General features: G+C 26.9%; 8 protein-coding genes across 12 annotated transcripts; 4 read left to right on the top strand and 4 right to left on the bottom strand.

Moving 5' to 3' along the window:
- Nucleotides 1-20,559: 20,559 nt before the first annotated feature.
- On the bottom strand, nucleotides 20,560-21,843 carry LOC135923876 (uncharacterized). The gene is made up of 2 exons (XM_065458860.1): nucleotides 21,822-21,843; nucleotides 20,560-21,564 (listed from the first exon to the last, which is right to left on the bottom strand). The coding sequence occupies exon 2, from the start codon at nucleotides 21,555-21,557 to the stop codon at nucleotides 20,724-20,726; it is 834 nt and encodes a 277-aa protein (XP_065314932.1). The 5' UTR covers nucleotides 21,558-21,564; nucleotides 21,822-21,843; the 3' UTR covers nucleotides 20,560-20,723.
- Nucleotides 21,844-56,872: 35,029 nt separating this feature from the next.
- Nucleotides 56,873-76,908, top strand: LOC135923879 (neuroblastoma suppressor of tumorigenicity 1-like). Of its 2 annotated transcripts, XM_065458866.1 has the most exons (4): nucleotides 56,873-57,158; nucleotides 65,318-65,410; nucleotides 76,455-76,586; nucleotides 76,669-76,908. In XM_065458866.1, exons 1-4 carry the CDS (start codon nucleotides 57,066-57,068, stop codon nucleotides 76,858-76,860), a joined length of 510 nt encoding a protein of 169 aa, XP_065314938.1. In that variant the 5' UTR covers nucleotides 56,873-57,065; the 3' UTR covers nucleotides 76,861-76,908. The 2 variants fall into 2 exon arrangements, with proteins under 2 accessions (XP_065314938.1, XP_065314939.1); XM_065458867.1 differs by lacking the exon at nucleotides 65,318-65,410.
- Nucleotides 76,909-82,741: 5,833 nt separating this feature from the next.
- On the top strand, nucleotides 82,742-97,355 carry LOC135924599 (uncharacterized). 3 transcript variants are annotated; one of them, XM_065459686.1, is made up of 10 exons: nucleotides 82,742-82,857; nucleotides 82,903-83,039; nucleotides 83,087-83,237; nucleotides 88,601-88,723; nucleotides 88,809-88,958; nucleotides 90,871-91,034; nucleotides 93,038-93,239; nucleotides 96,143-96,238; nucleotides 96,893-97,123; nucleotides 97,233-97,355. In XM_065459686.1, exons 1-9 carry the CDS (start codon nucleotides 82,785-82,787, stop codon nucleotides 97,117-97,119), a joined length of 1,323 nt encoding a protein of 440 aa, XP_065315758.1. In that variant the 5' UTR covers nucleotides 82,742-82,784; the 3' UTR covers nucleotides 97,120-97,123; nucleotides 97,233-97,355. The 3 variants fall into 3 exon arrangements, with proteins under 3 accessions (XP_065315758.1, XP_065315757.1, XP_065315756.1); XM_065459685.1 differs by having other exon boundaries at nucleotides 96,893-97,144; nucleotides 97,233-97,316; XM_065459684.1 differs by having other exon boundaries at nucleotides 96,893-97,114; nucleotides 97,233-97,315.
- A 575-nt stretch (nucleotides 97,356-97,930) lies between these two features.
- On the top strand, nucleotides 97,931-98,796 carry LOC135923903 (uncharacterized). Its single transcript, XM_065458902.1, has 4 exons — nucleotides 97,931-98,140; nucleotides 98,199-98,276; nucleotides 98,321-98,449; nucleotides 98,499-98,796. Exons 1-4 carry the CDS (start codon nucleotides 98,001-98,003, stop codon nucleotides 98,641-98,643), a joined length of 492 nt encoding a protein of 163 aa, XP_065314974.1. The 5' UTR covers nucleotides 97,931-98,000; the 3' UTR covers nucleotides 98,644-98,796.
- Nucleotides 98,797-103,379: 4,583 nt separating this feature from the next.
- On the bottom strand, nucleotides 103,380-115,248 carry LOC135923665 (sentrin-specific protease-like). Of its 2 annotated transcripts, XM_065458536.1 has the most exons (14): nucleotides 115,186-115,248; nucleotides 115,107-115,143; nucleotides 114,422-115,064; nucleotides 114,269-114,377; nucleotides 114,127-114,200; nucleotides 110,244-110,356; nucleotides 109,650-109,815; nucleotides 109,201-109,442; nucleotides 108,447-108,589; nucleotides 107,790-108,041; nucleotides 107,122-107,204; nucleotides 106,192-106,270; nucleotides 105,864-105,959; nucleotides 103,380-103,604 (listed from the first exon to the last, which is right to left on the bottom strand). In XM_065458536.1, exons 1-14 carry the CDS (start codon nucleotides 115,231-115,233, stop codon nucleotides 103,527-103,529), a joined length of 2,163 nt encoding a protein of 720 aa, XP_065314608.1. In that variant the 5' UTR covers nucleotides 115,234-115,248; the 3' UTR covers nucleotides 103,380-103,526. The 2 variants fall into 2 exon arrangements, with proteins under 2 accessions (XP_065314608.1, XP_065314609.1); XM_065458537.1 differs by lacking the exon at nucleotides 115,186-115,248 and having other exon boundaries at nucleotides 115,112-115,143.
- A 6,212-nt stretch (nucleotides 115,249-121,460) lies between these two features.
- On the bottom strand, nucleotides 121,461-126,250 carry LOC135924575 (uncharacterized). Its single transcript, XM_065459647.1, has 7 exons — nucleotides 126,141-126,250; nucleotides 125,252-126,088; nucleotides 124,611-124,972; nucleotides 124,196-124,430; nucleotides 124,097-124,136; nucleotides 122,938-123,168; nucleotides 121,461-121,993 (listed from the first exon to the last, which is right to left on the bottom strand). Exons 1-7 carry the CDS (start codon nucleotides 126,203-126,205, stop codon nucleotides 121,541-121,543), a joined length of 2,223 nt encoding a protein of 740 aa, XP_065315719.1. The 5' UTR covers nucleotides 126,206-126,250; the 3' UTR covers nucleotides 121,461-121,540.
- A 5,864-nt stretch (nucleotides 126,251-132,114) lies between these two features.
- On the bottom strand, nucleotides 132,115-133,331 carry LOC135923632 (NAD-dependent protein deacylase sirtuin-5, mitochondrial-like). The gene is made up of 4 exons (XM_065458488.1): nucleotides 133,200-133,331; nucleotides 133,046-133,144; nucleotides 132,794-133,008; nucleotides 132,115-132,661 (listed from the first exon to the last, which is right to left on the bottom strand). Exons 1-4 carry the CDS (start codon nucleotides 133,329-133,331, stop codon nucleotides 132,286-132,288), a joined length of 822 nt encoding a protein of 273 aa, XP_065314560.1. The 3' UTR covers nucleotides 132,115-132,285.
- Nucleotides 133,332-138,448: 5,117 nt separating this feature from the next.
- Nucleotides 138,449-139,042, top strand: LOC135924071 (DNA-binding protein HEXBP-like). The gene has a single exon (XM_065459119.1). It carries the CDS (start codon nucleotides 138,449-138,451, stop codon nucleotides 139,040-139,042), a length of 594 nt encoding a protein of 197 aa, XP_065315191.1.
- Nucleotides 139,043-144,179: the final 5,137 nt, after the last annotated feature.

Below are 144,179 nucleotides of genomic sequence, written 5' to 3'. Positions count from 1 at the left end.
ATAATATTATTGAACCTCTAGATGCTTTTTTAAATCTAAAAATACTCATTTAAATATCTTTGATGATTTTTTTCATATAAAAAGTGTGTTTATTAAATTTAATACTGCGTTGCCCTCAAGTGCTAGTGCTGGACGATTATTTAGTTTGGCAAAGTTTATACTCTCTGATCGTCGAGTACAAAATGTTATTATTATTAAAGTGCAATATTAAATAAATTATATATATATATATGTAACAAATTATAATCATGTTTTTATACCAATATTTTATTTGTGGAAATAAAGTTATGTAAAAAATATTTTAAAAAAAAATCAAAATAGCGTAAAAAGTAGCTAATAGCACGCTACTCATTTGAAAACGATAGCGGTTGCGATAGCGCGCTACTTTTAAGAGTAGCGTTTAACAACACTGCATAGTATAGAGAAACCACTTTATCTAGCCTGGTGACGGAGTAAACATGGGGGTCACTTTTCAAAAACGCCCCGATTAAGATTTTAGCCAAAATAATATGCAAGCCTCGAGATTTAGCAAATGGAGGTCTAAACCTTTCTGCCCACTATGAGCATAATCTCCTGGCTTACATAATATTATTTTGGCTAAAATTTAATCGGCCGTTTTTAAAAATTGCTAAGAACATCTAGAACTTCCAGTAGGGGAGACTGGGGTTAGGTTAACCCCTGGGCTTGGCAAACCACTTAATCTCATTTTAAAATTAAATACACCAGAAGGTTAAAATTAATATAGTTTTCATTAGTATACATCTATGGACAAAATATATTTTGAAATAATTAATTACTAAAAATTTTATTTAAGAAATAAAATTCTGATAAAATTTTCAAAAGATTTTTACATGACAGAATTTTAATTTTTATTAAAATATATAATCATTTATATGTAAATTAAATTTTATTACAAAGTTTAAACATTCTTCTATAATTTGGGTAAGTTTTATGAGTATTTATCAAATCTAGATATTATTTCAATCATGATTTGTCAATTTAGAGTTAGCGGGGTTTGCTAAACCATGCACGTCAATTATGCCAATTAATAATGAAAAAAATTTCAAAATTTTGAAAAGGCAATTTCATGGCTGTTTATGATTGGTATTTAGGATTTATGCTAAGAAATCTTAATCTCTCTTTAAAATTCATATTTTTTTATGTCCAAAATGTTTATTAAATTAGCCAAAATTAAGTTTCTATTTTTATATATAATTAGCTTCAATTTATAAGTATTATGATATTTTGAACAATAAAATTATTCTATACATATCATTAGTAAAAAATAAAAATGCATTTCAATTTATTATGGCCTAAAAAAACCAATGGTTTTGGAAGCCCCTTGAAGTTGTTTGCCTCACCCAGCTATTGGGGCTTGTTGAACAAAATTTTCACTTTTACAAAAAATAAAATTTAAAAAAAATGATTATATTCTTAAGATTTTTTATAAGGCACCTTTATAGAGTATAATTTTAGGTATCCAATCATATATTATTATATTATCTATAAAACAACAAGAGCTATAGCCAATTTTGTAAAAATTGGTTCGACTAACACCAGCCTCCCCTACTTCATCCTTATAGCAATTGACAAATTGAGCCATTGTGTTTATATAAAATTGTTATTCTCAAGCACATTATAATCGCCGTCCACTTAGCGGTTTTATTCTAATTTCCAGATAAGTAAATATTTGGGTCGTTGGCATACAGACTTGGTTAGGTTGACCATACATAAACCCCGACGCTCGGCTTTGATTAATATCTTTTAGGATTGATATCGGCATAAAAGAATATGATATTGTGGGGAAAAAGATGCCCCATTAAAATCCCTTTGTAGCGATATTAGACCTATTGAAAAACTCAAGGAAAATACCCTTGATACTGAAAGGATAGAATACTGATTTGATTATTTCTGTAGGGGCAGAGGGCACTATTTAGCATATCATAGAGAGAGTCATTTTTTTGCATGAATGTGGGATAAAATTCTTTCCTATCTAGGAAAAGTGGAAGTTGATAACTTTTATTCTATCCTGATATAACTATTACAAATAATCCATAAGGCTTTTGCCAAATTATAGATCATCTAGTATCTCGTTGCGCTATAAGCGAGCTTTATTCTCATCTGCCGTCAAGATGACACCCACACCCTAATTAATATGTAAATATAAATTTTGTTATAATTATATTTTATTTTTAAGAATACTAAGTAGTTTAAAGGTAGTGTTCATTAAGACTAAGTTAATGGTAAACAGACTTAGGTGGTATGGGCACACAATGAGAAGGCTTATGAACTACATAGGAAATAAAGTTAAGAGTTTGGAAGTGATGGGCAAACGTAAAAGAGGAAGGCCAAAACTTCAATGGGGCCATAAAGTTAGAGCCAATATAAAGAAGTATAAATTAGATAAAAGAGATTGTATTAATAACATAAAGTGGAGAGAGATGTTGAAGGAGCTTACCACCAGAAAAGGTGAAAGCTAAAGAGAAAAAAAAACATTCTAAATCTAAGAGATAGTATTTTGGTTTTATATGAAAAAAAACATTATTTGAGCAGTCAAAAAAAATATAGCGGATCTTCTCATATAAAAAATTTGTCCAGTTTTGAAAAAAATATTAGATTCCATTTACTTCCATATTGAAATATTTTGATGCTGCATTGAAATAACAAAAAAATTTACTTCAAATGGCATCGTTCAAAATGGTCCTATTTTACCCTTGCGTCAAATAGCATATATGCAAATTATTTTCAATAGTTTTTCGAATATAATTATAATTCTGAAGTTTGAATTCAAGATTGAGAGTTTGCAAAATTTTAAAAATCCAGCTTTAATTTAATTAATGAATAGCACGATAAATCACAATTGGAATATCACATATACATATTTTCCAAAATATTTAAAAAGTATCATATTCAAGATTTTAAGGAAAATAATATTAAGTTAGCCTGTTATTCACTCCGCTGTTCTCTGTAAATCTCAAGGCGAAAATGAATTTTTTTTAGGTAGAATAGAAATGATACCTATACTATTAAGATATTAATTTTTTTTAAACCATTTCTTTCAAATTATTGTTTAAGATATATGCATATATTTTTGTGGACCATGGAATAGGGAGGGAGCTAATGAGGATATTTTTTATTTAAATAATGATATTAATTTACTTGCAGATTTTACATAATATTTGTATTTTATTTTTTTCTCTTTATTACAGATAATAAATCATCAAAGATCCAAATCGGTATTATAAACTATATATTCTTCAAAAAATTGAATATTTTTCAATTTATTATTCAATTTATGTATATCTACCTCTCGTTCATAATCCTGAATAATATTTTTAGTCTCCCAGAACCAGCTGAATTAATAAATTAAATTATTTTTTAAAGTCTCCTTTTATATAAAGGAGGCAGAAAAAGCGGGCATTGAGTTACCATCTTATAAAGCTTATAATTTATGCATTATTTGTTGACAGAGAATTCCGCGATTGCTCCTAGGATAAATGGCGCAATCGTAATATTGCATTCGGGACATGTTATGGATGGACAATTGGATATATATGTATATTGGAGTATCGATCACTTGAAGAAAAGATATATAAAAGATCTTGCGATTACCGCATAGAATTGTCACCTACCCGCCCAGATATGATTTTCCAAACATGCACAACTTATAAATGACATAAATAACAATTGAAGATTATTATAAATTGAGATTTAGAAAATGCGATTGATCAAGGGGTAACAAGCTAAATTGTTCGTCATTCATTAGATTTAATTATGGGTTACTATTAATCTACTAAAGATACATATTAAAAATCAAATCCGTTCGCAATCTTTAAATTTCCAGTGCAAATTTATATTAAAGGCGTTATGTTCAAGAGGTGAGTTATTTGCAATATAACACTGATAAATAGATATAATTTAAAATATGGAGTGTTATAGTGATAACGCTATGATAAAAAACAAAAGCTAATTCCATAAAAAGGTATATGATATTTCTAAAATATTATATAAAATATTTATTTATTTAAAAAAATATTAACGCTATCTAGATGTGATTTCGATAGCCTTAAATAACGAAAAGGTTGAATATAAGGCGTTTACTATAAATTTAGTGTAAGAAAATATTACATTTTTTTGTCTATTCAAAAAGGAAACAACAATTTCTAAAAAAGAATTTTAGAAATATAGTTAGAACTGACTTATTTCACAAAAGTGTTCCCGTATCCTTAACTCTTTATTTCAAAGGTAACACAAATAAGTCTTTAAAGGATTATGTCACCGATAGAATCTTCATAACGGCTTTTTGATTTGACTATTAAAATACTTGGATTCATTAATATTTTATTATTATCAGCATTTTATCATGCAAACTTATTTTTAAAAATTATAATAATAGTCAATTTTAGTTAGTTTAGATTTTATGTTTAAGAAAAATTAAATAAAATTATTAGAAGTTTAGTATTTCATTTAGGTTAGATAAGTAGATAAATATTTTTTAGAGTTAATACCAAGCATGGATGAAATCATTGAAAAATTAGCTCAATTCCAAGAATATTGAATTTTACATTATAAATTTATAATATGCTTCTTAATGATATTTTTTACTATTTTTAGTAGTGTTGTTAAACGGCTCGGTTTGAGCGGATTTTTATAAACTCAATATTTTATCCAGAAAAATAGTACGTAAGCCGTAAGATTTTGCTTATAGATGGCACAAAGGCATGAACACCCATTAGAGAAATTTTGAGATTTAGGCAATGTTTTTCTGGCTAAATATTGAGTATCCGTTTTTAAAAATTGGCTCAAATCGAACCGTAAAACAATACTAATTTTTTGATACACCATATTTTTTTCATGAATATTTTGGAAATTTATATATGCAATAATTCTTAAGAAATTTTTGTGTTAATATATATTTCCAATATTTTTTTTATATATAATTTAAACTTATATATCAAATTTTATATGTTTAAAAAATTATCCTATTTTACAATGTCCTTTTTCGAGACATTTATATTGTATGATTTATACACCGATTTGATGGGCAAACGTAAAAGAGGAAGGCCAAAACTTCAATGGGGCCATAAAGTTAGAGCCAATATAAAGAAGTATAAAATAGATAAAAGAGATTGTACGAATAACATAAAGTGGAGAGAGATGTTGAAGGAGCTTACCACCAGAAAAGGTGAAAATTGTGTATTAGACATTGCCAATATTCTATAGTCACCAATAGTATTTTTAAATGGCTCGTATTGGGCCGATTTTTAAAAATGGCTAACTCAAGATTTTAGCCCCAAAAATATTGCCTAAGCTTTGATATTTCACTAATAGATGTCTAAACCTTTGTTTCATTTACAAAAAAAATATTCAGACTTGCATTAAAATTTTTCTGGATAAAATACTGAGTTGTTCGTTTTTAAAAATCGACTTAAATAGAGCAGTTCAACAACCCTAGTCGCTAATCTTAATAAATTTATAAATGACTCCTAGTTATAAATAAATTTAATACCCACACCCCCCCCCCAGAGCGAATTCCTGCATATGCACCTGTAAATCTGAATATTAAGGAATCTTTTAAGAATAAACAAATACATATATAAATGTTAAATAACAACATGTATATATTTTTTCCTAAATGTAACTGTAGTAAATTTGAATATTTTTCTGTATGTATAAAATAAGAAGAAATTTTATAAAAATTACCATTATTATTTTTTTGTCTTGTTTTATAAATTATTAAATAAAGTAATATTAAAGTAAAATTTATCAATTAATAGATTAGTGAGATTTATTCGGCATTTCATTTTAAACTTAACTTATAATAATTGGTGATGAATTAATTGAATGAAATATTTAAAATTTCAGACTAAAGCTCTCCCAACTCTCCAATAAAATCTAAATTCTAAAGGATAAAAAGGTAAATGATAAAGTTATTTTACATTGTATTACTTAGTTTAATTATTTGGGTGATATATACAATTAATTTCAAGTTATTTATAATTCGATTTTTATTAAGCACACTATAATGTATATTATGCAGATTAATTTGTTGAATTTATTAATGGATAAAGTAGGGATATGTTTAATTTCGTTGATAATTGTTAGTTTTGTATTAGACTTAATTATAGGAAGAGGTACATCGTATAAAAGGATTGAGAATAAAAAAGTAGAAAAGATTAAAGATATGATAAGAGATGAAGATAGGATACAAGTAAATAATTATAAACCAATTGTTTTTTTTTCTTGTGGTCATCAAGGACACATATCACGACAATGTGAGTTAACTAGGCAGCTTATGTGGGCGTAACGGACACATAGATACGAATTGTAGATTTTTTGACAGAAGTTTGAAATTCTAAGTGCGGTTTAGAAGGTCATTCACAAGAGAGATGTAATTAAGGATAATATTATATATAATAAATTTAATAGTTTGTCTGATTTTTTTAATTATAAGTATAAATGAAACAAGTATAATTAATTTAAATGGAAAAATTAATGGAAGAGAAATTGAAACAGAAGATATATATAGAATTGAATTAGAAAAGATGATAAAAGAGAAATAAATGTCCGAGGATAATAGGCGAAAGTGAAGCATGTTTTTTATTAAATATAGGAGCTGAGATTAGTTTAATGAGTATAAAAGATTTTAATAAATGGTTTCCAAAAGAAAGATTCACAGCTAGAAGAATAATAGCGAAGCAATTAGACGGTAATACAGTTAAGATTTTAGGCTTTTATACAATTAAATTGATAGAAATAAATAAAGAGAACGATATGGATTAATACGTTAAAGATAGAGCATATCTTAGGTTGGAATGAAATTAAGGATGTCCGTGAGATAATAAGAAGTGAGGATGAGGAGAAGACTGAATTATCTTGACCAGAATTTTTAATTAGATATAGAAGCAACTTAGAAGAAAATAAGGAAACAAAAGATATAAGGACAATAGAGGTAGATTTAGTCGAAGTCAAACAACAAGGAATTAAGAATATGGTAGAACTGGATGTTGTTGAGAATAATTTCAACAAAGAAATAAAGAATATATTGAATAAGGTATAAGGAAGTCTTTAAAGAAGAATTAGTAACTCTTAGAGATTTTGAAGTAGATATACGATTAGAAGAAAATTCATTTTCTTATAGAAGAGATAGAGAATTAGACAAATGGCTTAAAGAAGGAATAATAAAACTAATAGTGCATAGTGTATGGGTAACACTTTTAGTTCCCAAAGAAAACAGTATAACAGTTTAAGACTATGTATAGACTATAGAGTATCGGTTAACGGGTGGTGGCTAATTTAAAAGGAGCAACAATTTTTTCGAGAAAGTATCGGATTGAACATGAGAGCCCCAAATAATAAAACTGAAGTACAGGCGTTTTTAGGAGCTACGAATTATTATCATCGTTTTGTTCAAAATTTTGCAGAGATTGCCACACCGTTCTATGATTTATAAAAAAAAAATAAAAGGTTTGAATGGGGAGAAGCACAGGAGGAAAGTTTCGAAAAATTGAAAAAAAAGATGGTAGAGAAACCCATTTTAATTGTTTTAATGAGAATTTAGATATTATATTAGCATGGGTGCATCTAATGAAGGTATAGGAGGAGTTTTATTACAGATGACAGATAATGTTGAGAAACCGATTTTATTTTTATCGAGAAGGTTCAGTAGCACTGAGAAAAATTACTCCACGAGAAGGAGGCGCTGGCTGTGAAATTTGGGCTAGCGAAGTGCAAAGAATATCTGATTAGAAGAAGGTTTGTATTATATACGGATCATAAGCCGTTGGTAGATTTATTTAAGAATGAAAATAAAGAACTTATGATTTCACAAGACAAAGATACGTTAATCAATAGTTTAAAATATATAGAAGAAGAAGAATTAAATAGTAATGTTAGCTTTGAAAATAGATACAAGAGAAAAACCTATAACTTTTGAAATAGTAGAGGATCCAGTTCTACCATATTCTTAATTCCTTGTTGTTTGACTTCCACTGAATCTACTTCTATTGTCCTTATACCTCCTGTTTCCTTATTTTATTCTATGTTGCTTTTATATCTGATTAAAAATTCTGGTGTTCGATTTCTCAGTTTATCGAGAACTACTTCATGTTTTACTCCTAAACAAGGTAACTCAGTCCCTCATCCTCACTTCTTATTATCTCTTTAGTTCTTTTGTTGTTCTCACGGACATCTTCAAACAAAGACCACCAATTATAATCAAGACCAATATTCTTAATTTCATTCCAACCTAAGATAGGATCTATCTTTAACGTAGTAATCCATATCGTTATCTCTTTATTTATTTCTACCAATTTAATTGTATAAAAGCCTAAACTTAACTGTATTACCATCTAATTGTTTCGCTATTATTCTTCTAGCTGTGAAACTTTCTTGTGGAAACCATTTATTAAAATCTTTTATACTCATCAAACTAATCTCAGCTCCTGTATCTAATAAAAAACATGCTTCACTTTCACCTATTCTTATTTTAATTCTCGGACATTTATTTCTCTTTATCATCTTTTCTAATTCAATTCTATATATATCTTTTGTTTCAATTTTTCTTCCATTAATTTTTCCATTTAAATTAATTATACTTGTTTCATTTATACTTAAATTATGATTAAAAAAATCAGACGAACTATTAAATTTATTATATATAATATTATCCTTAATTACAGTATTTATTACATCTCTCTTGTGAATGACCTTCTAAACCGCACTTGGAACATTTCAAACTGTCAAAAAATCCTCTACAATTCGTATCTATGTGTCCGTTACGCCCACATTTTGTACATTTAAGCTGCCTAGTTAACTCACATTGTCGTGATATGTGTCCTTGCTGACCACAAGAAAAACTAACAATTGGTTTATAATTATTTACTTGTCTAATCCTATTTTCATCTCTTATCATATCTTTAATCTTTTCTACTTCTTTATTCTCAATCCTTATATACGATGTACCTCTTCCTGCCTAATACAAAACTGACAAATCAACGAAATTAAACATATCCCTACGTTATCCTTTAATAAATTCCACAAATTAATCTGCATAGTATACATTATAGTGTGCTTAATAAAAATCGAATTATAACCAACTTGAAATTAATTGTATATATCACCCAAATAATTAAACTAAGTAATACAATGTTAACTAACTTTATTATTTACCTTTTTATCCATTTTATTACGAATAGAATTGAGATTTTATTGGACAGGGGAGAGCTTTAGTCTGAAATTTTAAATAGTTCATTCAATCTATTCGGCACCAATTATTATAAGATAAGTTTAAAATGAAATGCCAAATAAATCTTACTAATCTATTAATTGATTAATTTTACTTTAATATTACTTTATTTAATAATTTATAAAACAAGACAAAAAAATAATAATGGTAATTTTTATAAAATTTCTTATTCTTTTATACATACAGAAAAATTAGAATATATAAAATATAACTTAAACAGAATCTCATCGAATATAAACATTTTTTATCAATATTCAAAACAATCTTTTTTCCTTTAAAAATTTTTTTCTTTTATTTTATTCAAATTTACTACAGTAACTAAAGAACATATGTTGCATTATTAAATAAATCATTCTGATATTATCACAGATGCCAATTAAAGTTAATTTGTATCTTAAAAAAAGAGACATCATAACTTTTATCTTTAATTGAAAAAAAAATCATTAAGAGGAAAAGATTTCTCAGTGGGTGTCTTTGCCTTTATGGTTCCAATACCCAATGCCCTTAATGTTACCAAGTATGAATTTTACAAAAAGATTTTACAAAAGGTTAATGTAACAAAGTATTTCACAAATTAAAACTAGCGGCAATGACAATATAAAATATGTGTCCTATATAATATAATAACATAACGTGGGGATGAATCGTTGGAGTTTTATTCTTTGGGATGTATTGATATAGCTTATAGGCCATAGCTAAGGCCCAGTCCAGAGATTATAACCGTGGCGGTCACTACCCTTCGATTTTTGGATTACTCGTTTTTGGAATAGTTAAAGAAAGGTCATCTATGTTCGTCGATTAGATAGGGTTTGTAATTCACCAGGTTCGTAATAAATAGTAATGAAGACGGTCACCAATACATGACCTAGATGGCTTGTCAGCTGAATTTTGCTGTAAAGTTCTATAACCCGTTCTTAGACAATGTAGTATTACAGAATTGGATCTTCCTTTTTGTAATACGTAGCAAGCCACTAAAATCGGTACAAATGGAATAGGGGCCTCCCTTTCTAGAAATCCCTTGGTAGCCGACATGTTCTCATATATTCAGAAAGATTCACCGACGTGAGAGTCAGATGCGCTTGTGTATTAGACAGGATAGGTAGTATGTAATCTATACTTTAGTAGGTGCTGTAGCGTTTGGTGATAATCCTTGCTTTCTTGATGGAGGATACGTATTAAACCGTGGTAAGATGGGTTTCCTCCATGGTAATATAATATAGAGATAATAATCTAAACATTCATGTGATGGAAGCTAAGTGGATGACTAGACCTAGTACTCTTTCTGCCAGAATGTCTGTGAGGAGAGGTTAGTAGTGACATCTGGGGTCTGTAGATAAGGCAAGTTTAGCTCAGGAGGAAACGTCCACTGCTACTATATTGTTTGGAAGGTCGATCTGAACCCTAGATACATTGTATATGGGGTAGGGTTCAAGTTGGGCTTATTATTGCTATATGTAGTTCTTAACCCTCTAGGGTATATTCTAAACTCAGGGTAGACCATCGGACGTCTTCTGACTTATATCCATAGATGAGAATGTCACCTAGATTAACTTTGTTCGAGCTTAGGTCGTAGCGCAGACGTCCAGCTTAATGTTTTGCAGACAATTTGGGCTGAACGATGTTCCCATATGGAGGTGTATCTATAGTCTGTGTGTTGAAGAAAACATCTAAGAAATTTTTTAACCATATGTGATAAATGAATAGAAAAGAAAGCAAACCATGTGTCTATCTTGCATTTAAATTTTGTCATCTCTAGGCTCCAGGTTGGCAGACATTAATGGGATTAATTTTAGCCTAAAGGGGTTGAGAAAGGAGACATGCTAAAAGTCACTGGTGACTCTTGGTGAGCGCTTGTCTTATAAATAATGTAGAAGGATGAACATATTAACATGTTCGGCCGATTAGAGCTTCCTCGATAAAGTTAGACTCCAGGTGCTGAGTAGTGATAAAGGGCATATTTGTTGACCAGTAGGATGTTGACATTGCGTTGAAAGTGCCAATCTTGGTATCCTAAGAGCATCCAGCGGTATTCTTTTTTACAACAACTGAGGTGAAAGGAGATTGGAAGGACCCAAATATAAGCTGAATCGTTGTTATATTTATTCAAGGAAAATTTTGCGAAGTCGAAATCAACGAGACCTGAGAAATGCCTATGGTTTATATTGCCGGTAAAAGCATCAAATTATTATAGAACCACTAGTCAGACAGGGACACATCAATATCGTGAATTGAGTGGAAGACCGGTCCCACGATTGGCTTCCCCTTGTTGGACATCTTGGTAGGACCAAGCTGTCATAGAGCTAGGGGAAAGCTCGGACGAAATGTCGGCTTCCATTCTGTTATACCCATACATGAACTAGCCACACCGAAAGTGTATCTGGCTGGCAACTGATATCCGGGACGTTTCGTAAGGGAGGATGAGTAAAAGGATTGTTTACCCCTTTTAACCAGTCTAGGAATTAAGATCTTCTTTTGGATCTGTATACCGTGCCCTGGACCAAGTTGGTTTGGACCTAAAAGGGCCCTTTATGTATTGTTATGATCATCTAATATATGTAAGATTTGATCATTAATTACCTACTGACTACTTCATTTTCTTAGTATTCTTGCCGGCCGCGCTCTTTGGGTTGTTCCGGCAATATTTGTATGAGGCCACTTAAGCGCGTCGAGCTCCTCAAAAGTTTGGGCGATGGTCTAGAAATTGAGCGTCGTTTGAGGTAGGAATAGCTCTAGCGGTGCCCCAATTTAAACGGATTGTGAGAACTAGGATAAAAGGCTCTCTCGGTTAGGATTCCTACCATAACCGTGTCACTGGCTTTATGCGTAACAAAAAAAATTAGCAGCTTGCAAAGATTTTTCTTGTAAATTAATGACTTCAAATATATTAGATGGGGAAAGGACCTGTATATTAGAAAGAAATTTTAGCACTATGAAAAGAGTCACAAACTATATTCCAATAGGTGATGGTAGGTTAGCATCATTATTAGTGGCCTAGCCAATATATCTAAGGGAAATGAGGTACAAAAATATTTCTGGGGCTCACCTTCAAACCTAAATTTTCTAGGCCTTTTTTAATTTCACATGGTTATTTTTATCTTGCTTTGTTTAAATAGGTAATATCTATTATATATACTCCCTTAAAGTTGGCTGATCAATTGGGAGCGCTAATTTAGTATGTCAATATCCTTATCAGTGCCTATGAATGCTTAAACCAGTATTGTAGGCAGCGTTAAGGAAAAAATTAGCAACAAAATTTTGGCACCCTTAAAATTAAAAAGCTATTGAAAGCATTTATTCTAAAAATTTTAACAATATTTAGTGCTTTATATATAATTTTAATTCGGTTAATAGACCTTATAAAGAAAATACCCAAAAATGGTCTTATGCCAGAATGGAAGATATAGAATAACTATAACATCAATTTGTTTTAGCGAACCATAGGAATTAAATCGAGTTATAAACAAAATGAAAACACACTTTAAGTGCCTCGCTTTTGGAAATACTCATTAAGTTTACCAAACCATTAAGCAATTCTTAATTAGCACATTTTATTTTTTTAATCTATTTTGTAGATTGAGGGGAAAAAGATTTTGGTAAAACAAGGGAAAAATTTCCAAAATTGGTATCATGCCGGAACGGAGAATGTAGAAATTCTAAATATACAATTTTCGTTAATATTTAGTGTTTTAATATTATTATCTTGCGAAATACAACATAAGTAACCGAATTATAAGTTTAAAAAAACTATTATTAAACGTCTTTCGCCTGAAATCCTAATTTCTAGAAGTACTAATTTGTTTGCATGAAAAACACATTATTGGTAAAATAATAAAGAGATGCCAAGATTGGCACCATATCAGAACTAAAATGATAGAAGTCCTGAATATCTTGGGGTGTCAATATGTAATGCATCTATTTACTAATTAATTAATCAGTTTTATCAGTCTATAAACAGAAACTTGTTATAAAAAATCAGTCTTTATCGGATTTTTTGCGATTCAAAAGAATTATTCACCCCTCCCCCCCTTTCCCGACTCAAAATATTTTTGAATCTTATTTACTATCTCATGTATTATTTGTTCTTTTCGGGATAAAATATGAAAAATGATAGTTAAAATATTATTATATCTTGAATCGAGTTATATTTTTATAAATCTTAGCCTCATATAAATATGCAGCCCTAGCCTTGAAGTTTACTAAATTTTTGAATGCACTAATTCTAAATCGTTGACCAATATGTATAATGCTTAAACTAATATATTATATACATTTTAGTTTAATGTTTCATTTCGTTTGCTGACTGTATAAATTAAAAGTCTATTAGCAAAATAAGAAAATTTCTAAAATTGATATCAAGAGGATAGAATACAAAATACAGAAACAACAAAAATATTATAATAAAAAAAAGTAAATAAACTAAATATATATATAAATAAGAAACTTTGTATCGTATTTTACAATAGGAGACTAATGTCTATGGTCAAAGCTTTTATACTTTTATTATTTAGTATTAGTACTCATATTGTTAGACGGCTCAATTCGAGTCGATTTTATAAACAGCTCACTTAATATTTTAGCTAGAAAAAAATTTTGTCTAAACCTAGAGATTTTGCTAATGGATGTCCAAACCCTTATGCCATCTATGAGCACAATCTACATACTTGCGTAATATTTTTCTGATAAAGGTAGTCAAATAGACTTGTGACATCTTTGGAAAATGTGGTGATCGAATTATTCAATTTTCGGTCAAATATTTCTGATAAAATATTTTAAAAAATTGTCTCCATCCCCAGTGACCTAAGAAAAATATCCTAGTTACTGCTCTGACTACATCTCAAGCATCTATTGAAATCGAATCATAAAGATAAATATTGTTCAGAAATTATTTCAATATTTCAATGAGACCAGAGCTAGTCAGTGCAATTTTTGTCAAATCATCATAGCTCCGAAAATAATGGTCATATAAGTCTTTGCACACCAATCGATACTTAAACACTTACCTATAAATATACATTGTTATATTATTTAAATATTTAGAAAAATGCTTTAATAAAAGTAATTTTTTGAACCTAGATTAAATCCATGGCTAGTCGGATCATCGCTGGGGCTAGTGGAATCAAGTGATTTATTAGGTTTCCTATGAGATACAAAAAGATTTTTTTTTCAAATTTTCATATATGCTTTATTTATATAATATTCTATTTACAATTATAACAAATAAAATAGGAATCTTTTTTGGCACTGAACCCAAGCGCCCAACCTTTACATACTATGCATTGAAACCAATCTGCAAAATTATGAAAATTTTAAGTCCTGTTTACATATAATACAAACATCTTTTATTAATATTTTAACAAAATGTTTTTTTGATGCTATTTCTTGAATGGGATAATAAAAATCTGGCTATTATTTTTTTATACCTTTTTAAAAGATAAACCATAAAAAGTTTGCTTCATGAAATTAGATATTCAACCATTTTATTTTACTCCTCATCATCAAATTTGTTTATTATTTTGACCTATCTTGGGCTGCAAACTATTTTATATTTTTTATAATGTCTTAAAAAATTTGTAGTAGGGATACCTAATAAAATAAATAAAAAATTCACTCAAATTTAATTCTATTTTTAAATATATAACATTAATTGGATCTTATTATCAGGCCAAAATAAATATCCTGATAACTAAAATGTTCATTTCTAATTAAATGTAATAATCCAGGGGCCCCTACAACGGGGGGGGGGGGTCCGAAGCAACTGCTTCAGTAAATTTGAGTGGGGGTACTTTTTTTTACATCCATCATGATCATGTGATTTCTGGTTTATAAATGTAATAATAAGACCCCCCCCCACCACTTAATATTTAATTTAAAATATTGACGGAAATTTTGGTCGATGTTTAGTAAATTTTATTTAATATCTCGTAACCAAGCCTTCTGGGGGAACAGGCAACAAGAAGGCAATATGATGGCCCTTACTAAGCTTATTGCAGATTCTGAACCTATACTAAAAATGTATATATAGCAAAATGAAGAAAGAAAAAGGATAAAAAAATAAGGGATTAAAAACGAAATTATATTCAAACCTATTATCATTATAACATAAACATTCTCATTAAAACCATGAAAAATATGGTTATAAAAAAAATTCAAAATGAGATTACATTTAACAGGTGCTTTTCAATCATAGTTGATGGCACATATGATGTTTCGAAATCAGAAGCAATAGCTTTAATAGTAAGATATGTTGAAAATAGTGAGACGCCGAAGCCTGTTGAAAGACTATATTGTACGGGAAATACCACAGGTCTCGATATAAAGCATAATATAATATCCAAACTTGGCTCGATGAATTTACCCCTTGAAACTATAGTTGGGCAAAGTTATGATGGCGCCTCAAACATGAGTGGAAGAATCAATGGTGTGCAAGCCTTGATTAGAGCAGAGGCGCCAAAGGCAGCTTTTATTTGGTGTTATTGTCATCGATTAAATTTAATCGTTGTTCAATTATGCCAATCAATTAAAAAACTTCGAAATGTTCTAGGAATACTAGATGAGATTTATGTCTATTTTAATGGTGTAAAAAGATATGAGATACTCAAAAAATTTCAGTGTAATGATCTGAAAAAATCGCAACGATTTCTACGCGAAGAATACCACTCGGTAATAGTTCCTTATTTATTTAAATTTTAAATATTTTTTTTATTTAGAAGCTGGCTATCGTCATATAAAGCTATTGTATTTTTTTCAACTTTATGATGCCTTGAGGGCAGCTTTAACAAATTTAAAGGATTCTGAAGATCCTGCCACTTCCACTATGGCAAGTGCTATAGTCTTTAGAATAGAAAAATTTGATTTTGTCTTATCACTTTGTATTTTGGATAAAATATTGTTGATAAAAAGTTTAGCTTGTACAACAAACCATTTCGAAGGATATAGGGTATGCAATAAATCAAATTCAATTGGCAAAAGATTGCTTGATTAATTTGAGAAGTATAATATAAATTATTGTCTTAATTATTTTTTAATCTAATAGATAATAACACTGAATTTTTGGATGTTTTTTCAAAGGCGTAAGATTTTATGAACGAGAGAAATCTACCTTTTGATTTTGAAAGTTCTAGACTTCAAACATTACAATCCAAAAAGGAGAGGTATATATACTTTCATCATTAAATATAGAAATTTTTTTTAGCTTTAAAATAGGTGTGTTTTATGCTGCACTCGATTTAATTATTATGCAGTTTAACGAAAGATTTAATGATGATTCAATGAAATTTTTACATCAAACATCTTTTTTTACGCCAATAGGAATGGCAGAAAAATCAATTATTAAAGAAGATATCAAGGATATCTGTGAATTTTACAATTTAAATTCAAGTCAAATTTTCGAAGAAATGTTGAAGTTTAGATATATTTATAAGATGGCCAAAATGGGGAATGTAATTATTACTCATGACCTAGAGGTTCAAGAATCTAAAGATTTGTCAGATTCTGAGAATTGTAAATTTATTTAATTAAAATATTTTTACCAATACATTATTTAGCTTCTTCTGATGATGATGATTACGATTCAGATTGGAATAAATATTCATTTATTTTACCTTATCGTTTACTTTTAAATTTTTCTGCTTTCCCTAATTTAAGAATTTTATATAAATATTTATTAACCATTCCCACAACCTCATGTACTGCCGAAAGAGTCATGAGTAAAATTAAATTAATTAAAACAGACTGCGCAGTACCATGAAAAATTCTTTTCTCAATAATTTAACCATATTATCAATGGAAAATATTTTATTTAAACAATTAAATACTGATGAAATTATAAATTCTTTCGCTTTCTCTTCCCCTAATTTATCTAAATTATTAATTTAAAAATAATATTTATAAAGTTATATTTTTTGCATTTTATTTATATTATATATTAAAAATTGATGCAATAAAAATTATTTTTGAAATTTATGGGTGTCATAATTATCATTTTTTCGAAGGGGAGGGGGATACTTTTCAAGGGGGTACTTTTCATGGGGGTATTCTGCTTCATTCGCTCCTGTAATAATCTGAATTATATTATATTGTCAATGACAATAGATATATATGGAAATCTTTGTTTGCTATATTTAATTCATTTTAAATAATGGATCTTATTATCAGGCTAATATTAATTTATGGGAAATAAACGTTCATATCAGATTGATTAAATATAATTAGAATTTAATCAAATAATATATCAATCGCGTATATATATATATATTTATATAAACAATATATATATATATATGAAGATTTAATTTGCAAGATTTATTTTATCTGATATTATATTAAAATTGAAATGTATTATGAAAAATTACATTGATTAATTTAATAATAATTATTATTTTATATATTAAATTTATTAAATATTATATTTTAACCTGTAATAATTATTACTTTTCTTGATGACATATCATTTTCATATATTTTATTGCTTCTTCATAATCCTTTATGGTGAAAATTTTCCTATTTGGAATTTTTATATATTTGAGTACCTTATTAATATTATAAAAATTAATTGATCTATTGAGCCGACAAGCCATGATTCTTCAAATCCCAAAGGTGATAATATTACTAATATGATCTTAACATATATTTAAGCCTTATATATCAATCTGAAACTTTCCTAAATATTAAAATAGAGTTTTAACTTTCATATATTGTCTATTTTGTCATATTTTAACTTCTTTTTAATACAAATTGTGAAGTGAAAATATTGTAATTTTCATGTCAGAAACATGTCATAACAGATAAAATTAAAATGGCTAAATAATATAAATAATATTTTAGAACAAAATTTTAATTTATATTATTTTTAAAATAAAATTCACTGAACCGACAGGTACCTTTTGCCGACTATCCCTGGTTTTCCCTAGTAATTAACGAAAATTTATTATATTTTGCCTCTAATTATATTCTATTTTTAGGATGACAGTCATTCATAATTTGGATCCATAATTTGTTTAAATATGACATTAATAATGACTATACGATAAATTTTAAACCTAAAAAAGATATAAAATATGCAAAATAGCACCAAAATTTAATACTATGCAAAAGAATATTTTTAAAACAGTAAAAAAAAATAACAGAAAAGCACACAAAATGATAGAAGAGCAAGCTAAATGACACAAATAATTGTTACCACGGAGCAGGAAAGCAAAATTAAATAAATTTTATGAAAATATCTTTATTTGACATCAAGGACTAGCAAATCATTTAATGAATTTAGTTTTAAAAATATAACCTTACATAAGATACATTAATAATAATATAATTTTCTAAGAAAAAGCTATTTATAATTTTTAGTTTCACGCCATTTGTCTATAATAAAATGCATGGGGAAAAACTTTACTTTTGTTAGACTTGATTATCCACTCTAATAATTTGAGATTCAGAGAATAATATATCATAATAATATTAATTCATTCTTGGGCTGTTAAAAAAATATATTTTTCCCATTATGTACTTTCTTTTCCATTATATTTTTCTATATGTTTCCGTTGTGAAAAAATAACTTGCCTTAGAAAATTCTTTAATTTAATTACTCATTCTTTCACTAATTAAATTTGCTCTACCTTAATATTTTATTTGGTACATTTTTATCAAATAAATATTAAGATTCGCCACAGTATAAACTTATTCATGGAACCTCGTATTACTTCATATGTGTAGGTATCACAAAAAACCTGGACTTCTAGAGCAGGAATAGTCTTATATGCTCAAGTAGCTAAGATCCAGAGACCTTTGGCTTTAACATAATAATAAGTCTCAATATGATAACTGCTTCATCCGCAATAATCTAATTTTTATAAATAAATGCTAGTCTTCAGCTAGGCTTAGCAACAATTATTTGGTAAAGTGAAATCTTATATCATATATATTAACTGCGTTTTTTATTTTGGCCTATAGTATAAATTTAATCCTATAATAACAATAACCAAAATATAAAAGAAGTGGATAATATTATTTACACAACAATCATCCTTTTTTTTCCTAGCCCTAATTTTTTTAAAAAAAATATTGATAATAGAAATTAACTAACTGTAAAATTTAATTTCTATTCTAAAAAAAGACAGCAATTACTTTTTTTACGCATTCTTTTAGAAACTCACAAAATATAAACACAGAGCGTTAAATTTTACTTTGAAAATTGAATATAAATGGTTTGAGTGAACTATTTTGACTCATGGTGGTATATGCCACCAAAAATATGGGAAGTAATGTTACTTATTTACCTATCACAAATAGTTAATGATAAACATAGCCTGGGTTATAATGTAAATCTAAGTTAATCAATTTATGTGAAACGTATCACTATTTTTAATGAGTCCTTTAAACTTAATAGGATCAATTAGATAATTGTTCTCTTAACCCGAGTGGAAAATCTCGCCCTTACATTGTCTTCCCACGCCAAAGATAATTTAAGTGTTGCTAACTCACATATTTGATTTTTATAATATTATTACTTATTATAGTTTCGTAAAATTGAGAACCTAAATTAATACATAAATAATTTATATAATAATGAGTCTAATTAACTAGTTTATTTATGATAGTATTTCACGCAATGCAAAACTCTAACTTAAGTGTTTAGTTTTAATTTAAATCTGTCAAACTTTTTTAAAAGGATCAATAACCCTAATCAAGGGAACATAGAAGGTTTAATACAACAATTAGATATGATTATTGAACTATTATCTAGAAGTATTAAAGGAAAATTAAATCTAATAAAAATTAGACGGGAGAGGGGGGGGGAGTATATTACAAATAATATTAACTAAGGATTTTTTGAAAAAAATAGAAGTAGCATTAATCTAAACAATTTACGAGAGAAGGGCAGCCGGCAGAGTAAAATAAGAGATTATGAGAGAGACGGACAAATCTTTATAAATCGCAACAGTAGACTGTGTTTCTAAGGTGAGGAAAAATTTCTATAATCAGCTAGAGATAGAAGTTCTAGCTTGTTCAAAAATTGAATTAACCCGTCATTTTTATGTGAATTACTATCTAGCGGTACCTTCTTGAGAGAAAGCAATTTGTAGGAAACATGCCTAGATTTACCAATCATCCCCCCTCCCCCTCCCCCATTCTTATAATCATTTAACAATTTATTTAGTCATTACCTCCATAGGAATCTATTCCAAAAGATACAAGGAGTTAAATTTCTCCTCTCTCCTCATCCCCCCCCCCCCCATTTAGATGTTGAAAGCCTTACAGTTTTTACTGTTATTATTCAAGCACATTATATATGTTTTTATTTTCACCTTTGGCGCTATAATAACATAATTTCTAGTAAACCAAATAGGATTACATTATATTTGGATAATTATTTTCGTAATTCAAACTTATTAAGTTTCTTGCTTTTAACATAAATTAAATATAAGTATATAAGTTTACAACAAATAAATTTACAATAAAATATTTGTCAATTGACAATGAATCAATTTTTGCTCTCGTATCCTTCTTTCATCTTTATTATCATGAGATTTAAGATAAGATCCCAAGCCGATTGAACTTCCGGCGTAAATTCATCCCCTATCTCTTTTTTCCACACTTCCATTATGCAGTCCTTAAAAAGAATCCAGTATTCAGGTTTAAATCCTGGAAACTTTTGATGCAATTTACCCAATGCTTCCATAACGGTCGTTACCGATTTTAAATCTTGCAAATTTTCTACCAAAGAACGAATCGAGAATATGAATCTCTTGGAATGGGCCCGAAAAATTGGATCTTTTACAATATCCTCCAAGTTTTTCTCGCCGAACGAAGGAAATATATTCTTGATTGCCGGGTTACGTTTAAAAATGAGCAAAAATACTTCGATTCCTATATTTTGCGGACTTCTTATGATGCATCCCCAAGTTCTCCTTATAGCCTTACACTCTTGTTGAGTGAAACTTATAAGTCCGGAGTTAAGTGTATCACTAATATCTTGTTTATTTGAGACTGCTTGAGCTTGAAGGGAGTCATGATGGCCGTGTTTGTGAGGGTTCGATAAGCTTAGTTCATCTGATAACCTTTCTAAAAACACGGGTAATCGCACGTGGAGAGGGTTCCAGTTAAATTTATAGTGGGGTCCGTTTTTGTCAAGGGATGGATCCGATGGTGAATTATGACCATTAATAGAATCTCTTTCAATTGTCTCGATAGTTTTTGGTTGGTGGGAAACGTTATCATCATTTTTTAGAACATTGTTTATACCGCAAATGTTAGGGGAGGACGCAAAAGTGTGGGTACCACCGTTTTGATGTGCATATCCCATTTGATTTCCCATACTAGCACTAAAATAAATATAATATAAATAAAAATTTTGCATGTTGATAAGAAAATTGAAATACAGTTGTTTTATTAGTTTTTCCCAGGGATCTGAAACTTCCGGCTAAAAACTTATGTTCCCTTTCCTTTCTGTTCAACATTTGGAAACGTATTTTCTAAAAAAAAATCAATATTTATATTTTATTAATATACGATTTTAATTTATTCTTATAATAAATATCAGTTATCAGATGTATAAGTAGCAATTTGAGAAATTCTATACCGTTCCAAGTCCCTGGTTGTTAATTAATTATTTAATTATGTTGGACATTTTTATATTTCTACGTATTCTATTTTCCAGATTTTTCTTAAAAAATGTAATCTGATCTCAAAAACAAATGGTAAATTTCAGACAATTTCGACATTAACTTTTTGAGTATTTATTTTATTTTATTTTTTATGAAATATTAATATAAATAAATAGTAATTCAAAAGTCACGGCAAAAGTGTCTTAAATTCACAGTGTGGGAACTATATACATGGTAGATTGAATGACTTAAAATCGAGGATTCTATGCTATACCAATGGCATATAATAATACCTAGACAGACTATGCATTCATGAAAAGTGTATATATAATTGAAAAACAGATGAGGAATTATGAGGTCATTTTGGTTACGCATATCATATTTTTCTAAAAAAATTAATTTTAATGTAAGCGAAATAAATTAATATCCTAACTCACAATTATTCCGAGGCTAGCTTCACAAGAAATTATAAATTTAGAAGAACAAATTTAAATAATTTATAAGATACCAAAAGGCATGTCACGTGGTCTCCAGCTGATTTGCATTCAACGACGCTTAAAAAATGCTTTATGAATAAATCGGTCAGTCTAGATATTAATATATGTCATTGCTCACTACCACTTATAAAAAAAATTGTCAAATTCATTATCATTATTTATTAGGTAACTATTATAATATTGTATTTCACATTTAGCAATGATTATAATTATGATCCGGTCCGTATTTTAATTTTTTAACCGAGCCCGGCCTAAAAAAATTCTTTAAATACCCGGGCCGGGCCGAATATTTTAAAACCAAATATTTTAAATCGCCGTTATTAATAAAAATTAAATATAAATATAATATATTTTTAAAAAAATCCGGGCCGGGCCTAAAAATATAAAATCTGGGCCGCGCTAAGCCGAAAAAAAGACTTTTTTAAAAAAAATAAAATCCGGGCTGGGCCCTGTAAATGGTACCTCTGAAGGTCTCTGATATATATATATTTCAAAATTTTTTTTAATAACGACTCTTTATTTTTCAAAATTAAAATTATTAAATATTTAAATAATTATTTTTCCGAAAAAGATTATAACTATTTTTCTGAAATTTATAAAACTACAATTCGCTTATCTAAAAAAACATAACATAACAACCATAGTTATAGCTAGTGATGCATATAGCCTCATTTTAGCCAATTTTTAAAAATGCGAACACAGTATTCTATTCAGAAAAATATTGCTAAGCCTGAAGATTTTGCTCATTAGATGGCACAAAGGTTTGGACAACTATTAGCGAAATCTTTTGGAAAACATTTTTCTGGCTAAAATATTGGGTTATCCCTTTTTAAAAATCGCTTCAAGTAGAGAGATTTTACATCACTAGTTATAGCCATAATTTCCTAAAGTTAGATGAGGTTTTTTTTCTCCTATGATTTATGATAAGCGGAAAATAATTCCCTGGCAAAATAATCCTTAGATTCTTTTTTTTTCAGAGTTATTTTCAATAATTTTAATAAAAAAAGAAGTTATTTGAGGAATTTTTTTCCCATGGAATTTTTTCCCGTGATTCATATTTTACTTGAGCAATTATTATTGCTTTATAAAATCCTTTAAAATATCAAATAATTTAATGTCATTATATAAAAAAAATATATTAACTTACGTTTTTGTTAAATATAGTTATTTTATGAAAACTTTAAAATTGATAAGGAAACTGCTCCCCTTAGCTACGCCTAGGGTTTCCCAAATAATAACTGTATATTATATGAATAAAAATGTCAAAATATTTTACCCAAAACATTTTAATTAAATAATTATTCTTAATAAAAATTCCATCGGTTTTTTTGTAACGAAAATTATACAAATAAAACAATTAATAAAAGCTATAAATTAGAGATGATATAAAATTAAAAATCAATTTTAACTAATAAAACATATAGAAACCATATAAATTCGGGATGCTATAAATAAATTAAAGAGGAAATACTTAAAAAATAAAGTATAATAAGAAATAAAAAAAATGGGTTTGCTTAGATATCTGTTAATAACTTATTATATCAGTGAAAAACATTTCACTAATAATATTAATAGAATCTGGTTTAATATCATTCTTTAAGACTTATCCTAAAAAATTTAGATTTGAATAGTTAGTCATTTTAGTATCGAATTCCCAGCTATAGCTTAGTAGGGTTCATATAAATTATAAATATTATTGTATATAGTTATTTGTTATATCAAATTATAAATATTAATATGTTTTTTAAAAAATATATACAGGATAGAGAAAACTTTTTTAAAATAAGAATATGTTTTTATAAGATTTCCCATTCAAAAAGGGATAGTCCCGATCAAAAAAAGGAAAAGGTCGGATCAAAAAGAATGACTAGTCGTATTAAAAAAAATTTCGATCAAAAAAGGAAAATGTCCACTCAAAAAAATGTCCTGATCAAAAAAGAAAAAATCTCATAAGAAAAGGAAAAAGTTTAATCAAAATATAATATCCCATTCAAACAAGTAAAATTTCAACAAACGTAAAATTTTCTCTTGAACTATGGATTAGCTGGATGGGAAACTGTTTTGCAGGCACGTATCTGGGAAGGGGGGAGCAGGAAGAGGAATCCCTTCCTCTCCTCCATAACGATTTTTTTTTGCAAAGTGTCAAAATCAATTTATTTCTTCCTTGTGTATTAATACTTTAATCACGTGAACACTTAAAATATCATTTTTTTAAACCTTAACAAAAAAAATTCTGTTTAATTTATTTCTACTACTAACTATGATTAGATAAAATTTCTAGATGAAATTTTCAAATTTTCAAAGAGGAAAAATTTACTGCTGAATATAATTATTTCTTGAATTTAGGATAGAGGAGAAGATAGATAAAACGATACTCATCTAAAATAAATTTTTCCCTTAAAAAGTGTATCATATTTTTAAATATTGAGTGCATCTTTGTTACTTTATATTTGATTAAATAAAACCTAATATAATGATTAGTTGAATAATAAATTTGAATAAAATTTAGTAGAAATATTTTCTAAGGATTGAAAAAATCGAAATAGGAAATATGATAAGTGAATGAATGTGATATATTTTTCTTTTCTATGATGCACAATTTTCAAATATATATTATTTATTTTAATTTTTATAGATAATAATGGCTATTTAAAATATTCGGCCCGACCCGGATTATTTTCAAAAAATATTTTGAGCCCCCAACCCCGGGTAAAAAATAAATCTGGCCCGGATAAATTTCAAAAAAATAGCCCGGATTATGTACCCTAACTTGCAGATCTCTGGTTTAAATATCAAATTTTGACGGGTTATTAACTAGTTTCCTTATAATTATGATATAAGAAACAATAAATACTATTAATCATTTATCCCCCTCCTACATTTTGGCATATAGGTCTCCTTTCCTTTTTTGATAGAATCTTTTCTTTTTCTTGTGGGAGTTTTCCTTCTTTTGATATGGACTTTTACCTTTTTGATCGAACTTTATCCCTTTTGATTGATCCTTTTATAATAGGACCTTTTCCTAAGTAGGTGGTTTCATTTTTTGAGTGAATTATTTCCTTTTTTGATTAAACCTGTTTATTCTCTTGTTTAAAATTTTTCATTTTTTTTATCTTAGACCTTTCCTTTTTTTTCAATGGTAAACCCTGGTATACGCTCTTATAATTAAAGATCATATTAAAATTAAAATATCGATTTATAAAAGATGATATATGATTTCCCTAGATTTTTATAATATCTTACCTAATAATATTAAAAAAATATATTAATTTAATTAAATACTTTAATATTATGATTTTGAAAGGCCATTATTAATACATTAATGTTCACTCAAGTGAGAAAATAGTGATAATTATTTTATATAAATAATTTTAAAAAAATCAAATAGCACAATATACCTACCTATTCTATTAAATCATTAAATATATGGGACATGATATTTTACTAAAATCTTTTTTTAAAAGCATTCAAAAAGTTTAAAAACTTTCAAAAATTTTGATATTTTGGGCACTGCCTTAAAATAATTTTTTGGGCCAATATTACATAATGTTTCAGAATATGCCGTGTCATATAAGATAACCTAGTTTAAAACAACAGTCTTAATTTACTACAATTTCAAATAGAATTTCTCCTCATTAATATATTTCTAATTTATCAACTTATGAAAAAGAGAATCCTTAAAGGGTTAGGGAAAATCCCAAAAATTGCTTCAACATTGAAATGCGTTATCGAAGGTTAGAATAAAGAGATAAAATCTATTTGATATTTAAAACAAACATCAAACATTATTTTAGGTTAAAAAAATATATAGTATTATATATAATTTAATATAATTTTTTCAAAACTTTTTGCATTAGAAATGAATTCTAATCTAATAAATCCAAATATCGAGGGAATTAGCCTTGCTCAAAAATTGCAAAACAGCTTTATTAATAATCCCTAATGTATACATGATATAGTATGCGGCTTTTCCTTATGTATATATATATATATACCTGCAACTTGTGAAATTTATTAATTTAGTATGAAATGTAGAACAAATAAGAAATATAATTCATTTTATGTCATCCCTAAGGATTTACGTATCAAAGATATTATAACAGATATTTTTCTATTTATCAATAAAAAAAATTTTTTCTCATGTTAGTTTTAATGTATTAAATTCTTAAGATACTATTCGAATTATTAATTTTACTCAAAAAATTAGAGATATTAATTTTTATTGTCAAGTTTTTAAAATTACATTTGGTGAAAACTGATTTCGGGTTTTAGTAAAACTTTTGTTTATTTCTTATTATATCATACCATAACAAGTGTATCGAAAGATCAGTAATGTTTTTGGATTTTAAATAAAAATGATAACTCATTAATATAATTATACTTATTTATGAATAAATGTAGGATACAATCTTACTTTAATAAACCATACCTTCTATTTTACTTTAGAATTTTTTCTTAATTTGCCTTCTGTTCTTTTTTTTTGTTAAAAGTTAAAGTTTTTTTCGTTACACACATATATATGACCTGAGATATCATGACCTAGATTTTTTTTATCAGACTAGTTTTTTTTTATAATATCGTTTATTGTAAATATATATTATATGCCTATCCTACATGTCCAAATTCAATAAAGAGGATTTTATAAATTATTTTATGAGTAACAGATCGTCAGATTCTATGTAATATCGCCTAACGCCGTAATTCTTCTTTTATGTTCTTTATAGGTAGGTTTGTCAATTTTTTTGTGAAATTATTAAATAATAATATTATATTACTGGGGTTCCCATCTCGTTTAGATCCTATTATATATTTTCTTTTTTGATTATCTTCCATTTTATCCTTTTATATAATATATATAGATCTTTTTTTTTTCAATTCTGATAGGATTTTTTTCCTTTTTAAAACCTTAGCGTGTATAATGATAGTATAATGTATTATTGTGACTTATTATTTGGATTTTTGTCTAATATAGTGGCATGTGTTTATTTTAATAAGTAGTGGAATTGTCTCTAAACCTGTATCCTTACTTAAACGCAGCAGAGTTTTAATTTTAATGTTTTACGATGGATTTTAAATTTTCATTAAAATGCTCATACGCCAAATTATTCCTGTACTTTAGGTAAAATTTAGGGTAAAATGGAATTGTTACTACCATGATAAGTGGCTAGAATGGGAGGGGGGCAGTTTAAATTTTTGTCCCTCCCCCCCAAAAAAAAAAAAATAGGCCTAGAATCGGGCCTGGGTTTCTAAGACGCTATTATCTGATGCATAAAAAGAATTAATTATCCCCAACAACAATGATAATAACCTATCAAATTTAATATCATTAAAGATAACTTTACTTTTATAATACACAATTTCACTTATAGTTTATTAAAATATTTAAACACAAATTATTTTGTTTTTTCATTGTTATTAACACCAAAACTATTATCAATTTGCATTTTATTAAAAGTTTGTTAGAAAATGTCTAAATTAAATTAAACTCTGGGCTAAAAAAAAATATTCGACGAAATTATCAACCTTTTATTGTAAATAATTTTATATGTGATTAAGTAACTGATTGTCAATGTAAAATAAATATTATATTTATTTTTCTGAATTTAGAAATAGACTTGTTTTATTTTTATCCGGAGGATGGCATTGAAAAAAATGATCCTTGATAAATATAATTTGTCATTTTTTAATTAATTTTTTTTAATGGTGGTATAATTAGTATATTATTGATTATATTGATTATTAATCTTCCTCACTATAAATTATTAATTTGAGTAATTTTTATGAATTTCAATAAAATCATTGAATTTTTTTTCAATATTCTATTTAATAAATTTAATAGCGAATTATTAAGCAAAAAGCATTTTTAGCTTAAAAATATGCAGTAATCATTTTAATAAACAAGCATAATATCGATTCAAATAATAAAATTTTGATTTATATTTTCAAGATAAATTATTTGTTTATTCTAATGAATACGAATATTATCACTGGATTTCTATGAATACGAATTAATTATTTGATTTCTATGAGTATGGATGTTAAGTGGATAGATTTTCATCAATTCGAAATTTTTTTTGAATCGAATGTTTTTTTTAGAGGTCTAGTTCCGGCTAGACATGACAAAAAGAAATGAAATATGAGTCAGGCTAGTGAGAAAATTTTGATTATTAAGAGGGTAATAGTGACCGGGGGTAACAGGATTTTATACAAACTTCCAACAAATATGAATATTGATTAAAAGTCTTGATGAGTAACTTTGTCTGTAAGCTAACAATACCTAATATTTAGGTTGGTTTTTAATTCAAACTTTAATGTTTGAAAGTTAACTAAAAATATAGTTCTTTTCTTAATGAGTTAATTGAAGCTTTTTCGTTTATTGCACATCATTTAATATAAATTAGTAATGATTATTTGATTGACATAAATCAACCTACATGCCTTTGTCCTAAAATGCTAAAAGAAAAAATACTAATGAATTAAGCTTTTATTTGATATATTATTTAATTTATGGCAAACATATTTTTTTTAGTATGTATTATATTGAGTTGATTAATATGGGAGAAATATTCATCGGAAGTCATATATCTAGAAATACCTACATGATCATTATCTTTTTAGTTTAAATATAAATTGACCTGCTTCGGTTTCCCCTATTTGCTAATTCAATTATTTATAAACATTGTAGCTTTTGGTTATAAAGAAAAAAAATATTAATTATGGAATATTTCTAAACTAATTTTTTTTTTTCACGCTAGTTTCATTAAAATTGATTTAAAATAAAATATTTTATTATGAAAACTGAAATTTTATTATAATATATTATTTTTTTTATTAACAGTTTCTTTATTCTTGGGTGGATATATTTATTATAATCAATAAATTGATAACAAATTTTTAAACAATAAAAAAAAGGATTGTTGTTACCAATAATCAATTTATATGTTAAAAATATATATTACTTATTTTATTATACATATCGAATTGTAAAAGAAATCTATCGATGCCGTCTCCTTCCTATAAAATGAAATGGTAGATAATATAAAATTTTTATATGCCTTATATTTTATTAAGTGTGTTTTTATCAGTGGCTAGAAAAATTTATTTAAATCCATAATTCATCCATAACTGCATGTATATCTATAATTACTAGTATACAGCAGGCATTTTATTTTTGACGTTTCCTGTAACTATTACAACTGTTAATTTCTCTGAAAATTATGAAAGAATTTTTTACGCAACTCAATCTTATAAACGAAAATTCCAAAATAATATATGATTTTCTTAAACGCCCCTGGAGGATATGGATAAGGAATAAGAAACACTATTTTTAAACCCAATTATAATTTCAAAAAATGAAAATCTAGATACTGTTAAAAGATAACCATAATATAAAGTCATAGTCACAAAATATATTACAATCTTCCGGTGCACCAAATAGAATATTTTTGATGTTGCTATAAATGGGATTAAATATAATGGGGATAACCTTACTATTAAAAGATGACAATAATAATTTTTGATAATTTAAATTATATTATATTAATATCAAACTGGATAGAAAATGCTTAATTTTCACTTCAAGAATTTAAGGGTGCATCAAAAGTCAAAATATGAAATCAAGTTTTGACATATACTGAATAGCGAAAATCTTTTCTTTTTTTAAAAAATTTTTTTTGCCTTTGGACGCAACCTAACAATAGTCCTCCAATTTCGACAGTATGCACACCTTATAAAATTATAATCTTAAAAAGAATAACTTAATAGAAAAGTATCTAAATACAGTTGTTTAAGAAAATAATATTAAAATCATATCTTGAAACTCTTTTAAACCGTGTATCTTTATCTAATATATTTGAAAATCTCTAAACAACTCTGCCAAAAAATAAGATTAAAATGTTAAAAGGAAATAGACATTATATCATAAAACGGGTGAGCGAAAAATCATTCCCCGGAAGAAAATCCCATTATTTTTATTTTACTAGGGAGGATTATTCTCAATAATTTTTTAAAAAGAAGATTGTTAGAGGTATTTTTTTTATCTTCTGGGAATTATTTTCCGTGATTTCACATGAAAAGATATGTCGGTAAAGACGTTAAATAATACGTGGGAGATTAAATAGGAATTCTGGTGGTGGAAACAATTATATTCGTCTATGTACCTGTATCTAGATACATTCGAAAGGACCTGTTTTAAAACTATGAATATCTATAGTGTCAAAATGAAGGGTTGAGAAAAGATTAACGAAACTGGGTAATAAATATTATGGAAATCAAGTTAAATAATGGTTGTGTGTGAGTAAGACAAAACACGGCAAAAACATTTGGAAGCTGTCCAAGAATAAGTGGAGATAAAGGATTACCGCAAAGTCAGCAATTTAATTTAGATTCATTTTGCATCAAAATGGGGAATATTTGAAAAAGGTGCAAAATTCCATAAATGTTAGGAGTTGGGGGAAGACTTTTTCGGAGCTTTTGTACAATAGGAAGATCCCTCTATGGCTTAGAGCCTATAGAACGATTGCACATGCAATATTATTGGATGATAGTGATACATTGTAGCTAAGGTCAGAAAATAGATCACGCAGATAGACAAAATATTAAGAAATCGATTGAGATAGCCATATCATAATAAGGAGAGACATCAGCAACATAAATAGTTGGGTTCCCGACTTGAAAATCCCCTAAAGACCTGGAGCAAGATAGCTCCGTTTAAAATGGATAGATAAAATGAAGACCTAATTGACTTGAAAGAAAGCCCCTACAGGCTCAAACGCTATTCGAAAACAATAATTTTTTGTAAGGATAAATTATGAGCTATCTATTATTTTAATAAAACACATTTAAAAAATCAATAAAGTTTAATACTAGACACAATAACTTTGAGAACTTATATGTAACACCACCCCTCCAATAAGATAAAAGTTTTTTTCTAAATCATATATAACAATAAATCGTTTAGTTTAAAACAATTTGTTAATTATAAATCAAAAAGTTCCCACAAAATATGAAACTCAGTCAGATTTCCAATATTAATGACTGAGCTGGGATTTAAAAATCTGTCAAGATGTTGTGTTTCGCCATTAACACATTAAATATAAATAAGACTCGGATACAATATATATTTGAAACTAAATTATATATCAAAACAAATTCTAAGATATTCATTAATTTATCATCTTTATTTAAGTAATTTTTAATTTTATATTCATATATGCTAGATTGACTCTGAATATTCATTCTTTTTTACTAATATTAGTTTTCATTTCTACTTAATATTAATTTTGATCATATTTAATTCAAAACAATATGTATATTTTAATTAATAAGCATAGTTATTTCCCCGATGATTTATCAATAATAATTTAAGCAATTAAACGGAAACAAAAATATTTATGTTAATTTAAGTTTGCCATGATTTTGATTCAAAATCAATGTCATGGGACATAAAATCTATATAAAAAAATCCTCTAGAGAATAAATAACATATATTATATATTTTCTTTTAATGGGTTATCTTGACGAAATATTACAAACTATCCAAAATAATCTATTTAAATTGTGGTTATTATGAATTAGATTGATAAAACTCCTGAACTCCTCCCAAAATGAAATAATATTTTCCTAAAAAATTAAGCAAAATTATTGTTTTTAGATATTTCGCAATTGTTGTGTCAAGAACGTTTATATATTCAAATAAAATATATACATTTAAAAAACTAGACAGGCTGGAGTATAATGACAATGCTTTTATGATATAAATATATCCAGTAGCATAATTAGAGGGGTAAGGGCGCAGGGGCTCGAACCCCTTGAAAAATTTGAAAAACCTCCTCAAAATTTTGAATATTTTTTTATGTTTTAGATAAAAAAAAAGGTAATTTTGAAAATGTTAGCTAAAAAAAGGAAGGTAATTTTGAAAATAATTTAAAAAAAATTTTTTGAGCCCCCTAAGATTTGTAAAGATTAGTGGCTCCTCTGATTAAATCCTTTTTTCTATCTATTAGAGATTGGAAAGTGTATATAATATGGGTTTTTAAGGATTGAAAAACAATTTTTGCTTAAAAAGAGGATTATTTTTAAAAAAAATTAAGTTTTAAGGAATGAACTATATTTTTCATTTAAAACTAGGATTTTCAAAACAACTATTTTTTCGCCTAATAAAATATTTAGGTGGTAAAATTATAAGTATGAAAAATTTTGTTGAAAAAAAATTGGAACATAACTCGGGTTTGAAAAAGAAAATAGGCATTGAAATTGATAATTATTTATAGTTTATAAGTGGAGGACCTATTAATCGATTCTGAAGATAAATATTATTCGATATTCAACCTAGGAGATAATTATGAAGAAATTTTAAATTTAATAAAGTTCGAAAAGAAATATGGCAAGCCAAAATTTTATTCAACTGTATAGATAACCATTTTTAGTAAGAATTTTTTGAAAGAGGAGGCAAACATATCAACTAACCAATAAAATTTGTATATAACTTTAAATAAATAATGTAATGTAAATCGATTGTATATTTTTTTTATTGTTTCATTTCCACATTTTTTTGTTCGTGATAAGCAATAAAATTTAAAACCTAATGATGTTTTATTAATATTATTACAATCGGTATCGGCTTATCAGAACTGAAAGTTATCACGTAATTTTTATCGGTTCCTTGAGGTTCAACCTCTGAAAAAATATTTATAAATATGACAGGTCTAATGGCTCAAATGAACATCACAAACTTTATTCTACCCTCTTCACGCTATTCTATTTAGCTAGTTAGAATACATTTATTGATTCATTACATTACAGTAATGTATGATATATTTTAAATTCTATAGTATTTAATAAAATATAGATTTATTATTATTATTACATAAACAAATTAAACCACACATTGAATCTCTTTTAGACAACCTATTAAATTATCTAAATATTGCATTTGATGGTAAAAATTAAAAATTATGTTCAAATGAAAGTTAAATTTTTTATAACTAATTCGGTATTTTAAAAAAAAAGAAAAAGAGGATAACCTTAATTTAGGAATAAAATGTAAGACTTCATAGGTTCCATACCAACCCTGGTTTGCCTTACCTTTAAAATAAACATAAGCACGATATGCATTTTTAATATTTTAATAATTAAGTTTTATGAGATAAGATGAACAATTGATAAATTTAAATCAATAAAAAAAATATATGTAGGTTTGATTTTGATATTGTTAGAGATTTATTTTATTTTTTAATATTTTTTTATAATTTTAATTGTCATATTTTTCTAGACTGAATAATTTTTTAATGGAAAAGTTTCGTGCTATATCGGTCATCATATTTAATTAGTATGGATTACATGCCTTATTGAAAGATCTTAAATAGCAATGATATTTAAATCAATGAAATCAATGAATTGAACTTTCCTAAATTAGAATTTAGGGAAAAAAATGATTGAGAACATAATAATTTTAATAGATTTTTATTGTATATATGGCTTATAATTTTGAAATAAACGTGTTTAATTAGATATAATATAACCCCATTACAAATTTTAAAATTATGGTTCAGAATTTCAAAGGTCTATTTTTAATTATTTTATTTTATTTTAGTTTTATAATCAACACCAAATATTTATATAAAATAATATATATAAACTAGTATATAGTTCTCTTGTTTGCACATTTCACACATATTTGTTGTAGTTTATAGTCAAACGCAAAAAACGACCCTATTTGTCAAATAAATAAAAATTTTGCTAGGGTTAAGATTAGAAGATAAAAAAAATCATTTAAATAGTTTTGCTTTTTGACTATATTAAATGAAATTCAATTATTGTTATGTTATAAAGAAAAAATATATATGCAATTTTTTTATTATTAGTTTCATCTGATCTTCATAGGATATTAGGAATTTTAAACGAAACAAAAAGAAAGATATTATGTATATTAAATAGAAATATTAAGATAAACACAATTTTTACCTTTTAGAATTGAAGGAGTTCTAAATAATTTAAGAAATCAGAACCGAATTATTAATGAAAGGAATAAGTTTATAAAAAAAATACATTATTTATAAATATAATGTCTAATTTTATTCATTTTTAAATTTAAAAAATAATAAAAATAAACTAAATCTCTTTTCATTTAAAAAAAAAATTATTTCACAATAAAAATATTAAATTAAAATTATTGTTTTATATGATCAATTTTTTAAAAATATTTCTTCTAGATTTCGGATTTATATAATTTTATTATTATCCTTATATTATATAATAAAAATATATATTTCTTATTTAGCAGCTTCTAATTAAAATTTAATCATATTTTTATTTATTATTTTTAAAAAATACGGTGGAAAAGATGGCAAATAAAACAAAATAAAAATCACCATTGCTATATTATATATATTTTCTTCTTTTCCCCTAACCTAAAAAAAAATTAAGTAAAGCTAATTCCATCTTTTCTTGATATCTTGAAATTATATTTTAGGCTCTTACATAATATTATTAAAATAAAAGTGAGTATTATTTTCGAAAAATTTTTTGACTTATACACAGTCTTTCCACTTATTTCAAGTTTTCCTTTTTTAAAAAAAAAAATAACTTGGAATGCATTGATTATATATTTAATTTGCTATATAACCAATTATAAAAAGTTCAATATAACCGGGACCGACTTCCAAATCTTTAAACATTCTTACTAACCCTCTTCCCAGAACATACAATGAGTAAATCTAGCTTGAAATGCTTGATCGTAATTTATTGTGCCTATTTTATTTATTTTATACCTCCCTTCCTGTTTACGATATTTTATTGGAAGTTATTTTAGCATTGCGAAATACATTAGAAAGTATTTTTGTAATTTCAATAGCTTACGGTTGCTACTTTGGTCTTTGCTAATATTGAAGATATTTGAAAAGTAAAATATTTATTTATATAATTTTAATCTATAGCGATATGACTCGTTTCATCTACAGTCATTATAAATTTACCTATCATTTGCGTGCTTTTAAAAAATATCCAAATATTATGGGCTCTAATTGCAATTAAAGTGTTTTAAAATTGATATATGTTATTAAAAATTAATAAATAGTCTTAAGAGTTTATATACAAAGTAATTTCATCAAATAAAAAAATAATAAATTTGCACTCCTCTCCCTCCTACGTTTTCCTTTTCAACTAACGGGTTCTGAACTATGATATATGAAAAGGAAATATGAGATAAATAGTTTTATAGTTCAATATTATCTTATTATGACTGTTTATCATTTATTCGATTAATTAGACTTGATAATCGACTATTATCTTTAACCTTGAAAAAAGAGTCTTTTTATTTAAATAACATTTTACATTTCTCTTTCTTCTCTGCTATACATTAGGAAAGTATAGACATATACAATAATATATAATAAAAGATTATTTTCTTGTCCTTCTTGAGCAAGTACCTCATCTGATGCGAAATTGATAAATGGGTAACCAAACTTCTCAACAAAATTTAGTTTAAGTTAAAGGTCAGCCAAAAGGGCAGATACCCCAAGGGGGCGTGATTTTAATATTTTGAAGGCGGTAGATATGATAAATTTGAATTTTTTTTTAGAAAAAATCATTATGAATTTCTTTTAAATATGATAGCTTCATATTTTTGTTTGGTATATGTTTACATTATTAATGCAATCGTAACATAATTTAGGGTTAAGTATATTAAAATTTATATCATATTCATAACTGTTATCTTGTATCATTATCATAAAAAATATTCCGGAAAATATTCTTCAGTAAAGCTCTAGTATAAATTTGACAATTGGGGCCCGAATGATATTAATTATCGGTTACTTTTTGGAGAAATTAAATTATTCTACTTCTGAAAAGAGATTGTTTAAACGTTGATGAGAGCTTGCCAAGGTTAAAGAATTAAAACGTGTTTGCGTTCAACTTGACTCATAGGAATTTTTTTATGTTTTTTCGAATTGTAAGAAGCCCCCCCCCCCTCGTCTATGTGTTAAGGTTCTTAATATAATGTTGATAATGATTATGATAAAAAAAAATGAAGTAAAAATTTAAAAAATGAAAGAATGATAATCAGAGCCAAATCAATCTTGAAACCATTATAAACATTTAAATAAAAAAGGTCATCATTGGATAAAACCTATGGGGAAATAACTAACCTAATAATGCCTGCCCCCCCCTCCCATTAGCAAAATTTTTGCTATATCTATGATTAACTCTAATGATCTACTGATTTTATATTGCACAAGCAAAGTCTTGAGTAGTTGTTATATTTTGCCAGCAAAGGGGTGTGGCCCATAGTAAATATTTGGAAAAAAGGTTTCATGAATATGAAAACTTGTTAAATGGCTAGATTTAAGCCAATTTTTAAACACGGTTAGTCCAACTCAATTTATTAAACTGCAAAAAGCATGCCAGCCACGATGGAAGCTTCGACATCCAGCTGTTACAGCATTTTTGGACTTAGATTTTGTAATTTTTTCCAAATATATTAAAATTAATCTAAATTTTGGCAACAATACCAATTAATATAAGTATATACCTATCTCAGAAGTACGACATCAGAATATCGATTGAATGGATAGCTTTACTTATAATAGATAAAGATTTAATCCTCAATTATACAAGTTATTGAAAAATAGCTCAATCGTAAAGAAGATTAAATTTCCATTTATGAACGATATTTTGATTAATTTTTTTAAATCATTAAATGTTTAATTCTATATTTTGCTGTGATTCACCTACCGGGTTATATAGTTTTAATAATTTTTAACAATATTATATTCGCTCTTAATTATTTTGTATATATTTTATTATTTGTATTCGAAATTGACATTTTTCAAAATATGATTTGATTTAGCGTTGTTAAACGGCTAAACGCTAAATCAATATTTTAGACAAAAGAAATTATGCAAGCCTGAAGATTTTGCTCTTAGTTGGCAAAAATGGACATCTAGAGGCTTGCATAATAGTATTTTGACTAAAATCTTAATTTAAAATTGTATGGAACCGTTTAACAACACTTATTTGGTTCAAATAAATTTTATATTATAATTCTAATAAATTTTGAATGTTGTAAAATAAAAAATTATTTGAATATTAAAAAAAAATTACCACCCCCACCCTTCAGAGCAAATTTCTGGTGACACGCCCTGATTATATTCTCAAAGGAATAAAATAAAAATGTTGAAATCTATTTTTAGAAAAAAAATTTATAATCTCAGCTTGAGGTTTTTCTTAAAAATATAGTTCAAGCTTCAAGAAAGCCGAGATTAACCCGAGCCTTAATGCTTAAAAGGTTTTATTTGGCATGCTTCTGGAACTTGCGCCGAATTAGTTGATTTCAACTCTTTACCCAAATATACCCCAGATATTGAAGAAAATATTGTGTTAGAGGTAATAAAATCTTGGTTAAATTAGTTAATCGTGAAAAAAAAATCATTTAAAAATACTCAAGTAAAATTTTAAATAGTTTTAATATAAATATTATTTTTATTTTCTTTAAGGGTCAAAAATTAGATTCTAAATTCATTTATTTCAAAAAATCTTCTATTGTTTTGAGATAAGGAGGAGACCGGGGTTAGGTAAAATCCTGGGGCATGTTAAACCATTTAGTCTCATTTTGACATTTAATAAACTAGAATGTTTATATCTTAAATATTGCTTCCATTATTATGCATCTATAGAGGAAATAACAATTTGAGATATTTAACTCTTAAAAACTTTTATATTATAAATGCAATTTTGGTGTTAAATTCCAAAAGCTTTTGTCTGTGTTGGAATTTTAATTTTTATTAAAATAAAGAATATAAATTAACTTAAATAATAAAGTTTTAACACTTCGAGCTAATGAAATTTGCTAAACTACAGATGTCACCCTTGAATGATTTATTTTGTCACAAACGCACCAAAATGACCAATGATTCTACATTTTATACTTAATGATTATCTAGAAGTATATAGTAATATTTGATAAATCTGTATAAAAATGTATGAAAATTATAACAGAATCACTATCAATTAATATGTAAGTATCAATATCGTACGCTAAATATGCCCTAATTACTGATGTAAGTTTTAGAGTTAATACTTCCAGAAGTTTGGCTGACTTCAAGCTTATGGTGGGGTATCATATTTTTAATTTGGATTGTAATTCAGTTATATTTTTTAGGCTGGCAAAATTGATTGAAGAATTAATTTGTAAGGCACTAAATATTAAGGCAAACCAGATATTTAGAACCTTTTTATTCTCTCTTCTGGCATGTGTGTGACCTATTTGGCAACTTTTTTCTTAATTTAGCAAGAAAAAATTTTCCATTTAAATTGTCTACCAAACATATTATAGTAATAAAATATACTAATTAAGTACTCTTTAATTATTTGGTATAAGTTTTAGAATCAGTATTTCCAAAAGCATGCGCGATTAAAACTTACAGTAGCATTTCCCATTTTGTTTATAACTAGGGTTTTTGTAGTTCTCTACGAAACATGAGCAAACCAGATATTTAGTTCTACCTTTTTCATTCTAGCATTAAGCAATTTTTTCTTATTTTACTATTAACTTTTTCCCCTTAATATTGTCTACCAAACGTATTAAAATAATATATAATTATGCCCTAAACCTTGAAATTTTTTTTAGAATAAATGCTTTCCATCGCTTTAATCATAAGATTGGTCAAAATTTTGTTGCTAAATTTTTTCCTTTATACTGATAGGTATACTGGTTAAAGCACTCATATGCACTAATGTACAAAAAATTTATTAATATTAAAAATAATACAAAGAATATATTAAAATTTACATGTTAGTTATCTCGAGATTCTAACTAATTAATCGTTTTCACTTATATTCTTCATATATCTTTATAGCCGCTGACCTAACGTTATATTATTCGGTTATAGTTATTTCATCGTTATATTGTCAAGTAAATTTTATCAACACTGTCTATCTCATAATTTTTCGATATACATAGTTAGTCACAGATATATGAATTGAAATGATTTTTAATTAAATTTTACATTATAGAATTTGTGATAGAATTTAATTTTAAAAGAAAATGTATTTAATTGTAATGAAAAAAATAATCAAAGGAATATCCCAAATAATGTTAAATATATTAGGTAATCGGATATAGTTAATGTTCACTAGAGTTACTAAATTTCAGGTTACTTGGAGGTTAACTATAACGTTTTTTTTACTGTATATCTTTTAGAAATATACATTAGTTATTAACTTTAATATAGTTTTTTAGTCATAGGGTGTTCTTTTTTAAGATGATTTCTTAAAGAACTAACTAATTTGAAAAAGGACATTATAATTTCGAAAAAAGATTCTATTTCACTTTAAAAGCTATATAATATATTATTCCTAAAAATCACTAATGAGCTGTAAGATAAAAATGTTTTCAAATTCTCCTATATCAAATTCTAACTATAGGGAGAGATAATAGACTTTATGGCTGAGAAAACTCTATATGCTTAATTGGGTAGCTGGCACCTTCAAATAGCAATATACAAAGATATAAACTATTGATATTATCAATCAAAATTGAACGATAGTAATATTTAAAGGAGTTAGGATATCAAAATGTTTAAATCGGTTTAAAATTTTTTTAATACAAAAGCATAATAAAATTAATATGTTAAGAATGAAAGTAATACGCAATATGTAGTTCTATACTATCGAAAACATTTATAAAAAACACAACGAATATAGAGGCAAAAACCATATTTTTTAATTTCATTATGAGAAGTAGTGAAGTAGGCATAAATATAGCAGTCTTATTTTCTAGTTGTTTTCCTTTAATTCGATCAGGAATCAAGGAGCCTTCGTCGATGTATCCATTACTTCAAAACGTATCACAAACATATAATGTTCATTTATGGAGTCTCATTTTTTGATAATATAAAGCTGAGATAATTACTTTTTTACTATGTTTAGAGCTATCGTCCGATGTAGGCAGTAACCTTCGTTGGGACCCCCGGTCCTAGATATATCCGGTGCCCCAACTCTTTAAAAAGGTTAGGAATGAGAGCCGAACGATTTTAAATCATAGCGATTATGGGTATGAATTTATAGTTGGTAGGGAGTGATCGGGAATATTTAGCTAGTTTATACTACTGGTTAATACTTGTTTAATGTTTGGTTTAGGCTAAGTTAGGACCCTTGAAATTTAAAGGCTAACATTTTTACTAAAATGTATTTATGTATAACAAGTTCAAAAATTTCAATGCATAAATCACTTAAAAATAACTCCAAAAAATTATACTGTTCAATCCAACCATATAGCACACAAGTTTTTACTTATCTTTTGATTATATCAAAACAAAAATAAATCAGAAAACGAAATAACATAAAATATTAGTTAAATTAATTTTATATGAATTTTAAGTCGGGGAAATACCTTTATATTAAACAAAAATATAAAATTATATAAATAACCATTTATTATAAATCTATATTGTCTGATATAATTAATTAAGCTTGAGAATAACAAAGTTTCCTAACATACTAATTCAATGAACCTCATATAGTAATAAACAATTAATATTCAACTGCCCATTTTTTTGACAACTAAAAGAATAAATAATTTGTTCAGGAGTCTTAAAATGTTTTAAAACGAATCTAAAAGGTAGCGGTTTATCAATTCCAAAATTTTATAGTTTGATTGTCTAAATTAGTTATCTATCCTACTAGTATAAGCACTTTCAATATTAGATATAATAAGAAAAGGTGAGAAGTGCCTTTAACGACCTTAGGCATAAACTAGCTACTTATACCCCTTCATTTTTATCTATTGTACGATTTTTTCCAAAATAGGTTTAAAATGATATGCATCTTACATAAATTTATTCAATTAGGCAACCCTTTAAAAGAAATTTGGAAAAAATCTTGTATACTTCTTTCTTAAAAAAAAATCAAGTTATACATCAAAATTATATCCATTATTGCTGATATTTTACATATATATTAACTTTAGACTTTAAACATCTAACAAGTCTTACTTAATAATTTGATAATAATGCAAATACATAGTTAAGCATTAACTGATCAGGTTTTAAGGGTCCAGACAAAAAATTTCAATAAATAGAAGAGTCTGATTAAATTTATATTGAAATAAACATATTTTAACATGCATATAATTAAGATCTAAATTTAAAAATAAAAAAATAAATAGAGAAGTCTGATGATAAACTCAGATGTATACATCAAATTAGTGGATATGCAGGCTTTCGAACATTTAAATCATGAAATTTAACGCTCTTTATCCATATAAACATATATTGGGATATTTTATATTTATAGTGATACCCTTAAATATAATACAAAAACAAGTTAATACGGGGTATAAGGCTAGTAAAAGCATGTTAGATGTTGACTGGCCTGTAAATAAACTTGCATGCAAACTATTATAGTTTAGAATTGATTCAAATGTAATTTTATAGGTTAAGAATTAGGTTACACTTACATATTATTTGTTCGATTAGATCCGATTTTTAACCTCTTTTATTTGACAAAAACGAAATCCTGAATCATGTCAATCCTCCTCTAAACTTTTCAACTACAATTTTGGGTAAGTTTGTGGCGTGTAAGTTGTATAAATATTGTCCAATTTGAACATTTAAGTGTTTGATTTTCCCTAAATTAATAAAGGCTAATATAGTAACAACTCTATGTTTTATGACTAAGCTTTGTTTATTTTATTTTTATGTTCAAAATCAAAGTGTACTAAAACACTTAGATGAAATGAAATTTATTTTAAGATTTTTTTAAAATACGGCTTACAATTTACCTACTTACAAAAAAAACTTATAAACATTTCCTGTTTATATTAATAATTTTTATCTTTCAAAATCCATTAGGATTTTTAAAAACTGAAGATAGATACTAATTGTGTAGACAGGGTAGGGGGGGGGGGGTGTTTGCTATATTTTATAAATATTTTTACATTATGTTAAGTGTTAAGTCTGTCTAAAAAAATCAAAAATACGATACATTAAATAAATTATCGAATTTCATACTAATCATTATTTTCATTATTTTAATATCTTCCTTATCATCTACATTTCCAAATACTCTTATTTTTCACTAAATTATTTTTCACCAATCCAGTTATAAAAATTAAAGTTCATATAGATTCCATTATCAAATGCTCATTGCATACAGGATTTCTTTATTCTACATTATTTTTTTTATTTACGTGCAAATAAAATATAACATTTTTAGTCAAGCAATGAATGACATTTCTCAGAAACCAGGCACTCCCTTTTATTTTAAAACCATGGAATCCTTTTAATAGTTAGATTGAACATTAAGGCCGTGTCCCTGAGTCGTTTTACTTATGAACATAGATATGTTTAGCTGTTCATATTGCTTCCACTAAACAAAATATTAAAAAAAAGTAAGAGACTATTTAGATTTAATACAATTTAAAATAAAATAGAGAATAAGGTGTCCTAGTTCAAAATCTAAATAAACTAATCTAAACAGAAATAAATTCAATAAAAATGATACAGGACAAGGCTTAAGTATTTTTTTTTAAGTTACTATTTCTCTGAAAAAAAGAACATGACTTAAAAAAAATATTATACGTAAACATATATTTTAGGTATTAAAAATATAAAAATTCTAGATTGATCTATATTTTCTTTATCAAATACCACGTATATACTTTAAACTTTACATCAAACATCCCCCTACAGGGTCTTAATTATCAAATTTTTCTTAGAGGGACGCGACCCTTAAATTTTTGCCCATTTTGATCAGAAATTCTATATTTCAATCACTTTTCATTATTTTTGATTAAGCATATTAAGAATCAAAAATAGAAATGTGCAATATATCATAACAAAATAGTGATAATTGTAAATAACTAAGTTAGATAATAATAATTTATGTGAAATATTAAGCATAATTTATGCAATAACAAAGTCAATTTATATATTATTTTTTTAAACTAAAATTCACTTGGTCGAAGGGTATGAAAATAGGAAAAGGCCCCAATTCTGCCATATTTCATTTTAAGGTCCACAAATTTTATGGGAAGCCCGATCCCCAATCTTCTGAAATAGGATGCAACTTATAAATAATAAAATATAATTTAAAAAATTTTCTTTTATTATTTGATATAATATTCACTATCCATATCAAAATGTGCTAATATTTTGAAAAATAAGTTATTGGGGAATATTTAAAAACATTAAAAATTCATTTACTTTATATAATTATACAGTAATGTAAGAATTAAGCGATCAAAAGATGGGGCAATAAGAAATAACAAATTCTGTACCGTTTATGAATTTGTAATTAAGTGACTAGGCCTTTATTAGATTCATCCTTCTTTACACCAAGGGATAAATAAATCTGATAACGGCTTTTGGATTAAAATTTCACTCTATAATGCTACTCTATGGGTTGAGACTATTAATACTTCAGATTTTTGACGATGTTCATGAGTGAATGAATGACCTTATCTAACTTTTTGATTCCAAACATTTTTAATGGCATTTCGAATCAAATTACATGAGTGTTTAATATAAGCTAGGTTAAAAAAAAATTCTACACTAAATATCGTCTTCATTAAATAAGGTTTGACCATCAATATTATGATTATAATTATGCTTAAAATGAATTAATCGATTTTACGAATACGACTAGCAAAATTATTCGATTCAAAAATTCGAATGGGAATAAGGAATATTATATGTCGAATAATTTTCTATCATTCGAACATATAATTTGTTATTCGTAAATATTCGAAGTTATTCTTAAACATTCAAAATTATTCGTAAAATTTTGATAAAATGTGTAAATATTTAAATTTCCTAATTGTAATATTTGACACAGGTTGTCAATTAAGAAACTAAAGGGATAAATTTACTATGAAACAACGAAAATATTTTATTTTATTTTATTGCAAAGTGAAAAGTTAATTAGAAAATTAACAGAACATTAACAAAAAAGTAAAACATAGATGAAAAATATAACTTTTCTTTTTACATTTCGCTCGATCCCTTTTTAAACATTTACAATCACTATTTATAATAATTTTAACAAATAAAATTAGCATACTAAAAAAAATCCTTCAATTACCAATAACGACATAATCAATTTTCATTTTAAAAGTCACGAAAAATTACGACAGCAAATATTCGAAATTATTTTTTTATATTTTTTTAACTTTATTTTCACATCTATAAATCTCTTATTTTAATTTTTGAAAATATTTTTTAAAAAGTTAATTTTCTAATCGAATATTCGACAAATCAAAGAATGTTTTGATCAATCTTATTTGATTCGTATGATTACGAATGTGAATAATACAATTATTTGATTCACAAATACAAATCAAATAAAAATGATACAAACTTGGTTAAAGATTGAACATTATAAAATTATTTAATTTATGCAACTACATTTCCTATATTTCAAAATAAAATAGATAATAGTGGAAGAATAAAAAATTTTATTTCCTTATTTTAAATAGATTGATGAGTTTTTCTATAAAATATAAATAAAGCTTTTGGATTTTCTTCTAAGAATTTCTTATCTTTGTATATCAATCATGCATTTTAAATAAATATAAATATAACCTTCAAAAAATTTAATTTGTCAGAAATACTAATTTTCGCATAAACTAACAAGCGATATATTTACATTCAAACAGTGCTGTGAACATTTTTTTTTAAAAAAGCGAATTCGTTCGCGCTTGTCTGTTCTTTACTTATTACAAAATACTTATAAAATACTTAATAATAACGAAAATAATAATTTAATTAAAGAAATAAATAGGTAGGGGAGACCGGGGTTATATTGTCCATAAAAAATTGAGAGGCTGTGAAAAGGAGGAGAAATAATTTATCAAAATAATTTTGATGTTATTTTATTCTTTATATAATTATCTACGGTAGAAATTAATATCTAATAAAAAAATATTAATATTTTTTTAAATTTAAATTTAAAAAAAATGAAAATTTTTGAGTCATGAAAAAGAGACGGGGGACGTATTATCCTTTTGTGGGGCATGTTTTAGACTATCATTTTCTAAGCATTTTATTCATTTTTTTCATACAGAAATCATAACAAACATATAATATTAACATACAACACATTTATTACATATAAAAAATGGATTAAAATCACAACATGATCCATGTGCCCATAAATGACAATTACGGCATTGGAACCAATCTTCATTATGGTGGTGAGTTTGATAGTTTTTGTGGCACTCTAAACAAAATTCTTTTTTGCCAGCATTCATATTTAAACTTTTTTTATTATTGGTTTGATTTTTTTTTTCCAGATTATTAGCCCTAGATCTGGCTATTTTTTTGTAAGCTGAAGAGGTTAAAATGGCTGAAGTCATTTGATTACGTGTTGTTTTTTTAAATATTGTTGGATGGGGACTAATAATTTCTGGAGAAAAATCTTTCCACGTGAGAAGATGATGGATCAGGACTATCACTGACAGATGGTTGCGAAATAATTTCAGATAAATTTAAATTCTCATTAGGATCGTTATTATATTATAATATAAAGGATTAGAATTTTTGTCATTAAAAATTAAAGGATTTAGGGGCCATATACCTGAGGATTCAAAACCCTTTTGGATATTTGAAGCTGAGGTGGCTTTTGGAAGGACATCCTTTACTACTCCAGGGATATCATATATAGTAAAACTTTTCCCTGGATGCATTCTCATCCAAGCATCCAAGGCACTGTTGTAATATTTTTTTAGAGATCCAAAAACATTTCTATCCAATGGTTGGAGTTTGTGAATGCAATGGGGAGGGAGAGTCAATAGAACTATACCACTGTCAGAGCACAGCTCAATGACTTCAATAGATTGGTGAGATTTATGATTATCTAATATAAGCAAAACTTTTTTATCTTGACTGGGCTTAGTGTATTTTATAAAATGATTTAAAAAATATATAAAATCTTCAGCCAGCATCTATCCAGAACCATTGGACACACCAATGCATCCTACAGGGCCATCTCTTAAATAATGATCATTAAATTTTTTCCTGGGATATATAAACATAGGTGGAATAGAATTTCCTAGAGCATTGACAGCAATTGCCAAGGTCATAAGTGTACCACGTTCTGATGTAGTAATTGCCCCAACCTGTTTTTCGCCTTTCCTTGCAATAACTTTATTAGGCCGTTGAACTGTTGTTAATCCTATGAAAATATTAAAGATTTGCTATCATATATATTTTAATTTACCAGTTTCATCCATATTATATATATTACATGGTAGAAAGTTATTTTCCCTTGTGACAGTCAAATAATTATTAAAAAATAAATCAACCATTTTCATATTGAAATTGGTATCCCTGGCTATACTTGTAGCCTCTGGTGTTCTCAAAGAAATAGTTGGATTTCTTTTAATAAATGCTCCATTCACCAGCTGATTGAGTTATTTCCCAAGATTTTGGTACTTGTAAATTATACCTCTTGGCCATTAGATAAGCTAAAACTCTAACCTAAATTTAAACATAAGACAATAAATTATTTATATATTAAGGCAATCTAATTAAATTCCTAATTCTTAAATTTTATTCTGAATTTATTTTATAATTAATATAATAAAATTCATACATAATTAAACCTCTAATGTATAGGTAAGAACCAAAATATGTTTTAATGCATGATATAATTTAATGCTAAATCAATGAATAAATCATTTTAAAATTAATATACATGGCAGCATCATTTTATTTTAAATATATATCATACACACATAATTAAATCTTTAATATATAGGTAAGATATGATTTAATGCATGATATAATATATATAATGCTACAATGAATAAATCATTTTAAAATTAATATATATACATGGCAGTATCATTTTAAAATTAATATATATACATGGCAGCATCATTTTATACATAAATGGCAACATCAATTTATTTACATATATATCATGCACACTTAAATAAATATCATTCTAATGTATAAGTTAAATTCTTACTTTAAAGTATTTTAAAATTAATAAAGATGTTTCATTAACATATAATGTAAATAATTTAAAAAAATTTTCTCAAGTTTATTATTATTTAACTAAAGAAATACCATGGCATAAATTTAAAGATTATAAAAAATTTCATTTTACAGAGATATATGATATAACAAAGGATTAAAATACTTGTTTAGGGTATAATCCTGCAAATAATCTTGATCCTTTAATTAAATAATCTGTTAATTTAGCTTCTTGAATAGGAGAAAATACTGATCTGTGAAGATATCACTCTTGAAAATCTTCATTCCTTTTGAACAATTTATTATACCTCTTAATGCTTAGTTTCTTAAATATATACTAATTTAAATATATAAATATACCTCCCATAACTTAAATTCGTATTCATGGTTATAACTGTCAAAGGTATCTTATCTTTCAGCATTTGAAGAATACTTGCCTTTTGATTATCATTATTTTCTTTGTTAGTTTTTCTAATATATGATCGAACCATTTTACAAAATCAGAACCAATATTTTAATGTATGTATGTAAAAGGAAAAGACGCACCCCGCTAATACCTTCCCCAGGTCCACAGGATCATTTAAAAATTAAATTTAGAATATTAAATTAACATAATGATTGTCAATATTTTTATATATGATAAAATGGAGATTTTTTTATCATTTAGAATTTTTATTAAGTCTGAACAACTTTTATAAAAAAAGTTATTCGTGAAAATGTAAAATTTAAAAAAGTTACTTTGGGTATGTTGAAACTTAAATTTGCATTTAAAATTTTTCATGAGCAATTTGTCCCAAACAATTTTGGAAAGCACCTTATTATAATACATATTTGGCTTAAATTTCAAATCTTAAACTTTATTAATTTTTAAATTATTTGAGAAGGAAATACCTACCCCGGGAACACACTATCCCCGGTCTCCCCTATTTGTATTTGGAAGGAATAGTTTCTTTTCTGGACGTTTTCTCCCTCACACTCATAGCTATAACTCACTCTAATAATACAATTGGATAGGGCGTAGTTCCACACATTTTGATAACTATACATCTGAGTTACAAGGTTTTTTTTGGTATCCTTGAGAAAAAAAACGGCATATTATATGAAGGGTGGGCCTCCATACAATTCACGTTCGCTGACTCTGGGCAAGTTTGTAACCAACGTGTAAGATAAGATAAGAGAATATGTTCGTTTTAATCGTTCTTTAGTAAAATAGGGAACGCGTTCAAATTGGTGAACTCATTTGGGTTAGTTAATTTATAAAACATTGCTTGTATTTAAATATTCCTTAATTTTACACGATATCGTTCTAAGTTACTAAAAATCAGGAATATTTTATTTAAAAATACAAAAGGATAATTTAATATTATACCCTATTTTTTATACAAAACTACATTGGGAAATATTATTAAAATTATATGGAAAATAAAATCTGTATATTCTATATAAATATTTTTTAAATAGAAACTATTTTTCTTTGAGAAGTGGGAATGAATATTTATTTATAGTTCCTTCATTTGCTAAAATCCATTTAACTTTTAATTCGCTCTAAGGCTCATGGGGGGGGGGGGGACAATAAACTCATAAAAATTACAATCTTACAATAAATTTAAGCGTTGCAAATTCTTCGCCTGCCATAATTGTTCTTATATTTAAAAATGTCATTGTAAAATATTTTATATATTATTTTAAGAATGGATAAGTTATTATATAAAAATATAGTTATAGTTTATTGAAGGATTATGGCCTTATTAGTTTTTGCCATGGGTTTTCACATCAGTAGTCAATGTATAAATATCTGTTAGGTGTTAATAATTTTATTTTAAAAAAATTGGATATATGAGCTAGTCATTCAGTCTTAGTGATTGAATCACGTTGGTTTACATCGGATGTAACTTTTTGGAATTGAAAATCAATTCCTGTTTTTGAAGTTCTTTGATTTAAATATTCTTCTTAATAATATAATAAAAAAAATATTGTCAAAAATATGTATATAAAATATCTGGATAGCAAAAATATAAAATATTTATATATTTAGCAGATACTCATTTTTTTATTAGTAAAACTTTATTAAATTTAAGGTCGAGTCGAGAATATGTTTTTTTTACTATAAATGTATTTTTATTACACATAAAAAACCGTAAATTTTATCAGTAAAATAAATTCCCCCTATAAAAAAATTTTTTTTTTATGCATGTAATGCATACAAGTAAATTTCACATTAACACCTAGTTTATCCTTGAATTCAAATGTGATATAAAAATTGATAATAAAAATTGATAATAAAAATTTATTGTAATTTTTATAATTTTTTTTTTTCAAAATTTTTATCTAATGAGCAAGATGTGTTTAGTAATTGAAGATGTTTCATTACCGTGCTTTATTTAATGAATAAGAATTTTATTTCAGGAAATTTATTTAATGTCTTATTCCATTCCTTCGTTTTAAATTTTTTTTGATAAATCCTTCGTTCACTAATTCATTGTGAAAAAATAAGAAATTTCAGAATTCCTGGTATCCATGGCAAATAAACCATTTCAAATTAGAGTATCACTAGTTAGAAAAGTGTGCCAAAAAATATAGAAGAAAATAGACAGGGGTTCTTACAAAGTGGTGGGTACGAAGCAATTGTTTAATAAAATTTGCACTTGAGCTAATTAATTTTAATCCCTAATAAGTAAATGTGGATTTTTTGAGCAAATAATGATAGATCCTTTATTCTAAATAATTTGATATTTTATCTATAGAAAATACCTTATTTACAAAAAATTGTTATTGATGATGAGTTACTCCATAGAATTCCTTGTCATTCTTCTTAAAAAAACTTTTAAAAATTGATATTTTTATACTAAATTAGAAATTCGTATACGATTTTTATTACATAATAACATTTTTAACTTTGCTATGTTTAAAATTTAATACTATTTTTTTTATGTAAAATAACATCGGTGAAAGTAACGTAGTTGCTAATGGCAATACTTTTTTAGAGGAAAAGGAACGCCATTTGTTACTTGTTTCAGAGAGTAATGAGTAATGAGTTTTTTGAGTAACGGTAACGCAAAATGTTACTTGTTATTTTAAATTTTTTCCTAAAAAATATGGAAAAAAATATTTAATTATATTATATTATATTATTTTTTTAAATTTTATAAATAATTTAAGCCGAGTTTTTAATTCAGATCAAGAATCAAAGTTATTCATTTCTATTTTATTTACTATATATTTGTTATACTATATATTTGTTATACTATATTGTTAATCTAATTAATATTGAATCAATCAAGATATCCGGCCGACTGAAATTAGCGTGCTGTATTTTATTTTAAATATTTTTGAGTTAGGAGTGGCGGATGATTTTAATTGACGAATCCCTACTAAATATGTAAATAAAAACAAAATTTTAAAAATTGCAATTATTGGATTATTTTAATAATTTTTACTATATATGCACTATCTATGATATTATCATATTTTATAATCACCTGTTAAGTGCCTTTTTTAAATTTTATAAAAAAAATACTACAAAATATATATAGAAAAAAAATTATAAGTTAAATATTGGAATAATTTTTTATTCAGCTAAATTACTATTTTTATCAATAAATTAGAATTAAATGATTATATACCTATATTTATATAATTTGATTATTTTATAGTAGTTATCTCTATTTATTTTGCTTTATTTGATAAATCCTCATAAATAAAATTGAAATGAAGCATTTTGAAAAAAATAATCATTCATAAAGTGTTTATTTTGCTCCACTTGCATTATGAAATACACATAAAAATTTTGAGCAAAATTTTTAAGGCTATCATTTGGAAATAGTATTATAGATCACATCTCAGTTTTTTTTTACCTATATAAGTTTTTCTTATATTTAAACCTAAACTATAAAATCGTTTTTCCTAGTTTTAACAATTTTTCAAATGGTTCACAATAATTCTAAACCGACGTTAATTTATATTCTCTAATATTATAATTTATTTTATAAAGAATATATGTCGATATAATTACTTATATTTTCAGATGAGAATGATTAGCCGGCTCTAGTATGAAACATTCTTTACATAAGTCTACACTTTTTAAGTGTAGATTGTATCCTAATCCAATATTTCAACCTCAATATTAAGCAGCTCAAATCTAAAATCAGTTTAAATTCTGATAAAGATTATAAAAAAAATTGTTTGAAATGAAGATTCTTGTGAATACGAGATCTAATAAAAAAATTTGACATTCTTTAAATATTTTTATGAAATCCCAATTAAAATTTTATTTATAAAATATAATAAAACCCTCCATGCGCCAGTTGAACCTGTTTTTAGCACAAGTGGGAACTGCGTTGACTACTAAACGCTCTTGTTTATTTGATCAAAATTTTAAATCAATTGTTGTTAAAAATAAATTTAAAAAACTATTACAAAAAGAACTTATCTTATAATATATTATTTTAGTATAATTTAATTATTTTGTCTTTTTTTATTAAAAATTTATATCATAATATTTAAAACACTATAATATTAATACACTATAATATTAATACACTATAAAATTAAAACACTGTAAAATTAAAAATACAATTTCATAATTGTGTTCTCAAAAAGGAACCATAATTATATCTAAAAATGTTTATCTGATTTTTTTTGGTATCTATAAAAATTCTCTAGCTTCATTTGTAAAAATACAGATTTTTATGCCAATATTTTTAAAAAGGAAGTCACTATAGGAGTAAATAGGAAGTTGTTGCAATTTTTGAATTTGTTAATATTTTTTGTTTCTGCTTGTGTTAGTGGATTGATATTGATATTAGAGGGGAATGAAGAGACACATATCTAGTCCAGTAATAATGATTTTCGGAGGGCCTAAAGTATGGTTGTCTTACGATCAAGTCTTGATCCATCTACTTAAAATAAATTTGAGGCCTCAAGATGGTTTGGGTTAAACCTCGACATTTCTATCTAATATATAGTATTTTTTAAGTAACCCATAACGTATTGCTTTCTTAGAATAGCAAGTAGCGAGTTACTTTTTCCAAAAATAAAGTATCGCATATATTTTTTGAAGTAACGTTTACAGCTATACTATTTTTAATACGTTAAAAAAAATATACATTTAGCCAATTGGAAAATCGATTCTTATAAGAATAATAAATAAGTGAAAATCATGCTATCTTTTGATGTAATATTTTTTTATACCTTAAAAAAATAAACAAGTTGGGGAATCCAGATATAAAATCCTGAACCGAACCTTTATAACCAGTTATAACCGTTATTATTTACAGAGCCTAAACGGAACCTTAAAAAGATATGTTAACTGGTTTGAACCTACCAACTCTTTTAAAATGTATTAGTAATCGATTTTGATTGATAGTATCATTAAGTATTTTCGGATATTTGTATATATTATTTTGACCATGCCAACCGAGGTTAGCATGTGGAATATAAATATAATTTAACATAAGAAAATATCCAAAATATTTTGCTCTATATTATTTATTGGGGAATAGGGAGAAAATTTTAAAACGTGTGGTTCCCAATTTACATAATTCTAATAAAGTTTTGTGCTAAAAAATTTGAACCAGTTTTTAAAGGTTCAAACAGAATCGATATTATTACTTCTTACGAAAGAATCTGAACCATGAATCATTATCTTTGTTTGAACTTATACCTGAGCCGAAACTATATTAGTTACGATACGGATCCGCGTAGAAAATCATGCGAATGTTTTGTGAAATTTTACGTTTAAAAAGATATATTATTTTGCTCGGGAATAAAAACTGCAACACTCAGAATTTTTTTTTCCCCTTTTGCTCAGAATTGAAATTAATTAAAGTTAAGCATTTTTATTAAATTTCACAGACATTTTCTAAAAATTTAAGACAATTTTTTCAAGGTAAAAATTTTGATTTTCTCAGAATTTATTTAGGGAATTTCTCATAAGATATGCTAAACCACTCAGAAATTTCTACTATTTTTCATTTTTAAGTGTGTTTTTTGCTTAGATGTTTATTTTTTTATATTTACCTTATATTATTTATAATATTTTGAGTGCTATAAAATTATCATCACTCTAGGTTCTGAAGTCTAATTCAGGGGCTGTGGTTGAGAGGCAGTGGGGGGGGGGGGTTAGAAACTCTTTTTTAAAATATCTTGACAATGATATTTGCAAGATAATAAAAAGATTTTTTGACTACTATTAAAATTTAATTATCACTCTTTAGTCATCTAATCAAGGTCTGAGGGTGATGAAGGAAGGTGGGGTAGGAGAGTAAGGAAGGGGGAGGAGATGTAGAAACCTTTTTAAAATATATATCGATGAGAAATGAAAGCTAATAAAAATTATCTTTAAATCCTATAATAGTTATTAAATAACTTTAGCAAATAAATGAATTAGGGAGTAGGATGCCTATTAAAAGAATAGAATGCCATTTTAAAAATAAATTTGAATATATATTCTGTTAAATAAAATTAATAACCTCATTACCCAAGTCTATACTAGACAATTCTACAGGAAGTGTTTAATATTTTTTGAGATTTCGATTTTAAATTATATTATAATATAGTATTATTAAACTAATATAAATTTACATTTTTAAAGCATTAAATTTAAATTTTAAAATCTGCCAACGAATATTCGTGTTTGTTGTCATAATAAATTAAATATAATTTATAGTGTATTAAGGATTAGTATATAAATATTTAATTCTCCCATTAAAATAATATTAAAAATAAGTTAAATAAATATTTAATTCTCTCATTATAATAATATTAAAAATAATTTAAATAAATATTTTTTCATTATATAGAGTTAGAGTTCATAGTGGTTAAAAGATAGTTTTCGAATAATTCTAGATACAGATATATTTTTACAAATGTTAAATACAGATGCAGTTTCTTATTATGATGTAAGGTGTGCATTAGTGTTGTTAACGGCTAACTCAATATTTTCGACAGAAAAATATTGTCTAAGCCTCGAGATTTAACTAATAGATGTCGAAACCTTTGCCATATATGAGAAAATTCTTCAGGCTTTCATAATATTTTTCTGAATAAAATATTGAGTTTGCCCTTTATAAAAATTAGCTCAAGTCGAGTCGTTTAAAAACACTAATGTATATTGTATATATAAAATATTGATTGTTAGATTTCAATATTAGTTAGACAAATTATATAATAAGATGATTATAAGTAATTGTTAGCACCCCCGTTTATCTGTAAAGACATTTTTAGCCACACTTAACTCTTTCTACCTGTTATAGTTAATGAGTAAAAACTTTATATTGGATAATCATTAAATATATAAAAATCCTGAAACTCATATTTAAAATTTTTAATTTGATGAATGTCAGAACAATATTATTTATATAATCTAAGGGGTGTCCAAAAAATCTAATATTCAATTATTTTATTTTATTCAGAGATTGTCTAGAAATATTAGTCTAAAAATTATGATATATTTTTTTAAATTAATATAATGAAATAAATTATAATATAAACTTTATTAAATTGTCATCCAATCCATTTCGTAAAATAAATTTGCTGGTTTGTTCTTGTATAATAAAATAAACTCGGACATATTATTAAATGAATTTATTTCAAATATATTTATTTTTAATATAAAAATAAGTAAAATAAAATTATCGAGATGCATCTAAAATATATCTAAAATCGATATAGATACCTCTAAAATAGTATCTAGTCTAGATACAGACTGATATGCTTTGATAAAAGTGTGATACACACCATATTTTTCATATAGATACTCTAACAACTCTTATATATTCAAATATTTATAAGCATATTTACAAAAATGTACAGGTTTATAATTTTAATTTGACTTGATTTTATGAAAATTATAGCTATTTAATCATTTAAATCAGAAAGTTAATTTTATTTTAGCTGCGATTTCAAAAGTTTCAATTTTTTTTGTCATTATTAGAAATAGAATAATAAAAAATTGTTAATTAAAGACACAGATATGTTAACTTTATAACTTCAGGGCGGCGTGGTCTTATTTTAAATAAAACGGCACTTTAAAAAAATATATTGTCATTGTTACAAGGTTGCTAAAAAAGCCCAATGATTTATATTTGCCATATCTCGACTCGAGGCTTACATAATTTTATTTTAGCTAAAATCTTAATTTGGTCTTTTTAAAAATCCTAATTGTCAGATGATTAAATCGCATTAGTAATACCCACTCCCTGTTACTGTTGTACAATATATTATCAGCCAAATAATGCGGTTAGAAATCTCTAGAAGAGATATAATGGTAAAGGAAAGATAGTTACCCGAAAAAAAAAATCTCAATTTTTATTTTTCTAAGGTAAGGGAAGGTAATTTTTTTTAAAAAAAATTTAAAAAATTATTAGGGTTAATATACTAAATTTTTTAAATTTACAAATATTAAAAAATTTTTAAAAATGTAAGATTTTATTCTTTTATTTTACTCCACAACTTATATAATACTATATTTAATAACAGTAGTTATTAATAATATATACTAAATTTTTTAAATTTACAAATATTAAATTTTTTTTAAAAATGTAAGATTTTATCCTTTTAAAGTAATTTTGATAATTAAAACATGTATAAGTTTAAGGTGCAATCAATGCCATGTTCTTCTTTTTTTTAATCATTTTTTAAAATTGCTATACTTCCTGATATGGCTAGGCAAGGTTGAATCAATATAATACCGATTAGTTTTTAAGATATTTTTAATAAATTTTAATTATATAATATAAATATCAGAGACTTACTACACATATATTTGGTTGAAATATACTGCCCGACCTGGCCCAGTATTTTTTTAAAAAGATTTCTAGGCCTGGCCATATTTAAAAAGATTTTAGGCCCGACCAGGGTATATTTAAAAAATTAAAATACGCAACGGTCTTAGAGTTGGATCTGCAGGTCTCTGATTTATATAAAACTTTTCACTATAAAAACAAGTAATTGGCGGTCTTTTTTTTCTGCACTCAAAGGGTTAAACAGTCAACACAAAATTTAGGAGAAGGAAATCTATTTTATGGATGATCATAGTTACAGATAATATATTCATTAAAATTTATTTTAACAAAATTAGGCTTCAGAGGGATTTTATTTCTATTCTTTAAAGCGCTGGTTATCTCTAATTTTTACACATTCCTCCACCCCAATTTTTTTGGCAAAAATTCTTCAAACGTTACATGGCCAGGCATGGTACGCCAGGCTGGGCTTTTCTCTAATTCAGATATATTATCTAAATTTTTTTTACTTTACTATAATTAATTATAAATGTAAAAGAACAGAACTTATTTTTTTACAATGTATCAGATTTAATTTAAAATAAATTATTTGTATTATAAATTTTATCTCGAATGGTATTTTTTAACAAATTATAAAAACAGATTAAATACAAGAAAAATCATTCATCAAACCAACAAATCCATGTTGATTAATTGTTGTTTATTTTGTTAAAAGAATAAAGCAAAAAAAATTATATCTCCATTTCATTGGATAAAAAAGAAAATTTAAAAATAACACCAAACCAAACATCTGTGATCAAGAAATGCATCTGCATATTTTGTGATTTATAATGTTCATACCATCATACCTATCATTTTTTTCAAACGTTTTTTTAAAAACTATGATGTCAAATCGATAATATAAAAAATATCCCAACCCAATATTTTTGTCAATTTTATATTGCTAATTACCAATATAATTTTATATGGAAAATTTATAAATGATATATTTTTCGGCATGAATCATGCTTAAACTAATATTATTATTCATCAACATACTTTTATTTCTAAATGCCCCCAGTCATGGTCAACATTCTTATGCCGGATGGGGCAAAAAGGTAAGCAACCATTATCATTTTCATAACGAAATCACTTTTTTCAATTATATTTATAATATGGGGGGGGGGGGGGAGGCTTGTGATGCTGCGGTCTTGTAGGCAAATTTTTAGAGCGACCTCATCTTAATGGAAGGCTTCTATCCCATGCTCTTTATTTTGCTGGCTTTAGGTCCTCGTTTACCCGGTCATTTTTTATAAGACAAAAAACATATCTAAAATGATGGGTTAAAAACGGGCATGACTAAAATACACGCCCTCAGAAAGTACACGCTCTATATCAAAAAAACTTTATTTAAATAATATTAATATTGAATCGTGTTTAGCTTTATAAGATGATTTAGAAAATGTTTTTTTTTAATTTCAAATAAAATGTTAAGTAACATAATAAAATTTTAAAAAAATAATTTTTTTACATGACTAAAATACGCGCACTCAATAAATATGTACTATTTTATAAAAAAAATGAACGCTCATAAAATCTTAATATTAAATTTTAAAGTTTTTATAACTTGGTAGGCTCTTGAAAAAACATATATGATTTTTTGAATAAACTAAGCGTTACTCTTTTTTTTTAAATGAACGCAGGAGGCAGGATCATATTTAGTTCATTAAATGGATTTAGAAAATGTTAATATTAAAATTTATAAATTTTTTATAACTTAGTGGGCTTTTGATAAAACACTTTCTTTTTTTTATGACTAAAACTCGCTCCTACCCCGCTCTCGGTAAATATACAGTATTTTTTAAAAATAAAAGAAGCATCATGTTTAGCTCAAGGAGATTCAGAAAATATAGTATTCATTTTTTTAAAAAAAAAATTTAATTATAAAAAAAATTGCTCTCGGTAAATATACCCGCAAAATCATGTTTAGCTTTTCATGGAGATTCTGAAAATGGTAGTATTCATTTTTAAAAAAAAATTATAATTATCGAAAAAAAAATTTTTTGATTAAAATACGCGCTCCCAGTTAATGTACGCTATTTTAAAAAATGAATGCAGAATCATGTTTAACTATTCGAGGAGATTCAGAAAATGGTTATATTCATTACTTTTAAAAAAAATTTAATTATCGAAATTTTTTATTATTTTTGACTAAAATACGCGTTCTCAGTAAATATACTCTATTTATTCAGGATCTTAGCTTATCAATGGGATCTATTCATTATAATTTATTTTTTCCAATCATGCTATAAATCCATACAAGCTCTCATTATAATATGTACTAAGTTTTTAAAAAAGGGAATCCCCAACTTAATTGAGAAAATTTTGAGGATATAATATTTTTTGTTAAATCTTAATAATTGTTATCTCAATTTTCTCAAAGACGTTAGAAAATTTTCAGAATATTAAAATTAATAAACCCCCTTAATTAATAACTTAAAAGATTAATGTTTTAGCCGTTTTTAAATCTCTCAAACGAGGCGTTTAACAAAACTACTAAAAATAGTAAAATATATCATTAATAAGCATATAAATTTATAATGTAAAATTTTATATTATTGGGATTTAACTAATTTTCCAATGATTTCATCAGTATGTATATTAAGAAGAGCTAACATCTATCCTCAAAGGTAATACTTCTTAGTAATGGTTTAAACGGCTCAGTTTTAGCCGATTGGTTTTATTAGTACATGAATATAAAATATTTTAACGATTTAGTATGAAAATGTTTTTAAGGCATTTAATAACACATATCATGAATCAAAATTAATTTTTTATTAGTTTTACACTGATCTTGCATTGACAATAATACTGCACTATAGTGATAAGTGATAACATTTTTCTCATATATTTTATAATTGAATTCCTACAAAATATTATACATGCTCAATTAAACTATATCAAGTAATCTAAACCGGGCCTAATTTTTAAAACCCGGACCTGCTCCAATATTTTACAATTTGTCCTGCCCGGCTCGGCCTGAATTTATTTAATTATAGAAAATTATAATATTTTTTTGATTGTAAAAAATATATTCTACAAAATATTGGCGCCTTATTTTTTGCAAATTCTATATATATATATATCAATAAATATTGCTTAAGCCTTGAGAATTCGCTAATAGATGTCTCCAAACCTTTGCGACATCTATGTGCAAAATCTTCAGGCACGCATTAAATTTTTTGGATAAAATATTGAGTTAGCCTTTTTTAAAAATCGGCTCAAATCGAAACGTTCAACAACACTAGTCACTAGACTTAATAAAGTTTATAAATGATTCCTAATTTTATAAAAAAAATTAATCCCCCCCCCCCCTTTACAGCTGTATCTTTAAATTAACACATTTTAGAAAGTTAAAAAATTTATGATAGATGTTATTTTGTGAAAATTTTTTAGTTATATTTACTAATCATCTCTGATTTGTCTTTTTTAAAACTATAAAGAAAATTATTTATAAATAAAGATTGGGGTTAATATTAAAACAGTTGCATAAATTTAAGTTGGATTGTTTATTTATATATTTTAATTTATCGTAAAATCACTTTTCCAAAAATATATTTTTTTCCCAGTAATAATGCTTGATTAGAAGGTGTTAGCACTTTGCTAAAACCGAAAATAAAAAATATCATGTTCTGAAACTCTATAATTATTTAAAATTTAATTTGTGCTTTAATGTTCTACAAAACCATCCGTATCACTGACCGTAACCGAGTTATATCCATTTTAAAAATATCGGCACACAAAACAAAAAGTAGTGCAGCCACAAATCCTATTTTTGCCATTATTTAGCGATTAATTATTTATTTTAAATTATGTAAATGACTTGGTTAACTGCCTTATAAAAAATTTTTTATAAGCTATATAAATGTTAGGTCAAATTTTTACCTGAGATATTATGGAAGCATTAATGAAACTTATCATTTTTTAGCTATCCGTCAGTAGAAGTAAGTGCTTTAATCAGTTTAGTAGCCGATATTAAAATAAAAAAGTTATTAACGAAATAAACAAAAAAATGGCGGCACTCAGACAAAAACCAGAGCAGGAACAAATATCCTATTTTGCCATTATAGCGATTAATTAGTTAATTTAAGTTACTGTATCATAAATGAAGTATGATAATTATCGTTTGACGAAGTAATATTTATATTTGTCACCATCGGATATTTATTCATATCCATAAGAATTAGTGCTGTAAACGTTCAAAAACAGAAACATGTCACTCGTTATGTCTGAAAAAGAAACGCGTTGCCGTTGCTCGTTACCTTGTGGAGGAAAATAAAATATTATATTAAGATATCTTATTATAATGATTTTTTTATATATAATTTATAAATAAGATAATATATTTTTGTAATAATTTTTATTTATTTTTAAAATTTTGATCAGATAAAAAAGAGTGATTAGGGTTCAACTTTGTGATAAACACAAGTTCAACTGGCCCAGAGGATAAAGGGATTGTATTATATTGAATAAATAAAAATTTTAATTGGGGGAATTTATTAAAAATTAAAGGATAATCTTTATTTTTAAAAAAGCCAAGTACAGATTATTTTCTAATAAAGCCTTAAATATTATATGTTTAAATTATTTTGTGGAGACACGATATACATCACTTTCTGACTTCAGTTCACATCAGTAGTCTAATGGGCAAGTCGAAAGGATGGTCAGAACTTTCAAATCGCACATGAAAAGGTGCATAGAACTCTTGAATTTTTTTTTATGCAATTACAGAAATACACCTAACAACACGACAGGTATTCCTCCAAGGAAAGGTTTAATCACGACATGATAACTAAACGGGATTTATTTATAAAAAAGACAACGATAATATTTTGCTCACGACTTTATCGAAAAACAAAACTATGGATGTCGGAGACAAAATTTGGAAAAAAATATTTGGAACAAATAGGACGAAGTCATTATCATAAACAAGGAAAATAAAATAAACACAAAAAATGGGATATTAAGGGGGCATCAACTTAAAAAAAAAAGATTTACTACCGATAATAATATCACGTATGAACAGAACACTCTACCTAAATTATTTTACAAGAGGGGAAATGTTGGAAAAGATAAAATCAACACAGAAATTTTTTTTTGACTGACGTATCGAGACCAGTTAGAAAGAGAACAATACCCTTATACGGTATGAAGATTATATCTTAAACACAATAATTAAACATCAACACACAAAATACACACATTACATAATTAAAAATAATATGCATTAAAAAAAACTTTTTTTTGAATAAAATATGAAATAATTTATTTAGCAGAATTTTGACCGATCAAGAAATTTAACGACCACGAAAAGTAACGACATCGTAGGATATTAAGAATAATGAAGATTGCAATTTGAACAACACTATCATGAAAATAAAAGCTATAAATGGTTACGATAATTTTTTTGAGCGAAGAATGTTAAATAAAAAAAAATCTAAACTTAAATTCGTTTTATCAACCTTCGAGAGTATTTTTTCGTTTTTGTTATATCAATTTATTTTGTAAATAATTTTATATTTATGTTAGCGTCAATGTGTTTTTTTTTTCCGGCAATGTGTTATTTTTGAGCGCGTTTTTTATCTGATTTTATCAGAAATATATTCTATCATGTTTAAAATACCTATCTTATGAATTGTAGACAATTTTTTTTGCTGTAAACCTTTGGATTAACTTATAAAAAAAATATATGGAAAATTTAACATAATTTACTTAAGTTTATAAGTTTATGAAAAAATTGTCTGAAATTCATAGAGTAGGTATTCCGAACATGAGGGCATAAATTCCGGTAAACTCTGATTTTTAAATTTTTAAAACGCGCTTAAAATATGATTTAAAGTTGAAAAAATAACACTTTACCGGAAAAAACACATTGACTAACATATATACTTTAAAATTTGTTATATTTTTCAGTCGTAATTTTTTTAATTTTATTAAAATAAAGTTGTTACAAGTAAAGTAAGTAATAAACTTTTATATTAAGTAATAAACTTTTATATTCTAATTTTATTTTTTATATTGTTGTACGTCACTTTGTTACACTTTATAAATTATAATGTCTTGATGTAAAAAAATTTTTAATTTTAATATAAAATTCATATTTATTTTATATACACTTGTAAATATGAGCTATGCTTAGCCTGGTCCTTTGAATTATTCCGTCCAATATTCCAGCACGTGTCCTAAATTTTTTTTCATAAAGATACTTTATTATTTATTATATATGTTTTATTTGATTTAAAAATTATATCCACGTGCGAATTTTAAAATTAAAACGACAACTTTAAGATATTTTATATTTGACAACTTGCAATATCGATTAAACATAAATTTTTTGAGCATTTTATAAGCTTATATTTTGAAAATATTTTTTATATATTTAAATCTCAGTTATATAATACCAAATAAATTTATTTACATTTTAAATTGACGCCAAGTAAAAAATATTATTACGGCTCTATTTATATTATATTGTGGATAATACCACCTTCTAAATTCGTTTTTCAAAATTTTCGAGAGACAAAAACTTATTTAAATATATGTTAGCGGCAATGTATTTAGTACTGCAATGCATTATTTTTCAACTTTAAAACATTTTTGAGAGCCTTTTTTTTAAATTTAGCAATCTAATTATACCGGAAATGAATTCCACCATGTTTGGAATACCTACTTCTGATTATTTTATCGTTAACATTTGAGTCATTTAAAATTTATATGAAAAATCTATAGAATACTAATATAAATTATATTAAGTTCAAAAATTCTTCTGAAATTCATAGGGTAGGTATTCCAAACATGGTGGATTCCGGTAAAATCAGATATTTAAATTTAATTGAAAAACTAGCATATTGCCGGAAAAATAAATTGCTGCTAACATGACGGGAGTATTTCTTTTTTGCGCAAAGCCATAATAGTAATCAGTTTAAACGGGGTGGGGTTAAAGTAATTTTTAAAAGGTTTTGCAATATCTAAAATAAGCGGGGCCGTAATTATAATAAATAGTAATAGGGAGTTAATAATAATATATTAATCCGGGTTATCTGTTAAAATATTTAATAAAGTCAAAGGCCTTGATCTAGATCGGCTTAATTATTATACTTAATTGTTTTTTACTATAGGCTAAAATGTATTTGATCGAGGACATCCTAGATCAAGTTTATTTTAGTATATGGTGGCATTTTTATTTTTCGTATTTTTTTAAATTTTTTCTTTTGTTTTTTTGGTCATTTAGCCGGTACTTAAAAGAGCGCCAAATAGCCGGATATTAAGTATAAGCCGGCCTAGGACACGGGCAAAATATTTCTTTATTTTTTTAAGAGGCTATTTACAAAATTTCATTAAGAATTGCCCTGTCCTGCATATTTTATGAGTGGTTTTATTATATATGATTATCTATATATCTTAAAACTATCTTAAATTATTTTAACTGTGTTTAAATATTATATATATACTTTTTGTTTTGATATCAAGCAATCAATTTAACGGTATCTTCTTAACATTCAATAATGACATAATTTATAATATGGTACAATTATATAGTTTATCTTACAATTAAGAAAATTTTATAATAAATGGCATTTTGCCGTATATCAGAAGGAGAGATACTGTTTGATGCCCTACGACTAGGGTTACCATTTACAGCGATACATGTTGTTTTTATGCCTGCGTATACCTGTGTGTTTGAATATGCTTAAAAGTTTTGTGATATAACTTATATATTATATAGTTTTTTTATGTTATTTCACCGTTTGCAGTGTTTTTATGCCTACTACGTACAGGTTAAACGTTTTTAATAGGGGTTGAATATGCTTAAAGGTTTTGTGATATAATTATAAAGTTTATATAAATCTTATAATGCCATAATATCGTGGATAATAAAATTATGTATTAATATCCGAGACCTGCAGTGGTACCATTTTAACTCTAACCGTATTTTTAAGTACATTTAAGCCTGACCCGCGTTTTAGTTTTCGTTTTATTTGTAATTTAAAGAAAAAGAGTTGGGGAAACCTGGGTATGGCGACTCGTTATCACTCGTATAATTGTAGCTATTATTATACAAGACTGGAATATAAATAATTTTAAGTTACGAAAAGTATAAAGCCCGCATATTTAAAAGTAAGGATTTAGCCCCGAGTAAAAGACACATTAGGCATTTGATTTTGTTAGGGCACTCAACTGAGTTGTTATTTTCATGTATTATTTCATTTATTTTTTATAAATAAACTTCTCGATCCTCACATCGTAGATATTTTCATTCACCTAAACTATTATTTTGTAAATATGAGCAAAATGATCATGTCGGAATTTGAAACTGGACTGGTTACATTCTCCAATTGCAAAACTTTCTACGGCCTTTTAAATAAGGAAAATAATATTTTTAAATATCTCTTTTGATTTATTAAAGTTAAACCTATTTTTAAAATGTAATTTTAAATATTATTTGGAGACATAAAAAACTTTATTATATATTTTTAATTATTCACAACGGAATTATAATTAGTAATCTGATTACCCATGGCCATGCTCGCTAGGTATAATCCACATTTGCATGAATTATTTTTATTAATTAATAAGAAAAGTTAATTTCACTTTGTAAAATTGTTGTCCCTTGTCCCTATTTTATAAAAGAACACGAAATACAACGTTATTACAAAAGGTATTTTAAAAAAAAATCAAATAAATATTATTAATTAAAATAATAATTCCTTTTATTATATATTCACATTTAATATTTTATGGCACGTTGATTTGAAATAATAAAATATAAGACAGCATTTTAGCTCATCCTATTCTGTAAATTCTGAATTTGAATATATCATTCTCTTTACAAAATAATCTATAAAATCCCTTTTAAGCTTTTTTTAAAGTGGTAATGTTATCTTAAAATATTCGTAAATGTCTCCTTGTTATTACTTAAATTTTATTTAGTCCAAAAGTCACATTCTATTCAGATATGCCGCCATTTGGAATTCTAAAACAGAAATATATGAGTTAAGATGCAGCTTGACAGTTAATAAATATATAAAAAATCCATTAACTGGGCAGGTGGTAATTAAATTAAAATTTTTAAATTTATCAGATCAAAAAAATTTGAAGCCATTCCAAAATCAGAGCACTGGGCAGAAATTTAATAAGAAATGTCAGATAATCAATTATGTAACGTGGTTTATTGTGTTTTGTTGTTTTGCTTTTATTCATATTTAAAATGTTTTAGGTTGAAAATATAGTATTATACCCGGATAAATATTCATGGTGCGAATTGAAGGAGATCAAACAAATTATTAACTATCCTGGTTGTAAATCAAAAGTATTTCATAATTTATCATAAATATAAGATATTCAAATCAATTTAACTTTTTTGAAAAGATTTTAGGTTATTCGGCTTTTCGGACATGACTAAAATATTCGCCCTTATAAACTACGCACCCCACGCTCCCCCGAAAACTACGCGCCCCCTGTCAAGGAAGCTTAATTTAAATTTTATTAATATAAAATCGTATTTAACTTCATAAGATGAGTTAGAAAATATTTTTTTTGATTTAAAAAAAAATGGTAACATAGTAAAATTTTTAAAAAAATTAAGAAGCTAAATTTATAAAAAATAAACACAGAATCTTATAAAAATTTTAATATTATATTTTAAGTTATTTTTAACTTGTAGGCTTTTAAAAAAAATACTTCTTTTTTTTGACTAAACTATGCCCCTCCGGTCAAGATACATTATTTTTTAAAAAATGAATACAGAATCTTGTTTAGCTTTTCAAGGAGATTCAGAAAATGGTTTTATTCATTTTTTTTTTAAAGATTTAATTTTCGAAAAAAAATTTTTTTTGACTAAACTACGCGCCCCCGATGAATATGCATTATCTTTAAAAAAATGAAAGCATAATCATATTAAGCTCATTAAAAGGAGTTAGGAAATGTAAATATTAAGTTTATAACTTAGTGAGATTTTAAATTTATTTTGACTAAACTACCCTCGGTAACATTGGCGTACGCAGCGGGGGGGGCAGGGGGACAAATCCCCCCCCCCCAAGCCAAAAAATGCAGATGCCGGATATATTTTTCAAAAATATTATTGTTTATATTAATTTATATTTGTTAATATTTATTCGTATCTCATATTAAATATATATTATATTACATTTATTATCACATTCATAAGTTATTTTATCAATTAATTTCGATTTCAAGTTTTCCGGCGTAATATTTACTTATTATTTTCAAATTTTTAGTGGCGTAATATTTATCTACCATTTTCAAATTTCTAGTCAAATAATAATTATTTCTGAAACTTCTGGTCCAACAGGGAAAAAGAAATTGCAACCTTGTCCAACGTGATAGAGCCTCTTCCATCAAGCACTAACAGCTATTAAGGAGTTAGAAGAGCCAATTATTTGCTATTACTGAAATATTACAATGGCCTGAAAGAAATATTTCCTCAGAAGCAAGAAAATTATTAAATTCAATGCTTATTCCAAATTTTATTTCTCATTAGAATGTATTATTTAATTATACAATTATTTTAAGTATTACTTTTCAAAAACATGACAATGATTTGATTAAGAAGATGAGAATAGCGGAGAGCATTTTATCAGAACTCAAGGAAATTAGGGCTAATGTTGATGAAGAATTTCATATTTTATATTTTATTGTTGAGTCAAAAGCAAAGCTATACGTGTTTAATATTTGTCTCCCTCGACTTGCAGCAAGGCAAGCTCATCGTTAAAATATTAATATAGGATCAGTAGAAGAGTTTATCTTAGATGCAGATACATTTATAACCCAAATAAATGAATTTTTAATATATCATGCAGCACTTACATCTGCAAATATTACTTCCACAAAAGCCTTCCCTACCTTTTTCAGATGGTGATAGAAAAAAAATATTTGTTAGATTTTTATTATGAAGATGTTAAAGAATCTTATGATGCCTTACTAGCTGAAAAACTATGTTTATAAGATTAACTATGGTTGATATAGTCCCAAAAAATGCTATGGATGTTCTGCATTATTTCAAACACATTTTAGATTAAATTCCCAATGTATTAAAAGGGTTTATAAACTCTTCCCATTAGTAAACTAATGAGAGACTCTCTTTTTTAAGAAGAATAACAGAGGCCTGCAGAAGTACCATTTGCAAGGCACGGCCCGGATTTTTAAAGATTTTTTACGCTATTTTTAAAAAAATTTTTAGGCCGCTCGGCTTTTTTTTAAAATTTACAGGCTCGGCCCGGCTATTTTTAAAATGAAATTTTCAGGCCCGGCCTGGATTTTTTAAAAATAAATTATATTTATTTTTGATTTTTATAGCTATAATAACGATTTCAAATATAGGCTGTTTTAAAAAATACAGCCCGGCTTGGGTGTTTTTTTAAAAAAAATTAGGTCCGGCCCGGGTGTTTTTTAAAAAAAATTTTGGGCCCGGCCTTGGTATAATTAAAAAAATTAAAATATTGCCCGGCCCAGGAGCCGGGCCTGCAGGTCTCTGAAAAACATACCAAGAAGTACAACATGTGAAAGTAGATTGAAAGGTTTGGATTTTTTGAATATTCATAGGCATTTGACGACAAGCAAGGATGAGATAATTGAAAAATTAGCTCAATTCCAACGAAGATTGGATTTTACATTGTAAATATATAACATACAAAATACAATTATTCCTAAGAAACTTTTTGTGTAAAGGCTCAAAAAATTCAAATTTCTATTTTGGGTCATTTAAGTGATTCTTTACATATAATTTTTTTATAATTCACATTAATTTAAAATTGTGTATTAGGAATAGTTATTAGTCCTAATAAATTTATGCTTGATATTTTTAAAAACAATAATATTTCTCAAAAAATTTATTATCCCCCACCCCCAGACCAAATTCCTGCGTATGCGCCTGCTCGGTAAATATACATTATTTTAAAAAAAGGAATATAGAATCATGTTTAGCATTTTAAGGAGATTCCGAAAATAGTTCTATTTATTTATTTTTTTAAATTAGAAATATCGAAATTTTTTGGTAAAATATACGCTGTTTATGCAGAATTTTGCTTAGCTTATCAATAGGATCTAGTCATTGAAATTGATTTTTTCCAATCATTCTATAAGGCCCGAGCTCTCGTTATTTACAGGGATCCAAACCAAAACGATTATCGATTCGGTTCAGGTTCGGATAAAAATAACGGTTCAAGGTTCAGGTTCGGTTCGTAAAAAATAAAAATTTCGGTTCGGTTCGAACCTCTAAAAACCGGTTTGAACAGTTTTATATTCAAACTTACATTCGAATTATGTATAGGAAAGAATATTTTTTTAATTTCATCATTAAAATAAAAAACACGATAAATAAAACCTTCATTTTTATTAATTGCACATTATAAAATAATATTTAATTTATAAATATAACAAATAAATATCAATGATTAATTTTATAATCAATATTAACTTTATTTCCTTAAAAATTTTTTTTATTAAGCCGCATAATTAACATTTTCAAAATTTGTCTCACTCAAATTACATCTATAAGGGGATAGTATAAATTTAATCGTTATAACTTGCTGTAAAATAGTAATATAATAAAGTTTATAAAAATTATGACTGACATTTATCAAGAATCTTTAAAACAATTCGAATATAATTTAAATTTTTGCAATTATACTAGTAATAAATTACACATTATTTTATAGGCAAAAATCATGAGGCTTGAACCGGTTCAAAGGCATTTTAGCGGTTCGGTTCAAGGTTCGGTTTAGATTCGATAAAAAATACCGGTTTTTAGCTGTTTAACGGTTCGGTTCAGGTTCGGTTTGGATCCCTGGTTATTTATATTACAAGTTTTAAAAAAAGGGGATCACCAACTTAACGGGTTTTTTTGTTAAATCTTAACAATTTTTTTTCAATTTTATCAAAGAAAACTCATTAAAAAATTATCGAATATTAAATAAACCTCCTTAGTTAATAACTTTAAACCTGGTTTATCAATCCTATAGTTTTGAGTTCGAATCTTCTTAATACAATTTTCTGGTCCCATCTATGGGGAGTGATATATGATAGCTTGATGAGAGCGCTTGATCCCAGTGATGAAATATATTTCATAAATGGAAGTAATTTAGAAAAATATATATATCTGTTTAGGAGAAAATTGCAATATTGTTAACTATTTATTCTTTATATTTTAATAAACATTATTATATAAATTATTTTAACAAAGATACACTAATAAGCAAATTTTAAAATAGATGCAATATAAAATAGGTTCCTACTTTGGCATGACTAAAATACGCGTCCCCGGTCAAACGGGTTTAATTTATATAATATTAATAAAAAATCTAATTTAGCTTTATAAGATGAGTTAAAAAATGTTTTTTATGATTTAAAAAGAAATGATAACATAGTAAAATTTTTTAAAAATTATTTTTTACATGAAAAAACTACGCGTTTCCAGTCAAGATACAATTTTTTTTTTAAATAAAAGCAGATTCATATTTAGCTCATTAAATGGATACATAAAATGTTTTTTTTTATTTAAAAAAAGTAGTAACTTAGTAAAATTATGAAAAAACATTTTTTGACTAAAATACGCGTCCCCGGTCAAGATGGATTATTTTTATAAAAATGAATATAGAATCGTGTATAGTTTTTTATGGAGATTACGAAAATGGTATTAAGAAATTTTTTTTAAAAAAAATTAATTTTCCAAAAAAATTTTTTTTGACTAAACTACGCGTCCCCAGAAGATACAATTTTTTTTAAAAATAAAAGCAGATTCATGTTTAGCTCATTAAATGGATACAGAAAATGTTTTTTTTTATTTAAAAAAGAAGTGTTAACTTAGTAAAATTTTGAAAAAACACTCATTTTTTTCATTTTTTGACTAAAATACGCGTCCCCGGTCAAGATAGATTATTTTTGAATATAGAATCGTGTATAATTACGAAAACGGTATGAAAAAAAATTATATATTAAAAAAATTTCGAAACCAGCTTCATACACATAATAATGGGGTAAAATTTTCTCAAGCCTACTAAAGACTATAAAAATTTTTGTAGTTGATTATTTTTTAAATTTATATAGGCTCTAGTGGTATCAAAATTATGATATTAATACGATAGTTAAAAAATATTGATTGAATTAAGTTATTTTTAATAAATCAAATATATATGAAGAAATATAACAAAATATAAAGTTAAAGAGGGGCTCAATGGTAAGAACCTTTGCCTTCGTATCGTTATGTCATGGGTTCGAATCCCGAAGTAGGAAAAAATATTTTAAAAAAAATTTAATATTACACTTTATAGTCTCCTTAAATTTTAAATACATTAAGGAGATACGAAAACGTTCATTTCTTGAATATGGCTATTATATATATAGATATTAGATGCGAATCTTTAATATTCAATTCGCAAGATGGCGTTTATTAATTTATAAAAATATTTTAATTTTTTTCTCATTCAAAATTATAATACTTTTATATCTACCAGTAAAAAAAATAGGTAGGTTGAATAAATTTATTTTATTGTTTTCGAACTATTTAAATAAATATATTAAGAAATAATCATAATTATAGGTTGAATCGAAACTTACGTGGCGAGCAAACTTATGTTATATTTAACATCATTGATGTTTTTTTTTATCATCCTCTTATTGCTATAAATACACAAATATAAAAATATTCTAAATTTTTTCTTATTCTAAATTATAATACTTTTATATCTACCAATAAAAAAAATAGGTAGGTTGAATAAATTTATTTTATTGTTTTCGAACTATTTAAATAAATATATTAAGAAATAATCATAATTAAAGGTTGAATCGAAACTTAGTGGCGAACAAACTTATGTTATATTTAACATCATTGATGTTTTTTTTATCATCCTCTTATTGCTATAAAATACACAAATTTCTTATAACTTTAAGACCACTACATCTACTTAATAATTTTTTTACTTTTGCACAGATATTATAAAATCTTAATATATTGGGATAATAATTATCAGCTAAATTAGACTTAATTTAATTTTACCAAATTTATAAAACAAATAATTATATTTATCAGATATATAAACCATTTATTATTTGAATTATAAATATCATTTATTAAATATAATAAGATTTATATAACATATTATGGTATAATTTAAAAAAAGATATTCTTTCAATAAAGTTGATAATAAAAAAAAAATAACTAAGTAAAAAAAACAATTATAGTTACATTATACTGTATACATTCATAATATCCTATACATTAAAAAGTAAGCATTATGGTTTAAAAAAAATTATTTTTTTGTAAAATAGTATTGGTGTTTCATTCCCTTGTTGTCTTTAAAGATTGTTGTTAAAATTTTAATCGTTATCCAATGGATCATATGACTAAGGTTTCGTCTTACGAATGATTGATAAGTATTATCTTTGATGACGATATCGGTTTTCTTGAATAATTATATAATTTTTTTTTAAACACACATATTCAATAAGCATGATTATTTTGATAATAATAATATAATTTATAATAACTATTTAACTTTGTATTAATTAAAGAAATTTTTTCTTTGTGGTTTTAGCCATAAACATTTTTAAGAGCTTGTTGGTCTTAGTTTAAAAAACCAAGACCATGGATATATAACGGGTTTAAAATTTTAAACCTGAAATATATATAACCATTATACATTAGATATAAAAAAAATTTAATATTTTAAAAAAATTTAATAATTAAAAAAATAATTAATCCTCATTTAATAATTCATCTTCTATATGATTATCATTATTAGACCTGGAAGATTAATATCTAATCTATTAACATCCGACGCCAAGTCAACACAGAATTCCTGGTTACTTGGTGTCGGCGCCGTTACGGGGATGGGGATCGGCTCTGATACGGGGATTATGGGAATCGGCGCCGATACTGGGGTTGGGATTATGGGAATGGGCGCCGATACAAGGGTGGGGATTATGGGAATGGGCGCCGATACGAGGGTGGTGATTATAGGATTCGGCGCCGATATGCGAGAGGGCACTGGGAATTAGGCCCTCCAGCACGGCTCTCTGGACAAAAACGGACGATATGATCGCCTCCGCATCTGTAGCATCCAGATGCCCGTCGAGAACCTCTCGAGGAAGATCCTCTTCCTCCGTACCAATAGTTGGTACCATAGCCCCTCCTAGGGCGACGCGACCTGTGAGACCGACTGTCTCTAACAGGCCTCACTATATTGAGCATTTGCCCATATAGTCGGGAAGCTTCCAGTCTAGCTTCCTCCAACAGGTTATCCGACTCGACCGAGCCATCAATCATACGGATTAATATCGTTATCACAAAATTTCCAACACGAAAATTTGAACTCATCTAAAAATAATAAAATAAAGAGAAAATACAAATTTAATGTTTAAAAATTAATATCCATATACTTTACTTTAATTTTTTTATATTGCGTTGGTTTTTTAGACCCTTAAAGTTTACCAACTTTAATTGACCACATGTCGAAACTATATCATCATCATTTAAAATCCATCATCATCATTTAAAATACATCATCATTGCGATGAGACGATGACGACGTTCTTTATCACTTAATTTATCCCAATTTTTGCCCAAAATAAATTTCTTATAACTTTCAACAACAAAAAATTGGCCCAGTCCAATTACTGCCCGTTCAAGTTCTTTCTCTTGTACCCTATTCTTATTGGTTATTTTTTCTATTAAAGTATGTTGTGGGGATGTCTTTCTATTTACTAAAGACTTTAACATACTATTAAACGATTCACAATCGTTGTTCGACCATAAATTAATAATTATTTTTTTATGTAACGGCTTATAAATATAAGCAAATAAATTATCTTCTAATTATTTATTTAAATAATTCAGAAATGAATTATATCTTTTTTCGACGCAATATGATTTTAATTGCAAAATTCTATGATGAAACATTTCATCATTAATCGAAAATACGATTCCCTCTTTGCCAAATATATTACGTAAAATTTTTTTGCGATGTTTTACATCAACAGATGTATTTTAAATGATGATGATGGATTTTAAATGATGATGATATAGTTTCGACATGTGGTCAATTAAAGTTGGTAAACTTTAAGGGTCTAAAAAACCAACGCAATATAAAAAAATTAAAGTAAAGTATATGGATATTAATTTTTAAACATTAAATTTGTATTTTCCCTTTATTTTATTATTTTTAGATGAGTTCAACTTTTCGTGTTGGAAATTTTGTGATAACGATATCAATCCGTATGATTGATGGCTCGGTCGAGTCGGATAACCTGTTGGAGGAAGCTAGACTGGAAGCTTCCCGACTATATGGGCAAATGCTCAATATAGTGAGGCCTGTTAGAGACAGACAGTCTCGCAGGTCGCGTAGCCCTAGGAAGGGCTATGGTACCAACTATTGGTACGGAGGAAGGGGATCTTCTTTGAGAAGCTCTCGACGTGCATCTGGATGCTACAGATGCGGTGGCGATCATATCGTCAGATTTTGTCAAGAGGGCCGTGCCGGAGAGATTAATTCCAGGTGCCCTCTCGCGTATCGGCGCCGATTCCATTAATCCCCATCCCCGTATCGGCGCCGATTCCCATAATTCTCATCCCCATATCGGCGCCGATTCCCATAATCCCATCCCTGTATCGGCGCCGATTCCCATAATCCCCATCCCCGTATCGGCGACGATACGCACAATGCCCATTCCCGTAACGGCGCCGACACCAAGTAACCAGGAACCCTGTGTTGAATTGGCGTCGGATGTTTTTAGATTAGATATTAATCCCAAGTCTAATAATGATCATCATACATGATGAGTTATTAGATTTTGGGGAGTAATTTTTTTTTTTTTAATTAATAAATTTTAAATTTTTTAAATCTAAATAATGGTTATTAATACAAAGTTAGATAGTTATTTATAAATTTTATTATTATCAAAATAATCATGCTTATTGAATAAATATTATATAATTATTCAGGAAAACAGATATCGTCATCAAACATAATACACTTATCAAACATTAGTAAGACGAAACCTTAGTCATATGATCCATTGGATAACGATTAAAATTTTAACAACAATCTTTAAAGACAACCGGGAATGAAACACCAATACTATTTTACAAAAAAATAATATTTATTTTTTATAACCATATGCTTTCTTTTTAATGTATAGGTGTAGTAATCAAGAAATGAACGTTTTCTTCTCCTTAATGTATTTTAAATTTAAGGAGACTATTTAGGGTAATGTTAAAATTTTTTTTAAAATATTATTTTTCCTACTCCGGGATTCGAACCAAGGACCTAACGATACGAAGGCAAACGTTCTTACCATTAGCCCCCCCCCCCTTTAACTTTATATTTTGTTATAATTCTTCATATATATTTGATTTATTAAAATTAACTTAATTTAATCAATATTTTTTAACTAGTATTAATATCATAATTTTGATACCACTACCGCTTGTCAGGCTTGAGAAAATTTTACCACCATTATTATGAGTATAAGCGCTTGGAAATTTTTTTAATATATAATTTTTTTAAAAAAAAATATTAATACCATTTTCTGAATCTCCTTGATAAACCATAAAACATTTTCTGTATCAGTTTATTGAGCTAAATATGAATCTGCTTTTTTTTAAAAAAAAAAATGTATCTTGACCATGGACGCATAGGAAAAAAATTTTTCGAAAATTAATTTTTTTAAAAAAAATAAATTATTATTACCATTTTCGGAATCTCCTTGAAAAACTATACACGATCCTATATTCATTTTTATATAAATAATCTATCTTGACCGGGGATGCGTAGGGACGCGTATTTTAGTCAAAAAATGAAGAAAAAAAGTGTTTTTTCAAAATTTTACTAAGTTACCACTTTTTTTTAAAATCAAAAATAACATATTCTGTATCCATTCAATGAGCTAAATATGAATCTGCTTTTATTTTTTAAAAAAATTGTATCTTGACCGGGGACACGTAGTTTTTTCATGTAAAAAAATAATTTTTTAAAAATTTTACTAAGTTATCATTTTTTTTAAAATCATAAAATCATTTTTTAACTCATCTTATAAAGCTAAATAAGATTTTTTATTAATATTATATAAATTAAACCCGTTTGACCGGGGACGCGTATTTTAGTCATGCCCAAACATTTTATTATAAATAAATTATTTTAACAAAGATACACCAATAAGCAAATTTTAAAATTGATACAATATAAAATAGGTTCCTGCTGCTCTATTCCGATTTTAGGATTAAGTTCTAAACTTTGTTTTTAAATAAGCAATGTTAAAATTTAATAGATGAAGAATTTTAAATGTTTACATTTTTTTTATGATTGTAAAATCTAAAACTTTATTTTAATGTTAAAAATTTAAAAATAAAAGGAACCTTAGTGTATCTTTATCAAAAATAATTTATTTATATTAAAATGTTTATTAAAATATAAAGAATAAATAGTTAACAATATTGCAATTTTCTCCTAAATAGATGTATATATTTTTCTAAATTACTTCCATTTATGAAATATATTTCATTACTTGGATCAAGCGCTCTCATCCAAGCTATCATATATCACTTCCCATAGATGGAACTAGAAAATTGTATTAAGAATATAAAAAAACAGTAGTTACTGGATTCGAACTCAAAACTATAGGATTGACTAACCAGGTTTAAAGTTATTAGCTAAGAAGGTTTATTAATTTTAATATTCTGAAAATTTTTTAATGAGTTTTCTTTGATAAAATTGGAAAAATATTGTTATGATTTAACAAAAAACCCATTAAGTTGGTGATCCCCTTTTTTAAAAACTTGTAATATAAATAACGAGGGCTCGGGTCGATTTATAGCATGATTGGAAAAAATCAATTTCAATGACTAGATCCTATTGATAAGCTAAAAAAAATTTAAAAAAATGAATAATACTTATTTCCGAATCTCCTTGAAAAGCTAAACATGATTCTATATTCATTTTTTTTAAAATAATGTATCTTGACCGGGGTCACATATTTTAGTCATGTAAAAAATTAATTTTTAAAAAATTTTCTATGTTACCATTGATTTTTAAAATAAAAAAAAACATTTTCTAACTCATCTTATGAAGCTAAATACGAATCTATATTAATATAATTTAAATTAAGCTTCTTTGACAGGTGGCGCGTAATTTTCGTGGGCGCGTATTTTAGTCATCCCCGACTTTTCTAATGCTAAGAAAAATAAATCAAAATTAAGAACCTTAATCTTTATACAAATTAATCGGTTTACTTTCAAATTAAAATTATGCCCAGATATTTAAAGACACCTCGAATTTGTAGAATTTCACCGATTTTGATATTTTATTTTTTTCTTTAAAATTTTATTTATTCCAAAAATGCAGATAATAACAAATAAAGTTTGCGTTGGTCAATGTTTTTCATACTCTATTCCCAGAACTATTCCCGAAATTCCAGGCGATAGGATGCTACATTACTGTGATAGTTGTCGACCCGTTAATTTTACCTGGGAAAAAGTAGATCTACCTTAATATTAAAATTAACTTTATCCCTAATAATGAACTATGTCATTTAAAATTTTTTAAACATATTACATAGATAAGTTTGGAGATTAACGAGCCGGATTTGAATACAGAAGAAAAATCCATGGATATTTTGGTTGAGTTGATTCATGATTGTTCTTGTCAAAGTTGTTATGGCTCCAATTCCTACGGAGGGTATACCGAAGAAAAGAGTCAAGAGTTCGCTGAAGTCAATCAAATACCATCTGATATTATAATGGAATTGTGAAATGATTGTGATAATGCTGTATGAAATAAAGAATATACGATTTTTTAATTTACAAGGAAAATGATATTATGAGACATAAGGAGGAATTATTGGATCTTTTCATTTTGGTTTGGCATGCAAATTTGGATTTTTATTATAAAGGTTACGTATGACTTTAGACTTATGAGGGGTTTTTCTTTGTTTATTAAATTTATTAATTATGACAATTACACAAAGTTTTATCTAATATATTGTAATTGTAAATGATAAAATATGTAATTTAATTACAAATTAAATATTTAAAAAATGAAATGAAAATTAAAATTGGCAAGAAAGGATATGGGTTCTTTATCAAAGAAATAAACTTGCACCGGCGATATTTATTTCAAGCAGAATTGATACCAATCCGATATTTGCACTGATTTTTTTTTGTTATTATTTTTTATAATATAAGACAATGGAATAATAAAAACTTGTGTATAAATTTTGTAAAACCCGGCTCTCTTAAAAATCTTAAAAATGTCTCATAAAAATTCTAAAAATATATATATATTTAAATTTGTGGAAAAGTTTTTATTTAAAATGTAGTAAATAATGTCTTATTTTATTAAGTTTTAATCGTTTTGAGAATAATTATACATATAGCTCCATATATTTTTTTGATGATGATCAGAATTTTTACCTATCTATTTTAGCCACAAATAAGTATAAATTTATTTGTTGCACACTTATATATATATTTATCTTCATATTCTATTTTCTGCAAAGCAAACTACATATCTTTATTTGAAGAAAAAGAAAAAGTAAAAAGCAAATTAAATATCAATATGAGTTAAAAATAATATATTATAATAATGAAATATAAAATAATTAAAATTATAATATTCGATATTTTCATTTATAAAGTTAAGAGCCTCTTAGTGATAATAAGTTTTTCCTATGAGAGCTATCATATAGTTTGCAAAATGGCTGGATTAGAAAAGATTTTTAAAAACGGCGAACTCATCCAGAAAATTTTAAGTAAGGAAGATTTTGGTTATAGATGGCACAAAGGTTTGGACATCTATTAGCGAAATATCGAGGTTTAGGCAATATTTTTTATTAATTGATTTAGCAGTAAGCATAAATCGGTCTCGCTCAAATTTTTAAAAACTATTTGGCCGATTCGATATTTTTTTCAAAGTCCGATTTTGTATTCGATACCGATTTTTAACATCGGTACTAGTGTTGTTAGCTCGATTTGGGTCGATTTTTAAAAACAGTCCGATTAAGATTTTATAGGAAATAATATTGTGTAAGCCTCAAGATTTGGCAAGTAGAAACCCAAACCTTGCCATCTTTGAACAAAATCACCAGGTTTACACATTAATATTTTGGTTATAACCTTAATTGGACCGTTTTTAAAAATCCACCCGAATCGGGATTTTTAACAAAATTGATTGGTATCACTTTACAAATAATTAAATTAATAATTTGGATAGGATAGTGAGCTTGAAAAAAAATTTAATATTGCAAATAACATATTTAAATGGAAAATTCCCCTATTTTTCCTATGTTTTCAGTTTTTTCCCCTAATTTAGTTTCTCAAGAAATACATATTTCAAATATAATTTTGTCGTATCGATATTTCTTTCAACCTATTTTATAAACTTTTTAGTTTTTGACAACTTCATAAATTAATGATAAAATATAATGATTGGCAAAATATGTGCTTAGTGTATGCAATTGTGTGTATATTATAGGTTCAAAAACTCATAAATACATATTAAAGATTGATATATTATTTGAGAATTAAAATCAGAGTTTGAAATAAGAATTTTGAAAACTCAGAATTGGGACAAATCAAAACCATCCCTGGGAGTTAATAATATCAGCTTGTGTAATATCATTTTCGTTAGTGAACTCTAATAACAATATCCTCCCTTTTTTCATTTAACCCGAAAATTAATTTTAAGAGGCGGGTAAATTTGACACTGGGTACAATAGATTTCATTGCCAAACTTTCCTTAGGCCTTTTTAGAAATATCCTTTTTATTTATTTTATCAATACGCTTTTTACAAAAATATTGTACATTCCTTGTGAGTACTTTACATCTCGACCAAACTCTTTGCAATCTGAACAATTATAAAAAATGCTTTTACCTAAAAAGGCCAATCGGATCTTGCTTGCAGTAATTGCCTCCATTATTTAAAAAATTTCCAAAACATTTGAGCTGTATTTAACATTTTGAATTTGCATAAATTCATAAAAGATTGAATTAATATTACATTGTTATTAATAAAAGAATTATGCTAAGATGTTAGCAACCCATACAATTATTATATTTAGATTTTATTAAGTTCCATTACGGAGGAGGGGGTATTGGGACTCGGGCACTCGAAATTTTAGAAAATATTAATTACAACAAATGTATAATCACATTCACAATCCACATGATTTCCCTATAACTCTTAAACTAAATAAATAAATTTACCTTTAAAAAATGGCAATTCTATTCGCCAAAAAAATATATCCCAATATTTAAAAAAAAAGATAAGTAATATAAAAATCTCGTCCTATCATAGCTTTTTGAGACAAAGGAATCACGTGATATATAAAATCAGTCAATTAATTTATAAATAAAATAAATATAAACAAAATATTTCCAATAAAATTGTCATGGCGAATAACATGAATAAACAAATAAATTTCTAAAATAATATGCTAGAGAAAAATTGAGTAAATATAATATATTGTTATATTTTGATTGGTCCTTTTTTTCAAGCAACCTCAATTATCATTTCTTAACGGTTTCTTGGGCAGAATGCCCACTTTGGTATAGAGCCAATCCACGACTGCTTATCCTTTGGTTAATAAATTTGGACTTCACATTGACCTTTTCCTTTCCAAAAAATGTTAATTCGAATCCGGTTGATAGTGCTGAGATAAAAAAAATACTCTAAATCCACTAATTATATTTTTATACAAATCATGTTAACTCTATCCTTAGGCAACTGTCAAGCCCAACTTTAATTTTTTAAAAGCTAACAAAATTATTTCTAAACAAAAAATACAAATTAATTTGAAATATAATTATACTTCTCACCCGCCTTATAATGACATTAGTAATCGGAGAAATTTTAACTAATTAGCAAAAAATTATAATTAAATTTTATAGTCTACTGTATAAAAATATATTAACAAGTAAGAAAGTTAGCGAAACCGTCAATCAAACAGTCAATTTTTGTAATTTTTGTATGCCTGTTATTAAAGCATTTTTTTAAAATAATACTAATACATCCTCCACATGGATTCATTTGGCAATTCGGATAATTCCTCAACATTAACGGCAGGTCAAAAGCAAGATGTTATAGAAAAGGTTAGGCAACAAATTGCGCTTGCCAATGCGCAAGAATTGATACAAGTTTTGCTTTTCAAATAAATAATGATATAAGCTTGCATATAGAAAATGTCAGATAAATGTTTTCAAAAATGTATATCTAAACCAGGGGCTTCTTTGGATAACTATGAACAAGTATAAATAAGTATTGCAATTTATTTTTGAAAATATTTTATAGAAATGTTTAGCCATGTGTATGGATAGGTATATGGATTCTTGGAACCTTGTTTCAAAAACATATAGTAACAGATTAAAGAAAGAGCATGGAAACTTATAATATATATATAAATGTATTTAAATCATGTTAATAAAAAAAGGGAAGTGAATTTATGAGCTGTTTGATAAATAAAGATTTTTGTAAAATATAATATTTTATTATACTCTATAAACTCAAAAATTTAGATATTTAATAACCTTTTTAGTGTTTGACAAAATATTAATCAGGTAAATTATAGAATTTAAAACATTGCTTGATTGTCAAATTGAGATAATTAGCTTAAGTTTCATTCATTATTCTTTATATACTTATTTAACCAAATTATATGAAAATTTGATATATTTTACTAATCAATTCTTTTTAATATTATTTAAAAAAATTAATTGAGATGTTCCAAATTGCATTTTTTTTTCATCTTTTGAAACAGTAAAATGTGCTTTAGAAAAATAAGTAAAATTATATTTTTTAAAAATAAAATAATTATTATTTGTTTCTAATATACTTACAAAAATGTGGATCAAATATTTGTATTTTCAAATTGAAAAATTGTAGTATTCATACAATTTAAATATTTCCTTATTTGTAAGAGAATAATAAAAAAAATTATTCAATTTGATTTCATCATATTTGAAAATAACTTCCTTAAAAATAGATTAATAAAATTTAAGAATGATTAATAAATATGGGAAAAAATAAATTGTGTATTTTAAAATAATTTTGAATATTTAATTAATATAATGTTAAATTTTATAAATAATTCAATCAATAATAGATAAAAAATTGATTGACAGATAATATATTTTCCTTATTTATTTTTAATTAGGATCTAATAATTTTAATTCTTTTTAGGTATAATTTCTATACATTTTTTAACTACCTCTGGTGTATAATGAATTTATGTAAAATAATTAAGTGAAAATTATGTAATTTTTAAATAAAACAATATTTATATAAATGTTAACTCGTAAATATATATTTTAATGTGATAATAAAAAATTCCAATTTATTAGTGTTTTGTATAAATAGTGATGTAAAATTTATATAAATATAAGACACTATAAATATGAATTATGTATATCATTATATAAAATTTTGAGTATTCGAAATGGTGGCCATAGATGCTTGAATAATGGTAATATTTTTGTGTCACTTTCATTTGTGTAGACTATTGCCAAATAATGCATAACCTGATACAATGTTATTCCTTCAATAATTACTATATCTTTAATACATTCATAAGGAATAAAATAAGTTGATTTTCCTAGTAAGGATCCTGAGGTGACTTGTACTCCAAAAAATTTGAATATCAATAATTTTTCTTCCAAACGATTACTTTTAAATATGTAGATATCTACTAGAACTAATATAATTCCCAGGATATAGATATCATAAATTAATACATAATTTATGCATAATAAATTTATGAGAATTATTATTATTAAATATGAGTGATTTTTAGAAGATATACTGTATAAAAGAATATTGCTATCGCAGAAGCGTTCAATAATAATTGGTTTACCATTTATATTATAAGTTGCAACAAAACTTGACACCATAAATTTAAATTGATGACATTCCGAAAATAAAATAATAGGTAAATGTGACATGTGATATATATGTCAAGTTTTATTAATTATATCCTTATTTGAAATTCTAATTTTGTATTAGTAAACTATCAAAATTAAAATACTTTTTACGATAAATTTAATTTAGGATAAATTCTGCTATTTTATAATTTTTGTATATAAAATTAACATGATTTATAACTTTATTTTAAAATATATTTTCCTTATTTATTATATAATTACATTATTGTCAAATATATTTAGTTTAGGTTTACAAGCATGTATTTGCAGATATTCATTCGTTAAAATTGTCTATAAATAGTAGTTTTTGTTCGCACGTTGATAAAATGTCACTAATATCCATTCATATGATGAAAAATAAGACAATTAGTGCGCACACAGAACAAATATTTCCGCTGCAGCTGGCTCCTTTTTACGCACACTTTTAATTAATGAATCGCTATATATATATAAACATCATTTTAATTATTTTGATCTTTTTCCTATAAACTAAACTATTATCATCAATTTATTAGTTACAAATCATCCTGCTTTATTCTGAAAACGCTACCATATATCAGGGTAGAATAGTCTATTTCAATAAAATTAAATGATTATTATTTAATCTATTCATATTTATATACGATGTTTTCAAATGAGCAAATTTCAATAAGAAAATCAATTTTATTAAAATAAAATTTTGACTTTATATTAACATTTGACCAATAAAATTAAGATCAAGAGTTTGGGTTAGGTGATCATATATTTTCATAAGTTTTGGCTATGGCAATTTCTAGCATAAATTCAGATACTTCAACACAGAAACTTATTGATTCATGTATAAGTCCTTTGATTGGTTAGTATTATTATAATTTATAGATATATCAATTTTTATAATTAGGTCTTGAATACATTGAATATTTCTTGTCAATTAACAATAATTTAGGATATAAATGTACTTTATGTATTAATTCAAACTTTAGTCAAAACGAATTTTTGGATCATATTATGAGCCTGAATCATCGCTTATTATATTTGGTAATTTGACATTTTTTAACAAATAGTTATTTTTATATATAATTTAGAAAAAAAATTATTTGGATATATATGATGGGTGCTTGAAAGATGTAAATAAGGAAAATTATACAAAAGACTTAACCATAAGAGTTGAAAGTGCAGCAGACTTTATAGAAAAGAAATATGGGAGAAAAAATGTTGGTTTAACCATTAATAAAGGTAAAATGTTAAAGAAATTTTTATTAAACGACATATAGTCTGATAAATTTTTAATTGTAACCTGTTAGAAAATGCATTAAAGAGTTGGTGCATAAGATTTCCTCAAAAATTTTCCTGTGCTTGAATATTATTTTAGTGTAATAAACCCCCCCCCTTCCCCCCCACCCCTCTCCCCTAAAAATGAATACAATATATCACTATAAACAATAATTTAAAAGGAAGATAAATAAAAGTTAATCATTTTTTAAATAATGACTTATTCAAAGTTTTTAGAAAACATTTTAAATTTATAACTTAGCCAACCAAAGGTCTTCAATAATTGGGCACAAAAACTTCCAATAGAATTGAAAGGGGAAAATCCATGATTTTATACTGAACTATTATTTGCCAACCTAAACTGAACTAGAATCTTTAAGAAGAATTTGTCACCAGAACCTGAATCACAGAACTAGAATCTTAAGAAGAATTTGTCACCAGAACCTGAATCACACTCTTTTAAAAATTATTAAAAAGTTTTGACTGATAAATATAAATAATTATTTTTAGTGTAGAATAGTAATATAATTATAAAAATATGTTTTTCTTTGCATAATTCTAATAATGAAAAGGTTTGAATCAGATTTAGAGATTCAAATTGAATTACTATTATTATTTTTTATAAATCTGAACCATTAACCATTATATTTATATTTATCTGAAAACCAAAACCAATATTTGAGTTATTCTATGTCAAATAATTTGGCCAATCCCTTTTAAATTGTTGAAAAAATTTTGGATTTGGATAGGTAAAAAGTAATTACACATCGTTCCAGAGATATAGGGACTTCTAGGTGCAAAAAAGAGCCACTTTGGAATCTGTAAAATTTTTAAAATGCTTATATCTCAAATACTATTTATAGTAAAAAAATATAATATATCATACTGCAGGTAAAAAAAAAATCTCTACAAAAAATAAAAAATTTTGCTTCACTTTGAATCTTTAACTTCAGATCTACTTATAGCTTTGCCTGTGTTTTTAAATAAAAGGAGTTTTTTTTCGAAAATTTCTATTTGCCTTATACAATGCACACTATTGGTTCTTCAGAAATATACATTTTTATCAAATTTGAAAGAAAATAGATGGAGTTATATGAAACTACAGATTATGGTTGAAAAATATTATTTAAAATGAAAGAATATATTCGTTTATATAAATATGACAAAATTTTCCAGTCCACCCCCTCCCACCATCCTTAAAAAGCTAGCTTTACATTTTTTTAGATCTATACTTTGCTACTATAACGAATGACTTATTAGCTCAATAAAATTGTATAAAAACTGCAATAAAAAGGAACATGCATACTATTTTAACTCGCCTGTCTACCAATAACATTTGGGGTTTGGAGAGTGGAAAAACATTTGTTCTAGGTGCAGTTCAATTAAAATTTTATTCCATATCACAGGTGAAAAATTTATTCTCCTAAAATTAATTTAAATAAAGATTTAATTAAGATTTCATATAAAGATATATTGCCAAAAATAATTTGTAATTCAGCATTTCTAATTTTCTTTTTTGATAATTGTGCTCAATGCCCTGGATCTTTTAATTTAATGGCCATGATGAGTGAAATATTATATTCAAGTGATATCGAATATATTATTTACAGTAATAGGCAGGGTTGTGCATTTGACCGGTCAAATACGTTTCGGTCAATTGACCGATATTTGACCGGTCAAATATGGTCAAATGTGGTCAAATTCAAATATACGTTTTTTTAAAGTTAATATTAACTTTATTTTGAATATAATAGTAAAATAAAATCTATAATATTAATTTTTTAAATTCATTGTCATTCAATAACTAACGTAGCGGAGTTCTTGTTCTGATTCATTTTCAATATTATCATTTTCTTTAATATTTTTTAATCAATTTTCCTGATGTCTTAGATCTTCAATCGATTTCCATTTTCATAAGAATATTAATTCTAATCGACCTATTTCTTTCTAAAGAAGAATTAGAACTAGGAATTGTTAGTCTCTTAATGGGCAGGGTGGACAAAGTTTAATCTATTAACTAGAGGTCGGAATTGATTGTTTCTGGAAATTATACTTTCCGCATAATTTGCTATATTAAACATGCTGTTTTTGCTTCTGAAATTAATTATATCACTTAAAATATTTTGGTCATCACTATCTTGTAAAAGAGCTAATTCTTGAATTATATCACATACTTGTGAGTTCTCCTCTTGATATTGTGAACACAAAAAATAAGCTAACATTGTGATCACATGTATTTACATCTTTTTTCCCTTTTTTAAACATATTTTCAATTTATTCTTCCTTTAAATTTTTTAGAGTATTTGACCGTATTTGACAGGTCAAATACTCCTCCGGTCAATTGACCCGTCAATTGACTGAATTTGACTGGTCAATTGACCGACTTGCCAACCCTGGTAATAGGTAACTACAGATCGTACAAATCTTGTAACTCTCACTTCATTAACCTCTAATTTTATAGAAACTCTTTTCGAATAGCTTAACTCATTTATAACAACACTGCAAGCAATATTCATGAATTCTATTAAAATTAATAAGTGAACAAAAATGATCATTCTGGCAGATTTTTGCTGAAAATTATACCTTTGTGGTTCAAGATGAGTACAGGAGGTTCACTGGAATAAAGCACAGGATACCATTCATCCTTTTGTGATTTATTACAAGTCACTAAATTATTTAAATCATTTAAGTTGTGTAATAATATCTGAAACCTCATTCAAAATAAGATTGCCGGTCATTTATTCCAAGAAGATTGAGTCCTGCCTAATAGATAAATTTTAATGCTGACCAAGAAAATTCTTCTACTTTTCAGATGGAACATCATTACAATATAAGAATTCAAAAATTTAATCAATCTTTGACACCATGAAAATGATTTAGGAATAAAAACAGTGGCATTTCACAAATTGGCCATGGGGTTGACGGTACAGTTAGATGTTTAATGTCCAGGGCTAGTTTACAAAGATCTGTTTCAGAACAAATAACTTGTCCTAAAGAGTTTTTTGCCTATTCTAAGGAAAATATTAAAGGTATAAGATTTCTAATTTATTAATACATATTATAATTTTTTTTATATTAAGAATAGATTTCTCATATAATATATGGAAGACGAATATGAGAAAGAGCAAAAAATTTTAGAAGAGAGATTCAATAAAGCGCAACCAGAAACGCAGAAATTTCATAATTTTCATCCAATTTCTCAGGATAAAATTGAAGCTAAATTTTATTCAAACTCAACAGAATCGCAAAGAATCATGGATTGAATTTGATTATTTATCTATATTTTTATATTAATAATATAAAAATTATACGAAAGATATTTTTCGAAATTTGTAACATTATTAAGTGTCTAAAGGGCATTTGCCCCCACTGCCTCTCAGTTTAATTGGTATATTTAATATAAATCCTAAATATTTTGGTATAAATTATAAAAATATCCTGGTAATTGTAAGTTGGCAACAAAACTTTAACCATAATCCGTATTTTAGTAAAGCGATATCTATTTTCATTCAATTTTTAGTAAAAATGTATATTTCGTAGGAGCCGATAGGGTCGGGTCGTCAAGGGTTTGAAATCGATATTTTACAAAATGTGTCTAAATCAGGGTTGTGCATTTGACCGGTCAAATACGTTTCGGTCAATTGACCGATATTTGACCGGTCAAATGTGGTCAAATTCAAATATACGTTTTTTTAAAGTTAATATTAACTTTATTTTGAATATAATAGTAAAATAAAATCTATAATATTAATTTTTTAAATTCATTGTCATTCAATAACTAACGTAGCGGAGTTCTTGTTCTGATTCATTTTCAATATTATCATTTTCTTTAATATTTTTTAATCAATTTTCCTGATGTCTTAGATCTTCAATCGATTTCCATTTTCATAAGAATATTAATTCTAATCGACCTATTTCTTTCTAAAGAAGAATTAGAACTAGGAATTGTTAGTCTCTTAATGGGCAGGGTGGACAAAGTTTAATCTATTAACTAGAGGTCGGAATTGATTGTTTCTGGAAATTATACTTTCCGCATAATTTGCTATATTAAACATGCTGTTTTTGCTTCTGAAATTAATTATATCACTTAAAATATTTTGGTCATCACTATCTTGTAAAAGAGCTAATTCTTGAATTATATCACATACTTGTGAGTTCTCCTCTTGATATTGTGAACACAAAAAATAAGCTAACATTGTGATCACATGTATTTACATCTTTTTTCCCTTTTTTAAACATATTTTCAATTTATTCTTCCTTTAAATTTTTTAGAGTATTTGACCGTATTTGACAGGTCAAATACTCCTCCGGTCAATTGACCCGTCAATTGACTGAATTTGACTGGTCAATTGACCGACTTGCCAACCCTGGTCTAAATGAAAGGCAAAAAGAAATTTTCGAAACTCCCTTTATTGTTTAAAAACACAGGTAAAGCATTATAGGTAAACCGGAAGTTAAAGACTCAAATTGGCGCCGAATTTTATATGTTTTACTATAAATAGTTTTTCAGATATAAGCATTTTAAAAATTTTACAGATTCCATTATGAGCTCCCTATATTTCGAGAACCAGGTATGCTAGCGAACTAAAATAAAGGGCTTTCTCATTTTTTTTTTACCTACCTAGATAATTCCAGAAATTTTTAACAGTTTATAAAGAGGTCGGCCAAATCTTGATCAATTTGACATGAGATGGCCCATTTGTTAGGTTTGGATCCCTGGGAAAAACTCACATAATAGTACCCCACTCCAATAGGATAATCCTGCATATAATATATTTTGCCTCCTCTATTGATTAAAATAGGCTTCGCACAATTGATATGCAATTAGAAGTTATTTCATTTTAGAAAATGAATAAATATTATATAAATTAATCATTTATAAAAGTTTATTTGTCTATATAACTACCACTATTTGCAGGGAAGGGGCTGTTACCTTTTCTGGTGGTCCAAGGCAAAAATTCAGCAGCTATTTATCCACCCCCCCCCCCCCCCATTTTTCTAAATTTCAAAAAATAACTAATTTTGTTTTTAGGCTATTCATTAGTATATGGAATATTTGATAGATTATAAAATAGGTTCTAAATTATTGAAATAAAAATATCATAGTAAATTGAGAATATTTATATTAGATTCTAGGCGAATTTAAATTTAATTTTTAAAAAAATCGCTAAAAGGAATATCTTAAATTCTCACCCCCCCCCCTTTCTCCCAATACATTTATTTACATGGGTCTAATTATTTATGATATACTATAATATACCTTAATTCATATTGTAAAATTGATATATAAACTATAACCTATAAAGTAAAAAATATTATTTTAATAGAGTATCCTTTAATTAAGAACGATGAAACACACAAAATAGCTGAGGCAGCAAAATTGTGGGCTGACATGATGATAAAAATTAATGAAAATATTCCAATACCGCCTGATATTTTACCTGATAAAAGTTTAATCAAAATGAAATTTTCCTTAAATTTATAAATCAATTCATTATGATTGATGTGTATATTTAATTTTATTTATTTATTAAGGGGCAAGTGAAAATATGAAATTTAATATGTCTCTAGAATATAATAAATCAAATGGAACTTCAAATTATCTGACTGATGAAAAGGAAGTTTTTATAGATGTGCAACCCTTTATCCAGGAAACACTTCAACTAATCACAGAACCATTATTAGGTATAATCTATTTAGTTCACGAGTTTTTATCACCTAAAACAAAGAGTCCAAATTAAAATACTCAAGTGGAGGTTCATTTATCATTTTAATATATGTCCTCCTTAATTATTTATATGGCAATTTAGACTTTAGGAGTTCATTTTTACCCTCTTACAACATTTACTCAAATATTGGAATTTCTTAATTCCTGTTTTCCCTTGTAATTCAAATTCGGGGAATTTTTCATATCCTCTGAAGAGGGGAATCAGCAAGGCTAACCATAGGTCCTTTGCTTTACTATAGGTGTTCAGGATTTGATCAAAAATTTAAGGCCTGATTTCAAATTAGACCTAAATTTATGGTGTCTCCACTATGACACTTTTGGCGGATCATTACCCAATGTTATATCGGCATCGATTACGTTGAAATGGAAGCTTCGAATAGTGGCCTTTCCTTAAATAGAAAATGATGCGAGATATCCTTTCTCAACAATAAGGATATTATCTCTCCCCAGACCTTAAAATTATTCCGTAGGAAAATCTCTTTCTTTTAGATTCTTCAGTCGGCTTTTCAACTTCATTTTGTCAAAAAAAAATTGACAATGTGATACAATCTCTTTTTAATTCGCTTAAAAATCTGTTTTTTTTCTCGTCAAAAAATAATTTTCTTACCTAAATTCTTGCACATTTTTAAATCTACCCCGACTTTCCAATAATTCCCTCCTTAAGTCCTTCGAAGTAAAATTTAAACATTTCATCGAATCCCTTTTAGTTCTAAAATTTTCTAATTTTGATTAGTAATTTGCATCTTTGCCGACTTACCCGGGAAAACTTGGATTTACCCATGACAATTGTTTGTTTCCTTCTTTACGGGTATCTTTTAACTACTCTATTTCCTCGCTTATCGAGTTGAACGATCCACTTTTAGCTTTGGCCAAACAATCTTGGTGTACTCTAATTCTCCAAGGGTCCGATCACCCTGTTTTCAGCAATTTAAAGAATTCCCATGTTTCAATGTGCATTTGAAAAACTTTGTTTGTGTCCCGATCTAACTAGCCTTCGACTACTTAGAAACGCAAAAAAAATTTATAACGTCCATGAATGGCTAGAGGCGATCTCAAGTAGGAAAAAGGACGTGTTACCACAAACTGAGTTTCAAATTGCCATTGGCTAGGCTAGGTTGTCTCATACCGTCTATTGATTTTTGTTGCCGTAATAAGCAAGTTGATCTAATTTCTAGACATTGTTTCTCTCCCCTTAAAGTCAGCGGCCGCTTTTTGCGACATGACAATCTTAATAAGTTGATCGGTAAATCTTTTTCCGCCTGTTTCCACACTGGTTTGGAACCATTAGGTCTTTTGATGGTAAGCGTCCCGATGGCATATCCTTAATATGTTGGATCGGCGGAAAGGCTTGTCTGGGATATGTCAGTGTTGCCTCATTTCCCTCCAACAGAAACTCTGACCTCTTGGAACTCCAAGAAATTAAAAAATGCAGTAAATATAGGCCCCTCTTAAATCTTTTATTTTTATCTATTAATTCTTAGTGTTTTAGGGAACCCTGATACTCAATCCCTAAAATATTTAAATCAATTGGGTAGGAAAATTTCAATAAGGATGGGGTTTAAAAACGAGTCCCTTTCCCTCAGACAAAAAACCCAAATTGAATTCCTAAAAGGGAATTACAAGTATTTCTTTGAAACACTCCCTTATCCCTCTTGTTCCTTTAACGCACATGGTAAAAAACCCCCACCATTATATTATATATTATACATTATTTATTATAATAAATATTTTGCCATTGTTGATATTTTTGTTTACATTTAAAACTTTTGTTTATTGAGTTATAGTTATATTTACCATTTTTTACAAAAATATTAAAAGGAAAATAGAAAAATATTTTTAAGCATGAAATTTTTATATATAATATAATAGGTATGGAATTTGTCATCGAACACCAATTTTACAAGAGCTGTAAATTGCTTTACACAACATACACTTGTAATTTATGCGATTCTCAAAAGACGTTATCATACGGATCTCCAAACGATAATATACTAAATCACTTGCTTTGCAATGAGCATAAAAGAGCCTTCCTAGTAATTTATATCAAATAAACATTTTGGAATGAATTCATAGCGAGATAATATAATATTGTTAATTTCAATTAACTGAATAAATCGATTGCTCATTGAATATCACCTGAGACTGATTTTATTTTTAGAAATTGAATTTAATTAACCGAACCAATTATATAAAAAAAATCATAAGGGCTAGTGGGAATAATAAACGTTTGGAGGTGCATGTCCCTTCTTATTGGTACTAAAAAAAAGTTGTGACCAAGATAATGCCTCAGGAGTACTAAGGGATCTCTTCTATTGGGTCATTCCATTGCAAATCAACCAGTGTTTCGAACGAGCATTTCAAAAATGAATGAAACTTGGCATGATATAGTTCAACAAAGATATATGCCAACAAAGTCGAAATTCGCGCAATGATTTCATTGAATCTTGTTTTTGTAAAATTACTTATGATATAGTTACAAATTATATATATATTTTAGAGCCCTTAATATTCTTCATTGATATAAAAAATATAAAATTGTTGAGAAGGGATTTTTATTTATTATCTTTATATTAAACTGTTTAATCGAAAAAATTGATAGCGTTTTTTAGTTTTTAGAATTTATTTAAATGTTTATAAATAAAATATATAATTTACAAGGGCATAAATTTCAGGAAAATAACAGATTATAATAAATTCATTTTGTTGTAACATATATTTAAATTTAAAAAAGATATGATTGCTTTATAGCCATGAAGGAATGACATAACAAAGGTAGAATTTTTAAAAATACCATAGAAAGAAAAGAATAAAAAATAAATAAACTAATACAATAAAGGTAATAAATAAACTAATACAATAAAAGTAATAAATAATATTTTTTGATTGTTTGGGCAAATATATTTATTAAAAATATCTCGGATCGGAGCTATAAAAAAGGTTTAGTGCAGGACTCATAACATAGTTCAGCCAATTGAAATTCACTTGGATTAAACGGTACAGTAAATATACCAAAATTTTTTACTAATATTATTTCAAGCATAGCTCCATCTATAATATATTTGTTTATTTATAAAAATTTAAATAAAACGAAAAAAACGCTATCTATTTTTTTTTTGAATAAATATATAATGTTAAGGTAATAAACATTTCCAGCTAATATCAACACCCAAAGCAAATCCATTGTCAACAATGTTAATTTTTCATTTTTATCTGAAATAAGAAAACACTTGGTATTAAAAAAAATTTTTTATATTTTCCTGTATAATTTTAAGGGCTATAAAATGATATATAATTTGTGAATCATAAATATTTTTATTTTAAATGAGATTTAATGATGACATCAAGCTTTGCGCGGTTTTCAAAGGAGACATATGTTTTGGACCTGATTGACTAGCGCTTTAAAATTTTGATTTTACTATTATTTTAGATATGCTCGTCTGAAAATTTTATTTTTTTTGTCGATTTAGCTTGGAATGACCCCAGATAGGTTCATTCTCAAAAATTACATGCATGGCATGGTATATTTCTCGGGAGTTAAGCAACTTCATTTCACATACCTCTTCTGTGGGTCCACCTTAGACCTTGTCTTAATATATTGAACATAAGTGAATAATTCACTCAACTATAAGGCATCTAGATGTCTTTATTATTTTCATTGCTGCTCTTGTAGGACCTACGGGTTTACCATTTTTTAATATTTTCTCAAACATCAGTATAACACAGCTAGATTCTCCTTGTTTGAATTCCACTTTCTAAACTTTAACATTTTTTAAAATGTAATAAAGTGATATGACGTGCTCCCTGTTTTGTTTCACCCCGATCTCCACTACTTATAATAGGAATTACATATGATAACTTATGTTTTGCTAATAGTGCATACATTCTTTGATCGTTCATACTCATATTAGGTGGTAGTTTGCATATAGATTCGTCTCACAAAGGATACGACTTTGCATCATTTTTTATTATATCATGTAATTTAGGAATAACCAGGCTTTGGTTTAATATTTCACTGTTTCCTAAATGTATTATTTAGGCCACTAAGGATACCGCTCTACTAAGGCAGTGGGATCTTAATCTTAATTCGAACGACCCGTTTCAAGCTAACAAGAGTTTATCCACCGAGCTTTTGAAGTCTATGGGTGGGATTGCCACGATGGGCGTAACTATAAATGGAATTTACCCCGATTTGTTCAAACATTTACTTCAAAAATCAAATGGTTCCTACATGGAATTAGGTTTATATTTCAAATCATGTATAATATATGATATTTCATTTTTTTAAAAGAAGGATAGGCTACTTTACCCTTATACATAAAAGTTAATCCATCAGTTAAATTTCTTACTGCAACAATGTTTTATATAGAATTAAGATTTTTATGTTATAACTTATAAAACTTTATGAATTATATTTGGAATTAGCTGTGAATGATAAAAGGATTTTTTTTGTTCAACTATTATAAAATATAACATTTCTCCTACATTGTTTGAACTTGAACATTATACAGTAAAACTTTTATAATTTGGGCTCCTGATAATTTGGTCAACTCCCTAATTTGACCAAATTTTTTTAGTGACAATCAAACTCCTATTAACTACTGTTGTCTTGATAAATTGGCAAAAATCTCCGTCCCAACGGTGCCCAAATTGGTCAGATTTTGTTGTACCAGATCTCAAATATCATGACCTTGGTATGGGAATAAAAATCAATTTGATTTAAATCGCTAATGGAATCAAATGATTTTAAAATTGTAATAAGAAAAAATTATTTAATATCTATTTCTCGTTTCTTTATTAGATTTTAATCTTATTATAATATATTTGAATATGGCCTTGGTTTTACTAATTATTTGATTTTAATACTTTATCAAATTATGATTTGAGAAATTAATAATCATAGCACATGAACACCTATTATTATTATTTTAGAAAGATTTATCTAAACTTTGTATCAGGCAAATAATAGGAATTTGATATGATTGGCATGATTATCAATTTCCCATTTTTTAACACTTTAAATGATGATCAGTTTTTTTTCAAATAAAAACATTTTATTTTACCTCATTTTACTATATTGGCATATAAGTTTTAATTAGTCACTAAATTTTATTTTTTATAAATAATTCTATGTTGTGTTTATCCAGAATAATTTTTTTGGTGCAATAAACTCCTATAAGTATTTAGTATTGTTAATATTAAATGTTATTGTTACAATAAGAATTAATTAATTATATTTGATATTTAATATAAAAATATTACTAAATGAAAAAAATTATAAAAACCAAAACATAAAAATTAAAAAGTACTTTAGATAAAATCCTTTATATAATAAAAAACGAAATAAATTCTATGTAATTCGCCTCCGAATAAATATGCATATTATATTTTTTTTAAAAACGTATATTCAAATTATTACTAATAACAAAACCCTTCCCCTTAATTTAGCCCAGACCATTATTCTAATAATAAATAGGATTTTCCAATTTATATTCCTGCTTTAATGATCTTATATATCCCTTAACGATTGTCTCCTTTCATTTACGTAATTTAATCCCCCTTTTTTGTTAACTCTTTTAGGCTTCTAGAGCCTGTACCTTTGTCTAGTATTAGTAGCCTCTAACGACTGTTTGCATATTTCTGATAGATTATATGTTTTCTAGCTTTTATTTCTTCTAATAAACCATTAACTATTTATACTAGCGCATCGCTAACGACCTCTTGTAAATGATTAGCGCTTTATCTCTATCAAATGATAACGACTGCTTGTAAAAGATTAACAATTGCTTTTAATCTCAACTTTTTGTTGCTTCTAACGATAGCGTCTAAAAATTGATCTTTTATTTTTTCTACGACAGCTTGTTTAGATATATATTATACTTTTTCCTTATTTCTCGACAGCTTATACAACCTATAGATGAATTCTTAGTCTTTTATCCTAATGGTCGATTTTACTGCTATCTTTATCGCCCGACAGTTTGAATTGATCACATTTTTTTGTTAAGCTTATGTGGTTTCAAACGATCGCTCTTAATTTCATAGCTTCTAACGACTACTTGTCCATGATTACCGATTGATTATAGTCTCCCTTCCAACCTTTGTTTCTTTTAATATCAAATTGAAAACCGTTGACGATATATCCTAGCCTCTGTTGTTTATTTCGAATGATGGTTTGGGCAAAATTAGGGGCAAGGGTCTTGTGATCGGTAATAATTTGATTATTTATAATTTATATCCAAAACCAGTCCCTAGTATTTAGGAGAAAATTTCGGCTAAGCTTAATTAAGCTTCCACGAAAAATCGACCAATTAGTAAAAAAAATTAGGCATCGGCTAAGGAGCTCGGCTAATGTCCGTCAGCGTTACATAGTAATTAAGGGCGCTTATCTTTCGTAACGCTGACGTTAGCCAATGCCTAATTTTTGACTAATTAGTTTTAACTGATTTTTGGGCTAAGGCGAGATTTTTACCCTATCATGCAACACTACTATTAAGGCAAGGTTATTATTTAACATGCATTCTTTTTTTCTATATTCCTTTTTTTCTTGTGAAATAAATGCATAAACTATCGTCGGCTGAGTATTATATATTGTACTTATATTATTTCGCTCTGGATAAAAGATGAAACACTCAAATTTTTTTTTCCTTAATAGCTTATAGAAAAATTAAAGCTAATAATTATTACCGAGTTTCATGGATATTTTTCTTGAAATTTAAAACGATTTTTCTGAGCGTTTCAGTTTCATACCTGAGCAAGTAGATTTTTTTTCTGAGCATTACATTTTCTGTTCTGAAAGATTAAATAGGAACCATTTTTTTTAAATGCCTTTTGATAAATGAATTTTTTAATCAAACTCTTACCACAATAAAAAATGTTGAGACATAATTGAGAATAATCTTTTGGCGTGCTAATAGCTATTTATACAGCAATATTAAATTTAATTTAGAAAGGGATTTATAGTGCCCCCTATCCTTTATTTATTTGCGGGAAAAAATGGCGCGATTATTCGAGGAGGGGCTTTGCATAATTTACATGCTTTCTCTTTAGGGCGGAATTATATTTTGTTTTTGTTCCCATAATTAATTAGTCTATTAATTTTTATTTATCAAAACATATTATACTAAAATTTTTTTATTATTTACAGTTAATCATACTAACGAGAAGGAATTGACAAATTACCACAAGCCACGAAATAATTTTAAAGTTAACAATAGTAAACCTTATGATACAAAAAAGCGAGGTAATTTTTTCTGAAAACGCCAAAAAAAAGTGCGAAAACCCAAAAGCAACTTCCAGACAATTTATTTTTCAAAGCGGTTTTGCTTGGCATTTTATTAGTCTTCTATTTATTTAACTCTCGATTCTTAATTACTTTAATTCATATTGAATTTAATTTTATACAACTTTTATTATTTCAATTTTCAATTATTTTATTCAAAAATTTATTTTCATTTTTTATTAAAAAAAAGTCATAATTATAATATTATCCAATCAAATATTTACAAAATTTTGACTGGCATATTGTTTAAAAATAATATATATTATATAACAATGTTAACACAATTTCAAGCTCTGTGACAGGCATATCAGCAATTTTTTTATTTCCGAACAAAGGATAATCAATTTTTGAATTTAATTTTTTCTGTGTCTAAGATTTTTTTCGACAAATTATTATCCTTTGTTTAGAAAATATGTTTGTTGGAAACATGCATAGGAAATCACTTTGAAAAATAGATTCTGTTCTGGAAATGGCTTTAGACATATTTTAATTTCTATTTTCTAAAATAAAAAATGACATAAATATATGTTAAATTTAATTATGCTAATTGATAATTAAAATATAAACATCGTTAATAATTTTTTTCAACGTTGCACTCCGTGCACCATAAATTAGTTCACGCTTCATCTCACCCCAAACCAATAAATAACGACGATGCTAATGTATCCGAGATTGTGTCCATGCAAGTGGAAGTGGTTAGAATAATAAAAGGCTACGTTGATTGGCAAATTAGGAATGAAGATGAAGCCTTAATTACATACCCTACAATGGATAATCATAAATGGCAACTTTTGGACTGTTATGTGGATACTCTCTCAAAATCTATAGCTCAAACATGTTAAAAATGTGCCCATTTATTTCGCAATAGTTATAACAAATTTATTATTTGATATTTATTTTCTCAAGAATTTCCATATTACGAAATAACCTATTTTTTAAATTTATTTATTTAAAGGTAAGTAAAATGAAATCTTAGTGCTGAACCGAAAATCTTGAATATCGATTTTATCACGTGATTATGATGCAGTAGTTATCGAAAATGGTTCTATTATATGATTCGTTATCAATGTATGAATGTTATTGATATCGTATAATGTTTATAGATAGTGTCTTAATTGCACTTCAATCTTTTAATATATAATTGCAATAAAATGCTGAAATTATTAATAAAACGAAGATTATTATAAATCTTACCTTGCTATACATTTTATCCTTTTTTTTGTTGATTTTTATCATTTTAAAAAATGTGTTACCAATATATAAACTTAAAGGCTTAGAATTGGTTATTATTATTGAAATAGGTCAAAATGAAATTAGATTTTACTATCCATATTTGAGAAGTTTAATCAAGATTAAACTAATATTTTTCATTAAAAAAAATACAAATGAATCAATTAATCCTTGATTAAATATGTTGTTTTTTAGAAAACCTTGAAATTCCATTACAATTCTTCCGAAAAATATAATGTAATGTTTATAATTAATTTAACAATTTGAATATTAAATCTAAGAAAGTACTATGTAGTTAATTATATGTTACATCATTGCGAGATTTAAACATGCCAAATTTTGATTCTTGATTTAACCAATCTATCCTTGCTCTGCCTAATCTAGCATATTTATTTAATAAGTAAAACTTTTTTTATATGCTTTCATTTTTATAATATTTTTTTCTCTGAATTTTCAAAAAATACGGTGAAATTTGATTTAAAAAAAGATAAGTATGTATTTCTATTTAATATTCGCTATTCTATGCCTATCTTGTGCGGATGGAATAAATATTACTAAAATTGAAGGGATCCAAATTGGTAAATCATCGGATACGGGCAGAAGTCAATGCTCAGGATATGATAATTATGCAAGGTAAATAATGATGAAGTTATTTCTTTAAAACTTATTAATTGAATGCTATTATTCAAAGTCAGTGGCAAACATTTTATAACGATAATCGAGAATACATTGGCAACCCTCAAATTACAACAAGAAGATCATGCAACAGGTCATTTATTTGTTCATATATCTGAAGTTGAATAATTTGTGTAGGTATGATCAAGCGAATTGCGATGTCGATTTGGTCCATTTAAATTGTTTTGACCATCCAGTCAAAGGGTTATTACATATTGTAAATACCGACCATTTCCACCAAAAAGTAACCTGGGTTTCCTGTAAAAAGTAAGCAAAACATTGATAGTATCTCGAATAAATATCGATATTTATTTAGGGTTAATAAGCCATGTCAAAGAGATACGCAGGTGGGTAGAGGAAGATGTACCACTTCGTTTTGCCAAATTGGTAATGTGTTAGTATGTCAGGGTAGTCATTATTTCTGGATCCCAATGAGCGTGGAAGATTGTACCTGTCAATAAAAAATTTCAGATATTATACTAATTTTTTCTTCTCTTTAAATCCAGGCAATTTTACTGTTACTTTAAGTATTAATATTAAAAGAAATTAAATAGAACTAGTTATTCATTATTTGTCAACTTTTATACAAATTGATAAATAGCCTTTATAGTGTCCGTTTTTGATCATAAAAATGGAAACACAGTAAACCTTATTTAACGTTAGAATTCCGACTTCTAGAAATCCAAATATATCATTTATTATTATTGAATAGTAATTATATAAACTCTTGATTGATGTGAACCTACCAAAATAATATAACCAAGTATCAGTGAAACTTTCCATCAGGCCCGTAGCCACCAGGGGGGGGGGGGGGCCTTAAAAAATTTCCCGGTTACGAAACCTGCTCTGTTTTCTGCTCCTAAAATTTAAAAAAAAAAATTTAATTCGTCATTAACAGTTAAATCTAAATGAAAAAACATTCTTAGAAAAATTTTATTTAACCAGATTAATTGGATAAACAAGAACTAAATATTAAGTTATAAAATATCCATTCACTCATTAACCATTTTAAAAAAACAACGCAATATCCGCCTTTTTTATTCCTCAACAAAAATCCACTAGTGTTGGTAAATTCGTCTGTTTCCATGATGATTCTTCTCAATTCTAATGGTAAGTCAGTCAATGTTAGCGAGATTTAATTAATCGAACAATTAAGACAAATTATAGATATTGCAAACTTCCTCCTACTTATCAAGCGATGATACTTAAACGTTAATTATATCAATACATGTCAAAATATTTAAAAACAATTTATATACGACGAATATTTTTACAGGAAGAAGAAAACTTTTTTAAAATACCTATTTTCCTAGCTAAGTTTAAGATATTATAAATGGCAAATTACTTTCTGCCTATCTCGTCATCCTTAAACGTTAAGATCAATACATATTAAATATATATAATATAAAGGGGACGAATATTTTATGAAGAGGTGAATTCTTTTAAAATACCAATTAATAGTGGAGTATAATTAACTACCCAGGAACCAGGGGTTATCCAAAAATAACTTATTTCTATCCTTAATATTTGAGTATAACGTAAGTTATTCAATATTTTCATTTTTAACGTTGTACTTCCATTTACTTAGAATCAGACGAAAGCAAAATTTACTTTTAATAGCATTTGAAAAAAAAATCTAAATTTATCTTATTTATTTATGGTAAGATTTAAAATCGTCGCATTATATTACATTATTTTGTATATTTATTTTTAATAATTTAAAATAAAAATAGCAAAAGGTTTCTGGGTGTCTATTTTGTTTTATTGCAAAAAATATTGGCCCTCCCAAATAAACTATATTGACGAAAGAACTTTACCTAGAATAAATAATTTAATCTGTTATTATAAGTTTAGTTGGGTAATGTCTAAAAGTTAGCTCATTTCGACGTTGACGAAAATTTGCAGGAGCATTGAGGTGCGAATTTAGGCTTCATTCAAAGTTGAGCTACATTTTTTTAAAAAAGGTCATTTTTATATCCAACTAAAAAATAGAGCAATTACTAACTAGATCTAAGAATTTAAGTGGCAATGGCCATTTATTTAATATTCAACTAATTCCTAAAATGTAAAAGGAAGTATAAAAATTCATGGTTAGTTAAATTGGCGGATTAATTTACGAAAATATCGAATTATTTTATTGAATAAAATCTTCAATTTGTGAACAAAATTAAAGGATAATTATTTCACAGATCTCGCCTGCCCAGGTTAATTATTTTAAATATACCCGGGCCGAGCCTGAATTTTTTTTTAAAAAAAACAAGTATTTTAAATAGCCATTATTAGCTATAAAGAATAAAAATAAATATAATATAATATATTTTAAAAAAATTATAGGGCCCAGGCCGATGACCATGTCTCTGAATTTCATAAAATTAAGCTTGATTTTAAAAATAATTTAACATTTCATTTTAAAAATAAAAAAAAACCAATTGACAAGGAAAGTTGCTATCATCGCCGCGTAATAGTGAAATTATAGGATAAATATTTTAAACAATAATAAAGATTAATTTCTAAAAAAATATTAATCTTATATGTATTTATTTTTAATATAGAGGATAATCTTCAAAAGGATTAACTAGATTACATTTAGTTTTCTAAACTCGACCTGAATCCAACGACAACCTTATTTTTGAATTTTTTTGGGATTGGTTGGTCAGTCTAAACCTGCCATGTTGACCAAACCCACTACTTTTATTATTTTAATAAAAATTAATTAAATCTAGAGGTAAAAAAAAAATTCAGAACTAAAATAAAAAATCTTAAGAGTTCCGATTTCTATATTTTTCACATGTCAGTCATATAATTTCTATAGATTGTCATTATTTTGATTTTATAAATAATTTAAATCTGTGAAAGAAATTTATTTTTACAAATAAAAAAAATTACTTTGTTTCCTCCTGAAATTTTGTATTAAAGCAGGCAGGTGGAGGAGATTAAGGTTGGAGATGCTTAGTTTAGGGTCAGTTTATATAAAAAAATATGTTTATTTATATAGAAGAATCAACTGAGTAAAGAGAGACAATTATAGTTCCGTTGACGGAAATCAAAGGTCCGAGCTACCTTCAGAAACGGCTGAATTCTTGGTTCTTCTAAGAGTAGAGATAGCTGTTGCTAGTAAATTTTGATGCGCCCATCAGATTATTAGTATTTATAAACTTATAATTAAGCAGATAGAATTAAAACTCTTAAAATGAGACAAACTATGTTAACAATATTTCAAGAGCCAGCAAGACCAAGAAGCCCTTCTATAATTTTACAATTTTAAATAAAGGAAAGCAGATGCTTAATTTTCTGCAAGCCCCTAAGGTAATATAGGACTGATATGGATAAAAGCCCATGGATACATTTTATTATGGACATAGTAGATTCCATAATTGTATAACAAATATAATGTAATACATATACGGGAAAATATTAGGTTTTAATAAATATAATTCAAATTTAATTTTGAGAGCTAAAAAATTTATCACCAGCCTCACATTCAAGGATGATATTGGTGGTTTAAATAGACCGATATTTGACTCAAAACCTAATTGAGGTCGACTTCGCTATTTCAAAATACTACTAATTAAATAAAAAATATAATCAAAACATGATTTGATCCATATTTAAAATTTAATAATAAAATAGGTTATATAATAAAAAAAACAATTTCTGAACCCACTATTAGACAGCACTAATAGGATTTTAGCCAAGGAGATATTGTTCATAGATGGCAGAAAGGTTTGAATGTCTATTTGTCAAGTCTTGAGGCTTATATAATATTATTTTGGCTATAACCTTAATAGGGCTTTGAAAATCGACACAAATCGCGATTTTTAACAAAACTAGAGCCCAAATAGAATTTTATAATTATCTAGAACTAAGGGTATATTAAAACGTAATTATCGACAATATAAGATTTACAATCTAAAATATACATTGCCCTTTTTGTCAAAATGAAATATAAAGAATTTTTTTTATCCAAATCATCTAGTCGACATGAGCTTGAGGCAATTTTACTCCGACTTAAGCTGATAGTCGTAAAACTTAACTCATTTAACATATACTACCAATATACAATTCCAATTTCCATTGAAAATAAAAATCTGGAAAAATTATTATTCAAAATTTTTTGAGAATAATTAAAAAATAAGGATTAATGGTTACCTTTTTATTAACCATTAACAATATATGATAATTACTTTATTATTAATAAAATATATTTTAATGACTTCTTTATATTATAAAAAAATAAAATCAAGAATTAACTAAGAAATATATCTCTAACCATTAGGAGACTCAATGGACACTAACATTCATTTAGTTATTCAAAAAGTTATATTTATATTATCACTGAATAAATTATTTTATTACTGGTCAATCTTTTCTTGCAAATCAAAAAAAAAACTTACCAATTTAGTATTTAATATTGGTATTCCATTATTTTTACTGAGTAAATAAAAATTTTATTTATAGTGCTATTAGTGTTGTTTGTCATAAAGATTTGGACCTCAATTTGCATAATGCCTAATCTCGAGGCTTAACAAAATACTATTTTGGCTATAATCTTAATCGGGCCGTTTTTAAAAATAGACCTAAATTGTGCCGTTTAACACTAATTGGTATCATTTTTAAAAAAAAAAATTGAAAATACTTGGAAATTTTAATTATTCCCTTTGATTAAATCAAATCAACAATAAATTCTAGCAGTAATATTAATGTATTACTAAAATATCGTATTTGTTAACCTTAATACTACTTACTTTCATATTTATTCAAATGATAAAACTAAGGTTAAATTATATAAATAAGCATATGGCAAAAGTTATTTTTAAATTCCTAAGAAGTGGACCATAAGATGACAGGCATATTGCTTGTTGGTAGGTCTAGACAGTAGTCCGACCCAAAGACCGTGATTTTCATAATGACTTGTTTTCGTATTGCTAAATAACTTATTTTTATGATGTAATATCATTTCCATGTAGTAAAAGTATAAATAATACCTATATCAAACTTTAATAATCATAAACTATTATTTAATAAATTAAGTTATTTATGAAAAATAGATATATTTCCAAGCTTATATATGCCAAGTAAATTTAAAAATTATATTAAAATACATTTCAATGGTTGGCGCTTAGGGTCTAAAATAAAAAATTGGAAATCAGCGCTTATATTTTTTTCATGCCACTATAAAAAACAATTAAAATAGATGTCGATGATCATTATCGCATTTTATTTCCAAAAAAAAAAATTTACTGACTTAAATTTAATTATTATGTACAAAAGGTATAACATAAATATATAATACACATTATAAAAAAACAAATCCGCGAATAGAAACATTTAATGTACAAATAATTTAAATAATCTCAGTCGGTGATAAACGGTTATTTGAAATTTCGAGTATCATTCTTCTTCTAAAGTAGGGCATACTAGCCTAAAATAAAAAATGTGATATTATTATAGTAGATAAAACATTATAAGACTAGAAAATACATTCATAATAACATCATTTAACAGCAGCAAAAGATGATGATAATTGAAGGGTAACCGTCTCACGTAAAAAAAGTAATTTCTCTATATCACCGATAAAATCAAAAGAAAAATTGATTTATTATTATTATTAAATTTGGGAGGATCTCATAACCTGTTTTATATCGTGCTAATAATATAGATATAAATGTAAACAAAAATAGAGCAGAATGATAGGATTGTCTTAACCTGCTGACGGTAAGGTGCGCATAACCATGTAATACATAATTCTGCCAAAGATTTTATCTTATTATATATAAATAACAATTATAAAATGTTATACAATTTTATTAAACACTAATAAAGTTCGATATAACAATTTTTGGTCTCTAGCAGGGATGTATTGCTTTCTAAAAAATATTTACAAATATGATATGTTAATATAAGCATGCTGTCCCCACATATCGCTTGTCATTAGTAGTCAAATCCATTTGTTAAGATAAATAAATTCAAAAATTTAACAAAGAATATCACAGTTGTTTTTATAATTATCTTGAAATAAGATAAAATAAAATACAATTTCCATTGGAAATATATACTAATGTTTTTATTTAACAAAATATTCTTATTTTGAGACAATTTTGAATATCCCTATAAAAGATTCAAAGAATTTAAAAAATACGTCTTAGTGACAAAATTAATCAAAGATGAAAATTTATTGATATAGTTCCTCGTTAGGTGGATTTAATTTTTGAATACCAACTAACATATCTCATGGCGTCTGAAAGACTTGATAAATGTGATATCGAGTCAATAAATTTTTTAGATCATTTCATGAATTTTCACAATAGAATACAAATTTAGGTTTATTCAAACCTTATCAAAGAGTATAATAAAAAATGTATCTGTACCTAGATACATTCTAAATTGTATCTGTATCAAGATAACTTTTTAGAAGCTGTATCTGTATCTAGATAAATTTTTAGACTATGTATCTGTATCTAGATCCATTTAAAAAGTATCTTTTAACAACTCTGATGATTTTGGTGAAAATTATTTCTCGTAAGCTGTGTTTTGCTTAATAATGTGTCTATTAAATTTAGCTTTTAACACATCATTTTATATTTTTATAAAATGCAGACTTATACCATTACCAGGCTGAACGTTTTTTCAAAGCTTTTTAAAGCATGTGATTCATAATTTTTTCCAAAGGACAATAATTTTTTTTTGTATAATATAATATTATTAATATCTAAAAATCATTATTTTAATTATATTTTGATAAATGTGATATCGAGTCATATAAATTTTTTAGATCATTTCATGAATTTTCACAATAGAATCCTAATTTAGGTTTATTCAAACCTTATCTAAGAGCATAATAAAAAATGTATCTGTACCTAGATACATTTTAAATTATATCTGTAGATAAGTTTTTAGAAACTGTATCTGCATCTAGATAAATTTTTAGACTATGTATCTGTATCTAGATCCATTTAAAAAGTATCTTTTAACAAGTCTGAATAAAGGTATATCAAAATGTATCTTAAAAAGTATCTAAAACAGATATAGATACCTCTAAAATAATATATAGATACAGATACTTTAATCAAAAATCTATCTAGATACAGATACCACATTTTTATATCTAGATACTTTAACAACTCTGAAAATCATAGTTAAAAGGCAATTTTGATATTCTGCATTAAATTTTTGATTTCTTTCGTCATTAGATTTAGACGACATTGATAGGCTGTAGAAATTGTTGCATACTTAACTTTAAGTGCATAAGCGTTCCTGATATTGGATAAAAATCGATTATCGTGCAATCGTTTTAAGTTATTTGATAATTTTTTCTCTAAGTTATGACAAATATTTAAAATAAATCCGAAATATTGTTCGACAAATTCAAAAATTTTTTTAAATGTCTTGATAAATTTTTTTTTTAAATCCTCTCAAAATGAGACGCAAAAGAAAAGTATTTTGTTGAAACATTTTTAAATCAGTTTGTTCATTCAATATCAAATAAATCCTATTCTTCAGTTTTTTTAACCTTTCAGTTAAATTCGTTTTAATGGTTGGATGTTCCGTTTCGGGGAAAAAAGCTTTACCTTTCCCCATTTATTATTAAATATGTCTCGGCTCATGGACAAATGGCAACACCAGTTGTCATAAAGCAAGGAAACATTTTCAAAAAATCAAATAAAAAGAAAAAATTACAAACTTGAGTGAAAGTAAAATTTTCTCTCCGGGATATAAATTCGGCGTATTTAAGAGCAAAAACTCCACAATCGCTACCGTTGTTTTGTTGGGGTACATTCTGTTCGGTAAATAAAAATAAATAAATACCTTTTTAAGGTTGTTTTTCAAAATGTAAAAAAATGTAATCTCAATCCTAATTTATATTTTGTAAATATTAAGAAGGAAAGAAAGAAAGAAAATAAAATATTATATAGGTAATAAAAAATATAAATAATTATTGTTCAAAATAAATGATATTATATTATTTTATACTAGTAACATAAAAAAAATTTTGAAGTATATGGTCATACTTGAGCATTTATCAATTTCCAATTCGTAGTGTCAAACGCTTTTTTTCTTTTGTCCATGCTTTCTTCTTCCAAATAATTTCTAAGCAAGCGGGTAATAAAATATAAATCCAAGTTTAGTGATCAATTAAGTTGAATGGGAATAATGTCATATTATAAACATAAAGTCATTTTAATATAATAATATTCAAATTAAAAGGCTAAAAATTTGTCATAAATTGTTTAGTAAATAGATTATTAATATAGGACACTATCGTTGGTAAAGAGTCCTATACTGAAAAAAATATTTAAATTTGATTAAAATAAAGGGATCCATATGGGATAAGGAAATATGGGCCAGTAGTGGAATTAGTACATAAAAGATATGGGTGAAGGCCTGGTGCTGACTAGAGTTGTGCTAAACAAAAGTATGAACTTTTGATAATTAGAGGTCTATAAGGGGTGGGTTAAAAATTTTAAACATCGAGTGGGCGTGGTTGGGTTAAAAATATTCTTAAACCAAAGGGAAAGTGGACTGACGAGTAATTTAAAATATTTTTCGGGCGAAATGAATAGAACGGACTTATATAATTAATCTATAAAAATATATTAAAGTAAAACCAAATCAACCTATAAAAATTATTATAAGAAAGCGGGTTTTTTTTAAACAATGAGCGGGGGACCTTTCGGGATAAATACCACACCCATTGCAGACCTCTAATGTCAACATCGCGCTTTAAATAATTTTTCGGTATAGCTATTTACGTTGAAGTGTGCCCAATAAATCCCTTTATTTTTCATTAAAAAAAATAATTTGACTTAAACATTTAAAAAAATTATTTCTTTAGCAGAAGAAAAAAATGGCAAAAATCAAAGTCATCAATTTATAATATACCATTCTTAGCTAAAAAAAATTTTTTTAAAAAGACATCAATTAATTTTATAAATTTATACAGCAGCATCTGAAGGTAGTATTCATGGGGATCCGAATATAGAGAATCAAAGTAAATGATGACCTTCATTTTCATATCGATGATCTATTAATATAATAATTTTTTTAGCAAATTATATCTTTTTGGAAACACTGAAATAACAAGAATTAATCTTAGCAACGGAACCCTGGAATACTGTAAATTTGTCTGAACTCAATAATGATAATGTGAGGACTACTAGTTTGAAATAGATTCATAGTTAACCATAATTTAATAAGAAAATCATGTTCAAAAGTGGTCTCAACGAACATTATACTAGATCAAAATCGAACGAAAAGCGATTGACGAAATGAGAATTTATACATGAACTACATATTTTTAATGTTTCATAGAAAACCTTTATACATATTCCGACCCAAATTGTCTAATCCCTCATTCACAGTTAGGGCGAATTTGCCGCGAAGTATACAAAATAATGATAATAAGCAATTCGTAAGCATTTTTTTAAAAATAAATAAAACTTGATTGTAATATTATATTTTATTTATACCAAAACATCATGAATAATTATTAAAATAAATTAAAAATTAAGTTTACCCACATGTAACTAAACTTAAAAATGATAACAAACTCAAAGATAGGCTTACAGTTTTAAAAAACGTTAATAGAATAAATTAAATGATGTTTTACCGCCATACACCAATGAGCGCCTATGTGTACCGGCATGAGAATAAGTTCCTTACTAAAGATATCCACCTTTTTGGTCCATCGTTTAACAGAGGCGTAACCTTTATTCGTAAATTGCGTGAAGAAAAATGTGTTAAAATTGAAACAAGACGGGTAAAGGGTTGTCGTCGAGCCTTTATCTGTTTCGTCGTCTGTGCTAGAATTAGATGATTTCTCGCTTCTTTCGGTGATCATGTTGAGGTAAAAGTTTATTATCTGTTGGTAGGGTGTGGAATAAAGAAAAAAAATATATAAATACACATTAGATAGAGAGCACATCTTGATGAAATAATGTACTCGAGATTTTACACAATAAAAATAAAAATTAGTAGTAATAAAGGTAATTTAAAGAGTATAATGATTATCAATTTTAAGATTATTTTAGATGCAAAATATAAAAGTATCTACATTTTTAAATCAACTTAATTACATTAATTTATTTGATTTTTTTTATATATATAACGTTAAATAAATTATTTTTCTCCAATATATAATTTATTAAAGATTTATATAATAATATTTAAAACACTATAAATAGGAACTACAATTACAACTGGAAAAAGGAAGCTAACAGAGATAAAAAATAGATAATTCATATTTTTTAAAAAAAAAGGGACAAACCTCATCATTAAGCCAATTGATGTGATCGAGGGTATGCAAATCCGACCGTTTCACGTCAATCCTAAAAGCTTGAATTACTATGTCATTTTTGGAACCTTGATACAGTAGCGACTCTATGCGTTTTTTATCTTCCATAGTTAGATCTTAATTTTATTTAAGTGGGGGGGGGGGGGGGGGAGGGATTAAATTGAGGCTTTACTTAATTTTAAATAATGCGTGGAAATATTTTATTTGACGGGGGTTATTAATATTTTTAATTGTTAAAATTTTATCTGTGATTAAATTAAAATTAAAATGATCGCAAATGATATTTGACATTTAATAATGAAATATTGATAATTAATAAGAGTAAGAAGAAGAAAATTTTAATCGTGTTTCCATTCAAAATTATTAAACTAATCGTTAGATATACTTTTACTTTAGTGTTGTTAAACGACCTGATTTAAGTCGATTTTTAAAAACAAGCTGATTAAGATTATAGACAAAATGTATTATGTAAGCCCCAAGATTTGGCAAATAGAGGTCCAAACCATTCCCCCCATCTTAGAGCAAAATATCCAGGCTTACATAATATTATTTTGGCAAAAATTTAATCTGTAAAAATCGACCCAAATCGGGTTTTAACAACACTATTTACATCCATAATTTAATGGATAAGAAGAAACAAGTATAATATAATCAGTAGTATGAATGTAATAACTGGCAAATTCAATATAAGAATTTCTCTAATTCAAAGCAAATAAGGCAATTATACTGGGATAATTTTCTATGGGTAAGTCTTTCCTATCTTTGGTAGAATCCCTGAGGTAAACCAAATCGTCGTCCAGTAATTCGTCAAAGAGTTGGGGAGTGAATCGACTCAAACTAGATAAGGCTCTGTCGTAGCGGCGCTGAACGGATGTAGCAAGTAATTTGAGCTTGTGATCCGAGTCCATGGAGGATAGAGGGAGCAAGGAACCACGCCAAGATCTGGAGTCGAGTTGACATTTGAAAAGGCTTGGTGTCGAATTATTAAATTATTATGAATGGTGTTATGTGTTGGATTCAGAATCAGATCAAACCCAAAAAATATTTTGCATATTCAAAAACAAAATTAATTATATTTTAAAAAAACAAAAGCTTTAAGTACGCAATGTACGAATATGGAATAAATTTTAATATGTATTTTTAAAAAGCAGAGGGTTAAAGCATAATATATAATACGTCAAATCGATCTTTTTCTGGTTAAGTGATAGGGCTGCTATTTGCTTGTTCAATTCCTCTTCTATGATAGAAGAGGAATTTCGAAATGAATCAGATGTTGAGGGTAGATTAGAGGAAGTAGTAGAGGGTGTAGTTTCTGAATATTTTGAATTGGTTGATAGGATAGCTTTAGTGCAATCGTATTAAAATAATTAACAATACTCTTTATTAAATAATCATAATAATTAACTAATTTGCGCATTACTTCAATTTAACTTCTAAGCAAAAAAGGGTAAATATAAAGTGTACAAATATACCACCCTCCCCTCCCAACCCAGTGTTGATAGTACCCATTTATTTCTCAATTAATTTGTCAGGTTAAAAATAGATTACCAATAAAATTATAGTATATCAGGAATAGAAGTATTTAAGTTCAAATTTTAAGGTAAATATGAAGGCATGATAATACACAAATTTTATATGTTCAACGAAACATACAAGTCAAGCCATTTCAATCATAGCTTCCAAAAGATTGCAATTCCGATTCAAACAACTGAATGAGTTTGTGTAAGTATTATATAAATATATATTTATTTATCTTTTAAAAAAAATTACATTGATTATCTTCATCGCGAATTTGGATATGGTTATCGTTACTGATGTTGGGCAATTTTTGGCTATCATTAACATCTTCTAAATAGTCGCGGATGTTTAAATCCCTGTTATTACTTATTTTTTTTAAAAAAAATTAGAAAGAAATATAACATTTATTTATTCAAAATATATATGTGATCAGTTAAACTTAGATAAAAAATTTTTGCAAGACCGCATATAATGGATAATTTAGGCAATCATTTGACATCTTTCAATTCCCCTCCCCTCCAACCCCACTTTAAAAAACAATAAATAAACACATTATTTTAAATCTTAATATAACTTATTTGCCATAATTCCTGAAAGAAGCGAATCAAGTTTAAAACTATTTTCATTAAAGAATAATTTATTTGAGACAAATTTTTTTGGTGGGGGGGAGTGGATTTATACACTTCATTTATTTACTATATTTACACCCGTGAACCGACGTATCACGTCTCCGCACTTTTTGGGACTTTTGCGACGGCGATTCAAAAAAATTATGCTATGTAAATTATTTTTATTTTTGCTAAATAAATGACATTAATATTTTTAAATATAAATTGTAAATATATAAGATTCAAAATTTAGAGAAATACTGTTATATTAATCAATCATCTCTTTTAGCAATTAAAGCTATGCCCAAAATCTCTTTAAAAAAAATTAAAAAAACATTTAGAAGTTTAAAAATTTTAATGAAATGAAATCCTATGTTAAATTTTTGAAATTTTTAGAATTATATTTTGGACATGTTTTTATTTTTATGTTTAAAAAAAACTTATTTCTTCTTTTTCGATAGTTTGAAAAGTTTGCGGGAATTTTTTTGATATTTTGGATGCAGTCTAAAAAAAGGAAATGATCTGATTCATAAAAATATTTCAGTAAAATTAATATTTTTTTATAATAAATATGCATTAAAAAATTTTTCTTTATGGACCCCTTATAAACCCCCAGTCAATCGATTTAAGGTCGATGATAATTTTAATAGCCACGGATGCAAGATCGAATGTCAGAAGAATTGTCCGATTAGATTAATACAAACACTACCAATGTTTAAGCATAGTTTATATAATCTTGTCAGTAGAGAGTAGAATATTATTAAGGCGTTAAGATTTAAGACTTCCGATTTAAGAGAGGTAATTGATTCTATAATGAGGAAATGCGTAAGAAATAATAATCGCTACTTCGTATATATTATCTGAATAATAAAAATCTGTATACGTAAAAGAACGTTTTAAATTTGATTAATAAATAAAAAAAACATAAATATTTAAAATTAAATAGTAGATGGATCTGCTTTGAAGACCTAGTGATCACGTGTTATAGCGTTATAACGGTGCTAGAAAGTGTGAGTGGTGCCAATAAAAGCCCAATTATTATCATATTAAAAGGAAGTGGAACAGAACTTAAGTTGTAGTTTAATTGAGATTTAGTAATAACTGTTTAATATGATTTTTTTTATCATCTCAAAGTGAATGCACCATATGTAAAATCTAATCCATTGATCAATGATAAAGATAACTTTGATATATTTCTTCTTTAAACAAAATAATATGCTCCATCAATTAAATCACAGACCTCCAATAACGATCGTCTGGTATTTATTATTTATAACATTTTTATAAGATATTAACCGCACTAATAACCCTAAGTTTCAAAGGTAAAGTGAATAGTTATAAAAAAAATTTCACTCCCGTTCAATTTTTATCAGGGATAGGGAGCAAACTTAACCTATATAATTATTTCGAAACCGGGTTAAAACCCTGTTTTATATAGAGATCTACTAAGCACGGCCCATCTGAAAGTCTGGTCAAGGGGCTAGGCATTTCGTGCATTTGGCCAGCCCTGGTATTAAAATTTTGATATATTTTTTGAATTTTAAGCTAATACTTTGATTAAAGCTATTTGAAAATTATATTACAATAGGCAAATTTCTTTGTATTTTAAGAACTGTCTAATTAAAATATTAAATCTATAAAATAAAATACTAAATTAACAAAAATTGAGATTAAAAATTAGATATAGATATCAAAAATTTGATGACCGGAAATACAAAAATTATTATTCGACCGGGGCGTACTTTTCCTAAAACTTAAATGAGCCGGGCCTGATTTTTCAAAAATTGAAATTTAAGAAAATTAATGAGTGACACTCCTGTTGAGTTCTTATTAATTTTATAAAGGAAATTTTTTTTTTAAATTTTAATAATTATATACTTTGATTTTTTTGTTACATGATTATATTTAAATTTAAATAATAATTATAAGGTAAAACTTTGATGAAAAAATAATTTTCATAATAGGTAGTTACGTATTTTATTGGTTAATGATGCTTAGTACCTTAAGGTACCATCTATCAAATTTGAATTTTGTTCATTTTTCATTTGGATAGGCACTACCAAATATATTTATAATATATATTTGAAAAATCGTGATTTTTGGAAAGTATCTATGGCCTAGTAGGCAAGAGCTTGGTTTACTAATCCCATGGTCCCAGGTTCGAATCCCGGGAATGATCATGTTTTTTTTCTTATTCTAACTTGGTGGTTCCATCCTTGGGGGGATAATATATAGGAGGCCGGACTCGACCACGTGATTCCGTATTAATATATTAAATAATAAGGATCTTATTACATTTTAATAAATTTTGGTCGGTATTTAGCAAATTAGGTTGGTATTTAGAATATTTCCATACATTCACTTGGTAAAGCATCATTAACCTATTTTATTCATAGTGATTGACTAAAATATATATTATAGGGCACATAAATTGGTCGTTTGCATTTTGCCATATTTTTTTTAAAAAGAACACATCTCTTAAATGGTGGTTACATTTTTATTAGTAAGGTCGATTCAAAACGTTTTTGTAAATTATATTATCGTCTGCAACCTTTTTTACTTTAATTTCTAAATATTCCATTTTAAAATATGTGATTTTTCCCATTTTATATAATACTAAACAACTAAGAAAGGATTTTTATTCCCCCTCCCCTTTTTATTATTCTTATCTGGGTAACAAAGTTTTGTCAGTTTCTCGAAAATACCCAAATATTGTAAAGAGTTAGTTGTAAACCAATATAGACTTAAAAACTCGAGTTAAATTATTAATAAAATTTAAAAAATAAATAAAAATATTTCATAATACAATAAAATATATCATAAAATAGAATAAAAAAAATATTGGAGCACACAAACCAGTTTGTTTTTTTAAATAGTTTTTAATGCCAAGCAATTATTTGACCAATTTGCATGATACCATTTAAAATGTGATATTTACATTAATAAATTGAAGTTTAAAACTCAATTTATCTGTATAATTACAACTCATAAATATCAAATCTTATTTAATTAAATATTGTGGACTCCTTTTGATGAAATTTTAATAATTCGAGATATTTATTAAGCTAAAATCTTGATTTCTCATATTTTTTATAAAATTAAGGTTTTTCAACACTAGTGTATTGTATATTTCATCAATCAAATTAATTCACGTTTTTGTGTATCTTTCTATATAAAGCTAATTTGATATAAATATTATAAAAATTCCAAAACACAAAAAAACCTCCATATTTTTCTTCTAAAACTCAAATCAGAACTTTTATAAATTTAAGCAACCAAAAGGTTATCTTTTTAATTTTTTACTCCTGATTATAATTGAACCAGAAACTTTATAGAATAAAATTTGGGTCACAATTTTATGTCATTAATTATTGAATTCCTTCAGGTCTGACCTGATTAGAAAAATATTTTAAAATTTTTGGCACAACCAATCAAATAGCATCTAAGTTTTAGACTAGTCCCCACCCATTCCGGGGTTTAATTGAAATACTTAGCAAAATATATAGTAAAATTTTGTATAATTTTACCACTGAGATAAGTTGTTAGATGACTCCATATCAACACCACTTGAATTTAAAGTGAACTGTTTAAATGAGGAATACTAATTTTTGTAAGATAAAAAAAATTAATGAATTTTGAAGAGGTTAATTATTAAAAAATTAAATTAACTGGTAAAGGTTTGATTTCTTCAGTAGCTGAGGAACCAGCTTTGTTATCAGAAGTTAATGCCAAATGCTGTGATGTATCAAAATGAAATATGTCTAGAAAACTTGTTTTCCTAAAATATAATATATAGTTCACAATTATATATTTCATATTAACTTTTGATTTTGAGGAAATAAGAATGAATTTTTAAATTGCATTGGAATATTATATCTTTTAATAGGAGAATACATGTTATCATTTTCACAATTAAAATATTTTTTAATTTCATGACTGATAATTGTTGATTGTTTTATTGATTCAAAGAATTTTTTTCTCAAATTGTTATCAGTTTCTAATTTGCTAATAATTAAAGGAAAATCATATTGTTCTGTGATTGATTGATAATGTGTGTTATCTTCCTTTATAGAAGATGTATCATTGAGCAAAATCTCATTGTTAATATTATTTAAAGATTTATCATCATTCCCTTTATATAGAGGCTCACTATTGAGGCTTTTCAAAAAAAATGGTGTATTATCATTTGTTGAAAGTCTATTATATTTGTATTTATTTATAAATGATTGTGATTTAATGCAAGATTTCTCAGACATATTGGTTATTTCCATATCAACATTATTTGGAATTATGTCATGCACCTCATCATGGGGAATAGTTTTTTTTTGATTAGATTTAGAATGAATTTCATTTACTAGTATTTTATCGTCAAAACTATTAGAATTATCATCATTTGACCTACCATTGTAATATTTATAATCAATATTATTTTTTAGGTTATAGTAGGGTGAATCACTAAGCATTCCTAAAAAAAATCATGATTAAATTATGTAAAAATTAATTTTACTTAACAATTGTCTCGTTAATGATTTTGAATTTAAAGTCTGGAAAATTATTATTATTATGTCAACAAATAATTAAGATACTTTAGTATTATTAGGTATGTGAAAATCAGATATTGTCTTTCTGACCATAATAGAATGTTGCTTACATATATTTATAATTTAATTTAAATACGTAATAATATCATTTATATATATTGGTCTTCATAAATATGTGGGAAAAATTTATAAATAAATAAAATTGAAATCAGAAATAAGATAGATGCATTAAACTAAAATAGGATAGGAGTATAGTTGGGTAATGGCTAAATGTCGGCTAATTCGTCTTAATCTTAATGAACTTGATGTAGAAAGTCCGTTAACAACATTAAGACTTTTTAACTTAATTACTTTCTTCCAAATTTGATCTTAAAAAAAGCCACAAGACTAAAATGATAGTTTTTAGTGAAAAACTTGATTTATAAGCGGTTAAAAATATACTTACCCAAGAGGATTAACTGGTTTTTAACATTTTTATAATTTTGTCTGAAAAATACAACAGTTTAAATTGCAGAATAATTTTGTATAAAAATAAGGTTTTCTTTTCTTGATTATATTTAGTGTTATACCCCTCCCTTAAAGATACTCCAATCCTCAAATACTTGGGACAAAACTCTGGCCAAGAAAGGCTTGATGTCCCTAAATCTAATTTTGGTTTTTTCCTATCCGATGAGGAGCTGAAGGTGATCATATAGATATAGATTTGGCTGTGACCTATGTACGCCCCATAAATGTAAAGGATGTGGGAAAGTATCCCGATCCTAAGGACCTACATGGTCTATCCTGTTTATATTCCAAATTATAGTTTAGTCCCCATAGAGCTATTAGCTCCATAATCTCGAACAAAACCTCCTGGAACCCGTCCACTTATATCGGAATAATTAGAAAAGATCAGAAGTGTTAACAAACAGTTCTTAGTTTAGAGAAAAACACTTTATTTTTCTTCCAAATTTTCTCTAACCCAAAGATTGATCCTAATTTGTATTAAAAATGAGAAGGTACTAGAATATTTCTCATTTTCACTTTACCCCAATAGTTTTGCCCAATGGATCCCTAGGCCTTTAATTATCAAATTAATGGTGATATTGGATACACCTTTAAAATGTTACTATCAACTCAAATCTTTTGCTCAATGAAGTCCTTTTTGTGCCCACCCCAAAAAAAATTTTTTTTAATCTCTTTTCAAGATAATAATTTAATTTCTTTTTTTTAAATGTTATGTTTTTTTTAAATGTTATCTTAATATTGATTATATATCATTTTAATATAAAACTGATGCAATGTCGTGTCTAGAACTTTAATAATCAGAAATATAACATGGAAAAACCTTAAAATAGTCCAAAATTTATTCACCAAAAAATTCAGCATCATTATTTTGATTCTATTCAACATAATTTGATTGTGGTTAATCTAAAATAATAATATTAAAATCATTTAAGAATAAATAAAAGTTTAGTTATTTTGTTAAGTAATTAATTTTGATTTCTATTTTAATTTTGTTGCTTAATTTAATTTAATTTATAACACTCGCAAAAAAAATTTTTTTATATAATTTTCCATATTTTCACAATATATTCCATCTTCTCACATGGAGGAGCGGAGGAACCAATTCCATACCACTCTAAAGTTAAGTCACTGGTATAAAATAATTTTTTAGGAGTATATAAAATTTCAAATTTTTAAGTGTATTTCAAGAAGAAGATATATGTAGACTATGTGAAAATATTAATGAAATGGAAAATATTATATAAAAAATTTAACTGATATTGATACTAATTAATTCGAGGGTTGACATATCAATTCTTACCGAAAAAATTAAAAGTTAAAAAAATGTAGGTAATAAAATATTTTTTTAATAACTCTACTCGTGGATAAAATATTATAATTTGCATATAACTTAAAAAAAAATGATTGTCTAAAATAAATTAATGCATAGATTTATAGATGAAACAAGTATATTTTTATAAAAAATTAGACAAAATTTTCAGAGTTGTTAAAGTTTATAGATATAAAAATGATGTGACTACACCTTCATAGAAAGAATCTGAATCTAGGTACTATATTTAAACATTTTGATATATTTTTATTTAAGCTTTTTAATAAAAATAAAAATATATGAATGTTAAATTCATTTTAAATGAGCATATAATTTAAATAAATATTATATTAAAACTAATATAATATAAAAAATATTTATAAAAATTAAATCATAAAAAAATATAAATACTCATTAAATAATATTTTTTTTCCCCCTAATTTAAATCTATAGATATTAGTTCAAGATTGAGAAGGATATTTTTATCATGACTTTAAAAAAACATAATGCAAACGTATACAAACGATCAATTTGCTCTTTAGAGGAATATATAAATCCTTGCTTAGCCATGAGGCCAGCGTCTACATGAGCGGGAGAGGTAAGAACAGTTCGCATGCTATTTTTTGAGGAGGGGGGGAGAGGGTAGGGGATAGGCTGCTTTAATGGGGATAAGATAAATTTTTGGGGGGTTATCTATTAAATTTTGAGATGAAATAGGACAAAATTTATTGCTGTAAAAATTAATACTTTTATCATAGAATTATAGTAATACAATTCATCGACCAAATCTATATATTGTAAACTATCATACACATTGTTTTCCAAATATAACTTTCAGCTATCCTTTAAAATATAATTTAAAAGGTTTAGATATTTCAGCAAGCTCATAATGCCATAATAATTAATTTATTGTAAATAATGGAGGTTTTAATTGAATTTATGATCTAAAAAATAAATTCTTTATATTCACTAAATATCGATAGTTGGTAATTGATAAGTTATTCTTTATAAATTATCTGAAAAGAGTATCAATAAATTAAAAAGGTAAAAATAATAATAGGGAGACACCGCCGCTGAAGGTGGAAGGAATTTTTAGGGGGGTAGGCAAAGGTTTTTGAAGGGGGTTTGCATCCAGTGAAAATCCTGTCATGTAGACGGTGCATTAGGCCCATTAATTAATAAATACAATAGGAAATTATAATATTGTATTACTAATAAAACATTCAAATTATTACCTATTAAAATATATAAGATATTAAAATATAACATATAGAAATTTATTTATTATTTTCTTGTTTATATATTTTGTGCTCTCATAATAAGAATTTTGTTCGAGAACAAAGGCGAACATGGTATATAGGTATGATAAAAATTGTATCTGTGCTTTTTTTAATATGATGTATCTGTATCTATATTTATATTTTGACAATGTATAGGTGTCTTATCTTTATACATTTTTTTTTGACGATGTATTTATATCTTGATCCATTTAGAAAGTATCTTATAGCAACTCTGAAAAGTTGAGACACTATATAAAACTCGATATAATTTATGAAATTGTAATAGATATAGAATATCGATTAGTAATCAATGTAAATATTCCCCTGTGACCGATGACTAAGACCAAATGTCGTCACTAAAAAGGAAATATATCAAAAAAGCATATCACAATGTTGCATTATATGTGATTCTTCTTATAGTTCAGTTCATATTAGGATATATTCATTCGGGTTTGTAATAAATGTGAATTAATTTGAAAAAATATTTTAATAGTATGGTGTTAGTATCAAAAGTTATTTATATAAATTACGTCGTATATTTCTTATGTAGTCCTGATCTGGGCTGAGAGCCAAGGGGAAATCCCCCCTTAGAATTTACCTATACTGGTAATATCATTTTAACCTAATAGAGCCACCCCCCCCCTCTCCTACATTTCCTTCCACCCCCTTCTACTTCAAATGTACATTATATCACTATAAAGAGGAATTTGGAAGAAAAATTAGTAAAGATTAATAACTTTTTATTAAAAATAAAGACTATAATTCCAAATATTTAGATTTTTAAAAAAGTAAAAGCCCAGTTATTTTTATAAAAATAAATAGCCAAAGACTAACGATAAGTGGAACTAATGATCTCCAATTTAATTTATGAAAAGACCCCCACCTGATAGCCTCTCCCTCCAAGAATCATGGCTTTACTAATATGGAAATTTAGTGATATATTTATAAATCAAGTCTTAGCCATAAATGTAGTATATATTAACCCTATAGAATAGAAATACATCGTTTGAATAGACGTTGTCGCATAGAAACTTATTGGAGGATGGAGGCAGCTATATAATTTAAATTACAGTTCACTATCGCCGCTTTTCAAAATAATCTGTTATGAAGGAGGGAAGGAAGGCAAGAAGAGAGGAAAAGGGAAAGGTGATGAAGCGAACTATATATAACATACCAATCATTGTGATCTTAGATACGAAAAATGCAGTATAATTCTTTTGTTTAAGATTTGTTAAAATTTTATACAGCTGTATTGCAAGTCAATAATTAATTATATATAGCTATGTCGTCAGTTCAATATCAATGTAATTTGTTATATAACGTAAAATAATGAAAGTAAGTTCTTGCTGAACGTTTCATTTTGAAAAATCGAAAACATCTCTTAATATTTTTTGGCAGATATAAAAGAAATTTGAAAGCATGAGAAAAATAAATGGCTCAATTTCCAAATATTGCTTATATTTGTATGAAAAATAGTTTACAATATTTTTCAAAAAAAAATCAAACCCGGCCTGGTCCGAAATTTAAATTAATTACACCTAGAATATATTAGTAGATCCATTCCATCCAAGTTCGGGGCTGACTCTAGTCTAACAAGCCCGTGCAGGGCTCTATTATAATTTTTGAATTTAACAATATAAAAAATATAAGATTTTAGAGGGCTATAAATTATTAATTTAGTTGATTAAAACAGATTAAATAAAAAGGTGGTGATATCAAGGCGTTATTTTTTGGTTAAATAAATATTTTTAAAACTCTTCGGAGTGAATGTCATAATGAGGTCTGCAACGGCCAGGTTTTTAGCCCGCCTGCCCCTGACACGGGCGGGTGTAAAAAATATAAGCAATGAGCGAGTAAGTGGAGACGATTAGAATATTTATAAACAATGGGCGATCAAGGGGTGGGGGAGCGCGTGAATTTAATATTTTTCAGGCATGAGCAGAAAGAACTTGTATTTATTTTACAAAATATTTTTTATTTCTGAGCATTGCATATTTTATAAGTTCAAGTGAAAATATACCATAAAATTTACCAAACCAACCATTAAAATAATCTTTAAACATTGAAAGAGTGGTATAAAGAAAACTTAAAAAATGGTTGGTGAATTTAAAAAAAACTATGGGAGAGCGAGCAAGGCGAGCCAAAAAAATTTGAAACAATGGGCGGGGGAGGGGTGTTATTTGTTAATGGTTCTCAATTATTTTTTTTAATTGGCTCTCTAGCATAAATACACATTTTAATGCTTATTTAAATGATTTTACAAATTATTTATATAAAAACAATGTTAAATTTCAAATTATAAAATTGAAATAATTTTATAAGCCAAGTTTAAATCAAATCAACCTACAAAATTGACTTCTTGAAATGAATTATCAAAAAAATAAAATTTAAAATTAATACAATAGTAGTAATATACCAAATTACTAGAGCAAAATAACTAAAATGGGATAATTTTATTTACATTTGTATAACTTCTTCTTTCAAAAAATTATATTTCACATCACACTCACAATGCATTGATTTATCAATAATAAAATTTCGTGTTAAAATTTTATTTTAGTGCATTTTTAATAAAAAAAATTTTTAGTTGTTATTTTAGACATTTTCTGCATCAGGATATCTACCTCCTAATTTTTTGGGTTTTAAGTCTGCGATCATATTAGAAAAGGTAGATAGAATCTGAGAATAGGTGAATTAGCAGCAATTTAAAAATTTTATATAAATGGTGTAAGATTTTTTATAAGTTATAATGAAAGAAGTGTTTGGTGAAACATTTTAAAATCGAATAAAACGAGATTTTTAATAATATTATATTAACTACTCAATCCCATACATCAATTGAATTCGACCAACAAACGATCTAACAGATATTTATAACCGGGCATTAAATTATTCATTAACCTTGAGGAAATAAAGTATGGTAATACAAAAATTTAAACGGAAATTCCCAGCAGCACAAACTTGAAAGATGGATATGAAAGTACTCAGTTTCTTTCTTTCTATGTTAATAAATTTATGCAATTTTTTATTTATTAGTTAGGTTCTATTATACATTTTAATTTCCATTATTGTATGTACGAAATATAAATAATAACATAGCTTGCTTACTTCAAACTCATATATTTCATCAAATATACCGTAATTCAATCATTATAGATATTTTTAAATAGCAGAAGATAGTGGAAACTCGATTTAAAAGATAGAATAAAATATATTAACACAGTTTTAATCATGTAAATATAAATACCATCACATCACATAATATATACATATATTTCTTAAAAAATGGTATTATCTGATTACATTATCCACTAATTAGCATAACTTCCCAATATACTACGTTTTCCCCATCGTTACCTTTCGTTCCGGACGAATTATTTTTCTTTCGGCCTCCTTTTAACCCGGTAGGTTTGGCCAAGCCCATGTGTTTTAAGTCTATAAGGGCCCTCTTAAATTTTTCTCCCAAAATAAGGTCCAATCGATCTTTTTCTAAAGAAATCTCAGTATCATCTTTAAATTTATCGCTACTGGGTAATGTGGAATTCGGGCTTAAGGAACATCGAAAAGCTTCCCACCATTTGTTTAATTCGATTCTTCGAATATAATAGGAAGCAAAACTATTATCTTTGAAGGCCAATTTGTATAACGTATCAAATTCGGACACATCGACATTGATTTCGTTGTCTTCGGCATTAAAAATGGAATCCATTTTGGGTTTAATTATGTCGTTCTGTTTTTCCGAGTTCAATTTGAGACACTGTGTAGCGCAAAAAAAATATCGTAAATGTATCAAATAAAGGAAACCAAATATTAATTATAAAAATGGCAGTAGCGTATTCGCATTTTATTGTTATAATTTTTTTAAAAATTTAACAAAAAATGTATTCAGTGATTTGATATAGCATCATCTACTCACAAGCCTTTTACTTTTTTAAAAAAATGAGTTTTATTTGCTTAATATTATATTAAACAACAATATATTACCTATATTAATATGTAAAAATATACTTTTATTTAAAAAAAATATACAATTTTTATATGGCGCATATTTTCGTAAGGCGAGAGGAGGTTAGGGCAGAATTTAACATTTACTCAAAAGGAAAAAATTTTAATAAATATATTTTAAAAAAAATTCCAAATTTATTTTGTAAAAGATCTTTTATAAATAAGTACTAACTAGTTTACTATTTTAATGCATAAAAAATCTTTAATGATGAAATCACAAATTTTAGTAAAAATAATATATTCAATTCTGGTGATCTTCAAATATTTTGTTTAACCCTGCTTTTGGGTTAGTGTTGTTAAAAAGCCCGATTTGAGTCGATTTTTCAAAACGGCTCGATTAAGATCTTAGCTAAAATAATATTTTATAAGCATCGAGATCTCAAATAGATGTCCAAGCATTTCTGCCAGCTATGTGCAAAATCTTTATGTTTACATATTGTTATTTTGGTTGTAATCTTAATAGGACCGTTTTTTAAAATCGACCTGAATCGGTTTTTAACAACACTATTTTGGGTGATCTGTTTTCATCGTAATTTTTATTAAAGCTACTATTAAAAAGTATCAATTTTTTTGGCGAATATTGTTTATAATGGCATATTATACATATTTTTAAGAATTGGGGGGGGGGGGGGGGTTGCAGAGGCTTAAGATGCTATTCTTTGGACCTCACTTTTTATAAAATATTATATGAAGAACCTGCTTGATTTGAAATATTTTGTCTAGACTATTAGCCATGTCCAACGAAGGGTAGCAATTGAATTCTTGCAATATTCTATCTTCGTCTTTTTTATCGTAATCGAAATAAAATAATTCGTGGAAAACGAATTTTTTCGACGGCGACACCAAAAATTCTTTCAGCAAGTATTTAATGTAACTAACAAGTTTGGATTTTATATCGCCGAGCTGATGAGTATCTGCTTCTTCGTTCTGCTCAAATATAAATGTTAATTTTGGATTATATTAAGGCCGCGCCGATATTGAAATAACTTGGTTAAAATAAAGGGTGTTTATCTCAGAATTGGCACAATAGGCAATACATTTTTTTTAATACATAACGATCTTTGAATGTTAATAGTAAGGATAAGTTATCAGAAGAAAAAATCTTTAAGGAGGAGCCAATATCGGCAAATGAAATCAGCATATTCTAAATCCGATCCCAAACAAATTTTCGATTGTTCAATTTTAGCAGATTCTTATAATAATTTTGTTTTGTAACCAGTTTTAATGTTATAATAATATTCCAAGATGTTTATGTATAAAATATTAGATTCCAATTCTGAGATACGCACATTTAAAAATCAGGTTATTTTAATATCGCTACATCCCATTTAATCCTAAGAGTAAAATATTATAAAAATGTTTAATAAAAGTAAAAGATATATATTTTTTATAAATTACCGATCTCTTTTTATTGCACTATTATAATCCAATCCAATTAAAAAATAAATAAACAAATCATACTTAGAATTACCATAATAAAATAGATTATAATATAACTAAGGTTTTTGATATGTGTTTTTTAAAAAAAATGACCTGACACTGTAAAAATGTATATTCAGCATATATAGAGTAAACTAATCTATCAATGTTTTCAGACTATTTCGTTATGAAACTTTTGTGTATTTTATTTTAATTTATATTAAAAAGGAATATATAAATTAATAGTATTTAAAGTTTACAGCAAAATTATCTAAAATTTATAGGATTTAAATTACTAAATATATGCTGAATACATTTCCGGTATAATGTTTCAAATTTACAGATCTCTTCTTAATATTTATATATAATGGAATAAACTTACCACATACTATTATATATTTAAAATAATAATATACAATAAAAATTAAAAAATTACTTGATTTAAATTGTATAAATTGATTGTTTCGTTAATTTCCCTATAATAAATAAAATTTTAAAAAATTTATAATATTTATTTTATCTAAAATGGTTAAACTTTAACTTCTCCATGACAGGATATAATGGCTTATAGCAAGCATCGCATTTATCAAGATAAATCTGGGTTACTTCAATCGATGGCGCAATAAGGGTGGTAGAAATATTTGGCAATTTAGAAATAAAATCTTTATCCTGTTGCAGAACTTTAATACAAAGCAACACATTTTTGTCCCTTTCGAATGAACCATTCAAAGCCCGCAAATACGATTCAACCAAAGTATCCTCCGTTTTTCCTGAAAAAATTATATAGGTTTTGGAGGGTTAAGATATAAAATAATAAATATTACTTATAAATATTTAGTAGGTATATCAAAAGGCCATTTCTGAGCACACTCCTAGAGCCATTTATTTCCAAAATTTAAATTTATATTCAGCTTTAATTTTTTTAAAAAAGCTGATATCTTAAAAAAAACCTTGGGTAGCCTTATCGAGATAGTGCCTCATGTTCGCCATAAAAAGTTTCAATAAGGTCAGCGCCGGTATTAAACAATTACGGTATTCGAAACAAAGTTGGGCATTGATTCTTAGAAACTGAAGGAGCTTCTCATCCGAGATTAGCAGATCTTTCGTTAAGTCTTTCTTGGCCTCGTAATTGGTTTCTAAGTAGCTTCGGAAGGAGTGGCAATCGCGTCTAATCCGCTCGGCCAACCATTTCTTAGAATGTTTACCCAAATATTTTGTCGAAAGTACACTTTTAAGCTTTGGCGCCGATTCGCTATCACAATTGATAAAAGCTCTGCCGGTGTCGTCCCTAACCCTTAATTTCCGTGGGGTACTTTTAAATATATAATAAAATTTGTATATTTAATGATTTCATATAGTATAGTGTATATAATTCCTTCTTTTTTCTTTCTCATTCTTTCTTTTCTTTATTTCTTTCTATGCATATTTGAGTTCCCAAAATGTTACTTTCCATCATAAAAATAAATAAGGTTCTCATCTCAAGCTAACTATCTTGGAATGGTGATTTTATCGAAGTTTTTTTGTAGTTTATAAAAAATATTACCTAATATAATTGAATAACAAATTGCAAAAATAATAAATTAAACAAAACTTGGGAACTTTATCAGGTGAAAAGGAGTTTATCTTATCGCATACAATATCCTTTTTAGAATGGGAAGAACTGCTTATATATCTGTATATTTCTTGAACAAAACACTCCATTTCAGAGTTGTAATTCATGCTGTCAAACAAATCGAGTTGTGAGTCATCAAGGTTTATAAAACGACGTTTGACAGAAATAATGTAGGTGTATATTTTCCATAAACATTGCAGGGAGGAAGTGTGTTTTTGGAAATAATATTGCTTAAGGGAATCTATGAAATGTGGACCGGGCTTCATTGTGGGTTGTTGATGATCATAATTTTCTTTGCTGCAATCTCTCATGGAGAGATTATGAGGAAAATTAGATGTTGCTGATAAATTTAAATAACTTTTGTGATTTTTTCCATCATTATGATCTGAAATGTTGTAAACATGATAAATAAAATGATCAAAGCAGGTATTTTTGTTGGGGAAATAAAAGGTTTCAGTGTTGAATCGAATATAATGAGCCAATATCTCTGCTTTGTCATTATGGAACCCCGGAATTATTTGATCAAAATTATTGGGATATAGTAAGTCCAGAAAGAGGGAGGATATAAGGTAATTGGAGTCATTATTAACATTAAAGTTAAATAAGTCAGTCATAAAAATTATACCCATTTTAAATTTTTTGGGGCTTAAATTAGGCTCTTCATTATTAGTTTGGGGGTTGACAATGTCGTAAAAATATTTTGGCTTTATGAGGCAATGCAAAAAATCTTTTAATAATTGTGACTGATTACCACTGATTAAGTAGGTGAACTTGAATACAAATATAATATAATGACCATCATTTTTGCCCTGTACCCTATAATAAAAATGTTTATATTATTATATCAAAAGGCTCTAAGGAAAATAACCATTCATAAAATTCAGTCATAAACATTGGTTGTTTAGTGTTGAAATAAAAATTCTTATCTTCCATATAAATGGATTGTGCATATAATTGTTCAAAGAAGTTCTTTAAATTACAACATTTATCAACATTAATATTTATTATGTTTATTTGTCCCTGTGGGGAAATAAAATGAAAAAATATTTAATGTATTATATATATACTGATTCTTTTAAAATAGGTGACAAGTAGTTGTTATCTAGTAAATTGTCCAAACAATTTTGATTTGGAATTAATGCTATTGGGAAATTGTAATGAGAATTTTCTTGACATAAAAGAAAATAGATATAATAGTACTATTAAGATAAGATAAAGATATAAAAGTAATGATATGTATATAATTTTATAATAGATAATGGAAGAACAAATTTTTTTTTAATCTTCAATTATGTAACTTTAATACATAAAAATATCCAAGAATAAATATTAAGATTTAAAATACATCCTAAATTATAAGCACCAATTATATGTTATTTAATTTACTTGATTCAAAAAACTGATCGAAAAACGATGATATTTTACAACATACTGGATTTAAAAGTAGCTTTATTATAGAAGTAAATTGATGTTTATAAGCTAGTCTATATTCAGATTCTTTGTTATAATCTTAAGAAAAATGAAGGTACAATTATAAGTATCGATAAAAAACCTTCATTTTGGTTGTTACAGGCTACATAATAACAACAATTAGGGATATTAGGTTCCTGATCCATTTGCGTTAGCGAAAATTTAAATTTTCAAAATATATAAACATATGATTTTATGATAATACGCTGAATATGTTTTAAGAGCAATTTAATATTTTGAGTTGTACTAACAACTATCGGATGAAATATTAATCTTATTTCAGGCATCATATTTTAGAATAAAAATAACAAAAAATATTGGTTTATAATTATTCGCTGGCTACAAATCATTATCTAAGTATTAGTCTCGAGTAAAGTGTATAAAATTGTTTCAGATATTTTTTTGAGTAAAATGTTCAAGAAATAAATTAAAAAGGTGATTGATAGATATTGAATATTTGAATAATGTTTTTCAATTAAAATCTAATCTATAAAGGATTCAATAATTTATTTCAACCTGTCTTTGTCTCTATAGTAGGTTTAATATTTTCTGAGATGACCATAGGATATTTTTAATAAATTTTTAACCTCATGTTAAATATTAAGATAATGATTGTTTATATAAAAAGGTGAGTGAGGATTTCTTGAAAAATTATTATTTTTCAAATTTTTCTTTTCTATATTCATTAAAAAAAACACTTTCACTTAAAGTAGCCCATTTGTTACTTTTGAAAAAGTAATGAATGACATTGTTCTTCCTCAGAATTGGTAAAGCCTTCAATAACGATGTTACTTACATAGATTTTACTTTACAGAACTAACAAAAAGATTTCTATTTGTGGCAAAAAAGGGTAGAATTATTTTAAACCGTTGTTTAACCCGAATCTAGACCAAATCTATTATCTATTTTTTTCACATTTCCCTATTTATTTATTTATTATTTGTGGAAATAAAAATACGCCAAATTTAGCGTCTGTTTTTTAGTTCATCGAGCATGATTTATTAATATATTTTCAATTTGTTTTACAAAAATATATAACATTTACTACCCCAGATTATTAATCGCTTGAAATTGAAAATACAACTAAAATTTAATAAATTTTATTCAATTTATTAGATTTTATAGAACTAAGAACATTTTGCAGAGTAAAATTTTTTAAAAAAAATAATCGTATTTTTTTTATCTGTTGGTCAAATTTTGTTGTTATATTGTGAAATTTGAATCACAAGCCAAAAATTTTACTTATAAATTATTTTTTATAGTATTTGATTATATTTTGACTATTTATATAATTCATAACAAAAATAAATTTTCATCTTGGCATTTAAAATGATTAGGTCATAGCTTTATATAGTTTCGTTATTCGTTAAATTTGGAAATTTTCTGCACAATCAATATTTTTTCTTATCAATTTCGTTTTGTTTAAGTATTCTAGTCTAGCAATTATTATTTCTTCTTGAGCTTTTTAGAATTTCTTAATTCCTAGCATTCCAGTTTTTATTTTGACCTGTTAAATTTATGCCATAGTATCCAATAATCAAAAAGGTGTTTAATTATTATTTATCATAAAATTTATAAAATGATTAGTTAAAATTTAAAGCATGTTTTAATTGATATATATTTATGCAAAAATCCGATAAAACAATAAAGAAGGACCAGGTAGATATATGCAGATCATTATTCGGACTGGCTCGCAACGGTTGCGGTTGTTAAAATAAATTTGCAATTTATGTAAGTAGGATGTTAAATACGAATCGCATACATTCTTATTTAACTAAATTTAAAAAAATTATTTTGTTGCTAGAATAAATGTTTAGAACTTTACATTATGCTTTTAGCTTTTTTTAAAATTAACCATTTTTTTCAGTACAATATAAGGGACTTTTACCTATGAGTCACCATTTTATTTAACAGCTGATCGAGATTTAAATTAATGAGATCGGGCCGGGCAAGTGATAACATCAATGAAATATAAAGGCTCGACCAATGATTCTAAAAAATATTAATTTTATACTTTCTTCTGATACTTCTTTGTCTATTGATCATCCACGAATTTTTAAAAGGAATTTTAAAAAAGAATATAATTTTTTAAAAAAATAAATCAACAGATGGGGAACATATATAATTCATTTTCAGTAATGATTTTCCCCGGCAGCGGTTGTGCTATATATGTAATTTATACCTAAACACATCATTTATTTATTGTTATCGTCATTTATGTATTGTTATATTCAAAAAAAATTATGTTTTCATATATGTGGCCTAGTCAGCAATGAGCAAGACAATCTCATAGATCTGGGTTAGAATCCATCAACCATATTTTATTTCTGATGCCAACTAGGTAATCCCGTCCTAGGGGAGATGATATATAGAATGAATATCGGAGGTGGTAGCGTGATTCCGCCTAATATTTTAAAAATGGGTCTTATTCTTATTACATTTTAATAAAATTTGATCGTTGTTTAACAAATGGTTTGATGTGTATTATCATTAGCCAAGCCATATATTTTTTCATCCTATTTTGTAATAAATAGAATAAAAGAGATAAAACCCTTAAATTATCAAAGTTATCGCCGAATATTTAAATTGAATGTATAGCAAACAATATTTAAAATATGAGAATAAAGTACATATTTTGATTTAAAAATTTTTTATTTAAAAAAGAAATTCTGGGAACAAGCTTAGCCGGACTTATGTCCTAAAATTATATGTCATACCGAGAGCCGGATCGAGTTAAAGAAAAAATTAGTTTACAGGTCTTTAGAACTAGGATTGATTTATTGATTCATGTTTTTCTAAAATTTACATTTAAAAATAAAATTAAATATTGAAATGTATCTATAGTTTTTTTTTTTTCTTTTTGTATTTAAATAATTTTTTCTTAAATTGATATTTGTTCTTAAGGCCATTCGAAAGTAAATATTATTTTCAAATCTTTTCGATTTAAATATTTTATCGTGCGAGCAAAGAACAAAGTGCAGGTCTACAAATAAGATATAAAATTGTTTCTAAGATTTATTATGCAAATATGTATTTAGAAGTAATTAAGAGAATATTTTTTCTAAAAAAAATATATTTTTTAATTAATTCCGTTTTTATTTTTAATTATTCAATGATATCAAAAGTTTATATCTACATACTCCTAGGCTTGATATGTCTTGCTATCATTGACTTTATCATTGGACTCACTACTCAAAAAGGTTTTTGAAAATTTTTATTTATAACTTATATAATAATATAATTCAAATAATTTGGAGTCAATTTTCTAAAATTTAACAGTTAGTAACACAACTAAGCTAATTACTTCAGTGACTTAAAAAACAGGGATATTTTTTTAAATTGTATTAATTTAAAATTCTAAAAATATATATTTATTTAAATTTTTACACCATAATGAAACTTACAATAGAAGCACTTATTGAGTCAACTTATGGAATAAGAAATTTAAAACTAGACTTATATCATACAGAGGCTGATCGTACTGATATTTATAATTTAATGGTAACATTTATGGCTCCCCTCTTGCAGGTACCTTATTACCCATTCAAAGGTTACGCTTATACATTGCACGAATATGCAAGTGATGGAATCAGCCATGGAAAATTGATTTTAAATAAACAAATCCCATTAAAAGATGTTGATAAGGTTTTCACATTAACCTTACTAACTATTATATATATTCTATTTTTTTTTTGAAATTAGATCAACCAAAAAATTTTTATGAGAGATTTAAAGAAAAGCTTGAAGTATTTCATAAAGGTTCGTCAAATATCGCGATATTGAACTTGAGACAGTTTTCTGCCATGCGCACATTCAAATGTATATAATATTTATTCATTATATTTTATTTACAAAGTATGAAATGTTCTTTATAATAAAAAATCTTTAAATATTCTGCATTCTGACTTTTTTTCAAATAAAAATTTTTTTAAAAAAGGATTTTTTCGAGAATGTTAAAACAAGTTTTTTGATTAAATTTTTGTCTTAAAAATCATAAATTATTTGTGATTATATGCATAAAAAAAAATCTTTCATGATGAAATCACAAAAAGGATTTTTGATTTTCTTAAAACAAAAATTTCTATTTTATGATCTTCAAATATTTTTTGTTCAAAATTTTTAATACTTTTTTTTAACATAAATAAATAAATCGTCTTTATTTTTCCTATTTATCTAAAAAAATATGGTGGCAAAATTTAAAAAATATTTTTATAATTTAAAAGAAAATTAAATCCTATAAGTGTCATGGTTAGACTTAGTGTTGTTAAAAGCGGGTCATTTTTTCGACCTCGACCCGAGTTCAAGCCGAAAAAACGACCTCGACCCAAAATATGGGTCGTTTTTTCGACCTCGACCCGAGTCCAAGCCGAAAAAAACGATCTCGACCCAGTAATTTATTATGATCGTTTAATTTTATTTAAAAGCTTTATTTAAATTTTCAGATTTAATGAGTAATTCATCAGAAATAATGAAAATGTATATAATGAATCTCTAACTTTTATCCAACTGGTTTAATTTTATATATAAGTCTTTGACTAATTAGAAATGCAAATTTATAAAAAAAAGGGGGGGGGGAGATAAATAATCAATCATATATTACAACCGATACAAAAAAATAATCATTAACCCTTGTAGCTTTATTTTTAAGTTAAATTAGCCATGAATTGATCAGGGAAAAGAAATCTATAAATTTCTGAATTGTAAAGAAATATATTTCTCTTTACTTATAATTTGCTTCGGAATTAACTTTGTTACGCAGAATTAACATTCAAAAAATATATTTCACTAAAGTTTTTATTTGAAAGGCATTTTTATGGCTAAATTATTTATAAAAAGGTATCTTTATGAATAAAAAATTTAGAAAAATTAGGTCAGTTTAGTTAGCGCAACAGCTCGATTAGTACTATCACCTTCCAGATATTTGCAGTTAAAATTAGCTCCAAAAGGAGTCATTAAAATAGGATTTTTTAAAAAAATTATTTTAGTAGATAGAGAATCTTTTCTTCTACCTAATGGTGTCTTAAATTTTTTTTTATCTTCATTCGTTTTTTTAAATATAAAATCAAACTTTAAATTTAAAATAAAGCTTGAAGTTGGCCCCATATTTTTGCAATATAATTTTTTCTAAACGGGATCAATGGTATTTATACTTTTTACACTTATTTGTGCCAATAACGTTTTCCAGCCAGAGAATTTTGGCGCCAAAAATAAAAAAATCTTTAATATTAATTTTTTAAAAATTTATTTATTAGGAAATGAAAGAGAACCATTTCTCCCTCCTAATGGTGGTCTAAAATAAATTTTATTTTCATATATTTATTTCACAATATGGTACTGATAGATATGTTTATTTTTTAAGGCATTCACTTTTGTCAGCAAATTATAATATATAAATAAAATCTTTTTGAGAATATATTAATATAATTTAAAATCATTATATTAAGGTGAATATTTATTATTTAACATCATTTTAGGTTTATATCATAATAGAAGGATAAAGGAATATAAAAGATTTTTATGTTATATAATCATAAAATAGATTATTAGCTTAATAATTCAGGTAAAGTTTTTCCAGCTGACCCTTCAAAAAAGAAAAATTTAGTTTCATTTGTTTTATTTTTATTAAAGTGGACATATTCGTTTAATGTAGGACTGTCTAAATTAAATTCTGCAACAGGTACTCCTCTTTCTAAAATTCTAGGTGCAAACATTGCTGCAGGATATACTTGAGATGACGTACCAATTAATAAGCATAAATCACATGTATCTACTTCATTGTAAGCTTTATTTAAGATATTGGTATCCAAATTTTCACCAAACCATACAACATAGGGTCTTAATAATCCATTGCACAGTATATTATTCACACTTTTTTGGCATCTAGGCAAAAGTTGTTCATCAATATCTTGGTCAAAATTTCTTATTATAATCAATATATATATAGTTATAAACAAAACTAATCTTGACATATTTACTATACCCTGTAGTTAAGTTTTTATATAAATAAATCTAACAAAACTTAAATTTATTACTTATATATTAATAAATTACTCATTAGCTTTTAGAACTTCACATATAGGACTATCATAATTTGCAGTTATATCTTTACATATGGTGCACTTGACTTTATATAAAGAACCATGAAGTTCAATTACATTTTTTGACCCTGCTTTATGATGAAGTTCATCAATATTTTGAGTTATAATTGTAAATTTTCTATTATTTGCATGAAATTCCTTTTCTTTAGACGCCAAAGCTAAATGTGCCTTTGATTAAATTAAATTTAATATTACTTAGCAATACTTGATTGGGGAATTTTTTGTTAACAAGTTCACGACGATAATGATAAAATTGCCAAACTAACTTTGGTGATCTTTTAAAGCCTTGAGGAGTGGCCAATTCCTGTAATAAAATATATTGTAATAAAATATATTATAATAAAATTTAGTGATTAAACTTGTGCTGACCACTTTTTCCATATTCCTCCTTCTCCTCTAAAAGTTGGAATACCACTTTCAGCACTTATCCCAGCACCAGTAATCGCAATCAGATGTTTACAAGCTGATAGATATTTTTTGAATTCATTCATTGAAACCGAACACTAAGAAATCGAAATATATGTCGTATTAATATTTGTTACATAGACATAGCCGAGGAGGATTTGCCTGTTCTTGTTGCAAAATATATGTGAAACTATTTCTTTATTTTCATTTATAAATAATATTGTATAAATTATTTCATAAAAAAGGTACAATGAACATTGTATTCAAATCTTCAAAAAATAAAAATAAAATCTTATAGTAAGTCTTTGCCCTTAGTATTGTCCTTCGTATGAGGCTATTTCCTTGCTGACCCATTAAACAAGGTACTTTTTTTGTTCACCCATTAACGATTCGCTGTTTCCTATGAAAATGTGTTCTGCACAATATCTCATTAGGTGGTTTCCCTTGCAAGTCCAACATAGCCTTGTCGTGTTGATATCTATGGTATCCCCACTGTATTTCTATTTTCTCCTTTTGTAGATCTTCCAATACTTCTCCTAATATCGTTAATCTCAACCAATCTCTAGACATGGTAGAACCATCTATGCTCTGTTCTCTATTATCATTATATAACTAAATTTTCTAATATACGATGTCATCTAAAATAAAATTAAATTTGTAAATTATTCTATCCCCTTCCTATCTTTTCTTTCTTCTACTATTCTTTACCTTTCTATACCTGATTTTTATATGCAGCCTGCAATTTTTTAATAAAATTATTTTCTTTTCCAGATCTAAATTTTGAAGCTCCTTTGAATGCTAACAATTGTTTCATTCTTGATAATGAATGCTAATCTGTCATTTTACATGTATAGACACTCTATAATCTTGTTTTTCCTTTTTCTTTTTTTATGGGCACTAACTATGTACTATTGGCCTTAACCATTTATGTAGCTCTTTATCAATTTGTTCTAATCAATGAATGACAATCTTCTAATACCACAAAATTTTGGTTAATAGTTCTCAATTAATCTTATATCAATTTCAAAATCGTTTAACGTTCCTAATTCTTCTTTTTTCTTATATTTTTTTGTGAAATTTCCTTTCAACAATTTCTATCGTTTCATCCCTTTATTTGGTATCTCATTGACAACTCTAGTTATCTCTATTAGATTTGTATTTTTTCAGTGGCGTCGCTAGGAGGGAGGGGGGCAGGGGCTCGAGCCCCCTAAAAAATTTGAATAGCATCCTGAAGCAAAAAAAATATTTTTAATGGCTCCTTAATATCCCCTTGAACTAAAAATAAATTTTTTTGATTGCCCACTGAATGATTTCTTTTATAATTCAATTAAGTAATATATAGATAAATTTTATTATTTAGAAAATAAGACTATTTAAATTTTTATTAAATTTTTTTTTTTTTAAATTTACAATTAATTAATATAAATACTAATTTCATAATAAACTTTATTCGGTAAAAAAGTTAAAACATGAACATGAACATTTATATACACTATTGAATTAAAAATATATATTAAAAACAAAAAAATCAATACAAAAAACATATAATTAAAAGAAGGGAAATTATATTATTTTAATTATTAGATTAGATTAATACATATAAATTATATTTTCACTATGTCAGCTTGCAATCAAATTCTGTATTAAAAATATAATATCAACTCACTAAATATTAATTTAGCTTTAACAGTTGAAGTTTAAATGACTTTTATTATTTAAATTATTATTTAACCCTAATTAAATATATATAATCATATATTATTTGAAAATTAACAAATTTAATATTGTAATTAGCCGAGTTCATCATTGATCAATAAAAATATTTCCAAGGTCGTAGGTATATAGTTTATAATCCTCTACAATATACAGTTGTCTATAAAATATTAGATATAATGCCACTTTTATAGATGTATTTGACAGTTATATAATATATTACAGTTAATATTATAATAAATTTTACTAATAAATGGTTTTGATAATAAATATAATAACAAATTGCATTCAAGTATTTAACGCCATCTATTTAATTATAAATTATTTTAAAAATTAAACATTTTATTATTCATCCTGCAATAGATGTAATAAATTTGATATCTTTTCTCCTTTTTTTTACATGTTTTTAGGAAAGCTATTTTTTTCTTTTTCGAAAAACAGTCTTTAGTTAAATTTTTAATACAAGTATTTTGATATTATCACAAACTACTATTATTTTAAGATATAATATATCAAGGTGGTGCGATAATATGTAAAATCTTAATTGTTTCATCATATCATTCTGGTCCTTATTTTATAGTTAGAAAACGTTTCATTTCTAATATGGCATTGCCGTATAAATAACTCCAGGCTTCAATATATTTGCATAATTATTTCTTCCAATTTAGTGTTTTTATTTTATCCAACATAATAAATTCTGATATTAGTTTACATCATGAGTGTCATGGCTATTACTGCAAATTAACCAGCATCTATTATTTGTGTTGCTATGTAATTTAAGATTATTACTATGCGGCTGAGAGCATATAATTTTATATTTTAGATAAACAATATTGGTCAACTTATATATCATTTAAAATGCAAGATAATCTTTTAGAAACTTAATATCTCACAATAATTTTCCTGATTGCTTATCTAGCTTCCATCATGTCTTCTAAGAGGAAGCTCTAACCACCATATAGTTTTATGATTTAGATTGGTCTTTTATACTCTTCAGAAATTGTTGATTGGGTTTAGGCCAATAAATTTTCCTTATTAGTCCATTCTATAAAACATTGTCTAAAATGGTAACAGAGAGCTATACTATTTTAATAACCCTTTGTCAATGTAAGTTGCTAAGACTTATATTATTGCATTATGTCGTTTTTTATAGGCAAGTTTATTTTGTATGCATAATATAATAAATGACAAAATATGAAAATCAGAATAATTGTTCAGAGTTAGCAAATTTTAAAAACGTATAATATATTCATATAAAACCCGGCCGAAGTCAGGGCTAAAGGGGGCCGAAGACCCGCAAATTGGGAAATATGGGGGCAAAGCCCCCCATAAAAATTTTTCTAGTTGAGCCCCCTGAGATTGTGAAGGCTAGCGACGCCCCTGATTTTTTTCTTTCTTCTCTTCTGCTTTTTTCTATATCTTAATATCTAGTGTTCGATTTAGGAGTTTATCGAGAAATATCAATTGCTTAACTTCTTAATTAGGTAGAAAAACCTTTCTTTAATGTAACTCAAACCTAAAATTGGGTCTATCTTTAAGGTCGTAATTCACAAAATTATCTCCTTATTAATATCTTTCAATTTCATCACCTAAAAACCTATAATTTTAACAAACTATTATCTAATTGCTTAGCTCTTATTCTTCTAGTTAAGATCCTTTCCTTGCCAATTTTTATTAAAATCCTATAAGCTTATCCAACAAATCCATGCTCCCGTATCTAATAAAAAAAACTAATTTCCTCTATTTTTATCCTGGGATTTTTAATTTATAATATCTCCTATAATTCTACTCTATGTATCAATTTAATCTTCAATAATCCTTTATCTATTTTTTAACAATAACTTTACATTTTTCTTGTTGATTCTCATCATTTATACAAATTACAGACATACAAAATTAAAATTTATTATTTTTACAATTAATTCTCTTAGTCATTAGTTATTTCTCTTGTAAATGACCCACAATCCAAATTTTGTATTATCAATATTATTTCTACAATTCATAGTCACATGTATATCTCGGACACACTTCACACATTTTAAATCTTTTGTCATTTCACATTGTCGTGAAATCCTGATTGACCGCATGTGAGACATGATATCTGTCTCACAAACATTGTTCATTATATTTACTTCTTTAACTATGTCATAAATGAGTGACATATTTGATAATATTTATTGTGTGAACATTAATAAATAAATTGTGCCGGTTCATTATTAGACCGTATTTTAATATTTTGTTTTATTTTATTTTTAGATATAAAAATTAAGTTTTGTTGAATCATAATGAAATTGTATTTTATGCGCTTCCCTATAAAAGGGAAGCGAAATATTATAAAATTATTATTATTAACTATTTTATTTTTGTTTTTAATATATTTTTTTTTTTGGTTGTAATAGTATATATAAATTTTGAAATAAAATTATTCATTTTTTTTGTGTGGGAAATTCAATAAAATTATTATACTCGGAGTTTTGCTTTCTATTCGGACTTATACGGCACAACGTAATAGTTGGTGCCGTGACCAAAAAACTAAAGTAAAAACAATTATTTTTATAAATTATTTTTGGGAAAATATTTTTGTGGGGCGTTGTGGTGGATAAGACCGTCAATTTGAAGAACCGTCAAGAACAAGTACCGTCAAGAGCAAGTACCGTCAAGAGCAAGTACCGTCAAGAACAAGTACCGTCAAGGATAAGTACCGTGTGTAATAAGGGACCGTTTGGGTTAAAAGACCGTCAAGAACAAGTACCGTCAAAAGAGGTGACCGTCAAGTGAAAATTTTCAAAAGACGTAAATTACACGGAAGTGCTGCCAAAATTTTTGGTTATATAAATCTATTAGAAGAAAGTCCGAAAATTTACTAAAAAATTAGGGTACACGGAAGTGCTGCCCAAATTTTTGCCTATATAAATCTATTAGACGAAAATCGAAAATTTACTAAAAAGGTAGAGTACACGGAAGTGCTGCCCAAATTTTTGCCTATATAAATCTATTAGACGAAAATCGAAAATTTACTAAAAAGGTAGAGTACACGGAAGTGCTGCCCAAATTTTTGTCTATATAAATCTATTAGAAGAAATTCCAAAAAAGTTTATTAGAAAGCAAGTTACACGAAAGTGCTGCCGATTTTTTTTTTCAAAAGACGTCAATACACGTAAGAGATTAAAGATTAGCGGAAGGTATTGATTTTTTTTTTGAAATTGATAAATGTATATGTGTATTATTGGAGTTTTTACCTTATTGATTTTATCTTATTGTCTGACATTACAAGTAGTTAAGATATTTTTGGTGAAATTAATTATTAATTTTTTGTGAATATTTTATAAAATTTAGTGTTGTTAGAGAAATAAATTAGGAAAAATTGAAATACGTAAATATTTTAATGAAGGGTTTTAAAATTACAAAATATGTGGAGTTGCAATATAATGTATTGGGAGCGGTGGTAGTGTTGATGATATGGTTGTGTAGTTTATATTTTGGAAGGAGAATGCGAAGAGAAAGGAGTATTAGGATTCGTGGGCAATCGTTGTTGGTAGAGGGGCATAATGGAGAGGATGATAGGTTGGGGAGAGTGACGTGGTTACCGGTTCAAGAAATAATGAAGGGTTGGGTCAATAATGAAGAAATTGACCGGTTAAAGAACGAGAGGATAGATGACAGACATTTGGATGTATACCGTGGACGTCAAGATATGCCAAGGCCGTTCAACAGTGGGGGACAGAGAGGTCGGAATGGTAGATGTTATAAATGTGGGGAGATGGGTCATATTGCGGTGAATTGTAGAGATGTCAAATGTTTTGCGTGTGGGGAGATGGGACATATTTCGACATATTGTCCGGGCAGAGCAGAGAGAATACGTTGCACGGGTTGTGGAAGATTTGGACATGTGTTAAAGGATTGCCGAGTGGGAAAGGTGGAAACAAGGGCAGGTTTTCCACAGAGAGGAGAGTCGTCGGGGGTCGTGAATATGAGGAGTATGACGGAGATAGCTGGAAAAGAAGGAAAGGATATTGGAGAGGAGATGACGTGTTTCAAGTGCCGAAAAAGGGGACATTGGGCCAGAGATTGTAATAAAGATTGACTATATGATGGGAAGGAGAGTAAAATAATGACCGTGGCGTTAGGAGGAGGCAAGAAAGAGTTGAGAGTTAAAATGTTGCAGCAGGAGGTTCAACGGGAGTTAATGTATCTGCCGAGTCCAAGGGTATGGTTCGATATCAACGGGAAGATGGTATCTATGTTATTTGATACTGGAGCAGCTATTTCGGTGATGGGATATGAGGATTTTAAAAGACTTTGGCCGGGTAGTAATATAATTAGAGACGTTATGCAAGTAAGGCAGTTTGATGGATCGGAGATGGAGATGATGGGAAGAGTGCATATTGGGGAGGTAGGAAGAGAAGGATGTAAAATGTTGGACTTATGGATAATTAACCGAGACGTTGAGCCGGTGATGGGATGGGATTGGATTACAAATGTAGGGCCGAGGTATGGATTCTGGGGAGTATTTGCCCGATGGGGAGTATTTGTGGCGATCGAAGAAGATATTCGGGAAGACTTGATAAATATGGTCCGAGTGAATGAAGAGAAGAGAATGTCGAGAGGAAATTTGGAATGGATGGAGGGCCTAGATAATATTGAAGTAGACGATGGAAGATCCATGTTTTGGGGGGAAAGCGAAGAGAATGCGAGAGAATATATGTTGGGGAGAGGTCCGATTTATGTAGATGGAGAAATAGGAAATGTCCAAGACAGTAGATATGGAGTATTGAGGCCGCTGGTTAGTGAGAAGAAGGGAGAGAATTTTGTAGAACAAGGAGTTGCGAAAAATTTGTGGGGGTGTGGAGAGGGAATAAAGGAGGTCCAAAAGGAGGTGGAGAAGTTAGTGGAGAGGTATGGAGAAATATTTGAGGAAGAGTTGGGTTGTTTGAAGGGTTATGAGGTGGAGATTCGGATGAAGGAGGGAAGTGTGCCGAAGTATTGTGCTGTACGTCGTGTACCTTTTGAATGGAGGCGGGAGGTAGAGCAAGAGTTGGATAGATGGGTAAAGGAAGATATTGTATGTCCGGTCGAATATAGCGAGTGGGCGACACCTTTAGTACCGGTGAAAAAGGCTAATGGGAAGTTGAGATTATGTGCAGATTTCCGAGTAACATTGAATCCGTGGGTAGTTGAAGTAAAATATCCGTTACCGAGGATAGAGGAGATATTGGCGAATTTGAAGGGGAGTTTATATTTTTCGAAGGTGGATTTTTCTAATGCGTATTTGCAGTTGAAGGTAAGGAAGGAGATGCAGAAGTTGCTGACCATAACTACGCCCAAGGGACTATTTGCGTTTAAGAGATTGCCGTTTGGGTTGAGTGTTTCGGCACCCATATTTCAGAGGACAATGGCGGCCGTTTTTCAGGGTTTGGAGGGAGTGTTTTACTATATGGACGATGTCTTGATAACAGGTATTACGCAGGAGGAGCATAATAGGAGGCTGGAGGAGGTATTTTGGAGAATCAAGGAGAAGGGATTGCGTGCTAGTAGAGAGAAAAGTGTGTTTGGAGTAATGGAGGTTGTTTATTTGGGTCATCGGATTAATGGAGTAGAGGTTAGACCTTTGGATAAGAATATGGTGGGTATTGCAAACATGTTGAGGCCGAAATGCAAGTCGGAAATACAGTCTTTTCTGGGAATGGTTAACTATTATCACAGGTTTGTAGAGAATTTTGCGGAGATAGCGGCACCTTTGTACCAGTTGTTGAAAAAGGGAGAGAGATTTGATTGGGGAGATGAACAGGAGGAGGCGTTTGAGGAGTTGAAGTGCCGGATTGGAAAAGAGCCCGTCTTAGTGTGTTTTAATAATGAACTGGAGGTGATATTGGCGGTAGATGCGTCTCAAAGGGGAGTAGGAGGAGCGTTATTGCATCGTATAGAAGAGCTGGAGAGACCGGTGTTATTTTTTTCTAGAATTTTTAGAGCCGCGGAGACGAGATATTCGGTAATTGAGCAAGAGGCATTAGCTGTAATTTTCGGATTGACAAAGTGTCGGGAGTATTTGATTGGGCGTCGTTTTGTAGTCTATACGGATCATAAGCCGTTGATTCATTTATTCCGGAAGGATAACAAGGAGTTGATGATGTCGCCGAGGTTGCAGAGGTGGTTATTGATGGTGGGTAGTTTTGACATGGAGATGAGATATCGTAGAGGCCGAGAAAATTATTTGCCGGACATAATGTCGAGATGCGGAGCAGGGGAGGATGTGGAAGAAGGTAATACAGAGGAGATGTGTAAGAAGGAGGTAGCGATGGTCATGGTGGTATCGAGAATGTTGAAGGGAGGTCCGGTAACGTGGGAGAAGATTCGGAAAGAGACGCAAAAAGATAGGGATTTGAGTCGAATAAAAGAATGTATAATGGGCCGGAAGCCGTGGAAAGAAGGAGATAGAGCTTATAAAAATGTTGGAGGAGAATTGACGGTGATGGACGAATGTGTAGTCCGGGGAAATAGGGCAGTGATACCTGGGAAGTTGAGAGGAATGGTGTTAACAATGTTGCATGCAGGTCATCAGGGAATGGAGCGTATGAAACAATGGGGACGAGAATATGTATGGTGGCCGAGGATGAATGTGGAGATTGAGGAACTAGCAAGACAATGTGTAGTATGCAATACTTGGGCCAGGATGCCAGCAAGAGATAGAGAAGGGACTTGGCCGAAAACAACTGAGCCATGGGAGAGGGTTCATGTCGATTTCTTCGAGTACGAAAAAAAGGATTATTTTCTAGTGGTTGATGCATTTTCTAAATGGGTGGAGTTTGAAGTTGTAAGAGGGTTGACAACGCAAGTAGTGGTCAGAAAATTGAAGAATTTGTGGGCAAAGTTTGGAGTGGCTAAATCAATCGTGTCCGACGGTGGACCAGCGTTTAGTAGTGCAGAGTTTGCGAAATTTTGCAAAGAAAATAGGATACGGCATATTTTATCTCCTCCATACCACCCAAGCTCCAATGGGCAGGCAGAGCGGATGGTGGGGTTGGTGAAAGATTGGTTACGAAAGGCAAAGTATGGGAAAGGAGAAGTATGGACGTCGGTGATGTATTATAATAATAGTAGGAGGGGAGAGGATTTGTCTCCAGCAGAGAAGTTTTTAGGGCGCAGAACGAGGATTGGGTTAGATGCTCTGAGGCCAGAGTCTGAGGGTCCGAGGAGAGAACGGGAGGAGGAGGGACCAGCAAAGTTTATGGTGGGACAGTCGGTGTGGGCGAGGGTATATGGTGAAAAGGAGAAATGGCGAGCCGGAGTTGTGATGGAAAAGGTGGGAAAAAAGTTAAGTCGGGTCCGTTTTCAGGATGGTAAGGTTGGTGTGAGACATGAAGATCAGATACGCAGAGGAACGGAAGCGGGGCGAAAGTGACAGGGGCAAGAGGTCAACGAGAGGTCCGAAGTTAAAAAAATATATATAGGTCAAGGTCACGGGGGTGGTGTAGGTGGTCGTTCCGGAAGGCGGAAGGGAAAGGGGAAGTATGATATAAAGAGGGGTATATATATATATAAGGTGGGAATATAAGTCAAAGTATGATCGAGTCAAATTGTAAAGAAAAATTATAATGTATCAGAGTAAAATAGTAAAAGGAAAATTGTTTTTTTTGAATTGTTTTTTTTTTTTGTGAAATTTGGTGGAGCTGAAATAAATATTAGAGAAATGTTTAAAAAAATGTTGAATTAAATAAATTAAGGAGAAATAAAATTATTAAAAAAAAATATATTTTTTGGAAGTTTAGGTTAAATAAAATAATGTAAAGGGAAAAGGGTTTTGAAAGTGTATATTAAGTAAAATAAATTTTCGAAATATATTTGGTGGAATAAACCGGTAACGAAGAAGGAATAAGCGGCGGAATAATATTGAAGCGAAAATAGTTGAAGGTTCTTGTGGTAAACGGAGGGGCGGAGGCAGGAATAGAATGGGTATGAATAATGGGAATAGGTGGATGGGATGATGTAATAAAGAGAAGTATTGAGAAAAGTAAAAATGAATTTAAAAAAAAAAAAAACAAAAAGTAATAGTAAAAAAAAAAATAACGGGGTTAGGGTTGAGTGATTTGTATTATAATGTTTTTTATATTATAATGTTGTATTTTGTTGGCAGGGAAGAGTGAATTAAAAGGAAAAAATAATAATAATAATAATAAGATGTTAATAAAGGGAGTAATGGTTGTTTGTTGTTTTTAATTTTTCTTAAGAGAAAAATAGTAGGAGTTAAGGTTAAATGATAAAAAATATAATAAAATTAATAAAAGTTTTTCTGTTAACGAAAATAGAGAGAGAAAGAGAGAAAAAAAATAGAGTTAGGGAGATGGGGTATTGAAATATAAAGGAAATGATTTACGAGTAAGAGAGTGTTGAGAAAAGGAAAATTTTGAATAAGTAAGAGAAGAAGAAAACATAAAATTCATAATTTTATTCGGTAGAGGAAAATATCATTTTATTCGGTATGCCGATTATTAATAAGTAAGTCGTTATATATATATATGCAAGGAGAGTGATGAGGAAAGGGGAGGGAAGAAAAGGGGGAAAGCAGAGAAAAAAAAAATAATAATAAGAGAAGGTAAATGATTATGTGATATAGATATGTAGACCTGGGTACTCATTTGATGCGAAATACGATAATTAGTGCGGATATGGAACCGCTTGCTAGTGAATGGAGGGCTTTAGCCCAGGAAGGCACGAGATCAATGGAGGGGAAGAGAAGACCATCAGAGCACTCAAGGGAAACGGTACGTGAAGAAAGAGACAGGGTGATATGTTATGGTTGTGGAATGGCGGGACATATCCGCCGGTGGTGTCCCAAGGAACGGTTTGATACTATGGGAGGGCGAACCTGGAAGGAGTCGGAGCCAACGTCCGCATCTTCCGATAACAGAGCAATACAATCATATCAACGAATGGCGCCGGACACGCCAGTGTTACGGGTAGGAGAAGAGGAATATAGGCAGTTGTTGGAGCCAACGAGGTCCGATAAAGGGGGGAAATGTCATAAATGAGTGACATATTTGATAATATTTATTGCGTGAACATTAATAAATAAATTGTGCCGGTTCATTATTAGACCGTATTTTAATATTTTGTTTTATTTTATTTTTAGATATAAAAATTAAGTTTTGTTGAATCATAATGAAATTGTATTTTATGCGCTTCCCTATAAAAGGGAAGCGAAATATTATAAAATTATTATTATT

The sequence above is a fragment of the Gordionus sp. m RMFG-2023 genome, chromosome 2, assembly GCF_954871325.1.
Source record: "Gordionus sp. m RMFG-2023 chromosome 2, tfGorSpeb1-WG-v2, whole genome shotgun sequence".
Classification (NCBI taxonomy): Eukaryota; Metazoa; Nematomorpha; class Gordioida; order Chordodea; family Parachordodidae; genus Gordionus; species Gordionus sp. m RMFG-2023.
This window is presented reverse-complemented; position numbering and strand designations above follow the sequence as displayed.

Excerpts from the sequence above, each read along its gene's own strand:
- LOC135923876 (XM_065458860.1), bottom strand. The coding sequence starts at position 21,557 with ATGGGAAATCAAATGGGATATGCACATCAAAACGGTGGTACCCACACT.
- LOC135923879 (XM_065458866.1), top strand. The coding sequence starts at position 57,066 with ATGCTTAAACTAATATTATTATTCATCAACATACTTTTATTTCTAAAT. Across the intron at positions 57,159-65,317 it reads ATGCCGGATGGGGCAAAAAG|GTTGAAAATATAGTATTATA; the intron begins GTAAGCAACCAT and ends AAAATGTTTTAG. Across the intron at positions 65,411-76,454 it reads ATCCTGGTTGTAAATCAAAA|ATAATAACAAATAAAGTTTG; the intron begins GTATTTCATAAT and ends CCAAAAATGCAG.
- LOC135924599 (XM_065459684.1), top strand. The coding sequence starts at position 82,785 with ATGGCAATTTCTAGCATAAATTCAGATACTTCAACACAGAAACTTATT. Across the intron at positions 88,724-88,808 it reads TGATATTTTACCTGATAAAA|GGGCAAGTGAAAATATGAAA; the intron begins GTTTAATCAAAA and ends TTATTTATTAAG. Across the intron at positions 91,035-93,037 it reads AGCATAAAAGAGCCTTCCTA|GCCACTAAGGATACCGCTCT; the intron begins GTAATTTATATC and ends TGTATTATTTAG.
- LOC135923903 (XM_065458902.1), top strand. The coding sequence starts at position 98,001 with ATGTATTTCTATTTAATATTCGCTATTCTATGCCTATCTTGTGCGGAT. Across the intron at positions 98,277-98,320 it reads ACAAGAAGATCATGCAACAG|GTATGATCAAGCGAATTGCG; the intron begins GTCATTTATTTG and ends TAATTTGTGTAG. Across the intron at positions 98,450-98,498 it reads ACCTGGGTTTCCTGTAAAAA|GGTTAATAAGCCATGTCAAA; the intron begins GTAAGCAAAACA and ends ATATTTATTTAG.
- LOC135923665 (XM_065458536.1), bottom strand. The coding sequence starts at position 115,233 with ATGGTCAGAAAGACAATATCTGATTTTCACATACCTAATAATACTAAA. Across the intron at positions 114,378-114,421 it reads TTATTTCCTCAAAATCAAAA|GAAAACAAGTTTTCTAGACA; the intron begins GTTAATATGAAA and ends ATTATATTTTAG. Across the intron at positions 103,605-105,863 it reads AAAATTTTACTTTCACTCAA|GCTAGTATGCCCTACTTTAG; the intron begins GTTTGTAATTTT and ends TTTTTATTTTAG.
- LOC135924575 (XM_065459647.1), bottom strand. The coding sequence starts at position 126,205 with ATGGAAGATAAGAATTTTTATTTCAACACTAAACAACCAATGTTTATG. Across the intron at positions 124,431-124,610 it reads TCTCGATAAGGCTACCCAAG|GAAAAACGGAGGATACTTTG; the intron begins GTTTTTTTTAAG and ends TAATTTTTTCAG. Across the intron at positions 124,137-124,195 it reads CCTGTCATGGAGAAGTTAAA|GGAAATTAACGAAACAATCA; the intron begins GTTTAACCATTT and ends TATTTATTATAG.
- LOC135923632 (XM_065458488.1), bottom strand. The coding sequence starts at position 133,331 with ATGAATGAATTCAAAAAATATCTATCAGCTTGTAAACATCTGATTGCG. Across the intron at positions 133,145-133,199 it reads GGAAAAAGTGGTCAGCACAA|GAATTGGCCACTCCTCAAGG; the intron begins GTTTAATCACTA and ends ATTTTATTACAG. Across the intron at positions 133,009-133,045 it reads ACAAAAAATTCCCCAATCAA|GCACATTTAGCTTTGGCGTC; the intron begins GTATTGCTAAGT and ends ATTTAATCAAAG.
- LOC135924071 (XM_065459119.1), top strand. The coding sequence starts at position 138,449 with ATGCGAAGAGAAAGGAGTATTAGGATTCGTGGGCAATCGTTGTTGGTA.